Source organism: Larus michahellis, chromosome 1 (genome assembly GCF_964199755.1).
Source record: "Larus michahellis chromosome 1, bLarMic1.1, whole genome shotgun sequence".
Taxonomy (NCBI): Eukaryota; Metazoa; Chordata; class Aves; order Charadriiformes; family Laridae; genus Larus; species Larus michahellis.
In genome coordinates this window covers 106947153-107091331 of record NC_133896.1, presented here as the reverse complement: position 1 = coordinate 107091331, position 144179 = coordinate 106947153, and the positions used below count along the sequence as shown (strand labels likewise).

Here is a 144179-nt window from a genome sequence, read left to right as displayed (position 1 = left end):
TTCTTCCCCAGCATCTAAGTCAGCATTAATGTCACCCTTTTACCAAAGCGGAGAGCAGAGCCCCAGAGCTCAGGAGCTTTCTGGGGGATGTTGGTGTTGCAAACCCTGGCCCTTACTTTCCCCAAATGCAAAGCCTCGCTTGCTACTTTTGAAGATTCGCTTGCAAATACAGCACCTCTCTTAAGGAAAAGACAGTTAAAGATTTCAGAAATCAACACGAAATGCTCTGGCTGACATTCTCCTCTGAGGTACACACTGACCCTGGCTTCACCTTAAACAATATATACATTTCCATAAATTTTACTGTTCATCTCAGAGGTGCAGATTGCTGCTTAAAGAGCAGCTGGCTGGTATTGCTCCATTAGGGAGCTACACCAGCGTGGCTGACACAAGCCTAGGAGGTTGGATGGACATTTTTGGCTGGTGACAGCCCCTGCCCTCCCCCTTGAAGGTGCAGGTAGAGCTGGTGGGAGGCTCACCTCCACAGAAAGGGAGCTGGCTTGGGCATCCACTCCCATGGCTCACAGCCGGAGGGCAGTTTAGGACATGGACGTGCCCCGTCTCTGAGGCTGGAGGAGAGAAAGGCAAGGAGAAGCCTATCGTTATCAACCTACCTACTGGGTCTGCTGTCCCGGGACCTCGCTCCTGCACTCTCCCTTCAAGGGTTAGAAATCCAGCGGGGGGCAGAGCGTATGGGAGAATAACCACCATTCCCGCCCCTCCACCAGCAGCCTGCTCCACATACGTGCACGGGGAGCACCCACGTATGTTTGGGGTGTACGGAGTGACAGAGCACATATTCCCCCATCGCTTCAGGCGCAGGTAGGCCGGTGCCCAGGTGGGTCCTCTCACAGCCCGCACGGGTGGGACGTTGCGGCAGCCCCAGGCCGTGCAGCCGTCTCGGCCGTGAAGCGCTTGCTGAGCCCTTCACAAAAGCACCAACTCTTTCTCCGTGTCTACAGAGGAGAAATTACAGGCAAAACTATCGGCCTCGGAGCAGGCGGGAGCGCAGCGGCCAGCAGCCCGCCTGGCCGGGCCTGCCCGTGGAGCACCTCAGGCTCGTCCCCAGCCAGCCTCGCCTCTGACAGTGCCTCGACGCCCTCTCTTGGCAGCTGCATTTGCATTGCCGCCGCCGCAGCTGCTCTGCCCGTAGGAACCAGCGGCTCGTACTCTAGGAGATGGGCAGGGATGCTCGCCGGGACCGGCAGAGAAAGAAGCGTGTACGGAACCAGCCAGCCAGAGGGTGGGAAGATGCGGGGGCCTCCTCTGACAGCTGATGGCTAAGCGTTAGCGACAACGAGAAGAGGAGACGGACCTGCGTTTTTCCCCTGCTTTGCGCGCGGGACGGGACATTCACACCGTGAGGGGATGTTAGGCGCCCACCGGTACCAGGCCAAGCGGCTGTGTGGTCCGTGCTCCATAGCGAAGGATTAGACCCCTGCAGCTGGCTAGGGAGCCTCTGAGGGAAACGTCGAGAAAGGGGGAGAACTTTTGTTCATTCTGAACTCAGGGAAGGGTTTTACAAGTTGCTTCCTCTGTAAAACAAACAGAGCTAGAGGACCGTGGTACCAGCTGACACTTATCTTGCTGGAACGGCCTGCACGCTACAATTAGAATCCCAGGCTGTCCAGGCAAAGCCCTGCTACTCCTCAGGCTGGTACATGCTGGCCACCGGATAAAGAGCTGCAGGGCAGCTCGCTGATGGCTGGATTTCACCAGAGATTTCTCGCAGCCCGTTACCTGCCGGAGCTGCCCCAGGCTTGCAAGGGATACAAACAAGTTAAAGTAACTTGGGTCATCGGCTCCCTCCGTCTGCTGATGAGACAACCCCATAGTGCCAGCCAACCAGGTTAATCAAGCGATGCTTTAAGGGACCAAATAATTTGCACCAGTGTGATTTGTCTGACTGCATGGGATAGACATGCCATCAGCTGGTTTGCCCACGGAGGCAGAAAGGAGCCAGGCAGCGATGGCTGGAAAAGCCCAAGTGCTGAGTGAGGCCAAGGGAGAAAAAGAACAGAGAAAAGACTGCGCATTGACAGATGAGGATTTTTGCAGCAGGGAAAAGCAATCACTGTGTGTACTACATGTACCTCACGGCATTGTTGCAAAGCTTAATTAATTAATAAGGGCCCTGGGAAGTTCAGGCGCTACAGGAGAGGAAAGTGATGGCACCGATCCTGCGACCACCACCACCTGCAACGTGAGCTGCCCTTGGGGGACAGGGGGAGAAAAAGATCCATCTGGTTTAGATCAGAGCAATGCCAATGGGCTTGACTGACACGGGAAGAGGAATTGCACCTCTACTTCAGGAATCTTCTTTATCTGTCCGTTTCGGGTACAAATAAGAGGAGAGAGATCATTTTGACAGCAGCGATGAGATTGCTTAGAAAATGGAACCTGTGAAATTGATTTCTGAGCTCGCTGTTAGAGGTGGAAAAAAAAAGAATAATTTCAGGTTGTCCAGAAATGCAGATTTTCCAGTTTTCTTGCTGACATCTACCATGGAAAAAATAAACACTGTGGGTTGGCTAAATCCTTGCTTTTGACACTAAAAATTCAGTGCCATTTACTTCATTTTCAGGGCTTGTGTTTTGCTTTATACTTTTTTAAAAAAAATCATATTTCATAATGGAACATTATTTCAAAATGAAAAAGTGAAATGTTTTGTTTAGAAACTGTGGAAATAAAACATTTAGATTGAAAAAAAAGCCACCCTCCATTATTTAATCTCAAACTATTTGTCGAACTTGACATGCATTTGCAAATGGATTCAGTTGCCCTGAAAATTGAAGGTTTTATTGGTTTGGTTTCTTTTTTTCCTTGCAGATAGATGCTTCGGGGGGCGGAGAGAAAATAGCCTATTTCTGCCTTGGAGTTCATTTGTTCTTGAAGCTCTTTAGCTCAGCTGGAGTCAGAAACGTTCATATTTGCTGTGGGAATGACCAGGCTGCGAAATCAGCCTGGGGGCAAGGGATGACAAAGGTGCATCTCCCCGACGCGGCTCCTTGCCCTACACTCTGTCACCGGGAGAGCCGCAGCCCCTGCTTCTGCTCAGGTGCCCTGGCACCCCTTCCAGGATGCTACAAGATTTGGGATTGCGCACGGAAAGCTGTCGGGGAAAGCCCCTGGGAGCCAGAGCTCCCTGGAAATGCCGTTTTTGCCACCAGGGATGTAAAAGCATATTGTTTCCAAACAGAATGTCTCATCAGAGCTCCCCTCGGCACAGTCCCCCAGTACCGCGCCATTGCACGGGGCTGGGTGGCTTTCCTTAGCAGCGAGGCAGGAAACCCGGCTGCAGGATATGGCAATGCATCCTCCTGCCCCGATACCCTTTCCTACCGGGAGGGTGGCGGGGCAGCATCTCTCCTTATGGAAACGGTCTTTGCCACTTACCCAATATCACTGTTGTTTATCCCACTTTTGCACTTCTAATTAAGCTCCTTATTAAAGCAATTAATTCTCCAAACACAAAACTGCAGCGAGTGAAAATTATTACCAACCAAAGGCTGTTTGGTGGAGTGTGGTAAATGAGTCGCGGAGCACTGAAGCTTAATCTCGGTCCCCACGGATAAGGCTTGTTGCAAGAAAGCCTTCCCCCACTGCTGGAGGGTTTTTTGCTGGGGCTCAGCAGACGAGAAGGGCAAAGAGAAGCACAGACACGCTCCTCCCCTGGGAGCAGCGCTAAGGGAGCCTCCAAACCTCATCCCTGTCAACACAGCGTGGGCGTCCTCTTATTTTGTGAAGCACTGTGTACATTAGGGTTTAATAACAAATTTGGGGGTTGGGCCTCCAAGGCCTGAGGGCTGCCCTTCTACACTAGCATAAGAGCCATGTGAAAATAAGACAGGAGGCCACCCCTCCCTCCAGAAGCCCTCTCTTCCTCTCCACACCTTTTTCACCCCAGGCTGTCAGTTCTCCTAGACCTCACCCTGGTGATAGCTAGGAAGAACTAAAGCATCTTCTTTTGCTATTTAGATGTAATTACATTTTACAGCATAAGGAATCTTCTCCCTACAAATCTACCATTCCCAAAGGCAGGCTGTGATAAGCCCTACCCTTAATTATGGTCTCCTCAAAAAGAAAAGAGGTGGGGAAGAAACAGCAACACAAGAAGGATGAGCAGTAGCTGGGGCTGACAAGCAACCCGTCTAGCACAAGGAAGAAATTCCCATGTATGCTGACTGCCCTGCTTTGAGCATCCCATGATTTGCCTGAGCAGCAGGGCAGTGAGAAACATTTATAACATGGCGAGCGACAAATGTCAGAAAATTCATTCTCCCATCCTCACCCTGTTGATAACCATTGTGTGCTATTCAAAGGGTACCTGCTCTGTTGGGTTTTTTTTTTAGGGCAGACCCACTTGACCAGCCAAAGCTTTCTTTCTCTCTCCCTTGAGCATCTTCCTCTCCACGCCGGACCTGCTGGAGTGGGCAAGGCACCTTTCCAGGCAACCACAGCAGGCGTTTGGCAACCACAGTGCCTATCAACAAAGCAGAGAGAGGATAAGCCCCAGCACCAACGAGCTAAAAGCAGTGCCTGCAGCCCTGCTGTCCTTTAACTTCATTCATCCCTTCCGCTCTCCGGCTCTACCACAGTGTAACCTCCAGCTGGCTAAAATCCCTTTCCCACCGCGTGGCTCCATTTTCCAGGGGGACTTTCCCAGCTGGTAGACAAGGCTGTCCCTGAATTGGGGGCTGCTTGGGGTCAGGGTTGCCTAGTCCCGTCTCCAAGTCTCCTCCCCAGTTCTACTTTCTCCAGGATCCGGACACAAACAGTCTCCAAAGAGAGCACTACCTGTGCAGTTTACCTTGCCACAGTCGTCACAGTCCCACTTCTGCTCCAGCTCAGACATTGTCCCATGGAGAGGGGTAGTTGCCACATGAGATGGCCAGCAAGCAAGCCCTCACACCACGTTGGTGATGCTGCTATGATCATGATGGTGCTGCTATAGAACACGCAGGGAGACCTGCCAGGCTGTTGAGGGAGAGGTGTGCCTTCTGCTGCGAGGAGGGCTGAGCCACCCCTCTCTCTACATGAGCACATTAGCAGGCACATGTTTTGCCCCTAATCAAGCTACCAAATACCCTTTAGGTTGATGAGAGTCTGCTGGAGAGGTCAGGGTTTTTTAAAAGAGGGTCTGGGGTGCTGCCACAGCCAGCACCCGCAGGTGAGGCAAGTATTCATTTGCCTTACCTACCTAACCTGGAGCCATCAGTATTCCATAGGGGCTGGGCTTTTCCTCCTTCTCTCCTGCTTTTACCCCAGAGGCAAACACACCGCAGGGGTGTGCAGCACAGCCTGGCCTCGCTGTCACCATGCCACCAGAAGACAGCAAAAAGGGATGCCTTTCCAGGGATTAACAGGGTCCCCAGCCAGCCAGGAGCAGGTACAGCCCCTAAACCTTGCAAAAAAGGACCCTGCCAGCAGGGGAAATTCTCCTCTGGATTTCTGCTGTCTCAACACTGAGGGAAACTGGGCTGACACCCAGCTAGCACAGCATGGAGAGACAGCCATGTGCTCCCTGGAAATGGCCCTGCCTCTTGCCCCAAGCACAGAAACAACACATCTTTATCCATTTTTATGGCCCATTTCTGGGTACCAGCTGTGGAGTGGCTGGTGCAAGGGAAAGGCTGTGGAGGAGCTGGTTGCAGCAGGGCCACGCAGGTGTCCAGGCTCCAGCATCCCTCACCAGGTGCTGGGCTCAGGCATCAGCTGGAGGGTTGCGAGGGGGAGCTAAAGCACAGAGAAGCCACCTGCTACTAATAGTGCCGCTGCTTTTCATTTGCATTTGACAGCCAAAAAAAATGGTTTGCTGCTTCTTCTAGTCACATGCTTTGGGCTCCTCGGGCAAACACAAGATGGGCAAGTCTCCACGGATCCGTAGAAGGGAAGCCTGTCAGGCAGCTGTGACTAGAGCATGGTGAAGGGGAGGATTTGCGAGGCACTAAAAACGTGTGCTGAAACCTGTCCAATCTGTGGCCGTTTGGATCAGCTTGTCACACGCTGGTATCATCCTCCAGCCACTGCAAGAGAAAGCGGGAGGGAGGTGCCAAGCCCTGGAGCCCTGGCAGCCCCCCCTCTCCGCGCCGTGCTGTGATGCTGAGGGGACACAAGCCAGCTCACAGGCAGAGTCATTAGTTAAGTTTCCCACTGGTACCCCGTGCGGCAGTGGGGGGTTCCAGCCGAGACCCCTGCCGTGCACCAGCAATGGCTTGCAGATGCAGTCAGCTCTTGCTTGTCTTGCAGGGGCCCCTTTCTCCCTGGAGAGGAGGAGCACGGCCCCTGCCAGGGCTGTACGTGCAGGGAAAGGGCTTTGCTCTCCTTCCGTGCCTGCAGACACCACAGTCACTGAACTTTGGGACAGAATAGGACAAAACCCACCTAAAGTGCCCCCAAACCACACAGACATTCTCTCCTGTCTCTTGGGTTTAACCGTAGCTTCCACAGTACCAGCTTTCCTTACATGGCTCTAGCCAAAGCTCTTATGCATCCTCCAAACTTTTTCCTTGCATGCACCAAGCAGAGGAACTTCTCAGAAATGCCTTCCGAGTGTTTACTTCCCCCACTGTTGACTCCAGGGTGCTGTGGACCGCTTTTCTGGCCGAGGTTTGAGTGACCTCCCAGCAACTTGCTTTCCCACGCCAGGCAGAGCCAGAGCGTGGCACCAGGGACCTGCCTCTCATGGGTGCCTTGGGAGTTCTGGGTCCCACCTGCCCCTAGCTGCCAAGGGCTTTCTGCTGCCAGCAGGAGACCTCCTGTCCATCTGGAAGAGGCAGAGCACCAAGCCCTCTGCACCAACACCACAGGCCCTCAGCATGCATTGCCATTGCATGTGTCCTTGAGCAGAAAGGTGGTAGCTCCCAGCTTGATTTCAGTCCAGGGACCTCTCCAATTTTGGTGGAATTTGAGAAATTAATGCCAGCCGAGGGACTGCCCTGTTGGATATATCAGTGTGAGAAAAGGCGGTGCCTTTCTTTCACTGCCAAACGGATGACCCCCTTCTACAGCTGCCACCAAAGAGGCCAGTGCTGGGAAAAAATTCCTTCAGCCAAATAATCCCACTCATCTGCCAGTTGGGAGGGGAGGGAAACCAGCAAAACACTTTGGGATGTCAGCCAGGCGCTGTCGTACAGCAAACAGCTGTCTGGCTCTCTCCCAGTGACAAAAACGCAGGAGCCTCGGCACAGGGAGCAGGAGGATGCGGTATGAGCCGAGCACCGAGCATTGCTTGGTCCTTGGTGTTTGGGGGGAGGAGGACCATGCTCTTCCAGATGCTGCTGCACCCCGGAGTGGGAGGCAGATCAGAGCATTGCCCCGCTGTATACCCAAGAGTGGAGTCACATCAGCAGTGAGGCAACTCCGTCCCTCCCTCCTTCCTCCCCTGCCAGAGCACTGGGAAGCCTGGCAGAGAGGCAGCAGTCCTTGTGAGAAGAGCCAGGAGAGATGCAGGCAGCGCTCCCAGGGGTCAAGCCATTTAAAAAGAAAGTGAGCTGCTGAAATGATCCTCGGCATTAGCTCCAGTACAAAAAAAATCCCAGTGGAAATACTAGTGCAGTGCCAGCCCTTGCTGCAGCAATGTGTCCTGCAAGGCCATGGGCCTCCAGTTGCATCTGCAGATGCTAAGGAACGGGGAGGCAAGGGGCAAGCAAGCCCTGGCAACCGACAGGATCATGCCCTCAAGGACATGCTGCTGCGTAGGGAGTGGGGTGGAGGAAAGGTGGCTAGCCAAACCAGCTGCCATCCTTTTGCCTTCCTTCAGGAGGGAATCTAGCCAGCTGGTTGCCTTCTTGCCCTGGGGAAGAGGCAGAAGCAGACAAGAGCTCTTCATACGACTCCAAAGTGCTTTACTATAACCCAGAAATCAAAGAATCGCTGCTTCAGGAGGCAAGACAATAGCAAGGCACTTATTTTTCATCAGCCTCTGATCTCCCATAGCTCTAATTGACCTCAGCAGAAAACACAGATGTGCTGCACTTCTCAGAAAAAGAAAAAAATCATGCCTCAGTGTTATCTCAGATATTCCCAGGAGACGTAATAGCCAGAGAAATTTGGTTGTTTCTCATCTATCCACAGGAGGTCTGACATTTCTATTGGGTTTCTGGCTGATACCAACTGCATCATCTTTGATGTGGATTTTTGGGTCAACGCACACTAACGTCCTCCAGGTCCCCTTTTATCCTGCATGAGCCAGCAAACCATTTCTGATGGGAGAACTCATTTAAAAATGACTCCAGAAAGCTGATCTCTGTCTGTACTCTGTACCCCCCGGCAAAACGGGCCCCAGCAGACATCCCAGAAGGTTTGCTGCTGCCTCGCGAGCCTGGGGCTGTGGAGGGACAGGAGTGGTGCCGGTGAGCCCTGGAGAGCTTGGGGAGTGGGAGCACTTGGTGCCTCTTGCATGTAGGAGCTGTGATGGTTATTCATAGCATGTGTTGGGTTGGAAGGGACCTTTAAAGACCATTTAGTCCAACCCCCCTGCAGTAAGCAGGGACATCTTCAACTAGATCAGGTTGCTCAGAGCCTCATCAAGGCTGGCCTTGAATGTCTCCAGGGGTGGGGCCTCCACCACCTCTCTGGGCAACCTGTGCCAGTGTCTCACCACCCTCATTGTAAAGAACTTCTTCCTAATGTCTAATCTAAACCTGCCCTGCTCTAGTTTAAAACCATTGCCCCTTGTCCTATCGCTACATGCCCTTGCAAACAGCCCCTCCCCAGCTTTCTTATGGGCCCCCTTCAGGTACTGGAAGGCTGCCATAAGCTCTCCCCAGAGCCTTCTCTTCTCCAGGCTGAACAACCCCAGTATTCACAAGCTGCCGCTTGCACAGATGCTACAGCAGTACCTCCCGCTCGGTATTTCTTCCCATTGCCTAAGACTTTTCTTCCCTGTTGTAGAGGAGGTTTGCAAGCCTTTCAGCTTGGAGCAATACCAGCTGAATATTGAGGCTGATTGTCTTTATATAGATGCCGTTTTTTCCTCTCTCTTAGTGGTGTCTGGAAGCTCCCAGGCCAATTGTTTGAGAGCATATTTTGTAGCTGCATGTGACAATAAGGAGAGAGAATATGCCAATACGCTGCCAGCACGGGAAGAGAAACGCCAGGTCAGACTGCAGGAAAAGCACCAGCTTCCTGGAGGCAGCAGCCCCGCGAGCAGAAGCAGCTCTGCACAGGCAAGGAGAGCAGGTCACCAGCCCTGCCGGTGGCATGCCGGGCTAGGAAGGGGCTAGACTTGCCAAGATTTTCAAGAGAAGCGTGGCTTTCCCTCATGCAAAGAGTGGATTTACTGTGGAATGAGGCAGTGGGGAGAGACGGGGGAACCACAGACCCTCCTGGTGGGCTTGCTTGGTCTCCATCCCTTGGTCCCCCCGCTGTAGGCACCAGAGTGAGGCACAACCAGCAACAGGACAGTGTGAACACCTCGTGTTCACAGCTAGGGGTGGTACCTGACATCGTTGCAGACTCAAAGGAGAGCAATGCTCATTCCCTGCACCTCAGAAAGGCAGCACTAGGGTGGAGGTTAGCTGCTGGGGAAGGATGAAATCAGAGGCAACGGGTTTCTGGACAGTTTGGGGGTCAGATTACTGCTGGGAGAAGGAGGATCCTAGGCTGAACTTTCCCCACACCTATCGGTTGTACATAACTCAGGCAAGCCTGAATCTTTGTGCACTTCCCAAACAGATAACCCACGGGTTACATGCATGGAGGCACACCAGCTTGTCTCTGGTTTCAAAGAATTCAAAAGGTGAAATCAATTCTGCATGCATTAGAGAGCGGATGTCATATTTTCAATCACTGCTTACATCTTGTTTACTGTTCCAGCCCTGGGAAGCACACAGCCTCCTCATTGAAAAAGCTTTTCTTCCCTCACATCTTCATTCATTAAGCAAGCTGTCGACAGAAGCCTGTAAGCACAAAGCCCAACCACAGCAGTGGGCTTGGGAGACTGCTTTATTTTTAGCAAGAAAAACCCTCAAAACTACGATATTTCTCCGGAGAACTAACTCTAGAACCATTACTAGTAAAAGCTGCCTTGAAGTAAAACCGTTTTTAACAAGTGCATTTAGCAGCAGTTTCAAGAGCCCAGTGCTGTTGCAATTTTATCAGAGGAGGGGAATGCTTTTTGAGAAAGGCACCCAGGGCCAGTGAAGGACTGTGGGGTAGGCAACATAACTGGCCTTAGCTTGCCCATCACCTCTCGGAACAATCTGCGATGCCTTTGCTCACAGGACCCGACCTTTCCCCTCTGGCTTTGCGTAATGCACCAAGATCTCAGATTCCTAAGTGGTTTGCAGTGCACAGTCCTTTTTTTCTCAGTAACTCTCTCATTATAGGCCAATTTCAACTTATAAATTCATTTATAAGCCAGACCATTTGTGCAGACCGGCTTGCTGAAGGCAGACTTCTGCCTTTCTCCATCTCCCTCCCTCCCTCCCTCCTCTGCTGGAGCCCCTAATAAGGACAAGTGCATGTGAATCCGGGACGTCTCTTGCCTATTGCTTTGTGTGAGGCAGAAGCAGGGGCCGGCGCTGGGCACAGCTTCACCCAGGGCCTGTGGACAGAATCAGAAAGGGACAGTATAGCTGCAAGAGGGAGCCGCTCTTGCTGCCCACCTACCTCAGGGTAAAGGCAGTAGAGATGACGGTGGCTTCTGCAGACACAGCCATGCCCAGGCCCACACTGCCGGATCGTGCAGGCAGCAAGTGGTGGGCAGGAGGCTGCTCCCGCGAGCCACCCGGCAAGGGGACTCAAAGTGTGCCCGCCTTGCTGCTGCTGCTTCCCAGCATCCTTCTCCAAAGCAAAGGGGCTGCATGTGGCCAGGCTCCAACCCCTTGGCTAAACCAAGATAACCAGTGATGGGTCAACAGGTTGGCCTGAACTGGAAGCTGGCCCTGGGTCTGTAAAGGTGGGCCATCAGCCACCTTTTTCACCGTGCTACCAAAGACACATGGGCTGCAAAGCGGTGACCACGAGAAGAAGAGGGTGATCTCTGCCCCCCCGGCAGAGCCAGGCTGGAGACAAGCCCCCGGGAACCACTGCTGCCTCGCTGTCCCCAGCCTTCAGGCTGCTGTCCTGGGGCACAGCTGCCTCCCCAAAACCCGCTTTATTTCCCGGGAAACCCCAGCAGATGGTGCCAGACTGTCAGAAACCCTCCGGGAGCCCGGCCCCGGCCCCGGCCCCGGCTCCGGCTCCGCTGGGGTCCCCGGGAGCTGCTGCCTGCCTCCCCCCTCCTGGCTGGCAGCGGGGGGCAAGGGGGATACATAGAGGTGGGAGATTTTGGGATAAACCCCAGAGGCTGCGAGAAGGTCTGCATCCACCCCTTTTAATTCAGGCAACGCTCCTCGGCCAGCATCGCATTGTTTCCAGTATTTTATTTTCCAGTGCAATGTTTGCTTCTCTGAGCGACCAGAGCAGTGGAGTTCCCCCCATCCCCGCCTTCTCTTGGCTGCCATAGCTTTGGGCAATTTATCTTGATCCTCAGTGTAAAATTTTCCTTTGCACCATTTCATCCTATTATTCCAGAATAAATCAGGATCATTTCCATGTCGAATGCCAGCAGAGGAGCACCAGAGCAGGGCTGGGGGGAGTTTCACTGCCGACAGCAGTTCAGCTAGTTAAGAAACTTTCCCGTGTGCTGAAGGTATGGGGACGATGGGCCCTTCCTCCTGACCATTGGGCTCCCGGGCTCTCCACGGATGCCTGGGGCCCCCACAGCAGCAATCCTCTCCAGAGCAGGACTGTGCCAGAGGCTGGTGAAGATGCAGGAGGCTGTGCCACTTTAAGGACCAGCTGCCTGGGAAGCCAAGCGACATTGAGGTGTTTCATCGACAGCCCAAGGGGGTAACTCAATAGCCAGCACCACGGGGCTGGTCTGGAAGAACAGCATCGCAAGGTGTGGATGTAGGCAGGCAGGCAGAGGAGCAGGCAGCTCAACCATCCTCCTCCTCACAGGGCTTGTGGGGCTCAAAGGGCAGCGGTGCCCTGGTGGAAAGCAATGCACTGGGCAAAAGAGAATAGAGACTTATTGACCTGGGTGGGCCTTCTAAGTAAAAATACATTGATGCGTGACCCACGCTGACGTGGGGGTCCATCCTGCACTGTGGGTGGGTCCATGCCACACAGCAAGCCACTGAACCAAAGGTTTTCAACCACTTGTGGAGCCCAGAGTGCTTTCCAGTGGAGGACACACGCCCTTGTGTCAGCAGGACTGCCAGTAGACTCACATACCTTAGACCCCAAAGAGCAGGACAGGCATCCCCAGGGAGCCACACAGCAAGGACAGAAAACTGCTGACCTAGAAACAGCCACCAGTGCTTTGGTGCTCCCAGCTGGTGGTGATGCAGTCACAGCTAAACAAGAGTCAGCTTTAAAATTACAGAGCAGAGAGCCCACCCCTTTCTCGTCTACACCCAACAGCTGAGCTCACCCACATGTTATTTAAAACCATGACACCACAGTTCTAGGCAGGCCACTGCGACCAGGAGCCTGGGGAAGCTGAGCTAGCGGAGCCCCTCTGGAAAGCAGGGCTGGGACCAACAGCCCAGCATCACAGGAGGGGTCTTACTGCTTAAGCCTGAATGTGAGAGCTCAGCTTTGCTTTCCCCCAGCAAGTACCTTCTCCTTCCCTCCAGTCCAGGTGCTCAGACAGGGCATTGCATCACCAAACCCTGCTCTCTACTCTGAGGGCTTTTCCCAGGACTGTCAGGCAGACCAGGTGGCTTTGCACGCTGGAGACATTCCCCAGTCTGACCCCCAAGCTGCTGCTGCTGCCTGAATGGCCACAGCCCTGACCCTCTCATATGAGCCATGCCCCTCTCTCCTCCCTATACACGTTCCTGGAGCAGCACCATCCCAACCTCCTCCTCCAGCAGGCAGCCCACCTCTGTGTCCCCAGGGCCCTCAGCCATGTCCTCAGGATGCGGACACCTTACTTGTCCCCTGGCCCCGCCTTGCAACCTACAGACACGAGCACGCCTAACTCTTTCTTGCTTATTTGGGGACTGCAGGTGCTTCAGCCTTGCTTTACAAACATCTCTGTCTCTCTGCTCAGGTTGGGCTAGCAGTGCCTCTGGCTGCCGGGGTTCCCTGCCCCAGGGTGGGGGTTTCTCCTTCCCCTGCAGCACCTCCCAGATGACACATCTAATCAAGTGCTGGGCAGCTGAAGTATCTTCTCAGCTCCGCTCCTTGCAGCATGTGTGCGTGCTTGTGTGACTAGCCAGTTTGGCAGGCACCAAGTGCCACCCCAGCAGCGCTGCGAGGTGTTAGCAGCCACCCTGCAGCTGCCAGCCTCAAAAGCGCCCCTGGATGAAGCCTCGCTCCAGCTGAGGTTTTTTTCCAGGCTGGTTTCCACAGTAAAGAGGTCTGAGAGATCATTTTGGCCATCCCCATGGGTGTGTGCTCACTGCCCTCTCTTCAAGTTGCAGTGGAATTTGATTGAGAGGGTAGCAGTCTCAGCTATATTAACGTCTCCTTGACTTACATCCTATATTTCCACAAATGCAGGTGAGTGGATAGAGGATTGAGACCCCGTCAGCACACTGGCCTTTGCTTGGCTGCCACCAGCCTGTTATGACTCTCTGGGGCATGGTTATGCATGTCTTCCCCACGGGGGCATTTTTAATCAGAGGCTTCAGCTTGTTTGGTACTCACTGTGTCGCTGCCACCAGTGGGGCCCTCGGTCACAAACCACGACCTCTGTGTTACAGCAAGAAAAGATGAGACATCACCCAGCAGGACACGCTTGAGTTTGAACATTGCCACAGGGGAGAAATCAGGAGCAGAAAAATCGAGGACACCAGTGTGATTTCGCATACTTAACCTCCTGATAATTCCCTCTGTCAGTATTACCTGTCAGCTTCCAAATCCTCAGTTTTTCTCAGAGAGAGGAAGATTTCTCTCAAGGCTTAAATTCTTGGGATTAGACACCTAGGAAACGCCTGTGCGGCACACACCGATGGGCTGTCCAGCCCCAGTCTCCCACCGTGGCCATGGGAGAGAGCACACAGGGTCAACAACTCCTGGGGTCTGTCTTTACCATCCTCCCACATCGCCCATCATTGCAGAGCCAAGGGTGTGAGAGGGCATTTCCCACCCCTCCGAGTACCCCACTCCTGAGCCTGCTGTTCTTGAATGCCCCTCACCCTGCCTGAGAATACCAGTGCTGCCTGCCTCCCCAGGGGCAGCGACAGCCAGGCGCCCAGGACCTGCTGCATAAAGATGTGCTTCCTCTTGTAGCTTTTTCCAAAGCGGTGTAGGAGCTTCAGTGAGTGTCGCACGGTGGCTGTGCCGCAGGGCTGGGTGAACAACTCCCTGTTCACTGCCTCTGTGGTTGAGCAAACCTCGTTTGTATTCCCTACCAGCCTCCTCCTCTCCAAAAACTGAAGCCTTTTCACATCCCTCAGACATCAAAGGACACAGTTTGGGCTATGGCAGCCTAACTTGCATCCCTGAAAGAGACAATATAACCACATCTAATTCCATACCTGCCTCAGTATTCAGGTAATTGGCCCAGGCTGAAAGAAAGGACGTGTCCATTGGGACTGGTGAGACACATCCGGGGAGCTGTGGGAGGACTCAAGCTGAAGACCAGTGTATAAACTGGCGTAGATCTGGCATGCACCCCTCAGCTTTAACCAGGTGACAGCTATAGGTCTAGCCCGTGAGTCTTTGACTGTGTGAACATGGAAGGTTTTAAGAGAAATGAGAGAAAGCCATTCTGAGAACTGCTGCAGGACTGGAAGTGTCGCACGAACAGCCTCCGCTGGTGCGGTGTGGTTTCAGTTGCTCACAGTTTGTGTAGAGGTTTCATATCACACCACGGGACTGTCATCATGTGTAGCCTGACATTTCTGGAGCAGGCAAAGGCAGCAATGAACATCAGTGCATACATAACAAGCGCTGGAGATATTATCTGGATCTCCAGATGGGTTGCATGATGCAGTTACAAGACTCCAAGCTGGCTAGACTTCTACAACAATGACAAGCAAGAAAAAAAATTCAGTAGCTCATCGGCTTTTCCACATACCTAAGGCTTTTGAAGGGACAGAGGTCACTTCGCAATGATCCTTTCCTGGACGCTCTTCAAAAGTTTTTGTCCCTCCTTGATGAGTTCAGCCCTGCTGCAATGGTGCCCTTGATGAGGAGGCCAACTCCATCACCATCAAACCTCTCTTTCAAGGCTGATAGTTAAACAAAGGTCTTTCAAGAATATGCAGGGTGCCGAAGAGATGGGGAAAGGAGATGAATTTATGCAGGGCTGATATGAGAGCTTTACCCTGGCAGAGAAGATATGAGAGATTTACCCTGGCAGTGAAATTAAATGTGTGTGACACAGCTGAAGGCGAGCGTGTGTATTAATGGAAAAACACCCCCAGGAACACAAAATGAGATGAAAAGGGAGCTAAAGAAAGCAAACACCCAGGAATTCACACCACTCAAAGACACGGTGTGTATTGCAACCGCTCCACCAGCTGCACATCTGTGGTCCTGCCCCATGCTGCTGTGCACGGCCCTGCCTGGGACAAAGTTTACAGTGGGGGACAACATGCTGTGGGGTGTGGGTGGGACATGGACCAAGCAGTACAGCTGTGTTAACTTCTTTACGGGTAGCTGGGGTGAGACACGAACACACAGGATGGGTGACTGTGTCAGCCTCCCAGCCACACGTGACGAGGCCTCCCACCACCCACCCCCAACCACTGCATTGAGCCTTCAAGGCTAAAACATCACGTGTCCAGGGGTAGGTAACCTCAGTGAGAGCTACTGAGCTGCATGAGACATTGCTCGATAGGCCAGCCCAGAGGGGGAGAAACAAAATGCAGTGGCAGCTGCCAACCCCCATCCAAAGTATGGATGGGCCAGCAAGCTGTCCAGTGGAGGTCTGCCACAGGGCCTGTGATAAATCCAAGATTCCTGACTCGAATTTTTGCTGCCTCCCTTGCTTTGGTCCTGACCACCTCTTTCTTCACTCCCCAGCCTGAAACACAGAGAAGGTGTCAGTAGGTTGCAGATAGCACTACTGCATTGGTTTAGGCTCCATGTATGTTTGAGGTACGGGTAGAAATTTTCCCTGTGATGGGAAAGGCAAGCTGAGGGAGCATCAGACAAACAGCACAAATGCACTGTGGTGTATCTAGGTGCCCGTGCTGGATCTCCTTGCCCACAGCAGGGAAAGACCACCCAGCATTGCCACCTAACGTGAGATACCCTTGGAAAGGTCCCAAGCTCTAGAGCTGTGCCTCCTCCCCTTGTGCTGCCATTCCCAGGGTGGTGTCACACTTGGCCACCATGGCACCCTTGTTGGCTGCTCTCACGACAGTTTCCTCTGTTTCCTCATGTTCCCCTGTGACAGTAAAAAGACCAGATATGGACACAGGCTCTGCTGAGAACAGAACAGCTGCCCCAAGGTGGGGAGCAAGGCTGGGAACTGGGTTCCCACTTCCCTGGTCCCTGGCCATCTGTCGTGGTTTAGCCTCAGACAGCAAAAAAGAACCACGTGCTTCTCGCTCGGGCCTTCCCTATACGGGAAGAATCGGAAGAAAAAGGCAAGACTCTCGGGTTGAGACAAAGGCAGTTTAACAGAACAGCAAAGGGAACAAGCAAACAACAACAATAACACGGACAGAGGAATATACAAACACGATTACGGAACCACCCGCTCCCTGCAGCTCACCGACCTTCCCCTCCAAGCAGCTCAGGGTGGGCATGGCTCACATGGCATGGAATAGGTGTGTCCCTGCAGAGCCTGCGGAAAATTAACGCTATCCCCACCAGAACCAGGACACCATCCTGCCTGGAATTTCATGGCACTATTACCCCACAGGGCAGCACATCCCTTCCTCTTCCACCTGCCGTGACATGAAGCAACTCTGGTTACTCCTCTGGCCAGTTCTGCTCCCTAGCACACATCAACGAACCTTTCTGAAGGACAGGCAGCCCTCACAGCAGTAAACACCAGGGTAGAAGACAACAGAAAGATTATTCTTCACCTCCAGGAAAAGATGCCGTGGTGTCCCCACCACAGCGGGGAGCGCTCTCAGTCCCCTTGCTTGTTGCTGTGCTTTTATCTGCATGACATGAAGATGCTGCAGTAGCTGGGACTCAGCAGGAGGTCCCAGTTGTTGTGACCAGCAGGATCCCCCTACACCTGCTGGCACCAGCCTGGTGGATTCAGGCCTCCCTGGGAACTCATGAGGGCCTGGCCCTGAGGATCTCAACTGCTCCAACAGTGAAAGGTTTTAAAAACACTTGCAACCAGAACTGTGGCCAGGATGCTGCATTTGAGAAAGCTTAGGGAAAAAAACCATCCTAGAGTCATGTCAAAACTACATTAAAAAAAAAAAAAACCAAACCAAACTTCTGTAATGTATCACGCTCTAAATTAGCCATCTCTTAGGGCTCCAGCTCAAGTGTGTGAAATCTTCTCCCATCCTTGGAAGGGGAGCACCCCGAGGAGAAGGAGATCAAGAAATCCTTAGAAGCACTAAGGAAGCCTCAGCAGGCTGCCAGCAGGAGGGACCCAGCTTCAAGGGCACGAAACTTCACTGCCTGGGCTAAAACACTGGGTCTCAGCTTGGGGGCAGAGATCAAAACCAGCAATCTCCTCCAATGCCTAGCTGCTAGAGCTTTCATACACAACCTGTCAGCGTGCACTAGGCTTGCAATGACCAATAACCTGCCCAGGATGAGCCCAGGCTCCTCTAAGGTTTCGGACAAAGGGCACCATGGAGCTAATGAGCTGCTGAGCACCTCATCACGGTTGGTGGTAGTCTAGCTTACCAGCATCTTAAACAGAGGGAGATTTTCAGTGTAGATGCACAGCATTCCCAATTCATAACCATAAAGACATGTACTCCTTCCCTTCAAATAGGTTTGAGTCCTGAAGCCAAGGAGATCTGCAAAACAAAGCAACCTGGGCACTCCTATCTGCCTCCATGAACCACGCAGGTGATGGCCAGAAGTAGTACATCAGACTGTGAGAGAGAGGAAAGCTGCCATAACCTGGTGTTCAAACAGCTCACGATTTAGCCTGCTCGTGCTCATCAGAGTTTAGGTTGCCTCAAACCATAAGCCCACAACCTCAGCCAAAACTGAGGAACTTCAAGCAACTTGAGAAACTCAGGAGCAGCAGAAAACCCGGGGCCAGAGCAGAAACATTAAATACAGTTCACCTTGCCCATGTGCAGAATCAACCATAACCCAAGCATCCCTGCTGAAGCCCAGGTGTCCCGATGAGCACCTCGGGGGAGGGAGAACCACTCACTCACATGAAGACACAATGCCAGGAGAGACAACACCACCACAAAGGAGATGGCAGGAATCTGGTGGAAAAAACATTTTTCAGGGCCTTGACAGTGACCCAGTGCACTCCCGCTGCAAGAGGAATTTCTTTAAAAGGTACTCTCACTGGGGATTTATGGGCGAACATGACTGTATATTTTACAGTACATTCTTATGGCCTCATCGGTCAATAATCTGCATTTAACTCAGTCCCTTCAGAGCGTGATGGGCCATAACGCTTGCGAAGCAGCTGCTACATGCTGAAATAATAATCAAGGAAGCAGAGAGCAGAGCTGATAATTGACTCTGCTAATGTGCAAGTCGGGAGTTTGAGTTATTGATCAGATGTGCTTCAGTGGCTTAGCAAGAGCACAGTCCTCCATGCCTGGAGGTTATCGACTCAGATATTACCCCCCAAGAAGGGGGTCCTCTCTTCTCCCTACCTACTCCCTTTGCAGATAATCAACTGTTATGGATTTTTTTCAACATTTCCCCTAGGACTGGTCTAACATAAACCGCTGAAATGGCCCAGCAAAGCAGCTTTCTCCCTGCTGCCAGCCTGCTGGTGTCCTGTCTTTAGTATCAGGGACATAAACACGCAATGCTGAGGAGACAATGACTTTCACCCCTCAGTACCTCTTCCAGGCACCATCCTTGGCATAGGTACCCCTTCCCATCATCCTCTTTTCCTTCCACCCCACAAGTGAATTCATCGCTTCCCTCTTCAGGTCTTCCACCCACCTTTCCTCCTGCTTCTTGAATGACCTAAGCTTCAGCATGTTTCTCCCCAGAGGTTACCGTGCCATGGCTGATCAAGGCGCTGCACTGGCACCTCATCCCCCACACCACCACTGAGCACCCGCTCACCCACCTCCTAGCCGGTTTTGGAGCCATAGCAATAAGCCACTTCCTCCACTGTTAGCTGGATGTCTGCATCCACGTCTTGAATGTGCCTTTGCAAAGAGCCTCCTGCAAAAGCCAAATAAATTATGTCAGACAGTTCTTCTTTCTCAGCTAATTCACTGGTTTGTTCAAAGGCTTGCAAGAGTTCAGGAAATGTGGTTTCCTTTTGCAGAATCTCTGCAGGTTGCACCTCCGAGCAGTCTTACCCATGTAAGCTTCACGGCCAATTCTCCTAATTTGCTAGGTATTGCCTTCATTTGCATGCATGTCAAACAGGCCTATAATTCTCCAGGTCATCCCAAGAGCCGTTAAAAATGTGAGTACAACATTCTCCATCCTTATCAAACACTGCTTTTTCTTCTAGAATTTTTTCTGTGTGGGTTTTGGTTTTTTTTTTTCCTTCAATAAGAGAAGAAACATTTTGCTTTTCAAGAGAAGCCCTTTCAACCTCGTGTTCCCCAAGACCTCTTGGCTGTGTGCCATTGTGACCTGGCAGCTTATTGATACTCACACAGTCTGGTTATCCCAGCTCCTCCTCTTTCAGTCACTGATGCTATCCCACCTTGACCCAGAAAAGAGCAAGGTCTGAGTAAGCACCTCCAGAACCACCTTTGTAGTGGAAACTAATATGAAGGAATTATTCAGCCCTTCAAGAACATCTTTATTTTCTTTAATTGCTCTCTCTTGAGTACAAGTGACTCAATCCTCAAATATATAAGCAGACCTCCCAGTGTGGGTAACTTGAGAAATCAATGCTTTTATATCTCTAGGCTTCTGACCACTTAAACCCATTTCGATCTTCTAAGACTGGGGAAAATGCTGTCCAATGAAAGGCTTAGCCTGGGTTGTCCAAAACCACTTGTTAGTCGCTTTAAGCAAGTACCTGCACAGGAGTCTTTAATAATTCAATGGAGAAAGGTAAAAGAAAAGTCACTGTCTGTAAGTTAGGAGCCAGACAAACCCTGTCAGGAAAAAAAAGCCATGTGCTCTTGGCCAGGAAGATAATTATCCACTGTAGTCCACTCCAAGAGGAGGGCTGGAGTCTCTCCATCCTAACGTCTTCATCACTGCATCATTATTCAGACCTAACACAAGACATCTGGGTGAAAAATTGTGTCCCGACTGAGGCCAGCCAAAACACCCTGGCGGCCCTCCTGACTCCAAGTCCCACGCGAAGCCCCCCACCCCGCGATGCACATGGCCGCACTTGGCCCCCGCTCCCTCCAAGGCACCAGCCAGACCAGCCGCTGGGAGCAGCCCTGCAACGTGATTAATGGCCACACAGCACCTTACCAGGGCCTCATGCTCTCCTACACCACCCTGAAAGGAGCTGAAGGGGGCAGGCAAGGCATCCGCTGCCACCATCCCAGCGCAAGGGGTCCCTCACGGGTCCCCGTCATCAGGGGCCAGATGACATGCAGGCAGGGCTAATGGCAACCCACAAGCTGCTGGCCCTCTGTGAAAGCTTTTTAAGAGGTGACTAAGAAAGAGAAGCGTGACGTGTGGCCTCGTAACAGGGTGGGGAAAACAACCACAGTGCTGAGCCGTCTGTCGAGCGGCGGCTGCAAGTCACACCACAAGAGACCGAGCCGGTGGCTCCCTGTGGAAGTGGCTAGCTGTGCTTCGCCTGCCGGCACAACACAGCTACCAAGGTGGGAAGAGAGCCCGCGTCTCGCACCATGCCCCTCCTGATGAGTGTCACCCACACCCAGCTCAAAGCCAAGCAGACGCTCTCCCGGGCAGAGCCCCTCGCAAGGCCGGCAGAATGCTGCTCTCTCCAGCGATTGCTCATGAGGCTGGAGGGAACACTGACTTTCAGATACAAGCTCCTTCAACCCACAAAGATGTGGCAGGATCCTGCTGGTAATAATGTTGGTTTTGACCACCAAACAAGAAGCCCATGGTGATTTCTTACAGATTTGCCGTGGTTTGGTGATTCTCATCATGTTGAAGCAAGAAAATCATGGTTTTAATTTTGCTTTTTTATAGATCGCCCTGCAGACTTCTTGTCCATCTCTTAACTAGAAACACCACAAGGGCCCTTGCTTCCTCAGATTACTCCTTACTGCTCTGTAGGCCATGGTTCTGGGGCCAGCGTCACAGCTCTGCAAGCCACCCTTCTTCAGCTCCTTCTGAACATGATTCAAAAACAGAGACTTGTCTGAACCCAGAGTTGGATTTCAAAGGAAAAGACAGGATTCAACAGCCAATGGAGCTGATATCAGCTAGCATGCTTCAGGTGCAAGTCTGACTCTCTGCTGCCCACCATCATACCTCTTTGTGGGGAGGATGGGGCAGGTTGAACTCCCCAAAATCTAGCTGAAGGGTCCCTAGGTTGCTTCCGCCAGATGAGAGATGTCCGATGGGCTCTGCTCCCCCTCTGTCTGCAGGAAAGAAGGATAGCTTTCCATCCAACTCCAGCCTGCTGGATGCTATGGGATGCACCCATGTTTCCACAGCTCTCTACATCCCTTCTCATTTTCCAGGCTGCCTTTCTAACTGGATTCATCTACTGCCAGACGTTGCTCACCTTGCGGAGTCTGTAGCTCATGCAGCTGCTAGGTTTTCACAGAGGTTCAAAGTTTTTACTAAGAGTAGCAAAAGGTTGACGAGATGCTTGCAGTTTTGCTGTGGCTGGCAGAGTGCTGAGCTGCAGCAAGGGAAACAGGAAGGCTCTCGTTCAGCTCACTCCCATGATGCATGGAAAGCTAAGAAATATCCAGGCAGGCAGAGGAGCAATGGCTCTGTATGGAGACTCGAGATGCTGAGGGTCAACTCTGCAACTCAGAGATGTGGAAGATCGGGATTTTGAAAAGAAAAATGACATTTTACAGAAACAGACGTAAGCAGTTTCCAGACGAGCATCAGGAAAATACTTTCCAAGTGCCTGCGCCAGCTGGACAGAGCCTTGCCTGGAAGATGGGTACGAACAGAGCCATGGTTGCAGGCAGCAGATCTGCAAGGCAGGAGCCAACAACATGGGCGCTGGTGGCCTCCCCCAGGCCCAAGCCTCAGCAATTCCCCCGAGAAAGGAGAAGCTGCTGCTCTGCAGGGGTGGGGGGTGCCACATGTCTGGGCACCTTAGGGTTCCTGTTGCATCAAAGGCTTCCTGACTGATGTTGCAACTACTCTGTCCACCCTCAGCACGCAAACAAGCCCTCCTTCCTACGCCTGGTGGCTGGCTCCCCTTTCCCTGGGGGAAAGGCAAGGCACTGCAGTGTGGCAGACAGACAAGTTGAGCAGTATCCCTCGCAGAAACAGAAGTCCTGCAGACAAACCATCCACCCCCTAGGGCTCTCCTGACTTTTGTTGGATGGATGGACAGAAAGACCAGGGCGTCCTGGTGGACAACAAGCTGAATATGAGTCATCAGTGCACCGCTGGAGCAATGAGGGCGAATCAGATCCTGGGATGCATCCACAGGGACATCACCAGCAGAGAGAGAGATGTGATCATCCCACTCTACTCAGTGCTTGTCAGGCCACATCTAGCCTACTGTGTCCAGTTCTGGTGACCGCAATTCAAAAAAGACGGAGACAGACTGGAGAGGAACCAAAGGAAGGCCACAAAGATGATCAAAAGGCTGGAGAACCTGCCCTATGAGGAACAACTGAAGGAGTCAGGTCTCTTCTCCCTGGAGGAGAGAAGGCCCAGAGGTGACCTCACCACAGTTTTCCTGTACCTAAGGGTGGTACAAACTGGACAGAGGCTCTCTCTTCATGAGGAGTCACACGGAGAGGACAAGGGGCAACAGGTACAAGTTGCACCAGGAGAGATTTCATCTTGATGTAAGAAAGAAATTTTTCACAGTGAGAGCAATCAGTGACTGGAACACAACCTCACCAGGGACATGTTGGAGTCCCCATCACTGGAGGTTTTCAAGAAGCAACTGGACAGGGCGCCAGATAATCTCACCTAGGCTCCCTTTCCCACAAAAGGTTGAACCAGATAGTCTTTCAAAGTCACTTCCAGCCTGGGCTGTTCTACAAGACTGGTCCTGTCTCCACACCCCATCCTCCCTCCAAGTCTTTGCATCTCCTGGCCCCCGTGCAGCCTCCCCTCCCAGGCAGCTCCCCTGCTGCCCAGGGACACTGCTTCCAGCCATCCCTCACCTGCCTCTTACAAGGGGGAACCACGACTGCACTGTCCCCAGACATCATCTGCACTTGACAGGAGAAGCATTGCCTCTGCTTGCAGACCGCTCCCTGCTTCTTTTCTTCCACAGGAGGATTTGTTCTCTTGCTTGTCCCCTTCCAGACTCCTGAAAAAGTAGAGAACAAAAAGGGAGCCGAATCTGACACTTTATTGCTCCTAATCAGAAGGGTACAAGGAGTGTATTTAGGAACCTGAAGGATTTGGATATCCCACCCACATACCCATTCAGCCAGTGGATCCAGACACCTCTGTGTCGCGTGTCTTAATCCGTCCACTTGCGTTGCACAGCAATCGCCCTTCACCATGAGTTCACACAACTCCTACACCCACAAGAGCATATGAACCTCACCAGTCCCAAATAAATCACGGCTAATCTACCTGTTGTACAGGAACAGGAAAAAAATCACCCGCTGACCATACAGAGCCAGGGAAGTGCTTTAGAAGAAGCCCAACATGGAAACATAGACTCCGCTACAGGGCTCTCCAACGGAGCTGTTGGAAAGACATTGCTGGTAGGTACCCACAGGTTTCACTGTACGTGTGTGTGCACATCTCTATTGCCCATGCTGCCCTGCCTGAATTTGGAAATAGCTCCCCTTCAGCACAGCAAGGAACGTTTCTGCTCCAGAGTCCATCACATCAAAAAGGGCGAGATCTGGGGATGCTGTTTTGGATCCTTCATCCCACTCCACAGCATCTGCAAATGAGATGGAGGTGGAAACATCTGATCCAAGCCCAAACCAACTCCTTCAAAGGTTCAGGCCGAATTTTTGGTCCTAATCCTTTGCTAAATGCTGTGAAGTTCAGAGCGCCTTACAAGCCTGCTAATGAAGCAAGCGCAATAGGGAGAGAAATAAAACTCCCATTTCTGTGCCAAAAGTGAATCCAATTTTGTAGAGAAACTGCATAGTCAATACCAGGCGTCCTGTGATCGCTCGGTTCCAGTCTGCTCTTTTCCTTCCCTAACAGGATTTTCCCAGCACTACTTACCTCATCAGCCTTTCATTGCTGCTAAGCCAGGATTCCCAGACAATCTGTCCCACTGCCTCAAAACAACTTTCTGTCTATCACTAACAGGTCTGCAGCACCCATATGTCCTGCAGCCTCCATTGCTAACAACAGTCTTAATCTTCTTCTTTAACACCGGTTATCAAAGTAACACTCCGAGGCAGGAATAGATGCTAAACTTCGAATCATTAGCAGAAAACAGAACCAATTATGGGAAAAAAAAAAAAAAAAATACCCCAGAGTAAGAGATCTCACACTGGATTAAAAATAGGCTGTTTTTATTCATTCTCATGACTTCAGTTTGGCATGCAAACAGCAGGATTTGCAAGCTCAGAAGGGAAATGCGCCTGGCTGGGCGGCCAGCAGAGATGGGCCGCCTGGGGATGTACCCCCCCAGCACATGCCTGCAGGCTGGAGGACGCTGTGCCCAGCACCATGGCTTGTTTCACAGGGCTGGGATGCCTCCCAGGGGGCACCTGGGCAAGACGGGCTGGGGAGCGGGCAGGGTTAGCTTCTGCACTGGGTGGCCATCGCTGCTTCGGACCCGAGGCCCTGCTCAGACCTGAGGAGGCAGCAAAAGGGTGGCATAAGTCGCTCTTCCCGTGCAAATCCGTTCAACATTCTGTACACTGACATAGGTCACGGGACTCCTCAGGGATTTGAAAGCATCCGAGGAGAAAGGCTGTCCGTCAGGCCCCTGCAGCTCCCCTCATTAGTTTTGCTGGAGGGATGTAATTTCCTTTGACAGCATCCTTTCCTCACACCTTGAAAATCCTGGAGCTGAAAACCAGCACCAAAGGAGAGACATAACTGCTGCCATCGCTAGCGTGCGCTTTTGCTGGTAACAGCATGGCAGGCACTGACAAAACAAAAAAATCTGTCCCAAAGCGGGGAAGAGAGGAGGATACCTGCAAAGTGAGGGTGGCTTTCAGCAAGCACTAAGAAACAACTGCATCTCTGGGAGATGAAGCATGTCTTTCATCTCCCTGTCAGAGAGAGCGTTGAGAAAGAATAGTTTCCAGCTGTAAGGGAAAACCGAAGCCCAGCAGTGCCCAGGGGCAGATTCGGCTGCAGCTGCCCCTCTGCTCTGGCACCAGCTTCACCATCAGTGACCATCGCAACCCCCTGCACGGAACAGCCCAGTGCAGCGACAGCGCTGGTGGCCTGATGGGTGACAAGCCAGGGAGGTTGTTCATAGGCACTCAACAGCAAGTCAACAGTTTCCGTGTCGAACATAACATTAAGACGGATTGTTTAAATGCCTTGAGAGTTTGGTTTGGCTGGGACAGGCACAGGGGCTCAGGGGAGGGAACAAGAAAACTAGATACGATTTCCATGAGGATTATTTGTTCTTTGGCGTCTGAAAAGACCCCCAAAGCACTATCATCAGTAGGCTTAAATTTATGATGTGGGGCTCTATAGTGCTGCTGGGAAATGCTTGGGGGAGGGGGGGTGTCTACAAATAGACACCTCCCAAATAAAAAGTTGAAAGCCAATGTGAAATAAAGAGCGAATAAGAACATGGAAAGTTTGTGCGAAGACGAGTAGCCACATCCTGGCTACACAAAAGTTTCATCTATTCCAAGTATACCAAATGGGAATAAAACTCAGACAGACCTTGTTTGTCCTATTAATTTGTCTGGGCATAAAGTCATAACAGAGGGGGGAAAAAACTACCATAAAACAGCCTTAAATAGCTAAAACTAAACCAAATCATTTACTAGCACACAGTCACAATAAAAGCAATTAGCATGCAAGATATTAAGAACCTATCCCGTCTTTAAGATGTCTATGGGCCATAAATAGAGGTGCACAAAAGATAGATTAGGAACAAATCCCAACCTCTTATGCTATCAATTCTCAAGTTAATTATCTGATAATCACCATGGCGTTCATTTACAAAATAAATATCCCATGTAAATTTAAATCTGCATGTAAACAGAAAAAGAGTTAATTAACAAAACAATAAAGTACCCAGCAATGCAAACACTCTGCTAACTCCATTCCCCCATTAGTGGGAAGACTCTGCTGGAACTTTGTGCTGAACTGCCAGTCTGAAGCACTGGGGTCTACGCACTGGGGTCTGTACTTCTAGCAGCAAAGCAACACGTCCTGTCATAAAAGTCGCGGGTTTGTCAGCGGCGAGGAGGCACAAGAAAGCCCGGGTCCCAGTTCGACATAGCTTGTCCTTATTTCTACCTCCATCAAATAAAGCACATAAGCCTCCATGGAAATCACATGCTTGCATCCTGAGCTGAATAGGGATAAGCAAAGAACACGCTTAAATATTTTGCAGAATTAGATCCACAATCTTCATTTCATACTGCAGTAATTCGTTTTCAGAAAAATCTGTTTCTATGGAAACTTATTTTGGGTCCAGCAGAGCGATTTTTTTCCCCTTTGATTCTCACTTTTGGAATCAGTCTTTCCTCCTGTTTTCCTCTCTAGAGATGCTCTAAAAAAGCAGATTTCTGATTTCTTTGCCTGTTTCACAGCAAAGTACTGTGTCTAAGTTCCCTCATTTGCTAAGCAGAGAAAATTCTCAACTATGCTATTGTGAGGGTATGAAGCCCTTGAATGGAAGATGCTGTAGAAAAACAAAGGCTCATCTAAAAACTTCATCTTGCCTAGTGGCCTATAGCTTAATATGATTTACTCTACTTCTATTCTAAATCCTATTCTAAAGGATTCTAAAGCTTTTAGAAGCATCTTTAGAAAAAAAAAAAAAAAGCCCTGATAGGCAGTATAAAAAGAAGAGAAAGCGTGAGGGGGTATATATGCCTTTTTTGCATCGTATGCAGTTATACGTACAGCTACAAAGTAAACACAGAATAAGAACATAAAAAAAGTCTAGATGGTCAGACTATGTACCTCCTCATCTTGTCTGAGCAATGGCCAAAAGCACAGGCCTAAAGCAGAAGACGAAAGCAGAGCAGTCATATGTGATGCTTCCCCAAACCCCTACCGAACCACACTCAGGATTTACCAGGATGGCTACTTCATGGTTAGCAATGCTCAGTAGATTCCCTTCTTGACCGTTTTCTCCTGGAAAACACAAAATTATAGCGTGACATCCCATAACGAGGAGCTTTCCAACTTAATTTCACGTTGTGTGAAAACCCTGCTCCTTTTCATTCCTTCCGTTTGGAGGCTGCTGCTGGCTAGCTTCTTCAGTGCCCCACTGCCCCCGTGCAGGGAGAAAAGGAAAGCCCAACCACTCCCAATCCTTTCCTCGCCCTTTGAGACTTCTCACGCGGCCTGGGGTCATCTCCCCAAGACTGACAGGCCCAGGGTTGTTCAGCCATTCGCCACTTGGAAGCCATGCCATGGCTTTATCAGTCACTGCCAGCCCTCCCTGCGCCCTTGCCAGGTCTGCTGTCCTCTCTAGGGGTGGAGGAACGGTCCTGCACAGAAGGTGCGGGTGCACCACAGGCGTACACAGCGGCAAAACGACACTCCCTATTTGGGTCTGTATTCCTGACAACTCACAACTTCTTGTTTGCTGTCTTGGCTGCTCTGAATATCATGCGGATGTTATATACACCTGGCTATTCTCACATCAAGATCTTGCTTCTGAATGATGTCAGCTCAGAGCCCATCATTTTATATGCAAAGCTGAGACTGATTTTTTCGCCACTGTCTCTCACTTTACAGTCACCTACATAGAATGTCATCTGCTGTTTCATTGCCCAGTCACTTGCTCTCATAATGCCCCTGTGCATTTCATCAGAGCCAGCCCTTGTTCCTAATGCCTTGACTAACTTAATACTATCTTTCTTTGCTTAGTAGTCAACCTCTTTTCCAGACCATTTACACGTTCATTGAGCAGCACAGGTCTCATCGCTGGTGACCTTCCTTTTCTGCCAGAACTCTGTACTTTCTTTTCTGCCTTGTATTTTTAACAAATAATTTATCCATGCAAGGACCTGCCAGTCTTATCCCACCGTTACTTAGTTTCTGTAAGATCCTTTGATGATGGACATTGTGGAGGTTGTGGAGACTCTTTTGGCTCCTCACAGACTCCATCCATGAGATTTTTCTCATCCAGATGCTGACCGACTCCTTCAAAGAGCTTTATAGACTTGTGAGCCACACCTGTCCTTTTTCAATAGCCAGATGATTTCTTCCTTGCTTGGTGCAGAGTTCAAGCTTCTCAGCTGCCTTCAGCTCCCCCAGCCTTGCCATGTCTGGATGGTCTAGTGTAGCAGCTGCAGAGCCATCCAAGCCTCTGAGTACTCACACAAGATGATACACAAACTCTGCCCTGATCCTAGGGCCTAAGTGCCTCGTGTTAGTGAAGAGTGTAACAAATATCCCTTTAGACGCTCATTCTTCAAAACAGGTCAGATACTTGCCCATAACAGAGGCTCAAGAAGATGCAGTTGCCGAATGTGAGCTACCAGGCTCCCAGATCACTGCATCTGGCTTGATAACCCCATTCCCAAGAGCCTCTGGGTCTGCCCCAGAACAACCTCATCAGTCAAGTCACAACAAGTTTTTTCTTGCTCAGGTCCAAATGATAGCACGAAACGAGGTATTTGGTCTCCCATACCTTTGCCTCACTTGGGGAATGCACCGAATTGATGGTCACACTCTGAGACCAAAGAGCAGGATGACCTTGCATTGCCTGTACAGGATGCGTGCCTTAAAACATAGATGCTTAATAGCAGGACAGTATATTCATAGCTTTCCCTCTGGGCACAGAGGGGCTAGGGGCTTACCACAGGCACTGCTTCCCAAGGACAGAAGAAAGGGGACTTTGTGCCACACTGCTGGTGGCGAGAGTTACCCTGCAACATCCCCATCCTTCCTCCCTGTCTCTTTAGACCTTCAGTAATTCCTCTCTGAATAGCCTGCCTCTACTAACATTATCAGGCAGAAGCGTACGTCCCACTTCATTAAGCCTGTAAGCCACTGGCTGGATGATATCTGACTTGCATCCGCTTGCAATTTAAAACGGGCATTTGCCTCAGATCAAAGCTGCAGCAGGAACAGAAATTAGCATCTCATGGTCTCTCTCTCGCCGGTTTCATCGCCACAGTGTGTCTCCCTCATTACCAGGGAAATGAAACGTCTTTACAGTTCAGGCTGCCTCTGCCTTTTATCCCGCGGCCACCGCGTGAGGCATTACTGCCACATTTAGCAGCGATTGGTCATGGCCCTTCTCTTTCAAACGGGACAGTGGGCCTCTCCTCCCTATTAGCATCCCACAAGGGGGCTGCGAGGAATCACAGCCCCTCCTGGTTTGCCCTACTGCCCCCAGCATTCACCCATTCTTTCCCTTATGCTTAAAATAATGATAAAACCGGTGGTTTTACCCCTGACCGGTGAATTTTCACACTTAGTCAACAGTCCCAGAAAGGAACTCCCACCCCCATCCCTACAAGAAGCAGGTACAGAACAGCACGCACAAGGCCAGAGACAAGGTCACCCTCTGCTTCACAGCCACGCCCACCATGCTTTGCTTTCGTCATGGTCCCCAAGGAGGGGTCGGAGGATGGCACCCCTGGTGAGGGCACGCTCCGGGGATGCAGGAGGAGCAGCTCCCTAATGGAGGTGAGTGGTTTGCAATGGCTGTAGCGAGCTTGTGCCCACACGTCCCTAGAGACCTCACTGGCACTGGCTGTAGAGGAGAGCTCAGCTCCCTGCCAGCATCAACTTAAACATATAGCTCTCCTTAGAAATATACGGGGAAAAAATGTAATGAATGAATGAAAGCAAGAAAGCCCAGGTGAGCACACGCTCAAATTTGTCACCTGTGGTATTCTATTTCCTATCTGGGAATATCTTGCTCCTGCAGGAGCAAGTAGTGTCTGGACCTCACTCTCCAGTTTGCGTTCCTAAATAGGAGCTGCTCGGAAAACACACTTCTGTTGGTTTAAACTATGTCCATGAAAGTGTTTTTTTTTGTTGTTTTTTTTTTTTTTAATGCCCAGCAGGTAGGGGACCATTAATCCTGTCAGTCCCACACCACCACAACCAGCCCCTTTGCTGGCGAGTGCAGCTGGCTGAAAGGACGCTGAGCTGGGCCCTCCTGCCTGCTGCTGTAGCAAAGCGATCCAGATACCACACTACCTCTCGCACATCCTTCCCCCACCTCGAGCCCCACGGTTTGTACCGCTTCTGCTTTGGAAAGCATTGCTCTAGGGCAAGGGCTGCCTTTTCCCACCCTGTGCAACAGCACTGTAATCCCATATTATCTGCTGGAAGAAAAGAGGGAGGAGGAGGATTGGAGAAGAAGGACCAAAAACCCATCAGTAGGCAGATACGATGCAGCAGGAGTTAAGGAAGAATTACAGAGTCCTAGAAGTGGTTCTACTTTGTCTTAGATGCCAGAGACCAAGGCGGAAGGACAAAAAAAAACAAGCAGGGGCTGCAGGAAACAGCTGGAATGCAAAATGTCATCAAGTGAGGCCAAAGCACATGTCAAAACTGCATATTTTATTTCCAGTTTTTAAACATGTTATCACAGGAAGAAAAACGAATGTCAAATGTCAAAACCAACTCAGAGTTAATAGGAAGCAATGAAGAGATGCTGCTTGAGAGGGGACATGCCAGGAGAACTCCAAGTCATTTGTTTGGAAGCATTTCTTGAAAGTTTGGCAACCTTCCTCAAGAACCTTGCCCTGTCAGCACAGGACAGCACGCTGCTGCTGCGCCTTCTGCTCCCAGGGAGCAGGGCAGGCCAGGAAACCCTTGCCAGAGGATGCACAATATCTCCTGGCTTGCAGGTCAATTCCCACCGCTCCTGCACAGCAAACTAGCTCATCACCCACCTTCCCTCCTCATGGGATAGAGAAGCCTTGCAGTGAAAGGTCCTCCGTGCAAGGTGAGAGAGGCACAGTTGCCATCCTGTGTCCCACTGCACGTTGGGCAAGCTGTCCCAGCGGTCACTGAGCACTGGCCTTGCTCCTGCCCAAAGACAGGTGCCGTAAAAGTGTTCCAGGAAGGCAACGCAACACAGGGGTTCTGTTCCCACCCTTCCCACCCTCACATCATCCATCTTCTGAACAGTGAGGGTCTGCCCACAACACAGCTCTTGTGTTTCTATAGCCCCGCGCAAGCGCTTCCCAGTGGATTCATTCATCTTGGACCCAGCTCTGCATTGCCCTTTAGGCCCTTCAAGCCGCTTTGAAGCTTATGAGAGGACCTTGGACCTTCCCACCACACGCTGCCCTCACACAGGACATCTCCTGGGCAAGGGCACATCTGGGGGACAGGGTGCGACAGGGGCACTGCTATGCTTCAGGGTCTGCCTTGTTGCACTGTTTTCCCCCCATGGGGCTATAACAGCTAAATATATATTTTATCAGCTGTTCTAGTTTACATCAGAGGCTGGACTTGGAAAAAAGGTGGCGATGGGGGTGGGTAAAGGTGGCCAAGAGCCCCAGTGGTAAAATCAACACCATTCCCTGACCCACGACGCACACACGTCTGTCTCCCTCTCACACATTTACCTCAGCCGAGTGAAATGTTCTCTTTAAAAATAGGACTGTTTGGGAGCTTTTGCTGTGATAAGTTACAACTCTTTCTAAGTTCACTCATGGAAAAAAATACTTCTTAAAAAATATAGTCAAAAGGCTTGGTGGTGATCCAGCAAAGCCAGAAAAAAAATAAGGAGGAAAAATCCCCGCCACTGCAAAAACACACATTCTTCTTGCAGACCCTTTCATCAAGGCCCTAGGCATGCTTTACAAACTTAAATTAAAACCTCTAAATCTGTGTGAATAGAAAGCTGCTACTTACATAGGCCTCTGGTTAACTGAACGAAAACAGGACAGAAGAAAGTGCCCCGTTGATGCAGAAACCTGCCTCTCTCTGCCCCACCTTCTTCCTCCAGTCCACCAGACACAAAAATCTCATGTTGCATTAGAGTCTTGCAGCTTTTTACGTCAAGATCAGATGGCAGCAAAGATGCCTCTACAGACCTGCAATGGAGTGACGAGGTGGCCAAGCGAGGGGCCAGCATGGGCTTGGGGGATGCACCAAACCCAGCCAGGTCACTCATAGGGCTCACACGGCTTATGGAGACTGACCCATACTTAGCAGGGTAGAGGGTGTCCCACACCACCACCCCAGCACTCTGGTAACGAGTCGCAACCTAAATAGGTTAGATTTTTGAGCAGAAGGCTGGTCTTGACGGGGATCATCCTAAGACACATACAGAATGGGCTGTCAAGCCGTCTGTTAGTGGTTTTCTGCAGTAACACCCGAGGAGGTGTGAGACACCAAGTGACAAGAAAAGGGCAAAATTGCTTTTTAAAAAGAAGGGGAAACTAAACGTCCTGCACCTTCTTTACTGCAATCCTCAGGAAGATACAGGGACAAAGTATTTACAAGCACCTATAAGAATGCAAGAAAAAAATAAAATAAATCTTTTTTGGTTTGTTTTAAACCAGAACAGACCATGTCAGACCTATCTAATCTCCTTTGCAAGAACCTGCAAGCCTTGTGGGAAGGGGTAAGCAGAAGGCACCATATAGTCTTGACTTTACCAAGGCTTGTGAAGTATGCTCCCAAGGTACTCTTACGGGCAAGCTGAGGAAACAATCCAAATGAAGGCACAGTTTATCTGCCAATTTTGTGCTGTCCCTCTATGTGCACAGATTAATTGTTAATAGTTTATGGTCAAAAATGGTTCCTTCCTTCCTTTCCCACACCCTAACACACCTACATCTCCTTTCTGTATCCCCTAACTATGAGCTGGGTGCCAGGCAGCCGGCGTACAGCTGACTCGGGGCTGGCTGTCAGGCAACTCGGGCCACAGCCTTCCCTTAGCGGGACAACTCGCCTGCCTCCTCTCCTTCATCCAGCTACCACTTCTCATGAAACTCGTAGGAGTTTAATGTCCTGGGAGCATCTGCTTCTCTGTCAAAACAGACTGAAACTGGTCCATGAGTTAAAGCATTATCGAGACAGAATTAAGACAAACAGACAGCAGGATCTTTTACAAACTGGTGCAGAAAGCTGTTTAACATACCCATGCAAACGGTGCTTCAATTAGATAGGAAAAGTCAACAGCCTGAACACACAGTGGAGAAACAACTTGCTAGACAGCAAATCTGCAGGAGAGGAGCCTGTCGATCATGAGCCAAGCGCAAACAGTGCCGTGCTGTCACACGCACGCAGAACATCAAACATCCCACCGGGATGTGTAAACGGGACATAACCCGCAAGGCAGGGGGGAAACCTCTACAGAGAGCCCCACGCGCGGCTCCGAGCGCTCACGCTGCAGGAGAGACAGCTGGGGTCAGGGCAAAAGGAAAACGCTGCGCGAGGTCCAGGAAAACATAACCCGCAGGGAAAGGCTGAGCAAGCTGGAGCCAGCCAGTACAGACAGAGGTGGCTGAACAGGGAAACAAAAGCATCAGTCTTCAAACTCATACAAAAAGTGCTTTTTCAAGGAGAAAGGGATGGAAGCACCTTCCAGTTCCTTTGGATACAGGGCAGGCAGCTTTTCTAATTGTAAGGAAAGTGAAGACTTGAACAGATCATCTAGAGGGGTTGTAGTGTCTCCAACCCTCCCTTTGGTCAAAGGAAGCAGCTTCATAAACATCTGCCACGATCTCCGTACGGCTGCTTTTGTCTGAGGACAGTACTTTGAATGTTGCCCTGACGCCTGACCCTGTAACTCACTGGGACCACATCCCACTTTACACAATTAGAGGCTGAGGATCCCTTGACTTAATGGGGACTGGACTAAAATCTCATTTCCTCTAATGCATCAGCCAGACAGACTTCAGGTAGCAGAGCTCCTCAGCCTTGAAAAAGTGAGCCTGAGCAGGATCCCAGAGCATAGAGGAGCTGCCCTGCAAGGACACACGTGTTTTTTGGTTGTTTTTTTTTTTACATGATACAACTTGGAGGTGTCTTAATACCAGGTCCCAGCCATGCAGCTTCCTGACCCAGACAGCCCAGGCATGAGGGGCTGGATGCTGCCTTCAACTACAGCAGTCCCAGCAAAGGAAAGAGATGGAAAGTCTTTGTACACTCATCTCCAAGATGGCTTGGTGTCCACTTTTTCCTTCCAGGATCCAAGACTCCATGCAAGCCCCTCACTCGGTCAACAGGATTAGTTTTTTGTGGATGGTTGTGGTACCCCTGCTATGGGCTTTCTTCAGCTAGTCTTGCTCAGCCCTCGTGTTCCTGCGACAGGTTTTGTGATGAAGACCAATTTCCTTTCAGATCTTTGGGCACAGGCACTGTCAGAACAACGGGACAGCAGTGTCTGAGAACTTCCCCAGCAAAGGGTGGGCAAAGGCAAGTGCAATGGGACACCAATACTCCATTTCCAGTTCTGCCACTGGTTTTTAGCCTGCGCATCACATAGATTTTGTCAAGTCACCTAAAATGAGTAGCAATTTGATACTTTTGTGCCACAGTGCAAAGAATGGGTTTTCCTCCTATACCTGTAGGGAAGTAACACCACTTCCATCCACAGTGGGAGACACATACTGCAAGGACCTCAAATATACCACAACGAACGGAGTGTGAAATGGGTGGGTACCTAAGCTAGAGACAGGAACACCTGTTAAGAAAGCCCTATTTGCTTAGTAATTCAAAGCCGCTTCATTCCACTGAAAGTAAACACACAATTTCAAGGACTCATTGCAAAAGCTACTACAAAACAATAAAAAGCCCCTCTGCTGGTAGTCAGTCCTCTTCAGCTGTCCAGCTCTGCTCCTTCAATTTACACCTGCCATTATAGACCAGCTAAGTTTTCTTGACCCCTTCATCCCCTTGCAGTTCCATCAGTTGGTCTCCTGTGATGTTGCCCTTCTTGCTTTTTCTGAATTTGAAGTACCAGCAGAAGACAGCAAGGACCAGGAGAAGGATCAGCACCAGCGGTAAGTATAAGATGAAGTTCAGCAGTGGTGGGGATGAGCAGATCCTGGATGAAACAGTTGACTCTGGAGGAAGCAAGAAAGAAAAAAAAAGGCAAGTGAGGCCCCAAGTTAGTTTGAGTTTCTTTCTCCTACTGTTTCTATAGGTTATCTTCTTAACACTTTTCCCTCAATCTTCAAAAGCTACCAATTTTTAAGAATTTGTACAGGCTACCTGAGGAGAAGGGTGAGAGAAACCAGGTAATTTGCCTCAATTTCTTGTTTTGGGAGGTCAGGTAAGGCCCCGGCTCATTCAGCTAAAACATCGCAACAGAAACAGCACAGGTCTTCAGCTAACCCCTTCCAGACTGGGCTCAGTAAGGAAAAGACACATATCCTTCAGCCCCTGGGTCCCTGCCCAACACCAGTGACAGCTGAGTGAGGCAGATGTCTGTCAGAGGCTGCACCACTGAACAAGGAGGAACAAGAGAAAAAACAAAGGAAACCAGATCTAGGAGGTCCCTGTCTCGTCTCCCCCAGACACTTGCCCCTCCTTGCTTCTGCCACTCTGCTATCCTATTTCAGCCACGCTGAGCTGCAGGCAGCTCTCAACCCCATCCCAGGCAGCTCCTGCAGAACAGTTCCCCATTTGAGGTGGAGGCTGCCTGTACTGCTGGTGGACCCTCTGAGTACTTCAAAAAAACCATGTTTGATCAGTCCCATGCTAGCTGAAAAGCTCTCATTTGCAGCCTCTCCATTTTTGTCCTGATCTCCTTACAGCCACCCATTAATCCTTGCCATCAAAATCTCCTCACTTGACACATGGCTTCAACACCAGAGACTAACCTCACATGCACCTGGCCTACCATGAAGGGTCATGCCAACTCCTTTGGGTCTATTTTATCCATCTCAAAGTATTGTTCTTCAATTCTCCTCTTTACCCAAGAGCCACGTGCAGATGTTTTATGTTTGCTCTGCAGAACCATGCTGAGCACGTGGGTCTGCTGATTTGAAGCCGTTCATGGGGGACCCACACAGCCTGGTGGGCTAGGTGCGACCCTAGGGATGAACAACCTGGGGGCTACTCCTGGCTGTGAAACTGGCTTTTACCTCTCTACCTCAGAAGCTCTGCACCCAATTCATATAAATGGAAGCGGCATTTACTCTCCTATAGGAAAACAGGGAGAAGTCTCCACTACACGAATGTCTCTGTGTTATTAAGGAGGTACCCTAAAGGGCAGCATCAGGGATTAAAGCTGAAGTTGCACCATGACCCCTCGGAAAACTCCAAAACATTGAAATTTGTGAGCCAGAGGGGCATTTTAAGATACCTGCATCACTGCAGAAACACAAACACACAAAAAAAAAAAAAAAAAAAAGAAGAAAAACCACCTCAGATTTTGTGAAGAACCAAGAAAACCACTTGGCAAAAAACACTTCTACAAAAATTGGAGGAGAATTTTGCAGCAGTTACTGAGCAATTTTAGCAATGGTTACTCCGCCAGTAAGGGGTAACAAGACACAGAGGGAGCTGATGAAAGAGAAATCCAAGTATTAGAGGTAGCCATGATGGACAACAGCAGGAACAAAACAGCATGGGGAATGAAGTGCTGTCAGTTCCTCCCTGTGCAATTAAATCCAGATTAGTTTTGCTGTAAGTGCAGAGTCATGTGAGTAGGCTCTGTGCCTGATTGTGCCAGTAGCCGGCACAAGGGAGGGCTCTAAATAGTCCCCCCCAAGCTCCTCCACATCAGTCGACATTGACACTTGCTGCAGAAGCTACAACCATGTGTGGGCACCCAGGCTGGCTTCGGGCATGGCAACTCCAGGGCTGAAGGCACAAGAACTGCCAGATCGTCTCAGCTGGGTGCAACACAACTGATTTCACTATTCATATTTTTTCTTCAACATGGGTTGCCTGAGCCTCCTATTTCCCCAAAGAGGCAACAAGAGCATACTTTTTTCTCGTCTGTTACCTCCCTAAAAAAACACCCCTGTGTATGCCTGATTGAACCCTTTGCTTTTTTTTTTTTTTAAATTAAAATTCTGTATGCAGAATCCAGCTCTATTTTTGCACCTGGCACACACCCCAGCTGACCCCAAGAGGACAAAGGCTGGTTTTTAGAGACCTCACTGGAGATGGACTTGCCAGAAAAATCACAACAATATTTTTTTTTCCCAAAACAGTTAGCATTTTGGCCCCAATGGCACAACTGAGAGCAAGGGCTTGTACCCATGGTCCTGCAGAGACCCCACAAGCCAGCAAAGTGCTGCAGACACAAGCGCGCTCAACAGTACCCTTTGGACCATGGGGCCTTGCAGTCGGAGCTCTTGGAGTCTCATTTGACCGCCACCTCCAACCTTTACAATGCCAAGCACCTGGGTTTCAGCCCTGGCAGATCAACGGGACTGGGAATAGGACCTCATTGCCTCCCCCACCAGGCCCACAGCACGTGTCCCTCAAAGGGCTCTCCTGGCTCCCAACACAACTCTGATGATCACCCCAGCACCAACCTCCTCTGCAATCCCTTAGCAGGTCCTCCCTGCCACGCTGCATCCCTGCCATTGCGGCCAGCATTGCCAGCAAGGAGCTGCCATTATCCACCCACACACCCCCCCCCAGCATGGCTAAGGGGGAACCGGTGCGGGGCAAGCAGCCCCTCGCACCTAGCGGTATTACCTGGCGGGATGGTGGTGAGCTGGGTGTACCCAGAGCGTGCTGAGGCTTTCAGAACCCAGTCCTCCCCGTTGCTCTGCTGCTGCCACTCCTGCAGCTGGCAGTGATACACCCCGGCATCGCCCTCCTCCACGCTCTGCAGCGTCAGGCTGAAGTTGCCGGCGGTGGGGCGGCGGAGGTACAGCCTCCCTGCCAGGCTCTGCTGGGGGTACTCGATGGCACCATCACGGTGGAGGGTGAGCAGGGGCCTGATGCGGCCGCTCTCCTCCCCCCGAAACCACATGGCCGAGAGGTGGCTGGTGGGCTGGCGGGCACCCTGCAGCAGGCAATGCAGCGTCACCTCCTCGCCCTCTCTCGCCGAGATGCTGTGGTTGGTTTTCTCCAGCTGCAGTTGGCGCTCTGGGGTAGGATGCAAGCAGAAAGAGACATTGCGGTGTTGCACCACCATAGAAATACTCCTGGCTGCAGCCACAGGCTGATGGAAATCTTCTGCAGCAAAGCATGGGGGATCACGGGGATGGCCTCTAACAAGAGCCTCTGCAGGACACCCACAGAGCCCTTGCTCCTGTGATTCATTCTCCCTGGGGTGTTCCTCCCTTCCCCATCATCTCTGCCCCTCTTCACAGCTCTCTGCTGTAATATTTCTCCCCACCCCCTCTAAATAAGTGATAAGGCATCCTTTGGACCAAAAGCTATTTAGGAAGCTGGAATTTTCTGATCCACTTTACTTAGAGCTGCAACCCATAAGCCAAGTGAGGCTGAGAGAGGGAAGAACTAAGCCAGGGAAACCCACCGTGCACCCCAGTGGTGCAGTGCCCAAGCTGGGAGCAGCTCAGCCTTCAGCCTTGTTCTCAGCAGCAATGTGCTGCAGGGTAAGGAAAACAGAGCATCTTGCTTCAGGGTGTTCAGGAGTACCAGGAAAGGGCTTCTCCTCTAGTCACAGCACTGTACAACCAACCAAGCGCACCACGTGTTGGAGGGAAAAGAAAATGCCACGATTCACTTTGTTATGAAGCATTAGACATCACCTGCCAGTGGCAAAAATACCAGCTTGGTTGGTTTGGGAGGATGTGGCAAATCCTCCTAACTCCCTATTTCCCCTTAAGAGGCACTGACACCTCCTTCACCCCTAAGCCTCAGATCCAACTTAGGAGCCGCTGCTTCTCCTAAGCCCTGCCAGAGAGGTCCTAAATAGGTCCAACCTGTCCAGCAGCACCTATACAAGATATAACCACCTGCTTACCTGGGAGCTTGAACTCCAGCGTGGTCCTTCCCGATGCTCCCTCTCCGAGTTTGTACCAGCCGTCCACGAGCCAGAGCCACTCCTCTACCACACAGTAGTACCTGCCCTGGTCCCCAGTGTTCACAGAGAGTATCCGCAGCCAGAAAACGTTGCTGGACACTCTCTGGCTCAGGAACCGGGACTTCTGTGCAGGAGAGCTGAACTCAGCCCCATATTCCAGTATGCTGCTGTAGTCAGCCCTTACAATTTGCAGGGGGGTTGCATCTGTCGGAGAAGTAGGTAGGAGGTACCAGGTAATGGCGAACTGAGAATTATTCTGGGCAAAAACAATCCTGCACTCAATGGCTGTGTCAGCACCGCCGGCAACCTCCACAGAGCTCTCTTCCGTAGCTACCAGAAGCTTGCTTTCTAAAATGGAGAAATAAAATAATCACGCTGTTTGCAGCTGCCAGTACAGGGATGCTGGCAAGGAAAGGAATAAGGCTGTCCTGAGACCCGAAGAAAGAGGAGGAAGAGGGTGCTCAGAGGACAAAGACCCATTAGGGGATGCTGGAGCAGGGGGCTTGGGAAAGGAGGGAAAACGCAAATCCACACACCCTTATTTGAACTGTGGCAGGTGCTACTGTCTGGGTGCAGGGGAGTAGCCAAGGAGGTGCCTGGGGGACCACAGGGCAGGAACAGAGGGATGGAGACAGCTGCCGTGTTGGAGCTTTGGAGGCTGTGGCAGTGTGGGTCTCCCCTTTTCACCCTCTGTCTGAAGCAAACGTGTCCGTCTACGACTGCTTCTATCAGCAGGCTCACACGTAAGTGACAAAACCAGCCCACGGGAACAAGTGTCTTATCTCAGAGAGCCTGCGTGGGTTTCACTAACAGTCACCACCTCAGGTGTTTGCTGTGGTTATCAATCGGAAGCCACATAACACAGTTCTGAACATCCGCTGTGATTATACCCAGCAATTGTTCAATTTAGCGCCGAGCGGTTCAGGAGAGGAGAGCTGCGGTGCTGCTTGCAGCTCTGCCCCCCTGCCGGGTACACGGTTGCTCCCCATGAGCCTGTGCTGCTGCTCCTGCCTTGAGGGACGCCTTCCCATCGCACATCGCCCATTGCTGCTGCCTCTCCTTCTCCTCCAGTAGCAGAAAGGCTGCCAATGGGTCTTTTCAAAAGGCCTCCGACTGCCTGCATTTCCCCTTGGCCCTCCCTTCCACGCTGAGGCACCACCTCTGTCAGATGTGGCCATTGAAGGAGTACACACAGATATCTACCCGTGGTTAGACAGAAATTACTCAGCACAAGACACCATCAGGGTTTTAAGGGACCGTAGGCCAAGTTTCCATTCTTAGCATTTTCCTTGAATACAAGCTGAGCAGCAGGATGCCCTGTGCCACGGAGGCTGGGGGCCATCGAGATCCCTTAAGCTCAGCCCCCAGGTTCGGGGATGGGCTGCAGAGGACATGCTGAGATGCCCCCAGAGAATGTCTCAGGCCCCTGCCCTCGGCCACAGGCCCAGCAGGGCACTCTCCTCCACAGCACCTCCCCGAGGGATGCATCAGCAGCTGGTTATGGAAAGAGCCTGTGGGCCAGGAGAGAGCTGTGGCTTCTGCTGCAGAGGCCAATGGGGAAGAGGGACACCACAGGGGAGAGCCCACACATTTCTCCTTCCTTCAAGCGTTTCTTCTCAAACCTCAAGCAATCCACTTCAGAGGCCATCATTGCTCTTCCCTCCAAAACAGCCCATCTGATGGCCCTTGACACCCCTGCACATTGCCTCTGCCTCCCTCTCAAATTTGCCAGCAAAATCTCCCAGCTCACATCCACTTATGCTGCTTTTTTCACTTTGCACCCTATTGCACTTCTTCCCTCTTCTCTCCACGCTGTGGAGATACATTTTCACCAAGAGGCAGACAGTTTCCTCCACAGCAGGACTTGCACATCCATACGTCCCAATATCTGCTTACTGCCTCACCTCACCAGTGAGGATTTCAGGAGCGACCAAGCAGACTTGGGTGTGCTTAGGAACCAGACGCAAGTCGATGCCTTCCAACTCCAGTAGCTAAAAGCGCACCCAGCGCATAGCCAGACCTAAGGAAGCACAAATCGTCAGAGAGGGTCAGCCTCCCACCTTGAAGATATTCAAAAGCCCTCTGGACACGGTCCTGGGGAACTAGCTGGCCCTGCTTGAGCAGAGGGTTGGACCTGATGACCTCCAGAGGTCCCTGTCAACCTCATCCTTCCTGTGTTTCCGTGACAGGTGAACTGATCACACTGGAAAAAATAAGACACTTGGTTCCCTGCCCATGGCAGAGGGGTTGGAACTAGATGATCTTTAAGGCCCCTTCCAACCCAAACCATTCTATGATTCCTAACTTCAGCTGCTTAGTACAGAGGAATATCACTCAGCCAGCCTGCTGAAGTCCAGGAGCTTTATTCAAGGAGCCAAAAGTGAACTCTGCCAAAGGGAAAGAAAAAAACACTCGCAGGTATTTTAACTGGAAACTTTACTCCTGCTTCAAAGGCCACAGGAGAGGAGCAGGCAGGGCCAGGGGAGGTGGTGGACACTGGGGACAGCCTTCCCACGTCAGCCACAAGGATATGCCTTCCCCAGCTGCAGCCGCCAGGGAGAGTGTGCCGGCAGAGCAGCCCCACCACTCATCGCAAACAGTTTTTTTGCCTCTCCCAGCAAAAAGCAGCTCCAGAGAAGTCAGCTGTGGGGCCATGCTGGACCAAAACCTGCACCTCCCTCCAAGCGAGCTCCTCCTGGCAGCACTGCTGCAGTCAGAGTCAGCAGGTAAAACCCAGGACCTCTCCCCAGAGAGGCTGCCAGCACAGGAGACAGCAAACTGCCCGGGGTGGCCTCTCGCTTGAGTATGGCCCACCCTGACACCCACCGGGGCAGAAAATACTCCAGAGAAGCCAAAGCTACCAAAACTCAGAGAGAAGCTGTGGGAACCGCTGCTGTGAGCACTCGATTTTGATGAGAAAAATTGCCGTTATGCTCTCAGAGAGGATCACCTTGAGAGGAAGCAGAACACTTGCTGCAAAGCCCCTTTCTTTCAACTCCAAGTCTCCTCTCGCTCCTGCTAAAGATCAATTACCGAAAAGGGCAGAGCAGCCGCCTGCCTTTTCCTTTGCCACAGAAAGACGTGGTGCTGTTTTCCCTTTCAACTTAAATTTAATTAACCAAGCCGAGCCTCTCTCTGCCTGTCTCTCTGTGAACTCCGCCTGCTGACTCCACGCTTTCTGCCCAGCCCGGGAGCAGTGGAGCACACAGAAGGGCATGGCTGCTGCGGTGACCCATGTGGGGCCAGCCGGCTGGAGGGGCGGCTGGTGCAAAGCCCCCCTGCAGCTCATTACAGAGCCAGGGGAAGCCACCGTGGGTGGCTGCAGTGAGAGGCCGATGAGAGCATCCCCGCTAGGGTTGGGTAGTAAAGCGTGGTATGGCTGGATCTCCATCTGCCTGCCCAGGGCGCTAATTATGGGACTCCACCAAGAATCAGAAGCTGAACTACCTAAGTCAGAAATGGAAGAGACCTGTCCTCCTTCCCCTCCTGTTATGATCTTTCACACATGTCCCTCCCATTTGAAGCTACAGGCCAGATCCACAGCGGCATTTTAAATTCCTAAAGCACCGACCGTGGTGCTTTAGGTGCTTTGCGGTAAACAAAGTGCTGAAGCAAGTCAAGAACTCCAGTATCTCTGCAGGCGTGAAGAAAGAAGCTGGTGATTCTCACGATTTGCAGCTTCATTTTCTTCAGCTTCGCCTCATCCCATTGCTGCTAGAGCTGTCTTCCTTCCCAGGCTTACTTCTCTGCCTTCCCAAATATCTATTGCTGGCTCATGCTGTCTTCCTGAGAGACAGTACTAGAGCCAGCAGCCACCTCCCACTGCGCATCGCCCCCTCCCAGTTGCCACCATCTTTACAGCGTCGCAGTACCCAGTAACAGCTGCAATACGTTTGGAGCCAAACGTCGTAATATCTCGCTGCTCCGCTGCTACCATGTCCTTTGTGTAGACGCTCTACAATTACACCTGCTCATCTTAATGCCATTTACATTACTAATGTATGCGCACAGATGCTGTCTGCTGTCACCCCCCTAGCCTCGGTACCACCCCACAGACCCGCTGCCCCTGGCTGGCTGTAGCTCAGGTGTAACACGGAGCATCCCAGCACCCAGCTCCGCAGGGGCGAGGAAAGAGCAGCAATGGAGCAGGAGGGAGAGCACCATGGAAACGAGCCCGAACAGGGAAGGAAATTATCAGCGTGCGCTACGGCAAACCTTTCAGCTAAAAAACATGGAAAATGCATAATTTCAGTTCACCGGGTCGTGATCCCGAAAAGCCAAGAATTAGAAGAAGGAGCACTTAATGCACGAAAAAAATAGCAAGAACTCTTCTTTGCTGGCAGAACAAACATGGGGGGGGAGGGGTGTGGAACAACCGAACCCCGGTATTCTCATGCCTGCCTCCACGGGCTCAGAGGTTTTGGCTGGAACAACCCCTTCAATTCTTCCAGCCGCCCCAGCCAGGAGCAGGGCAAGCTGACCCCGTGCTGCTGCCAGGAGTGGTGGGGAGTGGGAGCACGGCAGGCTGGCTGGGGGGCCGCAGTGTATTTGCAACATCTCTCTCCCTTAAGAGGATGAGGCTGCCTGCGCGATGCCAGCAGGCACAGGGGCAGCGCAGACCCTGCCTGCAGAGGTGGCCATAAAAGGGAACCCTGGGCAGGGACCCCGTCTGCGCAGCCCAGCCGTGCCCGGGAGGAGATGCCTCCTCCCAGAGCCCCTGGCACCTTGCGGCTCTGCACTGGCTCCCAGCCTGTCAGAGAGCCCTGGTGCTTTCTCAGCACACCTCAAACACACACAATTCACCACACCAGGGTAAGCTCAGGGTCTTCACGAGTGTATAGACATATCCCAGCACCATCTTCAGGGGCCGGCCTGTCTCTACCATCCTTCAGCCCTGCAGAAACTCACACCATGAGAGGCACCTCACACCCCCAGCATTCAGCTGGGCTCCTTTGGGGGGTGGGAGGCAGCTACTTCTTCCCAGAAACAAGGCTTAAAATCCTACTGGCAAGGCTTGATCCTTATGTGTTTGTAATAATCTATGAACAAATAGACATTGACGCTCCCCAACACCAAATTTGCCTCCAAGGGTGTTGTCAGGAGCTGTGGGTGCTGAGGAAGAAACAGGACAGGCAGCACCATCTCCTGTGGCCCCACGAGGTGACCCCGCTGGGGACACCCCAGCCATCAGTGGTCCTGGTTGCCCCGGTCATGTTTGATGGATTTGAAGTTGCATAAGGAGAGACCTCTGCTGAAGAAGCACCTGTGACGCTGCTTACCTGGCAGCACCACCTTTATCCCCACAGGATTGGACCTGGTGGTGGCTGCTGGCTGCCCCAGCGGTGGGGTGTTCCTCCTCCAAACTTCCACCTCACACTGGTACGTCCCCTCATCGGCAGCTGCAGCATTGTGGATGCACAGCCTGAAGGAGGTGGCAGCCTTCGTCAGCTGGGCTTTCCCCTGGAAGTGTGGCTGTGCTGTCCCCCAGACCACAGTGCCGTTATGAAAGACCCAGACCAGCTTGTGGTAGTGGCCGGTGGGTGGGCTGGGCTGGAAGAGCCACCCCACGGACACCGGCACCTCCTCAAAGGTGTAGCTGGCGCTCACTTGGCAGACGAGTTCAAAGCTCTGGCCGTATCTGACGGTGGCAATTCGGCTTCTCAGCGTGGCGTGCAGACCGAGACCTGCTCGGGAGGAGAGACCCTTGATGCTGGGACAGAAATCCTGCCCTGTGCCACCTCACCATCACTCTTCCCACCCAGCACCATCCCCAGTGCTCCAGCCACCGCAGCCCCCTGGCAGCCAGCACTCCTGCTTCCCTGCCGCTCTTCCAGCCCCACGCAGTCCCAGGCCCTCTCTCCTACCTCGCCCCCCGCTCTCCCACACCCCAGCCCCCCAGGCAACCCTGAGTTTCCTCTCCTCCAGGCTCCCCAGGGATCCTCTGCTGATGGTGCTTCCCTGATTGTTGCTTCTTTCCACCCTCCACAAAAGCCTAAGAACTCCCGTGGCCCGACTGGTGCTCTCAGGCTCCCAGCCCAGCAATAAGAAAGGAAAACCACTCTAAATCACAGCCAAAAGCTGTCTCTCCCTAAAGGCAGCCATTCCAGCAATCAAAAGGAGAAAAGGCATGGGCATTGCACTGTGGGGAGGTTAGCAGCTCCGTGTTCAGACAGGAGGCCAGGAGAAGCAATCGGATGCCAGCACCAGAGGTGTATCTCTGACAAATGCCACCATACAACTCAGCAAGTGCCTTTGTTGAGCTTAATTACTGTAAGTGATTATGCTGCTAGAACAGATATTTTCTATTTCCAGGTAAGGAGACAGTCAGAAAGACCTGCTGAGCAAGCCATCGGCTTTCAGGTCTCCAGCTATTTTAGCTGTTGTGTCCCACTTGTCTCTTCCAAAACATGTCATGGAGGACTCAAGCACCCTGCTAGAAATGGGGAAATTGAAGCACTCCAGGGCCAAGCGATCAGCCCCAGCTCACCCTGCAGCAGCAGCAGAGCCAGGGCACGGCAGACCTCTGTCCTACCCACATGCATCCACCCACTTCTCCAGCCTTGCCTCCAGTGTGTCCAGCTTAAAAGCCCAGAAACAGGGGTGGCCCAACTCACCCATGGAGTTGACTGTCACTGCTGTCTCCCCCTCCTCTGTCCATCTCCGGCCTTGGGACCACTCCGTCACTTTGCACCCATACCGCCCGCCGTCGCCCTCGTCCAGCGTGTTGGGAATCACCAGAGTGAAGGCGCCGGAGCTCCCTTTCTCCAGCCGGAGGCTCCCCCGAATCCTGCCATCCTGGTAGGCGCTGCCCAGGCTCAGGGTGCCGTCCTGCTCCATGGTGGCCACCGGCACCCGGGGACCCGGGTGCTGCGGTGGCAGGTGCCACCACCGCACAGACACTGGGCTGGTTGCGCCTTGCACCTCGCAAAGGAGGATCAAGGCGTCTCCTGCCATCACCTGCGGCGTGCTGGTGGACACGGACAGGCGCATGCGTCTCTCTGCAAACAACAGTTACTGCATGGGAGAGGACATCGTTGTGCTCCTCAGAGAAAGCCAGAGATACTGTAGTATTAAATGAAGAGACTAGATAAATCTTGACATTGGAAAAGGAAAGGAATTGTCTGAAATTTTCCACCAGCCTTTTCTTATACTTTGGAGAGGGCTTTGTGTTGTTTTTTTGGTGGTTGTTTTGGTTTTTTTTTTCCTTCTTTAACATCTTTCCTGGAACATGGATACATAAATACTTAAAGAAGTACTTAAGAAACAGTCCCACAGGCAGCTCCCGCTACATCAGAACAGTCATCATCTAGCTATGACAAGGAAACCAAGCGTCTCCTACACATCTTTCTTAGAGTGGTTTCTCACAAGTTATCCCTCCAAAACAGGAAGAGCACCCTGATGGAAATAGCAGATTCCCCCCCCATCCAGAAGTACCTGTTCTGCTGGGTCATCCTGTGATCCTCAGGAGTAGCAATTTTCTGTACCAAAGACTCGGGAGGACCCAGCCTCCACAGAACCTTACTTATTTCCCCCAAAACTTACTGCAAAGAAACTGAGCTAAAGGTTTACACTTGTTGACAGCTGCTGCCTCTGTCATGCTACTGTTTGACAGAGCAAGTGCTTTTCCCATTATTATCTACCAAAATCTATGGCACATTTGTGCTCTTGTTACCAACAGCAGGTGTGTTGCCCCTGCCAAGATGAGGCCAGACTCGAAGTGTTGCCCAGTCAGGGATCACTGCAGGCTTTACCCAGAAGAGCAGCCATTAGGATTTACTAACCTATCGGTTTCACGTCGACTTGGATGCCTGACGACAGATTGGTTTGGATGCTGTGAAAGTCTCCAGGAGTCTTCACCTCCGAAACAGAGCAGTGGTATGTACCGTTGTCCTTCAGCCCCACCTCATACATGGTGAGGACATAAACTGTGTTGCTGTGCTTGAATGCTCGGAGCTGCCCCAGCTTGGCTCTCTCCCCATATTCATCCTCCCAAATCAATACCCCGTGGGGGTCAACCCTGGCCATTTCCACGCCGTTGAGTAGCCAAAGCACTTGGAAGTGCCTGCTGCTGCTCTTCTGGGCTCCCACCACGCAATTTAGCTGCAAGGTATCACCTTCAGAAAGGGAGCTTTCAGCAGCAGCAATGTCCACGGAGAGGTCTCTGCCTGTGGGCAATCAAAAGCAAAGAGGGTGCTGGGTGGCCCTGCCCACCCTTCCCTCCCACCGATTGCTGTGCAGAGGGAAACAGGACGGAATTCTCTATTGACACATTTTCTTTCATATTAGAAAAGTTATTACGATGGAAAATTTTGCCCATGGGGTGACCGTTGCCAGTCCAGGCCCTAACCTGAAGTTGTAGGTGGAAGAAGCACCAGAGCCCTGAGGAGCTGACCTTTGAAGCAGCTAACCACCCCAGAGCAGGGCACCCGCCAGGCTGGCCTCAGGCCACAGCCACCCCCTGCTTAACTCAGGCATCTGAACTGAGGGCAGCTCCTGGAGCTGTTCTGCTTCTCGTAACAAATATCCCTTAAACCAGAAAGGGGCTTTATCACTCAGTGGTGTTTTTAACTCTGTTGTCCATAGTGGGAGAAGGCGCATGGAGGGCTGGCATTCAAGTTGCTCATCTGAATCTGATGCTGCTGGTCCTGCACGCTGCAGCTCTCAATGGCTGCTGCAGGATGTGGGCAAGAGACCCTCTCCGAGTTGGGGAGGTTTTGGGTTAATTCCTACAGAAAGCAGAAATGCCAAGACTTGTCACAGCACAGGGAGGTTGGAAGGAAAGCAAGAGGAGGTGGAGGTCATCTCCTAGTCCCTGTCCTGCCCCCCATACTGGCTAGCAGGAGGTGCCAAGCAAAGAAGGTAGCGACAGAGGAAGCACAAAGTCATCTTCCCCTTGGCAGACCCTCTTGGGCAGTCAGCCGCACCTGAGGAAAGGACCCCGTCTCTGGATCCCATAATATGATTCACCTTGCTCGTGAGGCATTCAAAGCCTCTGCTGCTAATGCCTCCTGGTTCCTGGAATCAGCCTGGCTGGAGAGTGGCTGCAGGCAGAGACCCCCAGGATGGCCCGAAACCCTGCACAGTGACAGCAGTGGCACAGGCGAAAATTAGGAGGTAGGGCCGAGACCTGACTCCCTGGGCAAGCAGCCCGGCTCACACCACTCCATCCCCTTGGGTCACTGTGGTGACCCCCACGTCCAACAACAAGGGCAAGTTTGGAGGTAAAACAGAGCAGCTCCCAGACGGCCACTGCAAGGGCTCAAACAATTTATTGAAAGCAGAGCACCCTGTGAATTTAAACACGGTTCATAAACAGTTTGCGGACAGGAATCCCAGCCGCTGCAGATATGTTTGGCATTCCCAAATATTTGCTGGAGAGTTTATAGAAACTGATGGAGCAGATGGCCACCAGCTCCTGCTGTGATGGGGCGCTCAGCCCCACAGCACAGGCTCTCCCACTGGGTGCTGGAGGGAGACCTCGGCCCTGCAGACGTGATGGAGGGCTCATACACCCGCCACTGTTTCCCCCCCAGCAATACCAGCAGCTCTAATACAACCACCATATTGTCCCCTTATCACCATCGCCTCCCTTCTACCCCGATACCTTGCCCCCGCACCCCCCGAGCCGCATACAGGGTGCTTGGTCCTTACCCATCTGTTTCTTTGGTTTCCTGCTCTGACTCACCACCCTCTTGTGAGACACTGGTTCCCCTCATCCGCCCCAGCTCTGCAGCCTCCTCCATCCACCCTGAGGCAAGAAGACGGGGTACACCACCTCCCCAGGCAGGTTTTCAGGGAGAGATTTGCTCCCGTTTTACTACATACTATTGCATATGTTAAAGAGCATCAACTAGACACAGCCTTGTCTTGGCTGCTTTGAGGCAAAACTTACTGGTGGGAAAGAGAGATTTTCCCTTCCTCTGAGCACAGCTACCCACACACAGCTGGGGGAGGAGCAGGGCGAGGGACCACAGCCAGCAAAGGGCTTGTGGCAGGGGGGATGGCAGGCAGGGTGCTCAGAGGAGTGGCAGCAAACACACAGCGCTGCAACCATCCCAGGGCAGTGGGGAGAGTGGGTTTTTCCTCAGCAGCCCTGGGCGAGGCGATGCAGAGCTCGCAGATGCCAGAAGCCACGGGAAGCTGCTGGGCAGAGGGAACAGGAGATGCCTGGGAGAGACAGGGTGGAGTCAGGGAGGACGGGCAGCACTGGGAAGGGGCTGGTTTTCAAACTTTCCTATTTTAATCTCTTTCATATGAGCTAGCAGGTTTAAGTCTCCTCTTTCTAAATACCTAAAACTGTTTTCCTAGAGCATAAGGCCAGGAGCCAGCACCCACTTCAAAGCATAGTCTGGCCCACACTCCCGTTACTGCCATATATGACCTACTAGGAGGGGACATAGGGATTGTCTAATAAACAGGCTGCCCAGAGAGGTGGTGGAGTCTCCGTCTCTGGAGACATTCAAAACCCGCCTGGACGCATTCCTGTGCAACCTGCTCTAGGTGACCCTGCTCTGGCAGGGGGTTGGACTAGATGATCTCACAGAATCACAGAAACTTCAGAGTTGGAAAGGACCTCTAGAGATCATCTAGTCCAACTCTCATCTCCAGAGGTCCCTTCCAACCATTCTGTGATTCTGTGAACACCCGTTGCTCTGGAAGCCAGCAGACACTAGAGCCATGTAGCACACACAGCACATCCCCGGGTCCCTTGGTGCCCGTGGCCAAGGCACTGTGACAGGCAACTGACTGTTGTCTACTTTAGGTTTTGAGGCCACAAGACCCTTGACTGGAACTTAACACTGCCAATGAGCCAGGCTGCTGCAGGCACTTGCTGCTCTCTCTGCTAACACCTTGTGTGGGCCCATGAGGTTGCATGATCGCTCCCGGCATTGGAGATCCAGCTGCATGAACCTCCAAAGCGAGAAGCACCAAAATCTCCTGAACCAGGGGCTGCCATGGCCCCAAGACCAGCTTGCCCCCCTCAGTGCCCCATGGAGGCGGCCAAACCCACCGGTGGGTCCCTGGGCTGTGGTGGAAGCAAGTGAAGGCCACTGAAGGTCGCTGCTATAGAGCCTTGAATGTACAAAGGAGCTGAAGCCAATGTGTGAGTTTGCAAGGGGCTTACCCTGGCTCATAACTGCCAGTGACGTCCTCCCTGTTTGCTTGCGAGAGATGTCCTTCCATGTCTCATCAGGATCCTCAATCCACTCAGTCGCCTCGCAGTACAGTTGACCTCGGTCAGATGGCTCCACTCCCCCAATGGAGAGCTTGTACGTGGTGTTCCCAACCTTGTTCAGCCGTACATCCCCCACCAGAAACCTCTGCGCGTAAGAGGGCCCTGGCCTCAAGACAAAGTCCTTGGAGAGGGTCAGGACCTCCTCAACGTGGTGCTCTGCTGATCCCTGAAGACGGTACCAGCCAACAGAGAGATGCGTGTGCTGGATTGTGGACTTGGACACTTCGCAGGTGAGCTCCACTGCCTCCCCTTCAGCACGTGTGAGAACCTGAGGTGCCATGGAAGCTGAGAGGGTGTCTGCGATCACTGAGCACAGAAAAGAAACACAGAGAGCAGCGGGTCACAGGAAAAATCACGGGAAAAATGGGCAAATTGCTGGCCACTATGAAATCACAGCCAGGCCTTGAGGGATCTGACAGCATAGGAGAAGTATGTTTTGTAGCTGATTGACAAGGCTTCCACCAGCGTACACCAAGATGTGAAGCAGTTAAAACCTCATCAGGGAAGAAAGCACAGCAAATCTCTCTGCAATACTCTCTTCAGACAAACTATGGGCAGTATTAATTAGGCAGCCCCAAGGAGATTAATGAGCAGCCCCTCATGATCTCAAGTTCAGTCTGGCACACCGTCAGGACAAAGGTGGAAACAGCGGTGGATACCAGATGGAAGTAGCATACCACTGCGTACACTTGGTGGGGCTCACAGCAGTGCCTGTCCCTTTGCCTCTCCACCCCGTTGTGTTCCCTCTCCCAGTGCTCTGCAGGAGCTGCTCCCTCCCTTTTTCTGCGGGCATCTTGCTTGGGTCAAGTGCCATACCCTGATCTGAGAGGACACCAACAGCTAATGCACAGAGCATGAGAACTCCTGCCTTCCTAAGCATTTAGCTGTGAAATGCTGTGGCTGCATCAGGAACTGAAGTTAAAGTCGGGCCATAGGACAGCAGAGGCTTCCTCTCCCTTCCCTTGCCCTGGTTGGGAGGAAACAGCCAGAGCAACCTGCTGAGGGACCTCTGGGCATCCCACCCTTGGCCATCTGGGGGTAGGACAGGAAACCCACAGTGAGAAGAGAAGGACGACAATTTGTGCCCCCCCGTCCCATTAATCTCCCCTTTCCCCAGCTGCCCCTCTGTCGGAGACCAGGAGAGGAGCAGTTCCACCCAGCACAAACTGGGGGGCAGAGGAAGCCTGCCTGCACCCCTGCCCAGCAGGGAGCGGGGCTCTCCTTCAGGACCCACCTGAGAGGTTCGTCTTGGCGCTGTAACTCCCAAAGTACCTCTCATCAGTGTTGGGTGTGTGGCACTCATACACCCCAGCATCTTGCTCCTGCAGCTCGGTGATGTGCAGCAAGACGGCGTCCCCCTGCACCCGCTCCACGTAGATCCCCCGGCTGCGCACACGCTGGGTGTAGATGGCGTAGGGGAAGGAGTCATCGACGGTGCTGACGATCTGCACCTCCCGCTCGGGGGCCGAGGGACGGTAGATGGACCACTGGAAGTTCTGCTCCGCCGGGCCCTGGTAGCCGCTCACCTTGCACCACAGTGTGACATGGGAGCCCTCCGTGCGGTAGAGGGGTCCCTTCTGAACAGTCACCACTCGTTGGCCTGTGCTCAAACCTGCCGGCAAACAGTCGGCACATTGTTTGCAGGGGTATATGCTACCCGAGGGCTGCACACCCAAAACAGCAGTGGGTCTGCATGTGCACAGGACCGTAATGTAATACTGAAAAGAATTGCTGTGCAGTTTTGTTCTTTGAAGAACAAAGTCCAAATGACTTCACATCCCTCGCAATTGTAAGAACAAGTTCCTGTAACAACAGACCTCTGAACTTTCTTGTCCTCTAGCACACTGGGTCACACGACTGAGACCAGAACATCATGGCCAGAGGGCTGTGAAGCCTGTTCATGGCTGGAGAGCATCTCTCAGCCAGCTGTTCAGAGGGTGCAGCAATCAGGCTGAGATCACTGGAGGAAGCTTGTGGTGTGTTAGAATTCAGAGGACCAAGCCCTCAAGTCCTGCACAAGCTGGGAGGGAAAGGGAGCAGGTGCCAGAACTGACCACTGCCAGAGAAGGAGATGCAGCACAGAAGCCACGGGACACAGGACAGCACAGGGAACTGGAAGGCTGGGTGCTGCAGAAGTGCTCCATGGTCAGAAACTGGGGAGGGCATGGGAGAGAGGGCCAGCAAGAGCTCCTCCAAAGGCAAGGGGCACCAGGAAGCATCAAGGGGTCCCCCCATTTCTATCTGCAGAGGGCTTTGGGAGGTGATGGCCACCTGTGCACCCTCCCCTCCTGCAGAACTCCCAGTGGTGACACTCGCTGTACTCTGGTGCCCATCACGCACACCAAGTAAAACGCTCACAGGACATGGGCACTGAGTCAAAAACTGACCACGGAGACTGGGCCAGGGAAGAGAGCTGGTTGCGCCACAGCCTAAGAAACCCTCAGAAACACCCTCCTTAATGGAAGGGGCAGTGAGGTAACCCCCTCCACACCCCCAGCAGCCATGCAGCAGGAGCATGCACATCCCCTCACTGAAACCCTGCCAGGGTCTGTGGTATGGCTTTGGAGTGAAATCACAGTGCCAAAAGGAGAACATGCCACTGCACCTCTTCCCACGGCCACTGAGCCAGAGCAGCGGTGGCCACAGTGAGGCCGTCCTGGCCCCACAGCCCTGGTAAGGTGGCCCGCTGAGACGTCCACCCACAAAGGTCCCATCCACACCAAGAGGGTAATTTACTTTCCCCTCACCTGCCCCAGTGCAGGGCACTCACCCAAGAGGAGGAGGAAGGCAGCCACCAGGCACCGCATCAGCCCCATGGGAAAGAGCTCTGCTTGAATCTTCTCCCAGAGGGGTGGTGGAAGGCTCTCATGGGCAATGGCGACAGCCACCCTGCTATTTTGAAAGTGGTTGGGAGGAAGCTCTCTGGCGGCAGTGGTTTCCTCTGCTTAGAAACGGCACGGAGAGGTTGGGGAGTGGGGTGCAACAGCAAAGTAACACGCCTCTGGGAGGTGACAGCCAGCACCCCACCCCACCTGGGTGAGGGTGATGCCCAAGGCCCCTCTTGCCGCTGTGTGCGTGCCAGGTGCCCAGCGCTGCCGGCTGTGGCTTTGCTGTTCCACAGCAGCTAATGTTCTAGGCTAATGTTCTGCCTAGCAACTCCCGCTTTGCTGCACGGAGTAGCTTGCTCCCCGCTAACAGAGGGGGCAAGAGGCCAGACCTCTAGGGCTCAAGCTCCCCCCAGCTACTTATTTTCCATAGCTGCAGACAGCAGAATGATGCCTCAGGTAGAGGCTGGGTTGGCACAGTGCTCCCTGAGGATGGCTGACCAAGCTCTGCCTCGGGGTGCAGTGGGGCACCCCAAGTGGGGTGTCTCTCCCACAGCACCCCCACCAGCCCATTGGCTACACAGGCAGGAGACCCTCCATCGTAACAGCCAGCCCGGGCAGCTTATCGGCTCTTGAAAGATCACCACGCAGCCAGAAGTCTGCCAGGAATGCTCTCCTGTAAGCACATCCCATGGGCAGGTACCTGCATGTGGGGCACCCTGGACCAGCAGCACTCGCAGGGAGCCCCACTGGGAGGGCTGAGGCCAGGTGACTGCTGGCCACAGGCCCAGAGGCAAGCGCTGCAGTGGCATCATCTGCCGCATGGCATTGCGCCATCAGCACTGTGTGGCCTGGGGCATGCTGCTGCTTATGCCAGCAGGTGTCAGGGACTGGTGGGAGGCTGACAGGGGAACATCCCGGGCAGGGGGAATCCAGCCTCTTGGGCTTGCAGCCAAACACAAGTGAGGGGCTCAAACCAGAGACACTCTCTGAAAGGATTTGTTTGAGGTTTTGGGGCGGGGGGTTGTTTTGGTGCTTTGGGTTTTGTTTTGACCCCCGCCCCCGCAAGGACGGTGGCACAAAGCATTTACCCCTGAGCCGTGGTGCTCCCGCCATGCTGCCACAGTATTGACGGAATGGCTAAATTAGCTCAGGGATTCACAAGCAAAAACCAGCCATAAAACAAGTCCTTTTGCTTGATCCCACGGGACTCCTAGAGGGAACGAGATTCATGTAATGAACCAAAACAAACATGAGGTCCCTCCTTCCCCCGTTTAATAAACTGATTCATATGACAGCCTGCAGGGCCAGGAGATAGAGGCAGAGGCTCACGCCTCCATTAGCTGGTTCCTTGTCAGCCTGCGTGCGCAGCTCCCATAGCACCAGCAGCTCTCCAGAAAGCCAAAGGCAGGCTGGCCAGGGGGATGGGCTGTTGCAGCAGGCAGAGAGGTCCCTGCAGGATCTCACCTGTCCCCTGTCACCCACTACTGTTGCAATGAAACAGAGTAGAGGAGCACCACCTATTTTGGGGGAAGAGGCTGCAACGCAGGACTGAAACCCACATGCTGCCTCCACAGAGGAGGTGAGCAGATAGAGCAAAGGCTGGCAAGTGGTGGAGTGCCCCAGCACACCCTGTTGGTGAAGAGAGTGCACGTCCCATGGCAGTAGGACACCGCCATGCACACAGCCATAACTGCATGGTAGGCTTCCATTCCCTGCTCCAGGATGAAATCCTCCCATCTCAGAAGGAAAGGGATGAAGAGGTTTGCTTTCCAAGAGCAACCAGCTGCCTATAGTGCCCCAGGGATGATCCTGCTGACAGTACGCCAACCCACTTACCACTTTGGAGGAGGGAAAAGCATCTCTGCTACAGCGACAGAGTAAATGGAAAGGAAACTTGGAGTTCAACCTCAGTGAGCTTCCGACAGTCAGTGTGCAGATAACCACACACACGGGGACAGTTTAACTCCAAGCTTGCAACTCTAATGATGCATGAGTCGCTGTTTACATTTGCAATAGAGAAACCGGGGAGAATAGGATTGCCTGGCCCAGCCCTATCGCAGGCAATGCTGATGCTCTGTGGACAAAACCAACAGCTCCCTCTTCCTGGGACCGCACAGTCTAAGGCTTACTCTCCTCTTCCCCGGGAAATAAGTGCAACCAGACACATGGCAGGGCTATTAACCACACAAGGCAGGGTAAAGGAAGAGGATCAGAGAATCCTTTACAAAGACAGCATTGCCATTAGAAACCACATCAGGGAAGCCAAATCCATGGGGAGAAAGATCACCTTACCCTATTTTCCTGGGAATGACACCAGATGGGAAGTGAGGGGGAAATATGCTTCTCGGATAGCATGTCCATGACCATGATAGCACCACATCCATGACAGCACCAAGAAATATGCTTCTTGGTCCCTGCCTGTTCCTATGAGGAGCAGAGGACTTGCCTCCTCGGAGCCAGGCAGTGCATATGCCCACACAGCTCACCCTGGTGGGCCACAGGGATTAAATGCTACTGACCTCTAACCCTTGGCGCAGCCTGACTACTGCCAGCACCCAAGCAGCAGGGCCACCTCTCAGCACATCCAAGCAGCATACCACCATCTCCCACTCCAGATCACAAGGTTGGAGATCAGATTGCTTTGGCTTTCACACAGGTGATGACCATCTTTAATTGCATGCCTCCATACCCACTCTCCTTCCTCTTGCCCCCCTGGCTCCCTTTACAGGCACGCTTTTTGGGTGCTGCTCAGACACTTTGGGACAAAGCTTTCCAGAAAACACCACCAAAAAAGCAGCATGGGAAGTTTTACCAAGCCCAGTGCAGCCAGGGTGAAGTTAGACTCTACCTAGAAGACCACAGCAGCAATTGGCAATATCCATGGCGACTTGGAAATCTACCGGACAGACAAGTGCTGACTAGACTCTCGCCTTGCACACTGCAAGGAGACTGGGGAAGGATGGGGATAAGGTAGGCTCACTGCCACAGAAGGGAGGAAACTGTTGAGGATGAAGGAGGTGACCCCATGGTCAACGTTTGTTTTTAGGGGGAACAGACTGCTGAGACCCAAAAGCAATTAGGCACGCATAGGAGATAGGCTGCAATCCAGATCCCCTGTCTGGCTATATGGCCCCCCATGGTGGGGGGGGGGCCCTTGCACCATTTTGGTACCTGGGGTCAGGGCAGCTGTGGTTCCCTCTGCCCGCAGCTATCACATTCATTGCTGGCTTCCACCCATCGCAGCAGAGTGCACAGTCCACCCCACCTTCCAAAGGAAACCAGACCTCAAACCACGCCTTGGGCAAATCCAACTTTGTACACAGAGTTTCCAGACGCTACCAAGGTTGCTCTAGGAGAAAAAAAACCCTAACTCTTAAACAGGAGGGTTCCTCCATGAGATTTTGGCATTGCTTTGCAACACTCCAGGTGAAAGTAAACTGCTCTGGGAGGAGCGTGAGCTCTGGGGACTCTGCTCAGACCCATGGCTCCACCATCTCCTCACGCCCATCTGAACCAGCCGTCAGCAATGACCTGCCCTCCACGTCTCTGCTCGCACAGATGAGCACCCTGGGGCTCCCCAAGCACTGAAGCAAAGGAGCTCGACGCTAATTTGAGGCAGCAAGGTCCCAGCAGAGAGGCTGAAGGGGGCAAAGCCCTCTCCTCCCAGCCCCTCCTCGCCCTTCAGCTTGCGCAACCTGCCCTGGAGCGGCATGGATGGGAGCCCTGTTCCCCGAAGGCTTTTTGGAGGGGAAAGGCACACAGTGCCTGCTTGGCTGTAAACACCTCAGTGCTTTGCAAAGGGCAGCTGCAGAGAGCTACCTGCATTTCAAGTTGCTCTTGTGACCAAACGGGGAGGGGGAATGCAGCCCAGGGGTGCAAGTTCTCCAAAAATGCCTCCTCGGCCTTTCCTTCACATATCTCAGGAGACATATCCCCCGCCCAGAAATGCCATTGCCACATACTCACAGTAAACAGGGAGGGGCAGAAGGACAGGGAGGGATGGAGGTTGCAGCCTTGTAAGCGAGGGGCTGGAGCCAGGAGGGAGGGGAGGGGGGGGGGGGGGGGGGGGGGGGCGGGGCGGGATGCAGGGAAGAGCGCAGCATTAGCCGGGATAAGCTGGCAGTCTTGGGGGACGCACCAGAAGCCTACAGATAATCGGGGGAGCTGGCGCAACAGACTTTGAAGTCTGCTGTCAGGTTTTCTCAGCCCAGCTCAGACATCAAAGGCAGCTGGTTACTTCCCCCAATTACGGAGCAGGAGCCGGCCAGCTGCCTGGCTTCCCCAAGGCCAGCCCGGCTCAGCCACGATCCCCAGGGCACACTCTCATGTGCAGAAACCTCCTGACAGAGCACAAATGCCCAAATCCTCCAGCTGCTGCCGGAGCCAGGCTCGCTTTGCTTGGAGCTCGCCTTGCAGCTACATGGGCTTTCACCTTGGGCTGCTGGAGCAAAGAGAGATCTCAGTGGATAAGGATCTCCCCACTGACGTGCTGCAGAACCAAACCACCCAGGGAAACCAGGCAGCCACAAAAACAGGGGGAAGCCTTGCAAAAGTGAGGAAAGTAGCAACCTTTTCCCATAGCGGTGGGAAGGACTGCTTCTGTTACTCAAATCCTGTGTGTCCTGAGCCCTGGTGGGACGTGGCTGCAACGCACAGCAAGGACAAGGTCTTCATGAGCAAAACCCACAGCAGCACAGAAAGGCTGTTGTGATTGCTTTGCACCAAAAAACACAGTATCATTTGTACAGGAACTGAAACAAATCATTAAAATTAAAAAAAAAAAAAGGCAACTGAAATCTAAGAGCTGAACAGGCTGGGAAGCAGAGAAACACCTGTCCTGGGCAACTGCAGCTTTCTAGGACTCAGCTGCTCTCAGTAGTGAGCAGCCACGGCTGGCCTAGGAGGAGAACGCCCACAGCTCTTTTTTGGTGAGCTGGTGTTTGCTCGCATTTGCATCATCATTTCTACTGCAAAAAGTCAAACAAGAACAAAATTGGCCAGGGCACTGCAGAGATACCAAAATCCTTCAGGGAAGTGGGATGGGTTACTCCTGCTTCCCTGCGGCAGCAGCAGGCAAACACACTTGTTCTGAACCTGCTCTGCCAGCGGGACATAAGCAGAGCCTTAACCACATGACTTATATATCTTATCCTAATAAAAAGTGCTCTTTAGCCCACCTCCTTCCCTTATTATTTATTTATTTATTTTTAAATCTTCTACCCACACAAAAGGGCTGAAAAGCCTCACTCTTCTACACCAGTCTTAGTAGTTTGGGCCAACAGTGCATTTCTGATATAAACCCCCGGACATCTCGCCTTCACTGCAGGTGGCAGAAAGCTCAGGGAGGGGCACAATGTGCCATTGGGGACCAGGAGGGATGCTGCACCAAGGGAGCTAATTCATCTCCTCCCTGCCAGCTCCTCACAGCACCCCAGGAAGGAGCCAGCGCATGTGGCACCTCAGCAAAGAGGCATTGCTCAGCAGCTCCCCTTCCCTGTGCCACACCAGGCCATGCTCCTCTGGCTGCGGGGCTCATCTCGGAGGCAGCGCAGCCTGCCCTCTGTAAATCCTGGCGATCCCCTGCTGCAGCACATGCAGGGCCCCATCACGTCACTGAGCAATCGGCAACACAGCCCCCTGCCCGGCTCAGCTCCTGTCCCGCATGGCACCAGCAGCTGCTACGTACCGCCCTCGGAACTCTCCGCGCTGGGCATTCGAAGCAGCATCAGCATCTTTTAAGCAAGCAGCATCATGAAAGACTGAAGCAGAGCAGCAGAGGGTTGCGCCTGGTTGTTTCGGTTCCCGATGGACACAGCGAGGGCAGAGGCCAGGGAAGAGAAGAGAGAGGTTAAGCGAGGGAAAGAGGGAGAGCAATCACAGCGGACTGTTGTTCAGTAGGAACTTCTGTGGGGGAATATAGAACAGTATTATGTGTTGGGAGAGGAGCTAGGTTTTAATATTAAGCTGCTTATTTAGGTCTCTAAGTTATGGAGATGCTGCACTTCAAAACTAATTAGATTGACAGAGCTTGGATTCGATTACAGGATTTCCAGAAGCAAGAGGGTTTAAAAAAAATAAAATAACTGCCCTGGAAATGTTAGCAAGGGAATTAAATAGTCATTGCTGCAGCCAATTGTTAAATACATCTAAGCTGGGGAAAATGACAACTCCAGCTGCCAAAACCGACTGCACCGGTGGCTACAGTAGGGAGCTGCTCTCTAACAGGCCTGGAGTGGAAGCTGCACAAAATATGTGTTTACCAGTACTAAAGGTCAGTCGAGGGTCTCCCAAAGCCCTTTTCAGGAAGCACGTGCCTCCCTCTGATGGCAGCGCATGAATCTGAGAGCGCCCAGATTTTTCCCCACCATAGGCAGGCAGCTGCAGGGCTGGGGCTGAAGAGGGAGAGGCTGTAGGTCTCACAGAACAGCGCAAGGGTTACCTGGAGATAACCCACCATGTAAGTTGACATAAAGTCCCATCCTTACCAGTCAGGACACTAAGGCTCTGTCTGCACAGGCAGAGCATGACCACCCCACCACTAAGAACACGGGAGTGACGCACAGCTATGCTCCTGAAGTGATAAAGCAAGGTAGCAATGGCAGAACTACACTTACAGCTCACCTAGCATCAAAGCCTTTGCTCATCTACCTGAAACAATTCCCTCTTTCCCACTCCTCTGAGATCATGGGAAAAGCAGCAGTTTCACAAGGTCTGATAGCAGAGCCAGAGCGGCCCTTTTTAAAATCCCAGAACTGCCAACTTCAGTTGCTCTTGAAGTGCCTAAAGCATCCTTCACCTGTGAATATAAAGCTTCTATCCAAGTACACACATGCAGGTCTCCAAAGAAATTCAGCTTAGGGCCTGAGGGGGTTGTCAGAGTGTGACCTTGACTCAAAATGTAGCATTAACATGCTGTTTAGCGGTCTGGATGTATTTAGCTACCAGAGAGCTGTACCTGGCCATGCTGTAGATGTTCTTTTCCTATATGCCACCTTTTCACCCTCCTCGGCATCGGTTTGGGTAGAGCACTCTGGACACCACCACCCCACGCTGACCTTATTGACACACAAGCATCCCAAGAGCAGAAGACAGTGTAGGCAATACTGATGCTGTTGCTGCAGGTATCCTCCATTTGCACTAAAGGAGGATGCCTTCGCTATAGTCACAGAAGGGCTAAGTTATATTTACGCTAAGCCAAACAAATTTCCTTCAAACAAAAGGCAGGAGCTGCAGTGAACTCCAGGGAAAGCCTGCAGGCTGCACAGCTTTGATTAAACAGAGACGTCAGGAAGAGTTGCAAATGTACAAACTAGATCTTACTTTTTTGTGCTTGGATTGTCAGTCTCAGTGTGAAAGCAAGTCTTCCTTCAGTGTTGCTGCTGAAGGGCTTGATAAAGGATGCACCCAGTACTGCAACACAGCAGCCATTATCTTATTTTTGCCTGACACCTTCCACCTAAGAGAGCCTGTAGCACCTTCCCTGCTACTCCCAGAGACTTGGAGAAAAACCTCTCACCACTGAAACTCGGGTCTCACTCCAGTTGGGAAAAGGTGACACTCAGAGGACGTGCTGCTGCCACCACTGACACAAAGTAAGGGAGGGTTTAAACACAGCAATGCCATGCCCAAGGGTCCTGAGAGCCATCTTGTTAACACTGTATACAATCAGGTCAAGGAAGGGGAAGTTAATGAATAGCAACTTACAAAAGACCTTTCTGAATGAATGCGGGGGGCTGGGAGACAGAAAGGAAGACAGAAAGAAAAAGATAATGGCACCAGGTAAGGACACCTCACCATGCATCTGAAAGGCTGCAGAAAAAGCCATCAGCTTCAAAAGGACCTTAAGATCTTATTTCTAAAGAAAATGTATACTTCTGCCAGGCTAAGTCCTCAGAGCTCAGCTTCTGAAGGGGCTCTCCCTGAAACATCAGAGACTGACATTTCTGAGCTAGGGGAAGAAGCTATGCTTGTCAGCCCGCAGCGGCAGGGCGCTGGGGGAAGAGAACGGGCAGTGACAGAAAACAGCTGGTAAGGTTTGTCCCTGTGGAAGAAGGCCAAACACCCAATAAAGTTGGAAGACATATTACCCTTCCTCATTGCTGTAAGACTCACCTTATGACAATGATTTTGCTCTAAATAACTACTTCAGGAAGCCTGGTCACTCACTATTGGTACAGGTCCTAAAAGAGACAGCTTTAGAGGGACTGGACACTGGAAAACACACCAGGGGCCTCAGTACGAGACTTGGTTGACTCTAGTAGTCACACGGCAGAAAAGCCGCATGACTGAAAGCTAGGAGCCTGCGCAAGGATATAAACCACAATTAGAGTGGATTGGATCCACCCTGACAACTGTAATCCAAAGATTTATCTGCTGTGGCTTCCTCCCTCCTTCCCTAGCCCATCACTAGAGGGAGCAGCCATTAGCTCATTTCTCTCGGCCCCTACCTGCCTGGCCGATAGTTATATACACTTCTCTTGCCAAATTCTCATGTCTTAGGTGAGCTGAGCTTTCCTGTACAGCTAATGGTGAGAACCTTCAGATTCCCCTTATTCTAAAATGCATGTTTCAAGAAGGTCAGATAAAGTGCATTCTTTAGGTATCTGTTTCTCAAGTTCAGGATGGCTAGCCTGGGTTTTAAAGATGAATCCTATCATAGTTACCTTGAAAAGTGACTTTTGATCATACTAGGTACAATGTTCAGCACAGTGGTCACTTTTCTGGAACTCATAGACACTGAGCAGCATTTGTGTTATGACAGCAAGCAGCCGCTTGGGAGAAAGCAGGCCAAAACCATCTTATTTAGAAAGAAAATCTGTCCCTCCTGCTTTGGCAAAGGAAATCTGAATGTCTCTTTGGAGTCATTTCCTCATCAGAGATGCTCAGTTTCCTTGCATATTGTCTGGAGTCCTCATGGGGAAAGAGACTCCAAAACATTTGTGTGCATTTGTCTCTGGTGTCAGCCTTGCAGATGATCTGTAAGTGGGCACTGGGCTGGAGTTCTACAGCTTGAGCTCTCAGCAGATGATTCAAAGTTGCACCACAACAACATACCCCTGCTCTCCCTCAGAAGGATGAACACAAAAGAGCATGGTCCTTTAGAGATGCAGAGACAAACATCAGTCTAGATGGCAAAGGCAAGAAGGGACTCCTGAAAGAAAGAACAGGAAACGAAAGAGGGAACAAAACATGGAGAAAACAAGCAAACAAGATTGGGGACAGAAAAGAAGAGGATGTACCTGAAGACCAAAAGGGGAGGTTAGTACTACTGGACTTGCATTCAGAACCTGCATTTGGCTGTAGCCACATACAGCTTTCATACATCCAGGCAGATGCTAAGCAGCTTGGATATAGCCCCAACATCCCAGCCACTGCCCACCATGTCCAGGACCTTTGTAGAGCTGGTCAGCACAGGGGCAACAAGAGCCACAAAGGCAACACTGGTCCTGTCGTCTCAGATGCCCACTAACTGGTATGTTCTTATTGCTAGCTCTGCTGGAGGCGCTCTGGAAGCATCCTCCCTTCTCTCTAGCCCCACCCTTTACAAAACTTTCAGGAACATAGTATCTTTGAGACTCCTTGCCGTCTGCTGAATATGCCAAATCATTGGCAGGATCATACAAACAAGGAACAAGAGGGCATGACCTAGGTTAAGTTGCCAGCAAGAAACAGAACTTCATGTCCATCTATCTGGAGCTTCATTATTGACTTCTAAAGCCAGCAGAGGTGTACCCAGACTAAGTCTGTGGTGTAGTCTGAGGCCCAGTACATGCTGGCATTTATAAAATCCCACATGAACAAAGTATGACATGATATTAACTTGCTTTCACAAAGTCTGGTTTGGAAAGTCCTGACTTTCTACCCCCTTGGCAGCAGCAGCAGCAGACAAGCACTTACATTTCTGGTACTTTGTGGAATGCAACTCAACTGCCAGGGAGAGGAGAACAGCTTGTCTTTGTGGCAGCTCTTCTGAGGGACCTGGAAATCCACAGAACCTGGCTTCCTCAATAACCCAGGCATTCCCCTGGAGCTCTCAGTATCAATCATCTGCTGGCTCTGGCTTAATGCTGTTTTCCCAAGTAACGGAAGGAGATCCTTGGCAAAGGACTGTCCAATAAAAGGCTACATGCTGTATTTTAGGTGTATTTACCTCACACAAGAATGAGCTTTTCCTTCAGTTAGCATGTCCCACAGCTTGGATCAGTTGCTAAAGGCTCTTTCTTGAAACACAATCTCTCCTGATACCTGCTGTACAGACCTCAGCCCCCTGCAATCATAGAAATTATGTATAAAGTCCCACTGAAAAGGCAAAAGCCATACATTTCCTTCAGAGATTTGGATGACCAGTTTCACCTTCACATGACAAAGAGGAGGCAGGTCTTCTCATGCATCCTACTCTACACTCCAGTCAGATTCAGCCCAGTGGAGGTTTTAGGACTGGCCTGGATTCTGCCATGGAACAAGCACAGCCAAGCATGTTGTGAAAGTCCGGTGCTATAGAAGCAACTAAACACCCAGGCTCTGGCCCAAAAGTGCTTTTCTATGCTGTCTCTATGACACTAGGCAGCTAGGTAACTCTACATGGGTGTAGGTGAGTTGAACACATAGGCATATAGGCAGACTTGTGAACTACCATCATTTACTGCAACACTCAGGCAGTTACTTGTAAGTATCCCCCTTCATCTTCAGACTTTAAGTTTTGGCTTTATTTTATTTTAATTATAAAATCCTAGCACACTTTCAAGAACTGTATTAAGATACAGGTCATCCAAGGGGGTGGGGGAGGCAAGAGGATTTCATAAAGCTAATCCAAACTTAACCAGTAAGCTGTAACCTGCACAGCTAGAGGCCAACAGCTGCTGTCCCACAGCACGCCACTCATCACTCATGGGCGTGTATCTGTTAAACATCTGCAGCCGCCAAAGGTTCTGCTGAGGGATCAGAGACCATTTATGATATTTCTCTATCTCAGCTGATGGCCTCTGTCACCCCTTAGGAACTTACAGCTTGATGCTACCTCCCAGCTTCCTGTAAGCACACTCTACAGAGGCTACCTTTCCATACCACCAGCTGTAACACCACCATCTGGGAAGAAGCCAAAGGTACACACTTTGCCGACAACTGGCCTGCACTGCAGCCATTTCGGACAGAGCATGCACCAGTTTGAACACAAACCAACCTTGCCGAAGACTGTCGTGGCCTCCCAAAACCACTTTGGCCTCAAGCAGCTTCTTGTTGGAAAGCAAGTCACCTCCTTGCTGTACTACCATGGTGTTCTTACATAGTTGTTGAGAGGAAAAAAAAAAAAATCCTAAGTTCAGCCATTGGCAAGGTAAGCAGAAAGTTTACTTCCAACACTACTGATTTTCTTCCTGGTACCTTGGAAATTAGAAGCCTCAGGAAGGGTTCAAAGACTCAACATCTAATGCCCAGGTTTTATATCAGGTATTGAGCGCACTCCTAACTGTGACTCCTGGCCCTAGGTAATCAGAAGGAAAATCCCCCATCAAAAAGGTTGACTTACAGTGCGGTAGAAACAACCTAGAACCAGAAAACAATTATGTTCCCTAAGTCATCACACAAATGTAGGCAAATATTTAAAGCTTCCTGTAAAATAGGGCTCATGCTTATTTTACAGAGTAAGCAGTGCTGGAAACAGGACTGTAAGGTTTACGTTTGATACCCTTTTGCCTCAACAATAATATCTGCATAAATGCAACATACAAGGAAAGAACTGCCCATAGCTCAAACATCCAGACCCACAACACAGACATAATCAAAAAGGCTCGCTCTTTATTTTAAACATAAAAAGAAACATTTTACACAGCATTGTTAGAACTATTCAGTACCTGCATTCCAGAATTGTGCCAAACACTTTACTTTATAACTTTGAAATTAAAACAAAAGAAAGAAAATACCTTGTCCTTCTGCTATTTGATGTTCAAGCTTGTCCTGAATTGAAATTCCAAGCGCCTAGAGGAATTTGCCAGCTTAACCAGGAGATGTGGCAATGCAAACAGAGGAAGATCAACGTGAGCCCTTAGGATACTTTGACAATACCACGGGTTGCCGCAGGGAGGATATGGATGCTTGCACTGCATCTCAGGCAGCTAACTCTCCTGATACTCTGCAGGTTCAATACACAACCAGATGCACACACACCTCCACTCACACAAACCCCGGTCACACAGGAAATAATAATAATAAAAAACATGAAAAGTGACCTAGATATTTTCTTTTCATTAGCGATAAGATTCCCACTCTATTTTAAAAAAAGGGGATAATACAAAATTGGCACAAGTAGAAGGAAACCTGGGGGGATAAGTCTAGCCCCTCAGCTTCTAGCCTTCCAACTACAGCAAATACAGGGTGGAAGGGGATGCAGCATTGCCTTCCAAGGGTCTGGCAGCAGTATGAGCTAGCAGCAAACTTGCTTCACTTGGAACGACAAAGATGGTTTGTTATGGGCCACGAAGGAAGGTCAGCATTAGCTAAGGACATGGGGACCTTTCATCGGAGCAGGGAGCTCTGACCAGAATAACCCTGAGTTTTTTCCAGCAGGGAGAAAGTGTGCTATGTTGTGTGCTTGGGAAGAGCTGGCGGTTCCCTGCTTGTTCGTTCCCTAATTATTGCATTACAGTCATGATCCTCTTTCCCTAAAACTTAACCAAGAGCACAGAAACAAGGAGTCAGTCTACAAGGACAGAAAGTGACTGATGCTGTGCTTCAAACTTCACCACCACTACCACCCCTTCCAAGATGTCCCAATGCCATAGGCCTTCTATGAAGAAAGCAGATGTTAATGCAGGAAAGAAGCTGCTACATCAGTGTGGGACGGACAGCCAGCATCCCAAATATCAGAATGGTGTTATCATAACATCCAAGGAAAAAGCAAGATTTCACTACAGCAGAGAGGTAGGAGAGGAAGAAAAATTCTTGCTGCCAAGTAATATCTGAATGAATCCTTTCCTCAACTCCCTCCCTTTGGAAAGCATCACTACGGATTTCTGGGCATTCACAGCAGAACCTAGAGACCACTTCTGCCCTGTTCCCTCAGCATAGGCAGCTACGTCTGCCTGCAACATAGGCTTTTTCAGAGCTCTTCCAAAAAGGAAAACATCAGGCCAGAAAGAAAAGTTGCTATGAATGTTCAGGCCAGAGTCTTCCAGAGCTTTATAGGTTTTGTGTGTCCAAATTTTGGAACACTACATGAAATGTTTGAGAGAGTCAAATAACAACTTGCAAGCCCCAACTCTGCAAATCAAGTCCATTTTGAAGATGTCTCACATTCAGCTTACAAAAATCATTGGACGCCTCTATGTATACATACATACACACACACGTGACTGCATGCGTGTTCGCATGTGGGAAGCGGAACAGTCTTCTAGAAAAAACCCTCATGTCAGCCTCAGAACAAAAGTCACAATGCAAGACGGGGGGTGGGGTGGGGGGGTGCGAAGAGAACCCGCATAAAGAAAACTTAACTGCAGAAAAACCCTGATTTTGAAATAGCGACAGTATTGAGTGCAAGGTTCCACAAACACTAATGTAAAATGAAGCCTTCATAGCACAGATACTAGATCTGCAGCTCCCCTGGAATATGCAGCGGGATGAGCTATTCGTGAAGCAGACCAAATACGTAATGCATGTCTATAATGGCAACAGCACATCACATCACAGCCGCCGTCTTCCGTGGATGCTCTCCTTCAGCATCTTTCCTTTTATCTTAAAAAAAAGAAAAAAAAAATCTGGAAAGGATTGAGCCCTGGCCTCAAGTCTACATTTCTCACCCTTCTTGATGCAAGCTAAACCCTGGCTGTGACGTCAGGTTGCAGTACAGTCCTACTTCCTTGTTTGTTTATATGCAGTATCTTTATTCTGACTTTTATTGCTTAAAACACCAGCTGTGCTGGGAAGACAGAATTGCCTGGAAAAGGAGCTGCTCCCACTTGAGAACCAGCTCAGTGTATGTGGAAGACCAAAAGGAGGACTTCTATACTATAGCACCTAGGAATAGGTCTCAAACCCATGGGGAAAGCCCTGTACAGGCCCATGTACAAGACCAGGATCACTGGAACCAAAGGATTCTTCTTGCCCTCTTGGGCTTGCTCCTATTCCTACCCTGAACTGCACTTCAGCTACTGCAGATCTCAGACTCTGCTCACAGGTTCAAGGCTTACCACTGAGTGACTGGCAAAAGCAGCATCGGAGTCTGGTCTGTGCATTTGGCAATACATAGTTTACAAGTCTTCTCTAAACATGATCAGGTGTCCAACTGCAGACAGAGATCCATCTCATTTTTAATTTTTTTTCTGTAAGTCACACCATCACCAGTGGGGCAAGGTCTCCCACCTCTCTGCTGAGGCCAGCAGAAGGCCAGGCATTGTCCCTAGACACCACGTGCCCCCCTGCTACAAGCAGAACATGGTCTCAGGCACAACGTGAGCAGCTGTAGTGGGGGGAAAAAGAAGGCGGAAGGGTGGGGGAGAAGATGGCTATAAGCACACATCCAACAAATGCTTGTCTGAGGATTGACTCTTCAGGGTTGCCAAGTTAGCCCCTATTCTTCACAGCTAAGAGCTTTGAGAGCCGAAAACAAAATTAAAAAAAGTTTTTAAAAAGTGCCTCAAAGACCTCCAGGCAAGTTACATTTTGGAGTTAACTGCAAACCCTTTGGAAGCCAGGGAAGAGAAGGCATGCTGACAACCACAAACCAATTCTTTGCTGGAACAGTCTCATGAGGCACCAGCAGAGGAACCTTCTCCAGCCTTCAATCCAATAAAGAGAGGGCTGTGAGATATCAAGGTGGACAGAGAAAGGGAACAGGATGGTGTGATGGGGGTAGAAGGGAACAGTAGATTGGTTAACACACTGAAAGTCTAACACTTCTACCAGTCCCTTTCCCACCCATTGCCCTGCCCATTATACTTTCATACAGGGACATCTTTTAAAAACCAAGGTGTGGGGGAGAACAACCAAAACCACCGAACGAACAAAAAAAACCCAAACAACTTAGTGAATTTTGTCACAGGGCCCTGCTGAAAGAAGGCTCAACAGTTTGCACATTAGAAGGACATGATCCCTATGCAGAAAGTGCTGCTGGAAAAGGAGAACTCCGAGTCGCTAAATATGGCCTGAATGCTCTCAGGACATGACGTGTAACAAGGAGAAGCTTGAGGTCCAGGCTGAAATCAGAGAGGAAACGCACTGTCTTGTCTGGGCCTGTGAGCGAGTGTATCAGTACAGTCCAAGAGCCCTGTGAGTCTCTCACGAAATGCAAGTGTGTCTGGCTCCCACGCTCAGTCCATCTCCATCGACATTAGCCGGCGACGCTCTCGTCTTGTTTCCTGCACTTCCTTCTTGCAGCACCAACGGGAGCTGCAGTAGCCAATGAGGCAGGATAAGAGTCCAATGACAGTGGCCAGACCAATGCCAATCAACAGGGGATACTTGAAAGCATTCAGAACTGAAAGAGGAAGGCAAAGTCATTAGATATCACTGAAAAATTCAGAGATCCCCTTTATTTGTTCTTGCCTAAAAAAGGAAAAAATCCCACATTATTCAGTCATGGGCAGATTAATTATTTCAGAAAGAAATTACACTAATTTTCCTTTTTGATTTCTGTCTTTTGAGGTTTGAAAAATTAGTCTTTTACTGGACTCGCTTAACTCCCCTAATTCTTCCTCCACCATTTCAAAGCCTCAGGGAGGCTGGAAGCACCAGAAGGAACCTTGGAATGAGACAGCAAAGTAAAACTAGTTCCAAGAAGTATTCTATTACCTGTTGCTCCAAACAGAAGCCTTGCAAAATTTCCCCATCAGAGGCAAACTGTGGCTGCACTCTTTGTAATATGTTTCCAAATGGCAAGGAGTGGACTGCTTTACACTTTGCTTGATTAGAACTACTCTTACAGTATATTGTCTGTCTCTTGGCAACCCTGTCTAATCAACCTCCAAAGTCGATACCCAAACAAGAGATTTAATTTGTAGGCACCTACTGCTCAGTTAAAAAGCAGGGTCAAGGACTGTAAGGAGTTTGGAAAGTACAGTTGTACTAGTTATCTGCACAGTAGGGAGAGCAAAACCTGATTCAAGTTCATGGAACTTCTCAATATGACCTTTCCTGGAAATACTGAGAAGAAAGCAACTAGTTCAAAACCCCTCCTGCATTAGTTTTCCTCCTTAGCTACATGCTGAATGCAGCAACTAGCACACAGCTTGTTTCTCACGAAGTCCAGCAACGCTTGCAACTCAGGCTGGAAAGCAGACAAGGCATTAAGCGCAGGGAGCAGCACGTCTTGTGGTTAGGAGAGGGAGGAAGGAGTCAGAGCTCTGACTTTCTGTTCTTAAATTTGATATTAACCACAACATGACTCTACTTCAGCATGCCCCATCTGCAAACCGAGGCTTCCTCCTGCAGGCAGCAGCAAAGTTAACACTTGGAGAGAATACTATGCCTTCACTGAAAGATGCCCCAGCTGTGCAAAACATCATCAAGAGATGATCAGGAAAGAGAACACTCCACTCTCACGAGCGTGATCTGTTCAGGCCTACCTAGTCTACAGAATCTGGAATCAGAAGATGCAAACAATAGAAAAGGATAACAAAATCTAATCAGATTATCACAGGCACCTTTAAAAATAGCCATGGGGAAATATTTGTCACCAAAAGACATAACAAGGTGTTAAAAAGATAAATAAATTGCATAACACATGTTGCAATCTCTTACCATCCATTTTCACAGATAGAAAAATGGGTTTGGCTTTGATGTCAGGTTCCCGCTGCCATACGCCTGTGGCGGATCGCACCCATGGGGTCACTACGCAGTAGTGGTTCCCAAAGTCATGGTCCTCACAACCATGCACACGGAGCCGGAATTCCAGCGGGCTGATTCTCTCCAGGCTGAGATCACTGCTCCCATTTCTCCTGCTCTGTGTGACGATCCCTCTCCGGTCCAGCGAGGCCAGTAAGACAGGCTCTCTGTCCAACGCAAAGGAGCGCACAGCAAACCAGGAGACATCAAAGGACATATCATCTGCATTTGTGGATAAAGAAGAATTTGGACACATTGGTGAGCTCCGAGAAGTATTCATAGTGCCACTTCTCAGCAGAAAGGTTAATCTGCAAGCAGCATAGCCAACACTGGTCTGACAGTGGAAGAAAAAAAGAAAAGAAAGAAAAAAGAAAAGAGGGCCCTGAACATGTCCTTTTTAGGAGGATTCAAACAGTGAACTGTAATGAAATGCACTGGCATGAAGAACGTATCTGCACATAAAGGGTGACTTACTACAGGGACCACAAAGAGGTTTCTTGCTTTCCTGCCTGCCATTCTAAAATTTGTATTTCATCTCTGATATAAGTTTTCACCAAGCAGGCCTAGTGTCATAATAAGTTCTATAACTATGGTGAACCTACATTGAAAAGGGATTGGAAGAGCCAGGTATTTGCTAGCAGAGTAATTTGCAATGACTGTCTTCATGCAGGGCCTACACAACCACAAAGTCAGAAGTCTCTTTCCCGAAGACTGCTTCCTTACATTTTGTCTGCCTAAATGAATACAGAGGTTCTACACAGACCACAAAAAATTATCTACAAAAATACAAAGCATTCAGGAGCAAAGCCTGAGCTTTTATACATTTTTTTTCCAGAGCTGTGAGTTACTGTCACACATCATCAGGCATCACACCTTGTACTAGTTTTACCACCCAAAGAGTTATTCTATAAAATGCATTTGCAACACTTTTAACATTTAACATAGCTGACAGGTAGTCAGAGTTCATCAACACATCTAGCTCTTTCAATGTTCATGCAAGATCCTATTGATCCCATTAGCAGATCTCAGTCTTAACCCTACTAAGCTGATGTAGCTGAGAATCTACTTTAAACATCACTGCTATTCTTTGCTAACGTGAGCCCAGCAACACCTGTCAGAGTCTGAAACCTGGCATGACCTAGAGCATAGACAGGAAAGCCTGCTCACTTGTTTCATCAACAGGTCTTCCTTCCTGGCACGTGAGCAAGCTGACGGTCCCAAACTGGAAACAGAGCTTACTCTTTCTGTACTGAGTTTTGGGTACTGGTAGAATGTATGCATACCCAAGACAGTCCCAGTGATTTTGGTGATGTATCAAACCTCCATTTGCTAGTATAGAGATCTCTGAAAAATACAGTATTAGAAACCTGAAATTTAAAACTTATCTTTCAGCTAATTGAGTTTGCTCTTCTCAACTTCCATTAGCACAGAGATCAAATGTGGAAAAATTAAAGCCCTAAACCTGCTGCTGTACTCAAATTCTTTGCAGATATAAGCAAAGACAATTTTTAAGCCTCTATCAGGCAAGCTAATGCTTCAGGAAGGAAGGAAATCTTAAAATATTATTTTAAAGTAAAGTGAAGTAAGGGACATCCTCAGCTCTGCTACTTGAAGTATAGCATCAGCTGGCCAGGTGGAACGTTCCCCCTTACTGCAGACAAAAAGAACCCACTGTTTGGGGTATAATTAACTCCCCTCTAAGGTGCACTGGTTTTACACACATCTTCAAAAACTAAACAAAAAGATGAGAAAGCAGATGTTACTACTGGAAAAGCTGTCTGATCAAACTGTTTTGAGACACCAGCCAGTTTCCTGCCCTGGCCAGCTGCTCTGGGTGACAGCACAGAACATCAAGAGAGCACCCTGCCTGTTTTGCAGCCCCACAGCAGCAGTAGGTTTCCTAGTCCTACGTGGGGGTCAGCATAGGTCATTTGGAGCAGCAGCCCTCACAACAATCACTCTTGCCTATCACACTACAAGTACTACTATTAGTTACTTGGCATAGCTCTCGGACTGCTTCCCTTGAAAGCAAAGTTAATAAAAATTACCATAAACACATGTTCAGTTAACGGGACCAAACTTTGACCTCTGCTTTGTGTACTCATCCGTCTGTGGGAAATAGGGCTTCTACTGGAGAGAGCTCTGTTTCTATAAACTGCTCTTTGACTCTGCAGCCTGTTTATGCCAAATATGGTAACAGCACCGGTCCACAGGCAGTCACGTTGGGAACGATCAATTCCTTCCAAAGATCAGCAAGGCTGCCGTGAGCTCTTGTGTTTCCAGGTACCATAGGAGCACATGGACATCTTCCAGGCTAAATCCAACTACGCTGAATACACCATTGCACTTGCTAAAAGAGGTCTGAACAATAAATTTAGATATTAAGAACAATAATCTAGTTTTCAGATTCCCAGACAACTTGCTACCTTTGAAGAATTCCTTCTTTTCAGTCTCAGTTAATCTGAGGTTCCCTTCCCTCCACATACAAAGATGAGTGCAGGCACTTGCTGTCACTTTGAAATAGCTGAATCTATCTTCTGTGATTACAACATGGGACAACAATATTATGCCAACATATTTTATTAGTCAGTATACACAGTGTGCAATTAGTGACTCACTACAGACAGTCAGAGGGAGGATTTGGCTCTGTGTACTCTTTGTCACTATCCTCCTTGAAATAGCTTAATACAGCAAAGTCATCCAATTCATTTCTATATATGTCTGGTTCTCATGCAATAAAAACGAAAGAAAATTTAGCAAAACCAGGACATAATCAAGTGCTCTCTAAAAAATTTAGCAAAACCAGGACATAATCAAGTGCTCTCTAAAGATCCACGATGAACATGCCTAGCAGCTCCCAAGTGCTAATAAATATGTAGTTTTAGTGACATAAAACAGATAACACACAGATCTTCCCAAAAGCATCTGTACCATTCCACACATGCCTTGCATCAGTGTTGACAAGTCACCCGCCCAATATTTGTCCCCAGTCTACAAAAAAAAAAAAAAAACAAAACAAAACAAAACAAAAAACCCCACAAACCCAACCACAAGAACCACACTCACACTTAACACTACAAAGGTTTCTTTCACCGGTTCCTTCCATGCTCCATAATGTTGTAATGTGGAAGGCCATCAAGGACCTCAGTGCTTCCAGGCCATTCAACTCAGCTGCTTTTATAAAGGAATACAAAGCATTGGGAGCAGGATGCTACAGAGCTCTAGGAGCAGAGTAATAGTGGTGCTATGCTTCCTCCCCTCCTCAGTAAGTAAGGATCATCAACATGTAAAGCACATCTTTATGCACTTCTCAATTTGACACACAGGACTAAGCCGTCTGGGTCTTAGCTGCTTCCCTGGCCAATTGCTCCTCAAAACAGGGAATCCTATTTCTAGACCAGCTCTTAGGAACCATACACTTCCACTGCTTAGAATGGAGCTCTCTCAACATCTTGTTACAGTGCTGAATCACAATTTTGAGACCCTTTTTGTTTACTACATTTAAAGGAAGTTGAATAGGGCTTCCTAGAGAGCTGAGCAAACCACTTCAAGCCATACAAGAGGTAAACAAGCTGGTTTTGTTAAATTCTCCAGAGTGCCCACTGGGTCTGTCTGGAGCAGATAAAAAACATCTCCTTTCAGGCACAGTAAGTAATACTTTTAAATCCCTAAGCACATAGCCCAAGAAGGGGTGATCTGGGAAATCTAGAGAGATCGTTTGTGAAAATGTGTATTCAACAGAAATATCAGAAGTAGCTTTTATATCTTCAGGGCACAGAAGAACTACTATTCCCCCCTGACACACGTATACTCCCCTCATATCAATTCAAACGCTAACCACAGCTGCTAAGCTAAAGGAACACTTCTTTAGATGGAGCAGCTGCTGCCATGTGCTGAGCTTAGTAATACACACTCCATTTCAGCAGGGTCTCAAAGAAGCTGAGGAAATTAAAACACACAGCAGTCACGCCAAAACCTTTTCCACCCTTTTGAAAGTTTCCCACAGACTGGGTACACACAAACATACAGAGTACTGCGAACTGCTTCTACCAGACAAGGCTCCAACCCATAAGTAACACTTCTAGAAACACATAGACAGATCTAACTGTAACAAAGAAGGGCACTGACAAAGATCATTTAACTTTTCCTCGGCTCCTTGGAAGTACTTTATTTTTCTGATTGTGCATACAAAACGGGAGAAGAAGTGGGACCTGACACCTCAACTTACTACAGGAAGCATTCATACTAATCCACATTCACGCTCGCAAAGTTGAGTGCCTGTGTGTACAAGAGCAGAGCTGGCTGGCATACCAAGTGTGTTCAAAGCGTTTTGGACACGCATTTAACAAGACCTCCTATGCAATTCCCTGATATTTCTTTGCTCACAAGAGGGCCAAAACCACAGCTCTGTAGCAGGTCTCACATCAGAAAAGCAGATGGCTTTGAAAGCCATCAGGCCCCTAAGAAGACAGTCAAATGCAATTGCTTTGCTCTCCTTTCTCATCACATTCCCAAACGGAAAGACCACGTCTGTACTGCTGTCATCTGTTTTCCTCTAGGAGATGCTGGCAGCTCTTGCTCTGTTTATTTGATTACCTGGTGTAGGCTTTCCCTAACAACATGCCTCATTTTCCCACTGGGATGAGACAGCCCTGTTACTTTCACAGTCTGTCTAATGTTTGGCACTCTTTTTAAAAGCAAGTTCTTCATTCCAGCTGTGAATTAAATTGTGATACTGACTCAGCATACAGACAGATCACAGACAGGATACAGGGAAATAAGGTTACTACTGAGGAACTACATCTTTTTGTTATCATATGAGCCCTCAAGGCCCTTCTTCACCTAACCTGCTCCGTTATTCCACTGCTCTAGTTCCCTCCATCTCTTAAGGCCAAGACAACAGACTGACAAGGGAAGTCTGCACACCCTACAGCTTGCATAGATTCCAGCTGTTCCCTCCAGCTCTTCTGCCAGTCTCATCCAGAGGACCAGCAAGGACTGGAGAAGGGCCAGTCTCAGGTCCATATGAAAGGCCCAGATGGGGTTTCTCCATACAACATGGCTGGTTACGCCCCAAATCCTGCTCATTCAGCAACTGAAGGCTCAGAGCATGGCCTTTGAGGCCTCAGAGTGTGGCCTCAAAACCTGCCACAATGCCACACTTTACTCCATTCTAGGTGTATCTGTTGCATGTGCCGCATCTGCCCCATTACAGACTCAAAAAAAACCAACACAAAACCAACCCAAAAAAAACCCCAAACAAACACAACCCACAGAGGCAGAGATCTGCCATGTTCAAGATGACATTACCCAGCTATGGAACAGATTACAGTGCTGACGTTAAAACTGCACTGGCTGCTCATGACTGCTGGAAACAGCGTAATTTCCAACTCCAGGCATCATCTATCAATTCAACAGACATGCATGAACCCTTAGGACATTGCCCAGTTAAAACTTAATTGTGCTGATAAGCAGCCCCTCGAAAAGGACACCTTTTTACTTCAATCCCTTTGGTAATCCTTATCTTCTCAGCGCTCCTCCCAGTCTCAAGCTACTAAACGCAGAAAAAAACATCAAGAAACCAAGTGCAGCGGAGTATCACTCTCTGACAGGAGAGCCCCATTGTTACTAAGTGGCCTCTTTTCAAGTTTTAAGTGAGCCAGGGGTGCTGAGACCTCTTTCACAAGGCAACCCCAACCTTATTTTAGCTGTCGAACACCAGCAGAAGTAGCAGCTGCTCCCTGCCAGCAATTACTGCTTTGCAAAGAAACCAGCTGCTTTGGGTACTGCCTCGCAACAATGCCTGTAAGAGCTTGGGCACACCTCAACTTAGAGAGGTTTCCTGCTGAGCAGAAACTGCAGGACAGACTGCGGTACACGTACAGGCATATGTCACCGTTTACTGTGTCCAGTATCCCTGGCTATGAATCTTTTGACAGCAATAAAGTTTACTCAGCTTTTCCTCCCTACCAAGCATTTCAATAATACAATCTACAGACTTCTATCATTTTTTCACAGGCAGCACACAACCGTAATCTAACAAATTGCTTCCCCATTATACTCAGATTTAATGTAGAACAGACATCTTTGAATTTCAAAGTGATGGGCCTTTACTAAGCTTGGTACTTCATCACATCAGCTACTACATTTTAAGTAATATTTTCTGCACAGCACCTCTTTTGTAGTGGCTTACATGCAGATTTCTAAATTTCACATGAATCATGACATCTTTATATTTAGGTATATGCATACATACATATTTATAGATTTATTTTAGATACATTTTTATATCCAGAGAGAGAGAGAGAATGACTTGTTTAAAAAATGTAAACTCACTCCAAACCCAAATTCTGGGTATAATAACCAGAGTTACTCTCACAGCATTTTGAAGAAAAGTAGCTCAGGCAATGCTTGGCAAGCAGGTAGGGTTTAAACAATTCTCTGAACTTTTCAGCTCTTCATAAAAATTTGCCCTTAAAGTGTCCACTATCCTTTTCACAGCAATTAGGTACCATGTTTGTTTCTTCTTCCACACAAAAAAGGAGGCTCACCTCTGAAGGCATCAGCAATAGACATTCAATTTTAGTATTTAGGCTGCAGTAGTCAGTTATTGTGATGTTTAAATTTACATTAAGCCTTAAATTCACTCTGAAATGTCAAGTGACTTTAAGATTTGTTTACAGATGACCATTTTCTCGTAACAGGTTTTGCCAATGGACCTCCTTTCCAATTAAAGGAAATGGAAGTAGTTTTCGTGGCCCATCTAGTGACTGTAGACTGAGATTACCATCTGTGGGGTCAGTTGGTACAGACAGCACAGGAGGGTTTAGCAGTAAGAACTCAGAATGAGAAACAAAAAATCTTGTTTGAAATTGGGTCGTGTAAACCAAAGATGCTCTTGTATTTAACTATTTCTATAGGATTTTCCATGCTGCTTCTCAATTCTCCAGCCTCACTTAAAGGACATAGGGTTGTAACTGATGGTATTATTCTGCCTGGTGAAGGCAAATGAGTTACAAGTAAAATAATTTTGCCAAAATACCTGGCTCAAGTGCCATTCCTTCCGTTGTGACGATACACAGCAAATCTGCCAGTTCACCCTGGTAAATCGTTGGGTTGTCAGAATGCACAGAGACATTAAACACAGGACCTAGAAAAAAGTAACCACAATTATTAATGACAGGCTTTTCTTCAGTGTCCAAAACCTTTTTTGCGTGTTTTTGAAGTATTCTTTGCTAGTTTGTGGAGACAGAGCTCTGAAGTAGCAAATAAACAACCGTGTAAGTTTTTGCAAAAGAGTTATCAATTTTTAGCCATTAATTTCTGCACTAAGACCAAGTACCCAAACTGCCAGACCTGTCACCCAACCTGGAGGCTGCTCTGCCCAAGTCTGCCTTCTACTATCCTGCACAAAAGCAGACTGTCTTCCACTGGTGACTCCTCTAAGAGAATGAGGGTTCAGGTCTTCAGGTTAATCCAGCACTGATCTTTTTGGCTGAGGCTGTCAATACGAAGTCAAGTTAGAGCAAACCAGTATTTTAACAATACATATGGTTCTGCTACAGAACTGAAACACAGACAATACAAGAAGTGCATCTGATAACACTTTGCTGTGGGTTTTCCTTCAGGCTCTGCCACAGATAGCTTCTTCTGTAGAATGTGTCTCAAAGCCCAAGAGTACAGTAAACTCCTTCAGTTGCAAAGTGGTGATGATACTGATGAAAACCACTACACTGTTATGAAATGCTCAGACACCATGACAACATGTGGTGTTTGACTTCTGAGGTACATAACTTAAAAAACAAAACTTCCCCAAATTTTGACAACAACTACATCTCTGGTGCAAAATTAACAAAACCACAACTCCTCAGATATGCCAACATTGCTAGTACTCTCTTTCACATGGCGGAAACTGAAGAATGTGTCAAAACACCCTTAGTGATTTCTCTACTAAACGAGGCAAAGGACATGAGCAGAAGAAGATCTGATGCTAGCGGTGGCCTCTGGGATGGCTCTGTGGGAAGGGGCCAGGGGACCCAAGAAGGAACCTGGGACTCAGATTAAGAAGTAACCCTGGACTCCATTAGCTGCTATCATTATTTGGCTCGGCTACCTCTGGTACAGCAGCAGCAAGCAGCATAGAAAGGTGGTTTGGGAGGAAAGAAAAGCTGTTGGAAGATTTGCCTTCCTTCACTCTTACATGCTACAGTTAGTACGGGACTGTAAATTTCAAATCCACTGAAGATCAGTGGCAAACAATGCTTTTGAAAGAAAACATTTAAGGCAATCATCCAAGACAACCCATTTGTTCCTTGCTCTCCCAACAGGTTTCTGTGGAAAGCTATGCCGATAACTCACCACACTGCACACACTTATCACATCACTTCCAGACTGAGGTTCTGGAAAGAAACTTGGATGTGCTGTGAAGCTAGAGCTATCATTTTTTGGTGAAACTATTCTAGACTACAAGGGCCTGACTTGTTTTGGTCAGCAGAGATTATACAGCATACAAAGAAATGAATTACAATGCAATAATTAGTTCTGTGGCCTCCAAAATTCCCCCCACAATGTCCATTGGGCACAATGTGCTGCTCTTTGTTATACCATAAATTTCTTACAGCCCTCTTCTCTGCCCCAGAAGCAGTGGTACTTTGTACACAAGGGCAGTATGTAGACATATAATCCCAGAGGTTTGTACCCATTTTGACACTAGAAGTCCTCTCTATTTAAAATTAAGATTGCAAGTTACCCCACCAAGCAAGGATAAAACGGTGGTAGAGATGCAATAGAGGTTACATATGGACTACCAGCCAAGACTCCTACATGCTTATGCTGGAACATATTTAAAGAAATAAGAGACTCGGAACACTTTGAAGTTCAGCTGTTCAGGTAAGTGACTTCACAAGCAGGCTGCAGCCCTAACTGAAGTTCAGCACGATGGGATCCTTGTCTGGGCAAAGGGAGAGAGATTAATGCAATTGCTTCCTCAGCCTCTATCCAAACTGTTTCTATGTGAATTCAATTTGTTTCCTGACATTCACATCCCTCCCCCCACCAATCATATTCCCCTTGCAGCCTATTTTATTATTCAACTTGAGATAAAACAAGACATTTTCCCTCATTTTCTTTGCAGCTGTGCAGACAGAAGTTCAAGGTCCTAGGGGACTAAAGGCAGCATGGACCAGGGCACTCCAGCCAACTGTAACCAGAAAAGTCTCAAGCTGTGTGTGAACTGTCACAGCAACAGAAACAAAGACTGTCAAAATCTGCCAGGAACATCCCTCCCTGCATTCCCAGCACACATCCTCTGCCGCACTGGCAAAACAGCACCATCATGATCCCTGTACTTTCTGTAGTTCAGGGTCTATCCCAAGTTCCAGCTGGAAGTGAGGTGACATCATGCCAGGAATATGGGGCATGCTCTGCTCCAGCTCTGTCCTGGCTAGATGCTGGCAAGGGAGATGAACTGCACTATCCCAACTTTGTCAGGCTAAGGATGGGCTGCCTTGCCCCTGCCCTGGCAGGGTAAATAAGCAAAGACAGAGGGTACATATAGACAGGACTTTTCAGGCCTTATTCGTTAAGTTGAAAGTCCCGGCATTCAACAGACACTGGCTTCAAACCCTGGCATGGCAACAAACCACTAATGCAGTGTGGAGTATGAGCACTCCTGGCCATGGAATGTCATGAGGGTAAAAGCTAAGCTTGTTTGGTCACTCAGCCAGGAAAGTCTATGTATCATGGTAACGCAGCACTCCCTACACACTCTTCAGTTCTGGGTCACTAAGTGCATCTCTACCCTGCCTCCCACATAAAGAGTCAAAGCTTCCTGGGCAGTAAGAAGGCTGCTAGGCAGCATCTGCTCTGTCATTTCACGATTGTACTTCCCCTTGGTAAGCCACAAACAGTTATTTCCCTTTGGTTATTTCCCTGCTAGGGTACATCTCCTGCAAATTACCATCTGTACCTCCAGGGAGAAATCACTGTCCTGTGTTAGAAGAACTGGATTTCAACAGAGAACGGAGAGATGTGTCAGGGATTGTGCTCTTCCCCCTGCAGCTGAAGAGGGAGGGAAAACAATTATTTTTTTATCTTTTTAAACCTAAGCAAGCTTCTTTACAGTGAAAGCTTCTTAGTTCAGTCTTGAAAACTGTGTGGTTGCAACCTCCTAGAATGAGCATCTTTCTTCTTTGGAAGTATCTCAGGCCTTCTGCTTATATGCCCCGGGCCTCAGGCTGTCCTCAGGCATGAAAGGGCAGAAATAAAGCATCTTCACAGATTATGTTTTTCCCCCACTACAAAACCTGAAAAGGCAGGAGGCTGTTTTCAACAGAGACCTGTTAGCCCTGAGCTGGACCACAAAGACCATTTAATCCCCTACCCTCCACCATAAGGTACATCTGACTCAATTGAGTCAGAATTGAGTACACTTGAGTCATCACTACACAGACTGAGAAAGATTCACAGAAGCTGACAACATGGCTCTAATCCCTTATTAAAAGACATCTGCATGCCACCCTTCTCTAAAGAAGGATTCTGGTCTTGTTTTTGTTCTGTTTTATTCTAAAAAACCCAACTGACCAGTGCCTTTAACCTGATTATAACTTGCCTGGTTTATGTTTCCAGCTTAAACAATTTACTCTAGCTTCAGCTGAACCTGTCTGGCAACAGAATGAGAGAAGCAGGAATGAGCTGCATGCCAATCTCAAAACAAAAGCAGTAGCAAACCAATGTTTGTTAGTGGGTTACAAATGCAAAACCATCGCCTTATCTAACTGGACATCTGCTTCACTGCAGGTTCAAGAAAAGCACCTGGGCAAAAAACAGCACCAGAACAAACATACAATGCTTCCAGACACATTTTGAAGGCTCCTGAGGACATCCCAAGAGGTCACAGATGTGCCACAAATATCTTCTGCAAGGTGTGGATCCTGTTGGTGTCTTTTTCCCCCATTACCATCACACCGCAGCATTCAAGGAGCCCTGCATCTAGACTCCACCGAGCAGTGCTTGGCACATAAAACCGAAGCGCTTTTCTTAAGCTTTTACCCTCCAAAACAAAGAAACAAACAGGAAAAAAAAACCCTCAACCCCAAGCTTACAGATGCAGGCATGTGCTAACAGGCAACTCCCAGTCGACACTGATGACGCCAACTATCAGGGTCTCTGCACTGCCACTTTCAAGCACTTGCAGTGTCACAGGAAGGGTTCTGGGAGGTGACATAAACTATCCCTTCGATGATATCTGAGTTCATGCTACATTAACACTACAAAAAATAGAACTCTACAGATAACAGATGATGTGACTTTGCTCACCTTGCCGCCTGTGTTTAACAGTTTGAAATACTGTTATTGGCACCTACTGGTCACTTGGGAGAATAAACAAACCAGAATTTAGTTTCAATTGCAGAGTTGACAGATCAAGCATGACCTGTAAAGCTCATCAAGAACAAAGCAAACTTAAGTGTAGGAAAGCTGCTCAGGAGTTTGAAAGCTGAGAAATAATTGGATTTTAATAACTTCAGGTTTGAAGATGTGTCATTCCCTCAGCTAATTTGGAAACTAAAGAGCACAGATTTACAAAACAAACCATTCCCAATTCTAAGACCTAAGCATCAACCCTCCCCTAAATCGACATCTTCTGCTGAGACCTTTGAACTAAGCCAAAACCTCTGTTCCTCACTGTAGTAAGGCCACATGTAAGCTTAGACACAACCCCAAAAGAAGTTTTCTTCTTTAATCAAGTAATAATAATTCTATATTGAAAAGCATCTGCAGTCAAGATAGGAATAAAAAGTTTCCAAAGCATTTCTTGACTTCTGAATGCTTGAAAAACACTATATAATTTTAAACAAAAAGTGAAGAAACTGAGGTTAGAAGTTTACTAGTACAAACCTTTCATGGCAGATCTCATTGCTCAAAGCATTGATTTCATGCAGCCCATGAAGGAAACTCCAGGATCCAAATCCTATAGTGATACAGTTTTCAGCTAAAAAGTGTATTGCAAATTCTTCCACATATGGAAGTGAAAGGAAAAAGCTGCACCAAATTTGATTTACTACTTTGTGCTCAATCACATTCACATTGAACAGGCTGCAGGGTGGAAAGGAGAAGTTTAATTTTATTGAGTTAATTTACTTAGCTCAAGGATTTACATATTGGAGAAAAATAAAAAATTCTGAGCCCTATTTACCTGATGTCACCCTATTCTCCCTGCTTTCCTCTCTGCTCAGTAATCCAAACACCTTAAATCTGCAAGAAAAAGAAGGGGGAAAGGAAGGACGATAATAAAAAACCAGTTAACATCAAGATTTACAACAGACGAGATCCTAATTACCTAGGTGACATTTTGGCCTTTTCTATATCATTGTAGCCAGTACTTCTCTGCAAAAATAAGGTATAGTCTCCCCACGGTCACCAGTTACCTTTATTTTCCAGGCAAGTGAAGCAGAGCAGAGAAAGGTCAAGTAACCTAACTGACAATAGAGATCCAGAGCAGGCCATTCCACCCAAGCAGCCTGCGCCCAGTTCATTACCCAGCAGGGAGGCCACAACCACTGCATGCAGCAACCCTACTTGCAATCACAGACCACAATGGGGAAAAAAAACTGATGCAATCCACAAGGTCTCTGTCTTCCAAGATATTACTCATATCTGCCCTGGCACCAAATCATTCATTCTTGAACTAAGAATCCCATGACCTGCTTTTCTCCAGATAATGAGCTTCTTCACCCACACTATTCTAGCCCGCTGCCTTCTCCCTGCTTCTTCATGGAGCTGTTCCCTAAGTTTTACCCCAAGCCTCATAATAGCTGTTACTGGAAGAAGCCCCTAGTAGTTTAGCCTGTGGTTTCTACTTCCAGCTACAAATTAATGCACACAGGCACAAAGGCACACAATGACAAAGCATGTTCCTGCCCATTAACAGTGGCTGGAAAATACCAGCCTTTCTTGCCAAAGAGTTTCTGCTGTATTGCTCTCATTCACTTCCATGATTAAGGTTTCTTTCCTTTAAGAATCTTTCTAGTCTCCTTTTTGAAACCGAGCATCTCTTGGGGTCATTGCAGGGCACCATTTAATTTTAATTGCAAGTTCAACATCAATACTCAGATCATATTTCAGCAGCTCTTGGTTTATCTCAGCTTCTTCCAAAGCGAATGATAATACATTGCTGTGCAATGAGCTCACATGCAGATATAATCCAGAGTTGAAGATTTCATTGAGACCCTTAAAGTTCTCTTTTATTTTTGCCTTTCCAGAGCTTTCTGCCTTCTGCTGAATGGCACGGGGGAAGTCAGCTCAGAGCACAGGCAAGCCCCAAATGATTCTCTCTCATAACATACTTCTCAATACGAGATTAAAAGCTTCCTTTTCCCTGCTTCCCTCAAGGGAAAAGAAAATAAGTCACTTCTGTGGAAATCCCTGTGAGTGTACAGCAGCCAAAGACACTCTAAACATTAACTTGGGTTGCCGGATTGAGGTAAAAGAGGTAGAAAATTAAAGGATGAAAGCCAAAGAAGAATTTACGATGCCAGGATAAACCAGGTGGATTTCACAGAGACCAGGTGCCTCAGCATTTTTAAAAAAAAAAAAAAAGACACAAAACAAAACAAATGAACAACAACAAAAAACCACCACACAAACAAACAGCTGCAGGCCAGCTAGAGCCATTTGAACCAGATACCAGTACACAGACCTGTATCAGGTAAGCATTCTGATCTCCATCAAGTTCCCACCTATTTGACTCACACCTTTGCTGGCCAGCTTGGCTAAGGCTGCAGGCAAAGGGGAGCATGAAAAAAAGACACCTCTCTCATCTGCTGCCCAGCCCTTGCAGTGCAAAGGCATTGCCACTGGAGCAACACCTCCAGGGTACCAAAAGACAAGTGAGAGATTTCAGGTTGGGCAGGTAGGATCACAAGTCTTACAGTCTTGATACACTGGCTTCAGAAGAGCAAGGAACAGAAGACAGGTGTGTTCCAGGCTGAAAGGCTATATACACATACATCATCCAATAGCTCAGGAGGAAAGAGGATGCATCTGAGTTTCATCAGAAATGATGCAATGAAACGAAGAGAAAATTTCATGACAGGCACTGGCAGCTGCTCTCGTCCCTTGCCTCAGTGGGCAACCTTTGAAAAAGATGGCAGAACTTCTGTTCTAGTCCGGGAAAACCAAAAAGCAGCACTGAAAAATATTAAGTCTTCATATGTGACAGCTTCCCCCCCCCCCCCCCAAATAAGTTTAGTTTGCTTACAGCTACTGGACATACAGCAGGCATTCATTTTATGACATTAGTCTAGTGATCCATGTTATTCATAAGGCCAGACCAGAGGATTCATAAGATCCTCCCTGGTCTTAAAATACATCCAGCAGAGAACAATCTGCAATTGACTGAATATTTGAGAACTAGTGACCTACACTAGGCTTCTCGCCATCATCCCTACCCCCAACTTCCAGTTTATATAATTCAGTGGACAAAATCCACATTACATTTTTTAGTTCAGGAAGTTTCAAACAAATGCCTTTACATTAACATTTCAGATTGTTAACCAAATGGAATAAATACGTCCCTCTGCAACAGCAAATGGAGAAAGAAGAGAGGAGGTCTCTGCTTTCAGCCAGGAAGTTCTGCCTTGAATGGAAAGAATCTGAGCAAGACATTTTCCACAGATGTTCATGGAAAAACATTTCAGAGCACTGCCACATTTCAAGCCTATTGTGGCAGGAAACACTGAAGTTTCATGTGCTCAGTCCCCAGCTCATACATAAAAAGCTTACAGGCCTCCTGCCGTTCAGACAGATCACATTGCACAATGTGTATGCACACTGAAAACCCCTCCTTGAAACACCACTCAACACAGATCTGGGAGGGAGACAAACTGGAGGAAAGGATTTCCAATCTTAGCAAGTCTCCCCACCTCCTATCAAAGGGGAATCAATAAAAACAACTGAGAAAGAAATTCTTCCTACCAGTAAAAGCTTCATGTAAAATCCTTTAAGGGTTTCCTTCTGCTGAAAATGCTGCCTCCATATTGATCGTCTCCCCACTTCATCCCTCAAGGTGCAAGCTGAAAAATGCTGTCAAAGTCCAAGCCTTCAAAGTAGGGAGGAGACCAGAATACTTTCTATTTTTCAAAATTATACTGCCTTACCATAACCCCTCCAGCAGTCACAGTTGAAATGTCTGTCTATTACACTTTGAGAGCCTCATAAGGCAGTGCAATTCATCCATTAACAGTTTTTCTATCGGGGACAAACACGCTCATAAGCTACTCATCACACCCCACCCTCCCTTTAACTCAGGATTTAGCAGAGTGGTGCTCCCCAGCTTTTACGGTTGCCTGGAAAGCTGCATGTCCCGGCTTTTCCTGACCCTTTACTGTTAGTATCATCCCTCCAATTTTGAGGAGCCTCCCATTCTCCCTAGAAACCACTAGCTACCTCAGCAGTTCTGCCTTTCACCATTCCCATTAGAGGAAAATCTGGCACAAACTTCTTTTCCTGAAGAACAAGTTTGACAGCTGCCTGTACCACAGGATGCAAGACAAGGGCATGATATCTGAGCTGTGCTTTTATAGCTGCTCCACAACTTTGCCATTACCTCTGTCTCCCTGACTCAGTCACAGTTTGCATCAAAGACAGTACACCTCAGCAGCAAACAAAACCAAAGTAACACACACACAAAACATCTTCTGTCTTCCTAATAATAATTCCACAGTTAGTACATTCTAACTATGCTCATCACATGTCCTCATCATGCCCAGAGATTAATGTCCGGATAGCATATCCAAGGAACGACTGAAGGACACAAAGTTCATCCATCAATCGGAGAAAGGAAGGCATTTCAAGCCAGATTTTACTACGTGCCAAGATTATTTTGGGAAATAGCTCTCCCGTAAATTGTGCCTGGGATCTCATTTCTCTCTTCATTCTTTTGTAAAGAATGAAAGGCTGACAGGGCTTCAAGACCATCCCTCCCCCTGCTCCAGCCCTGCTACTGGAATTCACACATTCCCAGGGCAGTGCTACAGGCTGCCTCCCTTTCTTCGCTCCATGCACCAGAAATCCTATCTGGGTGCAGAGGCTGGGAGTAGAGAGTGACAGCAAAAACAAGTCAAGACTGCAACATTCACACTTCCCTCCCTTGGACAGCTTACAGGTTCCCCTCTGAACCACGGATATGAATAGCATCCCGCCAAACTTTTTGGACAGGAGTTCAAAACGACGTAACGCAAGCAATGTTGGGAGAGTCACCAACCACTACAGCTGTGCAGGAGAGCCTCCACATAAGAGTTTGGATGGGAGGGGCTTGGAATAGATTTCATTCTTGCTGATTTCTCGCATCACCCCTTTGCAAATGCTGCTCTCCCACTGTGTCTGATACAGATATCAAGAGTAATAAGGCTAAAACTATAGCCCATAAAACCATTTTGAGAAGACAAATCTACAGCAATATTCAGCTGTGACAGTGCTGCTCTAAGAGCCATTTGGAATACAGGCAACTAACAGATTGTTTTCAGAACAGTGACTTACCATAAAACTAAACAAAAAGCCAATCAGAAGTTACCTAGAACTGAAAGAAGCATTCAGCTGAGTCAATGTCCCCTCTCTGGACAGCTTAGGTCAGGTTGCATCTTCATTAAACTTTGTATCAGGATGCTGCATTACAAAGCTTCTTAAGAAGTGATGTCCTTATTGCAAGACTGTTCCCCTACACTCAGCCTTTGTCCTTTTCCCAGTGGGCCTTGTATAAGGAAGTTTAGTTTTTAGAAGTCACCTTGCAGAGAATGATTACCTTAGTTATGTATGCACCCTGAAGAACTAGAGAGCTCCAACACAGGATGCACCTTCGGGCTACACCGAGAGCTCTTCAAAACTGCACAAGAATTCACCAGCTTGGTTTACCAAATAATGACTTGAGCCTCTCAGTTCATAGGTGAACCACCATTATAAAAACAACTCCATGGCACTTTCCACTCACACAGCATTATAGGAAGTCAGGGTTAACATGCATCTCCGATGATCCAAACCAACACTGTCCCCCTCCCCCTCCCCGGAACAATATACCATGACAGGCACACTTCTCCAGAAAAACCTCAAGAGGCAGGCTATGTTACAGCTGAAGTTAAGGGTTTCAGCAAGGATGTGGGGAAGAGGATGCACTTTGGGTACTGAAATTCATCCCAATTTGTGGAGCTTTTTAGTCCAGCCATAAGGGGCCTCTAAGGTCTTCAGTGGCATGATACGCTTGCCAAGACTGCTGAAATGTTACCATTGCCTTGACCTGACCATTTTCTGCAATCACATCAACAGGAAGGTGTGCTCACACAATTTAATGCTATGCTAATCGAGTCTAGTTTGGAACAGAAATCCGGTTTATATTAACGTTTTTCCAGAGTACTTGCTACCTAACAGCAATCTAGTGATAAAGCTGGCAAATGCGGCAGCAGTTACTCCGTATTGAGAACCAGTTCTGAGCCTGCAGGACCATAAAAGCTGCATTAGTAAAGAAAAACCCAGAGGCTATGATCACAGCCAATTCATTAAACATCTTTCTGTAAACAATCAATAGCACAAAGGACATAAGTAGCACCAAAGGAGACAAGCAAAGCTCTCAGCCATCATACCATTTGGAGACCCTTTCCATGTTCCAAAGAGTAGGTATTTCCCAGAGGCAGGCAAACCACCAGGACAGGATCAAAGAGCTCTCTCCCTTTCTGGCTTAGACACACAGATGCTAGATTCTATACCAACCTGACGTCTGGAAGTCTATCTGGATAGGGTTGGATAAGCCATTCACTGCTTCACGCCACATGCCACCACCACCTGGAGACCAGGCAGTCACCACACAGCGATACAGCCCAGCATCAGAAATCTGGGTCTGATACATCCTGTAGCGGAACTCATTCTCCTGGACCTTCTCCAGAACCACACCATCCACACGAGTCTGGTCTGTCCAGTCTTCCAGCCGCACTACTGAATCCTGGTTCAAGGAGATTATGCGAGTGGTTCCATTGGGATTCGACTGATCTGTTAGTGGCTTCTCAGCTGTAATGAGGACAGAATAGCGTGGCGTCTTGATGTTTTTCGAAGACACTTTGCATGTCATCTCAAAGGTGTGGCCTGCTACAAAGAATGGCTTCAATTTCACTGCCTCCACTGTAAGCGTGTAATCTGAAGAGGGAAGGAAATAAGTAGCAAGAAAGGAGTTAATAAATAGGTGCAGATATTTCTGCAGCACCTTTCAATCTAGAAGATTACAAATAACAAAGTACTTTTTTTGGAGAGACAAATTCCAGCACATTTATCTAAACACACATGGACATCCCAGAATGCCACTCAACAGCGCACACATACCAGTACACAACAGTTTAGGTCAAGATGCAAGAATTCAAATGAACACCAAATACTGAACAGATAATGCAATACACAGGCCATGGCATGACAGGACCTCCAGGACTTTTTTTTGATTCAAGAGTAAAGCTATTAGACAAAACTCAGAGCCCCAGTTTCACATTGGATCTGGAAGAGCACCATCAGAGACAGGGTATGAGGACACTGCTGAAGTACTCACTACTAGTGACAAAAGCTGCCACTAACTAAATCAGCAGCACATAGTATAACTTCTTTTATTTCCCTTGAAAATCCACTCTAACAGCAATCCAGACACATTCAGCTGAACTCCCAAGACCAGTTGAAACTGCATGACCAAAAAATTGGTGGTAACAGAAGAAGTCTACATCCCCAGCACCCCTATACACACACCTCTGTGTTGAAAGAGTTTGGTATACCTCTGTCTCCACATGTGTTCTTTTCCCTTGCTTCTCATGCATTCACCTGACTACAAGCCTACCAGAAGCCTTGACATTTCCCAACAACCCATTTGGCATCAAGAATGCCAGCAACACTTACTGCTCAGCTTCCTTTTCTATCTTCAGCATTCTCCAAGTCTGCCAGCTCCTCAAACCCAAGAATCCCTTAATTACAGGGTTTGGGAAAATTATATTTCTAGGAGCACAGCCCCAAGACACAAAAAAAATACAAGCTCACAATAAGAAATTGAGAAAATGAGGAATGACTGAAATCAGAACCAGATAAAAGGAAAGGGAGTTGCTGGTTTCCTGGCACTGCAATGAAGAGACATCCCACACACTCAGGTTCTTCCTAAGGAAGGGGTACTGGGGCAGAACACACAGCTTACAGCTACTTCCCAAAGTAGCAGTATTGCGAGAATTCAGCCAGTCCAACTTGCTGGACTTAGTTTGCTGCTGCATGTTCTCTCTTCTCTCCCTTATAAAAAATGGGCATAGACACATTAAAAAAAACAAAAAACAAAACCAAACCTACACAGATCACCTTTACGCAAGGTGAAACTTTTCAGGAAAAGGGAAATAAGCAATGGTAAGATTGCTACACATTCCCCAAAACTGAACTAAATGCAGTATTATTTATGCCCTTCCCACAAGAGCAACAAGATACTTGTCAAGATTACATTTTGCAGTGTTTTGCCTTCGAGCAGCAGTTTTCACAATGAGTAAACACAGCCCACAAGATGAGAAACCCGGTATGACAACTTTAAATCAGTACTGTGTAAAGCAGGATCACAGCACAAAGCTATATAAAGAAACAGCAGGAGCGGGGAAGACTGAGCTGCTTCTAGTGGTCTAGCTGAGCACAGAATTACTTGATACTCCACACCAACCCCCCCAACACTTCCATCTGCTAAGCAAGTGGGAATACAAGTGGCACGTTTGTGGCACATTTAGGCATTCAGGGTACAATCACAATTGAAGGCGCACACACAGAGTCATTCTCTGCTCCCTTGTGTGAGAACTCATCATGCATCTGATTCTAGACTTCAACTCCATTTTTTCCTCATTCTGTGTCCGTAAGATTCTGGTATACACCCTCTTCATAAGGCTGCAGCATTTAGGAGCCCAGCACAGCCCAGTTTGCCACATATTTTAGGAATCTAGTAGACAATCATATTTTTGCCCCAAAGGCAGAAGCACAAACAGCTAGCTGTACTTCTCTGCCATATTTTGCTGCTTTCTAGGCCTTGTGAAGAAGCTCTGGGCAAAAATCCCTCCTCATGCAAACATTCTTTGTGCTGTTGATCTTCGAGTCAGAGCACTGGGTCCTAGACACTGAAAAAGAAATCTTGCATTTGGTCTCTCATACACATACCTAAGACAAATACCTTCACATGATCAGAGCAGCTACAGATGTAGAGAGACAACTCTCCCTACTATGTGGGCTCCAAACACTTTACTTCAACTATTCCCTGAGCCACAGGTCAGGCAGCAGTACACCGGGGAGCATCTTGTCCCCAGTAAGGACAGAGCAAACTTTGTTCCTAGACATCCTTTCTTGACTTTCCATTTGAGGGCAACAGAAAGTGCTGCTTTTACCAATTATTTTTGCTAAAGAAAAGGAGAAAGGAGTGGTGGTAGCATGGGACAGCAGCAGAAATGCCATCTGTAGAGTCTGTAGAAGACAACACCTGAGGCCCAGAGATGCAGCTGGAGAACAGTGGTAGAATTCAAAAGGGTTAGAAATTAGGATGCTGAATAGAGAACAGGGAGACATATTCTTATTAAAGTCTTTTCAACGTATTTTTCTATCTTTTAAAAACCTACAGTTCCTTAGGTTGGATGAATACAAAAGGCAGAGGCACCTCCTTTTAGGTGGGGCTATAAGAAACGCAGACCAGTATAGAGAAAGAGACACAAAAAACAGCACATACAGGTGCTGGCTGTTTCTTGATGCAAGAAAGTCAAAAATTATCAAAGGAACATATCTGAATCTACAATAATATTAGAGACCTGTGTATGTAGTAAAGTAAAACAAAGAAGGAAAAAAAGACCCATATCCTATCAACTAGAAATGCCTGGATCGCCATTCTTAACAGTACAGTTCTGTGCCAAAATTGTTCTCCTTCAGTAGCAGCAGACGAAATGTAAGTAGCACTCCATCACCCCTACTTGGAAAAGCATGTAGTTGTTTCTGCGTGTAATGGTGCACATTATGGGAAAGAGAAGAAACCAAAGATTTGGCACTTAGGTTAGAAATAACAGTAATCTGCAAGAAAAGTTAAGTGGGAAAGGAAAGTTTCTTCACGGTTCCTATGTTAACAGAAACTACTCATCAGATCTTATAGCATAAGATGGGCCATAGAGGTCAAAGAAAATTTTCTTCCAAGAACTACATCCTAAAATCTAATCTCTAATCTTCAAAAAATTGCCAAGGAGGCAATATCTGTCTTGACCACTACCCTGCACGCGTGCCCCTCCACACACACATACACACCTGCAATCCCATGCAGAGTCTCACCTCCTTCTTGTAAAGCTCCATGAATGAAAAGCATGATAAAAGACACCCTTGGTCAGTCATATACAGCAGGCTGCACTCAGCAGAGTTTATGCTGGAAAACAGCAGGGGCAAGAGATCCTAACTAAACCATACCCAAAGCTTATAACCAGCTTGGGCACTACTCCAAAACAAAGGGCTAGCAGCAGAAGAAATCCTAGCCAAACAATTCAGATAAAATTTGAGTTATAAACCATACTTTGGAGCCTGGCAGTGCATGCCTCTGCCTTCTATCACTGGCCACTCCAAGTGGTTAAGTCACACTATAATTTTCTTGCTCTCTACCACAATGTGCGTGCTCAGATTCAAGAGCATATCCTGGGTAGTGACCAAAACCAGTTTTCACCTAATCTAAGCTAGTCAAATTGCTAGAGAAGCCTAACAGCTACAAGGGCAAGAAGATTTCAGGAAATAACAGACACCTTCCCTGCACTCCACTGACTCAGGTTGGAAAAGCAGCACAATGGCCACAGCTAACAGTAACTTCAGAGCGTAACATCAGCAGCCTCAAGTAACACTATCTCAATGTTCATAAAGGCTTCTTCATCTCCCAGTGCACTAGCTAGATTGCAAGTACAGGGAATGCAACAGATATTAAGGTAATGACAGCTTTGCCTTCGTAAGAGAAGGAGGCTACACAACACCCTGAGGTACGATTGTAGCCTCAGCTGCTCCAATACCAAAAGCTCTGAAAATACAGCAGGCACACAAAGACCCACACCACAGCCTGATATGTGTCTATACAACGCAGTGGCTCTCCCCACTGCTGCACACACACAACGAGACCTCCCTCAACTGGCCTGCTCCCCTGCCAAGCAAAGAGCGCAAACACTTCACCCTCATGCAGCGACAGGCATGAGGAGCCCAGCCACCAGTAACTGGGGCTTGCACACTTAACGCACTTTCTTGTTCCTACACCCAAACTGGCACGCGCCCCTGGCAGCTTGGTGCCGTGGGTATGGGAATTTCTTTGCTCAGGAGGAACTGCATGTCTCTACTATGCAATATCTATTGTACACCAGTAAAGACAAGTGGGCGGCAGAAATATCACCTCTTCTCTATTTGCAGGACTTTCTGAAAGATTAAGATGCCCTTGCTCCCAATTAAACGTGATGGGAGGGCCTGGATAAGCATTTAGGACAAGTTACATTAAATATAATTATTTTGTAAATTAAAGACAGAAGTATTAACAAAATGCCAAATAATAGTACCTTTGGGATTTGGAATTTCAATTAAAAGAGAACATTCTCTTTTGCAAAGAATTACATGCAGATCCAAAGTTGACAACACCGGTTTAAGAAACAAGCACCAATTCTGCATTCCACTGCAAACAGCAACTGTGTTTTAAATATAGGCAGTACTAACACTCAAATTAATAAATAAAATTATCTTTTAAACTATCAAACTTTTTTCTGGGTTGAAAATCATACTGAGCCAGACAAGAAAAGATTTCCTCCCTTCCTTTACCCCTTTTTACTGATTGGAATTTGTACCCTAAATAAGCAAAAAATAACAATATAATTGATGCTTTTCGTTTTTGAGGTGAGATAAAGATGTTTTCTTTGTCACCCTGGCAAAGGAGAGGGTAGAAGAAGGAGGGGAAGAAATAAATCAGGCAGACCACGTCAAAAATAACAGTGATCTATGATAGCGATTGGCTGCATTTGCAAAGCTGAGTAAGCAGAAAGATGTGAGCATTATTGGTCCCAACAGAACAAAATAGAAAAAGAAGATAAGAAGCCTTAAGTTAAAATGGGGAAACATACAAGTTATTATGCAACACACATAAAAAGGACTTTGACATCTTCATATGATGTTTACATTTCAAGCAAAGGCTTCCTTATCCTGGACACCACACTGTGCCAACTGACTCAGACACAACATAAAACCATTTCTCCTTTCTCAAAAACTCAGAACAACCTTTTCCAAAGTGGAATTTCTCTGAAGTCCTCCCCCCAAGCACTGCTCTAAAGTTAACACCGACAATGCAAGTAATGAAATAGTTGGAAGAAAAGCCTCTGTGTAGGCACAGGCTATCCCAAGGAAGAGGCAAATTTCTGTTCTCTCCTTAGGCAAACACGTGGGAGCCTGGCTGCTTGCTTTTATAAGCACTGGGAGCAGTTAGGGACTCAAATCACCAGAGATACTTGTCAAAACAACAGTCAGAGAGCAGAGGCAGCAGCAGATTAACTCCTTCATAGTTGCTGGCTACAGCACTGGGCTCCCAGCTGAGTCTGGAGCTCACATGAATAGGATATGTCAGGGGACAGGGCATGCAGAGAAAAGCAGCTGAGGATAAACTGATTAAAGAGTGGGGCACATGAGGGATGGAAGTGAAGAAGGGGAAATCAAACCTATATATTGCCCCCGCCCCCCCCCCCCCCCCCGCCATGCTTTTTCAGGAGGAGAAGGTGTTTGTAGGAGAGCTCACTTACACATCATAAATCCTCCAACTCCAAGTTTTGCCAATAAAATGTACTCTTCAGCATAGGGACTATAACATTTACATTTGTGTTGCAAAATTAGCAGAGTTTTTGGAATCAAACCAGAAACAAGGGAATGTTCACACCTGTCACGGTTTGTTTTCCCTCAGAAATGTCAACACAGGCTGAGACTTTTCAACTCCAGCTGGTCTCTCTAGCGATGATGCATTAACGCATGCATGCACATACACACACACTCGTGTTGTGGCATAACAGCTGAACTAATTGTGACCAGCATTCAGCATTAATGAGAGATCTCATTCCTACTGGAGAAGCCAGCTTCGGTGAAAAAAAAAAAAAAAAAAATGACCTTCTCACGGACCATGCTTAGTCTGGGGATGAAGGGAGTACTGAGCAAGCAGCCCACCGTTTCTCTCTCCGCTGAAGCGGAATCACAGCAGAAGCTCCCCAATTCACTGTTTAGGGGTTATCCCTAAACAACTTCGAGCTGATTTCAAAATACTTGTTTCTGAAATATAGTTCTCCGCCTATAACTGCCTGAGCTAGACTGTTAAATAAATCCATCAGGATAAATGCCACTTAGCTAAGCACAGATTTTTACCAAAGACATTACATGCTAAGTTATCATATTCCTTTTGTTCCTACCCCACAGACCCTCTTGCATGACCTAACATCTGAGCCAAAATGGTATCACTCTACAGGACATCCAGGATACATACATTCATTTTAAACCAGCATTAAGTGATTCAGGTAACTCTATGTAGCTTCTAAGAAATGCTCCCAGAGTCAGTTTAAATACTGTCCAAAGCTAGTTCACTTCTGCCTATAAAAGGCCCAGATCCAAGCAAAGCACCGAACGACTTTGCTCCGACATCCACTTATTTTTGATACTCTGGTACTACTATGCCCACAAACTTCCTCAGAAGTGCCTTCTAAACATGGTCTTGTAGAACAGAGAAAAACAACTCTCAAACTGGCTGACAGAGAAGACTTAGAGTGACGTTCCTTGTTTCACCTCAAGACAACCCTGTTGCTAGCAGCGAGATGCATCCTAGAGAGACCGAAATACTCAAGAGTCATGAAAGTGGGCAATGACCGCAGCATCACTGCTGGATGGTACCCCTGACACAATGACAGCTCAGACCATGGAAGTCTCAGCACAGTTTGATTGACATCGCTCTACTTTGCACTTCCACTCCAAACTGTTGCATAAAATTAGTGAGTGCTGTTAAGTAGTTACTTCCCTCCACAAATAAGAGGTCTTTACACAAGGTAATAGTATTTTTTCATAACACAGAACCCATTTCCAAAGCTTATTAGCAGGCCTTCTGGCTGACGGTCCTACTCAAGAGAAAACTATCTCAGCTATCCAGGTCTTTCCATGAATAAGTGCAAGGTTCCTACCTTGTGTAGCCCAGAAAATGCTGACAGATGCAGAAGTCACATCTTTGCTCTTTACCCAGCTGTTGTTGCGGTGCCTGCTCCATGCAGAGATAACACAGAAATAATCCCCTCTATCACTTTCTGAAGTCCACTGGATTCGTAAACTGAAGGTGTCAACAGCCTTTTTAGAGAAGATTATTTCCCCGTTCTGAGTCCTCTCTCTGCTCCTATCCCCAAGCAGCAGAGTCCAGTCTGCATCCATTGTGGCCAGGAGTTCCTCTGTCACCACATCGTCGCTGCGCAGGCGCTTCCTATAGTACCAGGAAACTGTGAAGCGGATGTTTGCTTCAGTGTCCTGTGCATTTGTGATCATGCAGTTGAGCTCTGTGGGGTCATCTGAAAACTTGGGTGTTTTAGAGGCATTCAGAAACACCTCATAGTCTGGCTCTGCAGGAGAGGAAACCCAGAAGAAAGAGGTTAGCAGCTACAAGCAGAAGGGAGAAAGTGCCAGATCTTATTCAGAGATACCGCTCACTTCTAACATCCAGTTTGTGAAAGCACCTGAACTAGAAGCCAAGTGCCAGAATATGCATTTTTCTTACAAGACCTGGGGACCAGGAACTGGGACTCTAGCTCTCAGACTGGCACCAGTCTGACACAAGTACCCCTAGGCCTGCATTTCCAAACAAGACCTTTCATTTCATATGTCTAGTCAGACCTTTTCAGAAAAATCAGGACTAAGAGAACTTGGTTGAGCAAAATCACCTTTTTTAAGGCTTGGCCCCAAGAACCCCTCATGTAGGTTCAGTTTCAGCCCAGCCAGTCACCTTTTGCACTTGTTCAAACACCTGTGGCATCCTGCAACAACAGGAGACTGAGTATTCTCTAGCTTTGCACGGACCACAGATACCTCATTTCCTTAATGTCTCCCGAGGGTAAGAGGCTATTTCCCATCCTGAAATGCCTTCTTTTCCATACTTAACCATCCCATCACGTCTCTACAGTACAGTTTAAGAATGTTAAAAAGCAGCCCAAAACCCAAACACCTTACCCACCCACACACCAAAACCAGAGGCATGGGTACCAGCCACAGGCAGTACCAACAGCAGTGCACAGTAAGTTTCAGTGGCCAGCATAATAAATACTAAGTAGATTAAGAGTCGAAGATGCATAGATCAGAAGAGCTTCACAGTCTGAATAGAGAAGTACATGCTGTATAGCTATGAGGCTAGAATATCTCAAGCTTGAAGAGGAGTGCCTGAAATTCATGGGTTAAAAATGGGGCTGTTGTATTTAAATCTGAAATAGCTGGCTGTCCAAAGCCTAAAAGTGATAAGGCAGCCGCATGACTATTTTCTCTCAGACTACAGAGATAGTAAAGGAAAATGATTACAGCAAGAACCTCACACCACAGAGGAAATACATATTTATTTACTAGTGTTAGAATATTTTTCTGTCTTGCTGTCTACTATAATTCAGAAAAAAGACTAGCTTTCCAACTGTTCGGCCAATACTCATCACATGGCTTTTACATCCTAAGTGTATTCAGCGCTCTATATTTATTTCTTGCTTTGTGTTTTATTTGGCATTTTGCCCTCCTAGAAACAATTAACCAAAGCTATAATTGGGACAGAGAAGGCAATCCAAGGCTAAAACTTAGGCTTAGCTCACCAATGAGCCAAGATAATAAAGCATCTTAATAGAACTGCTGCGCAAACTGTGTGCACATGCACTTTTGGACTTCAGATGCAAAGGATAAAAACAATTGTATTAAGCAAGCTGGCTGCTGCTATGTCAGCTTGCAGAAAAGATCTCACATCATTAAATGTTATGCATGCAGTGTCCTTGCATCTAGCAAGGACAAGGGCGTTAATACAGACCAGACATTAGAGCATCTAGTGATACTGATGGTGAGTTTCTGCAGTGTTAGGTAACACACAGGCATAAAAGTACTGTTTACGTAAGTCTGTAGTACCTACTACCAGTGAACATAAGTGCAGATTTCTGCGCACTTTCAGTGTAAGGCAAAATAAAAAGAAAATGCACAGAACTCCTCTACTGCAACCAAGGCATAGATTGTAATGGTTGCAAAACCCACTTTTGGTGTAAGTCCCCATAGATCCTACAGTTACACTACTCACTATCCTCCTGTCTCATTCACAGAAGACTAGTCTTCTCCAGGGCCTCATGATACATTCCTCATGCTCTGCGGTTTTCTTATCGTTCCCCTCACCTCCTTTTCCCCCTCCAAAAAAGAAAGCATTCAAGACCAATTAATATTTTCACAGCAACAAAGACTATGAAAGCAGAAACTCTTCTCTAGACAGGAATACAAGAAGGAAAAAGCTGCAAGAAACTCGAGTTCTTAGATAATCACTTCAGGTTTGTTTTATTTGCGGGCAGGGAAAGGACCACTAAGAAGAGTTCTGGCTTTGACAGCACCACTCCAGATAGGCGCTTCACCCTGACAGACACTTAAACAGAGGATTTAGAAAGAATAAAAGGCTGGCTGGATAAAGCTCATTCCTCCACTCTGTCAGCTGTCAAAGAACAGCCTCACTGACAGTTCAATGACTTAATACTCCAGCAGCTCTTAACTTCCATTAAAGAGGAGGAGTTGGTGAATTCTGGATGCAGCTGAAAACCTCAAATGCTGAAAATTTATTCTACTTTCCCGTGCCTTAGCAACCAAGCATCTGCTAAAGAGCATATTTTATTCTCTCCTGTTCCCAAATAACACCAAATCAGAATGGAAAGAATAAGGAATAGTCCTACAGGTATAGGCACTATGAGAGAGTACATGAGCATGCAGTGCACCTGCGCACGCATGAATATGTGTGGGGGAAGAAGAGAACACTCACAAATTGAATGTGCAACTTGAATGTCTGAATGAGGACAGGAAATTAAGACATTCATCACTTGCACACTTCTAGCACACGTTACAAATATACTTGGAAACAGCCACAGCTCAACTGCTCTGTACAATGCTAAAATGCAAAATTTAAAGTCATTGTCACTAGGATTTAACCTTGTGACACAGCTATTTATTTCTGAAAACCTGGCTTCAAAAGCAGGCTCTCTATATGCTGGCTTCATTCAGTACCTTTACATTGGAGGAGCTCTGCCCTTGTAACTGGACAGTACCACCAATTTCTGATGACAAGAGGCTCTGAACGGGTACATTAAGAGAGTTTAGGCCTGGATACTTGCATTCAGTCAAAGCTGGGAACAAACACCAAATATTACAGCTCAACTAGTTCTCCCCCAGCCTCACATTTAGGTTCACGCACGCTTCCAACACAAACAATACTTTGTGAATTTTAGCAGGTGCCCATACTTACCTACAGCATCCTGCAACACCATCCTGAGTTTCATTGCTTCTAAACTGAAGCTATTCTCTCCAAGATTAAACTAGGGGACAGGATGGGTAGGCTGACATATCTAGACCTACTCCTAAACCGCAGGCTTTGCAGAAGTTTTGCTGGAGTTTCATTTTCAGTATTTCTCCCAAGTAACTTTACTTCTAAGGATGTTTGCATAAAGAGAGATCTCCAAAGCTTAAGAGTTCAGCTGGGATAATGCACAGCAAAAGCTTTACCATCTGCAGCATACATGAGACACTGGATGTCCAAAACAGATTTACCTTGGGAAAGGGGGGTAGGGAAATACACTGTCAGCCTGCTTTTGTAGGCCAGGTAGATCAGGTAAGCCTGTTGAAGCTCTTACCTACAGCTTCTGTTCCTCATTCAGTCAACAAGTCTTAAATGAACAGCTGTTAAACACAGCTGCCTCCAACCAGCCCCTTGCAAAATAATGCAAACATTTGATGGTATTAGAGCTGTAAGAAGGGAAAACCACCGAGAAAAACTGAGGGATAAAGGAAGGAGAGAATAAAGAGATCATCAACTTTCTGTTTAAGTAGATTTTTTTCTCCTAATGGTGAATTAAAAGAACTCACTGCAGAAATGCTGCAGTAACGTATGGAAGCCATAACTTCAAGTGCACAAATAATCCTTTGCTTGTCCAAAAGGCGAAAAATCCACTCATCTCTAAGACTGAATGATTAAAACTGCACCACGCTGAGTGGGATGTTAAATACTGCAGGAAAATCTGCTTTAGTAGCCACTATGCTAATCAACACTGCTAGCATTGTTAGCCACAAGCTAGGTCTCTCTCACTCAGTCACACTACTCAATAGCTATGTGACATGGTCTTGTAAAATGGACTTGTGTGTTGAGGGAGGAGAATAAAGCAGTATAAAGTCATGTTTCATTCTAAATCCATCAGTAGGATATGGTGTCCCTAGTGATTAAAAAAAACAAAACAAAAAGCCAACAGCTCTGAAAGCTATTAGAGTTCATTATGAAGTTTCCATTATAAATAATTTTTTATGGTATATGACTCATAAAAATCAGGGGAAGCATCTGATATCACTGTGTTCAGAGCCTGTTGCTGGATCAGAGCCTTGCTAATAGTACAAGGGAGGTGACAGGGGAAAACATGACAACAGGGGCAGCTTCAGCCCCTGGAAAATAAGGCAGGTTTTTAAGTTCTATTTCCCAGTTGCAGACTGTTCAGTAATACCAGAAAGCAGAGCACACAGGTGGGACATGCAGTAAGAGATCCTAAAACCCTACAATGTCCAAACCCAAAACCCCACAGGACAGATCAGTATTTTTATATGTGAGAGAGAGATGCCCTATCATCTATATCTATGATAGATGCAAACGAGAGAGAAACTTGCCCAGAAGAGATTCTGCAAGGTCCTCTCCCTTTTCTGATGGGACCAAGGCAAATGACCCATGAAGTCTGAAAGTAGAATCACTCACCTAATGCTGTCACCACTACACTGACCGGTGCAGATGTCCTCTCCACCACCTTATGCCAGCTCCCGTTGTGCAGTGGTACCCAGACAGCTGCTTGGCAGAAGTAGTAGCCAGAGTCTTCCACATCCACATCACGCACCAATAGGCGGTAGGAGTTCCTATCTACGTGGCTCAGGCTGATGAGAGTTGAATCACTGACAACAGAATCACGGTCCATACTCAGCAGAACCTGAGCATCTGACAAGGTATCATCAGGTGACGCAGAAAAGTACCACATCACCTCTGCTTGGAAAATACCACTCCTGTCTGTTGTGATGTTGCATGTAAGATCCAGGGAGTCTCTTTCAGTCACAGACACATTGCTTGTTGAGATGATCACATCTAGAGCTTAGAAATAAAGAGACAAAAATTCAAACAAAAAATAAAGCTTTTTTTTTTTTTTTTTTTTTTTTAAAAAGTCCCCTGTAAGTTATCCATGTCTTCACGTTATCCTACAGAAGCTTCTGAAGTAGCTCAGTAGCCCTACCTTCAAATGCCTGCTGGCTATTGAGCTGCATGATCTATTACAAAAGAAGTATATATTATCAGTCAAGCACGGAATGCATGATGAGGAGGAAGAAAGGGAGTGGGAACAGGGTTTTTGTAACTCAACAGCAACTGGTCCATGAAGACTTTTTCCCAATCACAGACCGCATGTCACCTTCGCACAGCAGGAAAATGCGTACAGGATTTTCCATTCTCACAGGAGGGTCAAAGTGTTTTGGAACTATCTCTCAGAAGAGAAAGTGTCCACTGAAATCACTACGAACTACATTAAAACTCAACTTGGTTTCTGCTGAAACAGCTTTGAGCTCCTCTAACAGAACCAATTTAGATAAGAAGCAGACACAGCCACATGTTGGAGTCCCGACTGACCTCAAGTGTCCTGCAAAAACATGAAATGAAAGCAAACAGAAAGCAGCAATAACTCCTTATACTGATGACTCCTCTACTTACTCCTCTGACCAACACACACTAGGGACTTTAAAGCAATGCCAATTGCCACTTAAAACACATCTAACAGACTCCTCCCCTGGCCAGTGAATAATTTTAATATACATAGCGCATACAGTTATAGCCAGCATCCAAACGGGACCTTCTGCATTCTGTAAGTTACCAGGCTGGCCACAGCTTTGTTAAAAGAAAGCCATGGGATGAAAGTGTCAAGACTGGGAGTAGAAAAGCTGGCCCTAGTTACTGATGAGAGGTGAACGAAGGGTGCTGCATGTGTTCTTTGCAAATCTCAGTGCAAATCATTCACCAAGTTACCTGGCCACCACACGTCTTCACTTGCTCATTCCCTCCTCCTACGTTGCCTGAAGATTAGATTTGGATCTCAGTGCAGCACCATTCCCACAGTGGGTGATGCAGCTTCTCTTAAAGTCTCAACTGAGGACAGTAGGCAGGGCTGCTACAGAACTGGCTCTTCTCAGCAGATCTATGACCAAGACCACAAGCGAGAATACAGGCTCCCACCTTAAACAGGCAGCTACGTCTCTGGTGCAGATTAGTGACTTGTGTGTAAAACCATGTTCTACTCCATGTACCCATCTGTAAAAGCTTTCTAGGATTATCATCAGGAATGAGAGACAACATATAAAGGCCAGAGCCAAACTGAGCAGCCACAACTATTGCCAATAAAACCAAGCAATACTCATCTCACCACTCACCTCCTGATAGCACAGAGCAGTCAAACTGAACAGAGGGTAGCAAGGCACACCGAAGTGGTAAAGCAAAGTCCACTGTCTGATGAGTATCTCATTGAGATTTCCCTCACTGTCTTATCATGGGATTGGGATCAGTAGAAAAGCCTAGTTAATTTAACAGACTAATACTAGAATACAAAATAAGACTCATCTGCAAGGTTAAGAGCAACATTTCTCCAAGGAGCACTTCTGTCTTCATGAAATGGTGATCGGCATTCAGAATCTGGCATTATATGCATACAGAGGGACTCTAAGAGAGTTTACCCATATGTATATACTCAATGCTCCTTTTTTGGTTACAGACATGTCTGAAGGCCTCCCTTAGACTTATATATCTGTTGTGCAAGGCACTATTAAAAAAAACCCAAACATGCGAGAACAAAGTCGGGCCCAAAGATGTCATGCTTTTAGGAGATGAAAATGATTGGCAAGTAGATAGAAGACCAACAACAGGAAAAAAAAAATCCCACAGTTACACAAGTAACCTATGAGTGACTTTTTTCATTAGATATGTTAATCCAAATTTTGGTTGGTTTGGGTTTTTTTTGTTTGGTTGGTTTTTTGGGAGGTTTTTTGGGTTTTGTTTTGTTTTTTGTTTGTTTTTTTAATCTTACAAATTCAATCCCACAGTTTACAGCAGGTGAGAATGAGGGAAGTGCAGCAACCGGGCATACCATTTACAACTCAAGTTCATTTTAGAATTCAAGTGCAGAGGTTTTGGATGTCAGCACAAGATGCTCTTCAAGTCCTGCTACAAGATGTGTGGGTAAAAATTTCTGCAACATTTTGCTGGAGAATAGCCTATCCCATTTAGCATAAATTTTAAAAAAAGCCTTCATGCCCCTGACAAAGTGCCAGTGCTGCCAATGACCGAGCTAAAACTGAAGGCAAAAAAACCTCTGAATGAAAATCAAACAAAAACCCCACAAACAAACAAAACCGCACACCCAAACTACATTTAAAAATTGCACTACTACTGGTCCTGTTTTCAGTCACTGATTAAACCCCACCTACTTAAACCAATCTCTCCAAAGTGCAACAAAATAGAGAATTACAGCTCTTAATTGAGCAAACCCTGCCTCAGCAGAGAGCACCTCCAAACTTTACTGTGCAACAGACACCCTGAAAAAGGGGGGGGCAGATAGATCCTGTCAAATTTCACAGGCTAAGTACCACCAGGATACTAAAACTACATCTAAATGAGCCAGCCAAAAAAAAACAGTAGTTCTGGGTTCTCCCTATAGTGATTAAAGAATTACAAAAACAAAAAGATACCCTTACTGTCTGAACACTTCTAAAATATCGTCATATTTTCACATTTCTGAGGGACCATCATTGCCTGTTTTCCCACCTACTGAGTGACAAGATGCATCCCCCCCTGCTTTCCCTCCACCAACTAGCAATGGTAATGCTAATGCAGTTAAGTGCTTAGTGCATCTACTCCTGAAATCTATACGGGCAGGGATATCTGGATATCCTCAGCACAGCACTGTATGTATTTTTGTCTCCTTAGTCAAGCATGCAATGATGCGTTTAACAGAACCATTACTGTCCTAGACCTCTGTCAACACAATGGAGCAATCAGACCAGTGATCCAGTGTCAGTGATAAAAATCACTGGATAGTTTGTCCTGTTAAAATAATTATTGCCTGCCTCCTTTCTCTTGATCTGTCTATGCTATTTTAATAAACAATGTACAGAAAAGCTTCACATCTGTCACTGAATCACAAGCCACTTTTACAGGGAAAGTGCAGCTGTTTAGTGCTATGGGACAACCCTATGTTAATGGGAGAGTAGAGGGAAGGTTTGGGGTGCTTAAGGGTTAAATACAATGTTTATTTAAGAAATATAAAAAACAGAAGCAATCTGAAGTGAACTAAGGATGCGATAAAACCTAGGTCTAAGCATCTAAGAGGTTTCAGTCAATCCTTCCATACCATCATCCCCATTCTCCCCAAAATAAGAGCTGGAAAAATTATGCTAAGCGTTTTCTATTGACTTTGATGTAAACAGGCCAGCTATCCAAACAGCACTCTAGGTTCTTCTGCAATGTATCCTCATTTAGTTTGGCTTACTCAATTTCTGCTCTCAGAGTATCACACTCTGGACGCAGCACTGCTGTAGCTACAAGCTGTGACCCCAGCCATCAGTAACACTCACCAGTCCGTTGGATTGCCACACTTGCTATCTCCACGCTCTTCTCCTGAATCTTCTGCCATGAGCTATCCGCCCCTCTCACCCACTCGCTCACAAGACACCTGTAGGCACCCCCATCCACTGACGAGGCCTGGGATACAGATAACCGATACGTGTCATTAGCTCCTGTGTCCAAGCGGATATCTCCATTACGGTAGCGCTCTTCATAGCCAGGACCTGGCTGGAATTTGCCTTCATGAGTCAAGGATAGGATGTCCCGCCAAGTCGATCCACTTTTGATCTGCCAAGTCACATGCAGGTGAGTGTGCTCCGGTGAGGTGGTAATTGCTGAGCAACGCAACTTGATGGAGTCACCCTCGGATAGCTTGAGAGACATTGAGGAACGTGCTTTTGAACTGCTCACCGATAAGCCATCGGAAATCACTATTAAAAAGAAAAAAAGACCAAAAGACACAAGCATCATAAAACAGAAGCGAGAACACCCACACTGACCTGTTCAGATATGAGACAGTAAAACTACCACAGAGCAACACCTGGATAATAATTCCTTTTTCCACACATAAATATATTCCAGGAACAAGGAAATTCAGCTGAAAATCCATTAAAGGATGTGCTCCACTTTAAACAAGCCAAGACAAGCATTCAAATTCATTTATCTTTCCCCTCGCTTTAGTTTCTCATCCAAACGTCATCATTCTGCCTATTCCCATCCAGAATCATCTTGATTTTCATGGGAGTAAAAGATAAGACACTTGAAAAAAACATAGTCTCCCAAGGTACTACTGAAGAACCCTAGATGCGAGAGCAAAGCTAGGGTATGACTGCAGTATCAACATGCTGACAGGGAAAAGGAATATTACCTCCTTCATATAGAAAGATCCCTAAATGACACTACCAGAAAGAGAGAGAAGACAGGTCTTCTGTGTCTTTTACCTGAAGTTAGCCTCTCTACCCAGAGGCTTAGGGACATTAAATATTCGCAGATATCTTCAGTAAACCCACAGCTTAGTTTTCACATTTTTATTTACATATTTACTAGACAGAAAAAAAGGAAAGTGGTGTTTATAGTAAACCGCCACTCTTCCCTTCTTCACTTCACTTGCCTTTGCTATCATACTTCCCAATTTTCGATTTTGGCTTTACAAGAATTGAACAGTAACAGGGAGAAGAAAAAAAAAAAAAAGAAACCAGAAATCACAATGCTCATAAACAACAGAAATTCAACATTCTTAAGGGTACATCTATAATCAATATCAAAAACAAATTTAGAGCACACCTCACTCTTCAGAAATACCTTTCACTTGGACCTCTGCATCATAATTTCCCTGAACGGTGGCATCAGTGCTGGGCGTGGAACATTTGTATCTCCCTTGGTCAGTTGGCTGGATGTTTCTAATCACAAGTTCCACAGCATCGTTGCTGCTCCGTCTCAGTTTGATATCCCCGTGGCCCACACGTTTTTGGTACTCCTCAGAGGTGAATGTAGAATCCCAGGTACTCACTATCCGCACAAAGTCAGTCTCCCGGGAGAATTCCCAGTCAAAGTTCTGTTCACTGGGTCCATCATAGTCACTAACGCTGCAAGGGATCACCACCTCTGTGCCCACGACTCGAATAAGCGGACCTTTGGGCACCCTCACAACACGCGCTCTGCAGAAAGCTAGGCAGGAGAACAGAGAGAGAACACAGAGTTAACAAAGGAATTAAGAGAATAGACTTCGACCAAAAAAACCCACCATGAAATAGAATAAGGTTGGGCACTCCACTCTGCAGAAAGCTAGAACAAGTAAGAGCAGTATTTCCCATTAACATTTAATCTCACTAGAGCAGGAGCCCCTAAACACACCATTTTTAGCGTGGGCAATCTTTGTTTCATTGCTTATTCAGTAACACATTAAGTAACGACATACTGAAGGAGAGAAAACTGTAAGGATGAAAAAAAAAATTTAAAAAAGAAAAGAACTAGACAGAGATCCAATAGGTAGCAGTTTCTCTACTACAAGCCAAGTGCTATGTAAGACACTTAAATAACATTAATAAGTAGTTTTCATTACTACAGTGAGGGGATAATCTGATCAGGCATTTTAAGTCTTTTGCTGACATCAGTAGAGGATTCGAAGTAAGAAACTAACTCCCCCCTAGCTTGAGGGCCATAAGAGTGGTATGTTGACATTCTCCAAAAAATGAGCATAGTCTCTTCGCCCTGAAGGGTCATGGCTTCTCTAGCACATGTGAGCTTCCTTGCCTTCCTAATTGATTTAAAAGGAAGAACTGATTTCAACAGACAGTTTGCTTGAAAGGATTTCTGCAACCACACCTGTTTCTAGCATGCATTTCCTCTTTGGTGGAAATCCCAGAACACGGGAGCATGAGCAGAGCAGGTTCCCTCCAGAGCAGAGGAACAAGCAGTGTTCAGTGTGTTTTCTGGGACTGTTCGACTAGAAGCACAGAACAACAACAGCAGTTCTCTGCAGAAGGCTGGCAAAGCAGTATGTTATGCTCCAGGCAAAAGTGTGAACCACGTAAACTAGCCAGAAAACCTGGCAAAGACGCAGCAGGAGACTTTTCTGGTTGATTTGGCTCTGTAGGCCAAAGAATAACCCCAGCAGCTGCACATGGATTTTGGCAGGTTCTTACTTCCCAAAAGAGCAAGCTGCTTTGATTCATAGTTCCAACCAGAGAAATCTTTTCAGAAAGAGAGGGATACTACCTAAACTTGGCCTCCAAACATGAAAAGCCTACTGCATCCCACCAGCTCGATATCCATAGCAAGATATTTTAGCAGCCAGGTAGAATAGGAGAAGCCAGAACAGAAGGACAGATCTTGCTAAAATCAACTAGATGGCCATAACAACATCTAAAGCAGCTGGACCAAAAAGTTGATCTGAGATACCACAGGGGCAAAGCCAAATTTAAACAAACAACCCCCCAACACACAAAGTCCAGCAACCCACAATTGCTCTAATTCACCACCTACATTGAGAAAGCCACCAGCTAGTGACATGAGCACCAATACACTTGCTGAGCCTTCCCCTCCTCTCACTCTTGCTGTAGATTAAGACACCACTTGCTGGCTCAGAGCCATCACACCAATAGGTATCCAGGTGTGGGCAAAGAAGTTAGTCTCATGAAGAGAAACCACCCACTGGGGAACCTGTTATAAAGTGCAGCTAGTCCGCTCCAGAGTGGCATGAAGAAGGAGATTGTCCTGATTTCAGCTGGGAAAGAGTTAATTTTCTTTCTAGTGATTGCTGTGAAAGGAACGTCAATAATACTGATTATTTTAGTTCTTGCTAGGTGATGTTTATACTTTTCAATATACTTTTCAGCTTCCCATAGAAGCTGAGAAAGAGCATAGACAGAACAATGGAATGGACAATGGAATACTCTGTACCATAAACGTCATGCTTTGTATATAAATGGGCGGTGGAGTGGGGAAATCAGCAATCACTGCTCAGGAAGGTACAAGTTCACATAGTAGTGAGAGTGACTTGTGTCATTGCTATTACTGTTATTTTGCTTTTCTATTACTGTTCTATTAAACTGTCTTTATCTCAACCCATGTTTTTCCCCTTTCCTTTCCCCTCCTTTTCTCCCTCTTCTCCCTGCCCCTCTTGGGGGAAAGGGGAGAACTGCGCAAGCAGCTGCGTGGTCCTAGCTGCTGGCTGGGTTTAAACCACAACAGATGCGTTAAAGAATCAAGATTTCTCTGGGCATTTAAAAACTAGAGAAGCAGTTATACACACTGAGCATAACTACAAGAGAAAAGCATATTTTTATCCCCAGTTACAGTTCAGCAAACAGTTGAACCAAGTGACAGTGCCTTTCCCTCCTTAGTTCATAACTCACAGCATTCTCTTTGCTTTGCAGACTGTTCACACGTACAGGCTCAGTCATAATTGTCCTATTTCCTCATTACCATGACCTTCTATATTCAACAGTGGTACTTCATTAAACTTATTTGTAATGCAGACTGGGGTTAATCTCTTACCCCTTCTATCCCTCCCAGAAGACAGTTATTACATACCCAGTCAAGTAACTGAGGAGTCCTAATAAGGAAGCTGGACTTCTCTGCACTATTCACATGGGAATCGGAGAGGAAAATCTCCGCTGCCAATGTATTGTTCCCCAACCAGATGTCTTTAAGGACATCTCTCCAAACACAAGCACCATATAGTGAAATCATTGATACAGAAAAATAACCAACAGCAAGCAAAGAAAGCTGCAGGGCTCCAATATATTTCCTCACTAGGTCTTAAGTTGCATCCCCATTCAATCCTTCAACTTATCCACTTACAGAAAGCAGTAACAGCAGCAGGTAAGCTTTAAAGCACTGCCTGACAACCAAACCAGCTTCCAGCAGGCCACTGTGAGAAGTCAGCTCAGGATCCTGACCAAGGGCACTCTTCAAACGCTGAGTCTCTAGAAAATACTCCCCTGTGACACTAAAACAAGAAGACAACACTGTTCTGTATGCATCTTCAGCTGTAGACCCACATACCATGCGCTGCACTAATCCAGTCTAGAGGTGACAAAGGCATGACTAATGTGGCAAGGGCTGCACATTTGTGTTTGAGATTAGCACTGACAGCTCAGTTTCTCTTCTTCCAAGGTCACTAAAGACCCTTTGACACTAAATGAAGGTAGGGGGTGATTAGCACCTTCATAAGAGAAGGCAGGCCAAAGGGAAAGATAGGGGCACAGGGACTTCTCAACAGATCTGTTCAGAGGCCGTTACCCTATTGCTGTAAAGCAATGACTCTCCCCCTTATCACTGCACATTCCCACAAGCAATTCCAGTTTAATGCAGAGCTGGAAGGAGGGCAGTGAAACGGGCTGTAGGAGAGAAGAGGGACGGCCTGTAACAGTTATAATTTTACACTTTACAACCAATAGGATTCTTGTAAGGCAGGAGCACATAGAGAGGGGCATCACAAGACAATGAGAACTTACTGCAGAGCATCTGCGGTGCCCTGCCCACAGGTAAGGAGGAACATGCACAGGGCAGAAACTCTGAGGGTGAGCTACATTTCTAGGTGACCCAGGAGGCTCAGTATCTAGCAAGCTGTGAATTCAGGGTTCTGCCTTTTGTCCTGCAGCAGTCAACAGCAAGAGTATCCCTACCTTCTAAACAAGGTGCTATGTTCTTTGCTGTGCATTAGGGATTAACATTTAGTGTAGCTGTAGCGGAAGCCACAGAGCTACAGACACTGATCTTGGCAAGGGGTGAGCTCTATTTTACTCTGGCAGATAAATGAGGCACTTTTACAAATATTTTACTCTTGCAGTGCCCCGTGTTAGTCACATACACCCCCTGCACCTTCCCAGAGCAATCAAAGTTCAGCTGTCATTACGTGAGAGCTTCAAACTCTGTAAATTTGCTGGAAACATTTATTTTTCATGACACCTAATATATTTCACTGTTAATATAAGGTGACATGTTCTTAATGAATTCACTTGAATCCCATTTAACTGTAGAAACAGATGGAACAGGACAGAACAGTGTATACACTAGTGACAGAAAACAACAGAACTCTGACAATTCAGTATTTTCAGTATCCCTGAGACCACCAAAGATGTGTATTTAGTAGGAACTCAATAACTGGCTCTGTATCATAAACTGTAATGCTGGACATCAAATCTGCCTGAGTACAAGATTAATTGCCTAAATACAAAATTTTATTTTTTCAGAGTTACCAGACCACCAGATGAAATTGCAAGGAACTATTTTCCAACCCAAAATGTAAAGGAGCCCCTGTAAGGAGGCCAGCACACAAACACAAGGGATGGGACTTGTTGCTTGGGCTCACTAGAAGGTGACAGGACTACCAAGGCAACACTGGTGCTTTTGCAGGGCTGGGCCAGAAACACTCAAAAAGTAGGGCAACCACAGAGCCTTCATGGCTGTTTGTCAAGCACCTGATTAGAGGATTCTCCCAAGGGAACGAATGAAATATTCCACCAGGAACACTGGCAAAGCGTGGCTCACGGTAGAGTAATAAACTGGGGCCTGCCATATTAATAATCCAAAGGCAAGATAGCCCAGACATAGCCTAGGCAGTTTTGAGCTAGTATTTGTTCCCTAGCAATGGCCCATGAAGTACTTAAATTAATTTGTCCCATCACCTAGATGCACCATCTCATTGCTGTCATTAAACAAAATCCTTTCAGAGGTGAACAAGGAAAGCAGATGACTGAATAAACAGGCTGTGAAGTCAATCCGAGTACATAAATAGCAACCTGTCATTTTTAGGATAACCAAGAAAACAAGACAGCAAAATTGTGCAGGATCTACAGAACAGGGTGTCTGTTTAAACTCTCAACAAGCTACGCAACTCAAGGAAAGGGCTAGAGAGGATTTCCTCTTGCATTAGGCACGTTACTATAGATGATAAGGAAAGTCTTCCAGGAGCTTCATTTTCACACAGGTTTTGCATCTATGTATCATTTATGAAAGAACAAGATGATAAGTAATCTGTGGAGTCACCCACATGGCTGAGATACCATTGCAAAGAACCCACTTCTGCTTTAGCACTCTCTCACACAAGGTGCTTCCTCCAGCCTGCGCTAGACAGCTCTATCTAATAAGAAAACATGTTCTCTTAGCAGCCCAGAGAAGGAGGTTGATTCTCTACGTCTGCCAGGCAAAGGAAAATGCAATGTGACATGCAGTAGGAAGCCAATTAAAGCCAAAAAAGTAAGAGCTGAAGAATAAGTAAATTGGCTCAGACTAAGCACTCGAGCCTCTGCATCAGAAAGACTTAGAACACACAGTCCAGCTCCTCAACCAAGGCAGTCACGGGAGACACAGCGACAACTTTGCTGATGCCTTTCATCTCAAAAGAGCTTTCCGAACAAAAGGTTGTTTCATTTGCCAACTAAACATTACCATGTCTGGGAAGGAAATACAGCAGCCCTTTCAAATTCACAACAGTTTATGACAGGAAAAAAATACTGCAGCCAACTTTGCAAATGGTGGTAAAGATTTTCCTTCCCTGAACTCCTCCATTTGTTTTCAATCTAGGCACCACTTTGCTGCAGCACTGTGTAAATGAGGGGGTTGAGCAGGGACAACCCTTCTTGTGCCACTCTGGAGAATAAGCAATGGATTCCCCACCATTAAAGCTGTGCACTCTGCCTCCTATTTCTAGCAAAATCCAAAATCTCCCACTTCTGTACTGCACTGCTTAACCACAGTGTGATGCATGAAGCCATTTTACAAGATGGAAAGGAAAAAAAAATTATTTTATGTTTGCATCTTTTTTTGTTCCAAAGAGACGCATCCACACAAATACACTTCCTCCGTTTTGAAAGAGAACTGATCAGGCTCCCTCTGGGAGGAATTCCGCAACTTTCCCTAGGGAGCAGGCAGGTGAAGGGACAGACAGCATGCCACACGTTCACAGGCTCTTCTCCGGGGAAGGAGAACCAAAGCATATCAGCATGGGAGATTATAATCCTTATCTCCAATCTTCCCCTGTTCCCTTTGCCTCTCCTCCCAGCTCCAATTATCATCAGGCAACTACACATCAAGAATGTCATCTGTGACTATCTGGGGAAGAAAGAACAAGTTATAACAAACATGCCTGCAATGTTTAAAAACCTTTCAATGCTGTTAATGCAATTTTTATTTTTTTAATATATAATATGATTTTCCTAGAGGTGGTACATTTACACAAACAGCATGTTGCTTTGGGATTTTCTCCCCCTTTTTAAATGCAATCAATTAAATTTTCTATCCTACACTGTGTACGTATGAGGAAAAAAGTCAGAGAGATTAAGCAGAAGAAAAGGAATTTCTTTAAGTACCAGAAATGCAGCTAACTACTGAAATTCCTTTACTGGTCTCAAAAAGAAAAAAAAAAATCTGGACAAGTGAGATCTCTTACCATTCTCGCTTAACACATGACAACATCATACTCTTCTTTCTAGTGCAGACAAACAGACAGTAGGGGTTGGGATCTATGCTAAATGAAGTGGTAGGCTCTAGCTACTCTTTCCAAATTACAAAGTTTATATTGCCCTCAGCCGCAGCAGCGACCTCCACCTTACAACCACACAGCCTGCACAGGGAGGGAACAAGAGGCTCCTTTAAAAGAGACCAAATTTGATTCCTTATGTCAAAGCTGTAATCACCACAGTAGCCCAGAATCATCTAAAGCACACAGGGCTCCCTCCATACCTTGCAAGCCAACAGCACTGTTACACCTCCCTAACTGCAATACTCCCTACCTAAAAAAAGACTGATAGATTTTTATGGGTTGAAAAATCTGCAGTATATCATCTGAAGATATCAGAGAAGAGAGACTGAAAAAGTCCGTGAGAGAGACATTTACATTGTTCCTTCCCAGGCGGCTAGGATTCTTTTTTTAGATAATGTAGAGCTCTTATCAAAAGGAATTAGCCTGGGTGTAATTGCTTAAAACCCATTATCTCGATCAGGATGAAGAAACGCATACTGCATCTTAAGTGAAGCCTCAGAAATGCTATCAAGCTGCAAGGCTGCTGGATTGCTCTAATCTCCATGCCATCTGAGATATCTCAGAAAAGCTACATCTCCAGCACCGGGTAAAAAAGCAAGTACCTTCCCAGTTGGACTCAATCTATATCATGTGGATTAAGATTCACGTGAAAGGATTAAAGCAACATATTTTGCAGCACAGTGATGACCTGCTGTCTTCCCCATTTACCCCCCTCATGCACCACCCCCAAAAAAAACAATTTCAAATGCACCTAAGCAAACCACAGGACTTTCTCTAGGACACAGTTCTTCATTATCACAGAACCACAGAATGGTTTGGGCTGGAAGCAACCTTTAAAGATCATCTAGTTCCACCCCGCTGCCATGGTGCAGGGACACCTCCCACTAGATCAGATTGCTCAAAGCTCCAGCCAGTCTGACCTTGAACACTTCCAATGATGGGGCACCCACAACTTCCTTGGGCACCCTGTTCCAGTGTTTAACCACCCTCTTGTAAAAGAGTTTCTTCCTTATGTCCAATCTAAACCTATCCTCTTTCAGTTTAAAACTGTTGCCCCTTGCCTTGGTAAAAAGTCTTTCTCCATCTTTCTTACAAGCCCCATTTAAGTATTGAAAGGCCACAATATGGTCTCCTTGGAGCTTCCTCTTCTCCAGGCTGAACAACCCAAACCCTCTCAGCCTTTCTCCATAGGAGAGGTGTTCCAGCCCTCCTCTGGACCTGCTCTAAGAGGTCCATGTCTTTCTTGTGCTGGGGACTCCAGAGCTGGATGCAGTACTCCAGGGTGGGGTCTCACCAGAGCAGAGTAGAGGGGTAGAATCACCTCCCTCAACCTGCTGGCCACACTGCTTTTGATACGAGCCCAGGATACAGTTGGATTTCTGGGCTGCAAGCGCACATTGCCGGCCCATGTCCATTTTTTCATCCACCAGTATGCCCCTTCAGGGCTCCTCTGAATCCATCCCCCAGCCTGTACTGATACTGGGGATTGCCCTGACCCCGGCATAGGAACTTGCACTTGGCCTTGTTGAACCTCATGAGGTTCACATGGGCCCACTCCTCAAGCTTGTGAGGGTCCCTCTGGATGGCACCCCTTCCCTCTAGCAAATCAACTGCACCACTCAGCTTGGTGTTGCCCACAAAATTGCTGAGGGTCCACTCAGTCCCACTGTCTATGTCACTAATGAAGATACTGAACAGTCCCAGTCTTAATGCAGACCCTTGAGGGACATCACTTTCACTCATCTCCATTTGGACACCAAGCCATTGACTCCAACTCCTTAGATGCAGCCATCCAACCAATTCCTTATCCATCGAATAGTCCATCCACCAAACCCACCTCTCTCCAATTTATTGACAAAGATGTTGTCTGGGACTTTATTAAAGGCCTTTGAGAAGTCAAGACAGATGACATCAGTTGCTCTTTCTTTATCCACCAATGCAGTCACTCCATCACAGAAGGCCATCAGATTAGTCAAGTGGTTAAGTTATGCTGTGGTGCAACTTTCCACTTCCAGGAGTCCTTCTGCATAGCTGTTAGATGTATGCTGCTTAATATGGTCAGTTACTTAAGTTCTGTCTGTCATCAATGGAGAGAAGTTCTCTGAAAAACTTCTCTCCCACTGCTGTTCATAGTTAGAGCCTAAGGAGACAACCACATGAGCTCAGCAGGATAACAAAATAGATTTGCCATGCCTCTCCCCCACCTTTTAAAAAAGAATTAAAAAAAATCCAAACCAAACCATGCCAAAAAAACCACACCAACAAAAAAAACCCACCACTCTTACTCTAAATACACAAAACACACCAGCACAATGGGCCAGATGAACATCCAGTGAGTCAGACTTGACCTGTTATGCCCAACACAAGTTTCTGGATGATGTTACTTTAGATAAATACACAGTAATTGTCAAGTTCAGATCCGGAAACACAGTCAGAAAGCCTTGTTATCTAAAAAGACAAGGACACTAAGAGAACAATACTTCACCATATATAATACACTATATTACTGCAGATAGTCAGTAGATCATCTGATCACTGCCCCAAAAGATCTGTTTTGCAAAAACTTCACTGAACTGCCTCACAAGAAGGAAAGCCTCCTTCCTCTGCTGTGTCCTTCTGCTAACGCAACACAACGGGCAGAACTGCCTCTTTTGCTATCTCTTGGGCTATCAGGAATAAAAGCACTGTTCACCTGTTCGGCTCCACCCTTTTGAAGATCAGCTGACTGGAATCTCTTTCACCCAAGCACACAACCCATTTCAATTCTCTGCCGAAAATGAGCCACACAAATTTGCTGTAAGTGCTTCTGTGGATTATTCCTGCTACAATACAAGAAGAGACCAGTAAAACCACAGTGGAAGCTTGTAAGGCAGAAAGCAGGTTGCATATGCAGTACTAATTAGAGTTTAAAACACTATCGCCGGCTGCTGACAGCATAGATCGCACTGTGCACCACTGCTTCCCAGTCATGGGGAGAGGTATGCTACTGTAAGGTAGAGCAGGCATACAGCAGGTAGACAGGAAAGGAGAAGGCATATAAACTTTTGCCAGCTGTGCGAAGCAGAAGGCTATCTTGGCCTTGGCAGGCCTTGAGTAGCCCTTGGCAGGCAGAGGACTGTGGCACCACTGGTCCAAAGAGAACAAGCGTCTAACAAGCAGAGATAATACTAAAGACTGTGTTTTAGATTCCTCTGGATGTCAAACAGCTCCATCACATGTGATCTCTTTTTCCTCTCCCTACCACTGACTGACAGTTGAAGATAAAAGGCTGTATCTAAAGAACTACTTTTGATAAGTCTCCCAAATGCAGTTGGGAGCAAAAGGGGAAGGAGAGAAAAAAGACAACAATGAAATGCAAGAGTCAACATGGTGCTTCCCCTGCTGATGACCTTCATTTACTTTCCTCCAAATAGTCTCGCAGAACTCCATTTTTATCCTAGTCTGCCCAAGCAGCCTGTTTAGGTTACCTGGTGACATCTGACCCAAAAAGTCCAGGGACTCTGGAAGTGGTATTTAGACTGCCACACAAGACAGGTGATTTGCTGTTGTTCTGCCCCAGAAGCAGTTTGTGTTGCCAGAGGAGAGGTTCAATATATTACATTCTAAGGAAAACAGTTGACAAAGCAGTAAAACCCACAACTCAAAGCTGAAGAGCTAGCACAGTTGGAAGCAGAGCTACAAAATATTTGCAGAAATGCTGTATCCAAAGTATCTTCACATTTTCTTTAGTGGAGAGGAATGACGCAGGTTAAAAACTGTAATACTAATTCCAATTCAAGAGGAGTGCATACATTTACCAATATTTTTTAAAAGTCCTCAAACTGGAATATACAGAATTAAAATCAGTGCTGTTCTGCAACATCACTAACTTGCATTTATCTGTTATCTTAAATCTTTCCCAATGCAGTTAGAACTGAGCAGAGCAGTCCAAATCCATTCAGCCTATTCTGCAATTTCCTCTGGGCAGAGACCAACCATTTTCTTTGCTCTATGTGGAATGCAACACACCACTAGGATTAAATGAACTTTCTTTGGATTTAACTGGAGAAAACTATCAGACTAGTATAGATCATTTCTAAATCTGCATCCACATTAACTAAAATCATACACTGAGTGTGAAAATCCAAGACAGGACAAAAACTCCAAATCTCAGACAAGATCATGTCAAACTATAAAAGCTAATACATTTTTTAACCAGCATGGTTTTAAACGGGACATAGCATAGCACGTAGCAGAGATGAGAAAGCTGGAAAGCTACAAAAAAAAATATTTTTGTCAAAAGACTTTTTAAAAGATGCATATATAGCAATATCCATGTGTTTCACAAATCTGTAATTTCACAAATTATACATTTTAAAAAGGAAATCCTGGAATGCTCGCTCCTCCCCTCTCCCAAAAATAATTTCCATTATTATTATCCTCTTCCTCCCAGAGCAGAAGGTATTGATTTTTATTGGTGTGCAGTAATCATTTGTTTCCAAGTTATCTGTAATGCTAGGTAACATCCAAAAAGACACTCAAAATGCTTTCAAGTAGAAGTAGTGCTGAACCCAATATCAAGTCTTTTACTTTTATTGACAATTACACTAAAAACAAAAAGCAAAACACAAAAGCACCAACAGCTGTTTGGTTGGTTTTAGTTGGTGTTTGCTTTTTAGGTGGTTGTTTTGCTTTGTTTTTTTCTGGGTGTTTTTTTTTTTTTTTTGGTTGGGGTTTTCTTTTTTGGTGTTTGGGTTTGCAGGGGGTTTTGGGGGGAGGTTGGGTTGTCATTTTGGGGGGTTTTTTGACTTGCTTAAATTTGGTGGCACTCATCCACCACAATTTAACCTAGCACCCCATCCATACCACACAAAGTCCTGTCTAAAGCCAAGTTAAATCTAAAGGGGATTAGAAAATGAGATTAAAAAAGCCACATACTTTCATAATCCAGATGTTATTAATTTTAACCTCCACTTCCTCCAAAATTGTTTTGGGGGATCATTTCAAATCTCAGTACACAGAGACTAGTTTCCCAGCAAGCATTCCACTGGATAAGCAAAGGTAACACATCGGCTTTAGCAAAAACAGCAATAGAGCAAAGACGAATTACAGAAGTCAGCAACCACAATGCCAAACAACCCAACACACACATTAGTCTCTCAGACTCTCTGGTTGGAATCCTGAAGGGCAGCTTCACTCTGCAACTGCTGTTGTGAGAGATTATGGAAGGAGGTGGCTGGGCAGCAAGCCTGCTGGAACTGCTGAACAGGGCAGCACGTGGCACTGGCCCACCTTGGCTCCATGGTTGACAATTGATTTGCAGGCATAGGAGCCAGCAGAGGGATGGATCTCAATGTTTATAGAGCCATCCTTTTCATCTAATCTCCAAGCAAGTGGCCACATTAAAAATGCCAACAACAGATACGCACAGAACGGGTGTTACAGCATGGGAATGAGTGCCTGTGCCTCATCAGCACATGCAGGTAAGTGCAGTAGCACAGCTATTGCCACCTCTTTTGCTGCAGGTGATGTACTTGGACAGATTAACCAACTAGACCAAACTTATGCAGTAGAACAGGAGCAGTTAGGAATAGATCACAGGCATTCCCGGTTTCAGGCTTAGTGCTCATTTCACCGTATCACACTGTTTCTTTAAATAAAGATTAAAACAGAAAGATACGTATAGCTAGGCAAAGACATAAGCAAATGCAAAGCAGACAGTTAGCTTGTGCTCTATCAACTGGTGCCCCCATGGCTCAGGGACCCCCCTGAGGACTTCATTTGGGCACCTACACCACCACCAATCCATACTGCTATCTGCAACCCGGAAAACCAGAAACCATTGTTTTCCAACGCCTTCGCTCAAAGCCCATAGATCCAATTAGCACTCAGAAGCCAATTTCAGGTCATGCAGAGCAATACTGTTTAGTATGCTAATCTCTATGGAGCCTGCATGTTAGGAGCACAGATATTTTTCTCCTGGACAAGAAGGAATTGTACGCATGCGTACACACACAGAGTATGATTTAAGAGACATAAGGGCTCTTCCTCCTTTAATACAAGATTTACATAACTAATTCTGTAATTGAGAACAGGACTGCAAGGTATTTACAGTACTTGTTGCTGCTGAGCTTTTATTATTTGCTATGGCACTGAAAGTGAGAAACTCTCTTGCCCCAGAAAAAGCAGCTAGTCTGGTCTATGGCATGAAAAAAAGTGGACACATGAAATTATCCCCGTTTCAGGAAGACACATTTTTCATTACAGTATTGTTTCCCTCTTGCAAAGGAGAAGGTTGTCAGTTCGGAGGGGGCAAGAGGAGGAAAGAAGCCCAGATAAGAAAAAGATGAGAGGTAAGGGACATAAAACAACATCTAGAAGGCACACAGGAATTCCAGCCAAGGTCTTTAAAAGGGTCTGTGTAACCCCCACACAGACCATTAAATAAAATTGCCCCCAGATGGGTCTGCAAAACAGCTGGCTTTAAAAACAAGCATGCCACACCACTCTTCATTATTTGAAAGAGGCAAATACCAATACAGACAGTTCTAGAAACACAGGAAAAAGCTTCACAATCAACATTCACATCAATCTGGATGGTTGCATTAAGACTCCTGAAAATTGAGAATAAGGTATTAGATCAGTAGATGGAACTCAAGATAGCCTGCTTATTTATTTCACTAATATTTAAAAAGCAAAAAAGCTTATCTCCCAATCATACAGAAATTTAAGACTAGCACAACTGTCTACTTTAGCACCTGGCACAGTCCAAAAGATAAGGCTGTAGAGGGCAGTTGGTGCTGAGGCCCCAAGAATCACACTATGCACGTTTGGGGGTTTGCATTGGACCAGGTTCAGTGCCATAGGCCAAAGACCCAAGGGTACCTGAAGCACAGCACATAACGCTCCTGAAGTGACACTTCTGGTTCAGTTACATACAAAGGAATCCTAATTGCACACTCAGATTGCTTTCCAGTAAAAAGCAGTGTGCAGAAAGTGGGACAATGAGGAGATTCACCTCAGAAATTCAATCTTCACCCCAACTAAAATGGTAATGACGATGCAGCCTGCATGCTCCTAAAGGATACTTAAAGGGCTGTTCACATTTAACTTGAACTTCAATGTGGAAATGGGAACTCTTACCTAAATCACAAATGTGAGCTGAGCTATGAACAAATGTATGGCTAGGATATGAAATCCACCCACACTTCACAGTGTTGCTTATCCCTGTTCAACAAATTTAACAGCCAAAATTTTCAAAAAAGCATGCAAGAGTCAAAAATTTGTTGGCATTCACTGCCTCTGGGAGCTTGAAGGCAAATTAGCTGTGTAATTAGCTGTCTGTGCCCCTGAATTCTACCTCTAGAAAGCTGTTCTCACATGTGAAAGGAAATGGTACTGCATGCGGCTGCTGTTTCATTTACTAGAAGATTAATTTTACTAAACAAAAAGAAGAGACTTTCTGGAATGGGTGGGCAGGTATGTGCATGTGGGCAACAAGCAAAAGATTCAGAAACCAGCAGAGACCTGAACTACCTCATGCAAGACACGTGCCAGGTACAGCTCCACTCCCAATTACCCCAGTGCTGGAGTGAAACAAACTCTTTTGTACTTGTGCTTTCTACAGCAAGCAGAAAAAAAAAACCACTCCACTCTTGTGACCAAAGTTAGCTCGTTGAAGAAATGAAGGAGGTTCAGTTTTCAAAAAAACCCTGAGTATTAACCTTCTGGGGAACCAAGTCTCTTGATAAAGTTTCAGGCTCACAGCCTCAAGCCTTCCATCACCTCTGAAAACCTTGCCCTGTATTCAATGCAGGTATTTTGTTATCTCCAGTAGTGGAACAGCAAGGTTCATCAATTCAGTACCTGGCTGTAGAAGTCTAACAGTCTTCTCATGTTCCCCATCACAAATTGAAAGCCTTTTCTCCCTTTAGATTACATGCCAGCAAGTTTTCACTGTTTTGATTAACTTGCAGCATTTGCAGTAGTAGCTACCCTCACCTCTACAACTAATACCGAATAGCCTCCCTGGTATACACAGTAACACATGGCACTACAGCATGTCACCCACATTTAAGCTTTTAGGAAGAATTTTATGCCATTAGACATTTGAGAAGACACACATGCAGCCACGTAATAAAAGACTGCATCACAACATATTACTGCTTGGAGTCTTAGTAAAGTTTGGCATTCAGCCATTAGCTACTAATTTTCAGATAAGTGTGCCTAAATACACATCTTAAAATGCTTCCTGTTATTCCCACTTTTAAGAAATGTATCTCAGAAGTATTTACTTTCCTGCTGTCATTGGCATGCTGTGTATAGGAAGGTCAGCACCACAAGTGATAAAAGAGAAAGGGAAAGTTAACACACCATCAGAGATCAGCTAATATGCACCATCACCCAGAACATTTCAGAAAATGAAACTTCATAGGTAGCCAAATGCAACAGCCATGAGCCAGCAAACTCTTGGAGGAAATATGGAGGAATAATGGTTTTAAACTAAGAGGGTAGATTTAGACTAGATAAAAGAAAGAAATTTTTTACAAAGAGGGTGGTGAAACACTGGCACAGGTTGCCCACAGAGGTGGTAGATGCCCCATCCCTGGAAACATTCAAGGTCAGGCTGGATGGGGCTCTGCGCAACCTGATCTAGTTGAAGATGTCCCCGCTCATTGCAGGGGGTTGGACTAGATGACCTTTAAAGGTCCCTTCCAACCCAACTATTCTATGATATCCAAGGTTAAACATGAAGATACCACCTCTAACTTAGGAAGTCTCCAAGGTACAGACGATCATGAGATGATACACTAGGACAGTGACAGGGTGTGCTCACTCTTCCCTAAGTATCTGCTCTTGGCCACTGTCAGGGGCAAGACACAAGCCTGAATGGACCTTTGGTGTCAGCCCTCCCTCTCTTTCTACAGCTTTAGGAAGCAAGAGCTGGAGGAAGAACTTTTTTATTACTGCTGCTCCTCAGTGGCACCCAGGCTAGTGACTAGGCTGTGCCCCAAGGTGAGAAGAGAGGCAAAAAAAAAAGAATGAAAGAACACAGAATTTTCAAGTAACTCTTAAAAATCAGAAGAGAGGGAATCCTTTTGAGCATGAAACAAGAGAAAGGCAGGTAGAGAACCAACATGACATTAAAATAGCAGGAGGAGGAGAATACAGTTTTTGAAAGACACCCAGAGGGGAAATGCTTAATGGTTTCTTTTCTGCCCCAGTCTCCTTGCAGAGCTGTTCTAGGTTACACTATTTAATATGACAACCTACGTGCAAAATAAGTAGCTGTTAATATTTGGGTGAAACTTGGATATCCTGAAATTATTCAGTAACTAACACTTATAATCAGCTTACATTGAAACAGACAGCAGATTGCATTCACCCTAGGCATCTCACATTTGCTACATTGGGAAGAACAGTTATGTCCCATAGCGCATTGTTCAACAGAACAAAAGACTCTACAGCCAAACTTGATCCCAACAGAGAGCATGTCAGCCATTTTCTGAACTTGTACATGAACATAGCATAAGAACAATATAAAGACAACGCTGCAAGTTCCAAATACTCATTGCAAAAGCAATAGTGCACTGCAGACTAAGTCTCAGAAGTCTCTGTCGGCCACTGTATCAACGCAAAGAAACAATTTTAACATGAACTGAAAAGAAATTATGTCTGGTGCAAACACAGGAGCTGTCTAACACCATGCAATACAGAGCAGCATAAGAACAGAAGTGCAAAGTACACCACCAATTTAGAAAGTGAAGGGTGTTAAAATTCACCTGGAAAGCTGTAGATGGACTTGGCCACAGACAGTAGAATTATCAGCCCACACTTTTAAACTGTGAGAGAAGATTCTTAGTAGTACCTTTTAAGCACCTCTGAGATTTCTAGCTAACAGGTGTCTCCCTGAACTGCGCCCTTCACTTGAGGGCAAACAGCCCTCAGGTAACCAAGGAGATGTACTCAATGTAGAGGGAGAGCTCATATTCCCCAGAGGTACTTCTGATTAGGCACAGAAAGCCATAGCATGAAACATTGCTGTCGAATGTGCACAGCAAGCCCCGATCCCTTTATCGGAACATATCCTGGAAGTCACATCAAGCGAAGGAGACCTGTTCACCCAGCCTTAGCACCAGAGACAATATGAACAGACATATCTTCAGAATGCAAACACAAAACACAGACCCATGCGTAAGAAAACAGAAATGTGAAATACATTTGTACCACACCAACCTATACAAAAGGTGTTCATTTGGCACTTAGGCCTTGAACTCAATCTGCAAAAAACTGAACTGAAAGCCTGATCTCACAAACATTACCAAAAAAAGGATAAGCAAGAAAGGGACTGAATGCTGTGCAATAGCAGGAAATTCCCCTTACTCGCATGCTTCATGATAACATCTGAAAAGATAGCATTGCTTGAAAAAGTCAGTGTTATGTCTTAAGCCCCAGTGGGCAATAGAAAGGGAGTTATGCCTTCATTAGTACTCAGAGAGAGGCCGTACACATGTAAGTCAGGCTTCTCAATAGATGGTTTAAAAATAAAAGATCCTCCTCCCAGCTCTGCATCTATCCCTGTCGAATGTCAGCAATACATAACAATTTAAGAACCGTAACAAAGAGGCTGACAAGCCCTTCACACATAAATACAACAAAACTGTTTATTTCTCTCTTAATTTCTTCATTGTTTGTAAATTCATACTTTAAAGCTTCAAAGTACTATTCATACTCGCTGTTCACTTTTTATTTTACTGCATCACAAAATCAGCTGGGTTTAGCTCTCTTGTTGGTATGGCAGTCATAAATCATGTTAACAGCACTACCTTGTAACAAAGTTTGTTTATTATTAGAGAGCGATTGGTATTATTACTGTTATAAGAAAGTAATAAAGTACCTAGAAGGCACTCCTGCTGCTAGTGAAGGCCTAAACAGAAGAGGGTACATACAGCATTTACAGAGCTCTAGTTAACTATACAACTTCCCTCTCACCTTACCCCCTGCCTCCCTACTTAATTTTGCAGAATGGACTGAAGAGCATTTGCCCAGGAGCTTAAACCAGTTAAAATCCACAACATCAAATAAGACATTTCCAAGAATTCAAGCGGAAGAGCACCTGCCGTAATGCAATGCAAGAGCAGCCTACAAATGCCTCTACTGTTTGTAGTTTTATACCTAAGCCTACCAAGACTCAAAATGCAGGGTACAGAGCACACAACTAGATCAGATTTTGCCTTTCTCCAGACAAAACAGAGATTGTTTCGTGATCTTTGTCCCTTTCACAAGGAATAAATAACCCTTGAACAAGGGACTGCTAGGAGGTCTTAAAGTACAGAAGTCCAGTCTGTCCCTAGGCTGAAAAGAAGCACTCTTTGCCTTTATCATAAAAGGACATCCTCTGCCAAAGAGCAGTGGTGTTTAAATAAAAAAAAATAAAAAAAAAATTAAGTTTAACACTTGAGTAATTATGTTGCTTGGGCAGTTGCATTCAAGGTATTTGTATTTTTACCTGCCCCATTCACACTACTGTACTTTCATGTATTAGCAGTTCAATGCAAGAAATTCACTACCTGTCCGTCACCTACAGTTGCTCAGTACAATCAGTGAGATCTCCCAGAATTCTCTGAGATCCTATTGAAAAAAATCTCTCTACTGATGAAAAGAACCGTCTTCATTAATCCAACTTGGCAGATGTGGATCATTATGGGAGTTCACAATTCTAATAAAATTATACTCACATCACGTTACCCAGATTACAAAATCTCTGGAATAAGAAAGCTCTCAGGCATGGTGCTGTAAATAATCAAAAACACTTCTTATTCATAGAAGACAAGTGCTTTAATAAAGGTTATGTACATAGTTGACTACAGGGAAGAGTCACATGCTTGGTCAGTCAACTGGTTATCACTGAAACTATCATCTGTTAAGCAGCAGAACTCAACTGAGATTATAATCAGAACTCTATTTTCTACAGGAAGGATACATATTTATACACTGTTTAGCCCAAACTTTGAGTGAAACCTACCCAAACAGATGTATTGTAAACGAAGGCTATAAATTATCTGCAGAGAGCCTGAAACAATAGCAGAGGTAAAAGCTGTGTCCTTGAATGTCAACACTGGAAGCTAATAACCAATTTAGCATCACTATTGTGGACTGTTTCAGCATTTATATATTTTTCTGGAAATGCACAACAGTTGAATGTTGAATTGCAGACATCAAAGCCAGACTAAGAGCATGAGACAGTACTGGAGTTACGAGAAGCATCCTGCAGGAAAAGTTTAAAATGAGGCTCCTTAACTTCTGTCTGTAAAAGGGAAGAAAAAAGGACAGACTTCCTCACCTAACCTCACAAGCTCCTGATAAGCCTGGATGTCACTCATTTAAATGTTTGTCCCTATTTCCTCCTTAAATGCCAAAAATATCAAAGGACAGGGAAAGAAAACACTAACTCTTTCCAATTAGTTTCCATCTCAACATAAAAAAAAAAAAAACCTTGTACAACACTCTGTTAGTTTGATGATACTAAGTGGGGAGGGGGCTGCAATCCAGAAATGGACAGTGGAATTTCTATGTGACTATCACCATAAATTCAAATAATGTTCTGCCAACTATTCATTTTTAGAGCTTACTTGGTTTTAAACTCTGTTTTTATTATTACTTGTGACTTGTGACAGGAGCCTCCATGCAATGCATAATTCAGCATGCATGTGGCAGAAATCATCATCAGAATTATAACTTCAAGTCACAGAATAGCTGTTTAATCTAGTAGCAGAAATACTACAGTGGTATAAAGCAATGTTCTTTAGAGATCTTTCATTAGACCAGCTGATACAGTCAGAAGAGATGGCATACATGTTCTTCCTCCTTCTGAGAGAGATGCAGCGAGGAACCTCTGTAAAGTTTCACATGCACAGTTATACCTTTACTATCATCCTGCATCAACACTCAGCTCAGCTTAAGTCCCACGGCCTCTCATGGTTCTGCCCTATCATAAGTATATACTCCAGTGCTTCCACCCATAGTGAATTTCCACAGAACAAAACACCCAAGATGACCTGACAAAATCCTTGCTGGCATTCAAACGTCTGATGCTGCAGAGAAGACTGTTTAGGTAGAAGTGGACTCAAATGGAGGGAAAAAAGGCAGGCAAAAGATGACTTAATGCACAGAAACAGATGTTCTGAAAGAAGACAAGAGAGAGATTCCACTCTCCTAAAAATGCCAACAATATATACCACCAGATAAGCAGAATTCCGTCTAAATGAGTGCTATTCAAGTTTCTCAGCAGGTATTCACTGCCCTTTATCTATTTTGATACAAAGCATGCATGCCATCTTCTTCAAGAAAAAAAGAGAACCACCTTAGTACAGGCAGGCTAGCTAGGAGACAGTCTCAGGCTCCTGACGCAGAGGCTACTGAAGCAGAGCCACAGATCCCTGCAACCTCCCACCAACTGTCTAAGCTACTACACTCAGTGTATCAACCTGCCATCTCCAAAGAATGCCACAGCAGAACAAAAACACAGGGAGCCATACCTGCTCCATTTTGCACGTCTTTAGAGAGTAAGTGTCAAAATACTGCCTCTGAGGAAGTACTAGAAATTTGTTTTAAACTCAGGAGCAAATGTTATATCAAATTACAAGACAGTGGGTACAGACAGGAACAGTGATCAGCGTATTTCCTGTCATAATCCAGTGGCATACACCCAGGACTATACAGAGGTCTTAAAGGTAGGGCATTAATTACCACAAGCTAAAAATCTCCTTGGCTGTACGTATTGAAAGCAATCGTCGATTCATGAGCCTTTCAAAGGTATAATGGGTATAAAAACAACAGTTAATGGGGAGGTGCAGAGCAAAGTGGAGATGTTAAATAGTAGTGAAAAGCATTCAAGTAACTTCGAAGGCCAAAGTTCTTTGCTCACCCACACAAACAAAACAGTCAAAATACGGCAAACAGGGCTGTCCTGTCAACAACCTCCCTGTGCATGTGTCAGCCACAGCCAACACGCGCCTGGCTGTTTTGTATCAGAAACTGAGTACTGAGCTCACTCAGCCTTGTTCAGGGAGCGACCTTGTTGACTAAAACACCACCCAGTACCTGCTGCTATTTTGCTCAGGCCAGCAGGCATATGTTCACTCAACTGAAGCAAAACCAGTAATTCATTTTACACAGGCCCAGCAAAAAGTAGACACAAGGCTGCATTCATACCCGCACACTCAGAAGCGGAAAGCTCTAGCTTCACATTACCAAACTCCCTCAGACTAGCAGTCCTCTACCACCAATTCACAACATGGGCCCTTATATCAGGTATCTTTGTCCTCCAATAATCAGCTCAAGGCTTCAAGCCCAAAGCTTTCATCACATTAACCCTTTCAACATGAGAGTTTGACATCTAAGGAAGGAGGTAGGGGGAAAGGATACCTAACCTACAATCAGTCTTCTCAACAGGCCTTCAATATGTTTAATGCATGCAGGTCCCAAGGAAAGGGTCCTAAGCAGGTCCCGCATGTGTCATTGCTAGATGAAAAAATCATCATCATGAAGTAAGTGCTCTTCACCACTATACCATTTGCAGAATCTGCAGCTTTGGGTCCTAGCCTCCTCCCAGCCAAAAACCTCATACTTTGGACTGCAAGCAAGATCCTACAGCAACAAGGCAACCCTGACACCGGAGGATTACTGCTGACCCCAGACTGTCACTCATGTGAGAACAGTATTTATGCTGGGCTTTGGCCAAACCCACATATGCAATGCAAGTTCTCACCCCAATGCACCAAAAACAGAAGTGCAACAAAAGAAGAAAATACAGAAGAAAGCGAAGCCAGCAAGTTACTTTGATGGCATATGCACATTCCATGACAGCACTGTAAGGGGACTAGTTTCTTACTCTGAGTAGGAATTGTTAAAGCAAGGAAAGGACCCATCTTACAAGTCTGGGTACAGAAGCGGCTGGATGCACGAACAGGTAAGCGTCTCTCCACAGCTTTAGACAGGGACAAAAATCTCTATATATACATACAAACATAAAGCTGACTGGTCACACCAACAGGAAGGTCAGTGAGAAATACTTTAAATCACCTTTAACAGCTCCTTTCCAAGTAGCTTTGGCCTATCTCTGTTGATCCTTATAGGTTTGAGGCAAAGTCTGGAACAGGCAGACTCCCTGGTTATGAGCAGGAACAAGGGTACCATCTGAAGTCTCATTTGTTCTTTGGCTGTTTTGGAAGGACATTCCCACCCAGTAACTCTATTCAAAGTACTGCAGCCTCCCCCTCACCCCTCCCTTTCAGACTCAAAAGGCAGACACCAGCATCAATTCAGATGCCACAGCATACCCTGCAGCCACATGCATCACACTTCAGTCCTTGTTTTAAACTCCGCAGGAGTCTACAATTAGGTATTCCCATTTACCTGCCAGTGGTGAGCAGAAAACTTTGCTGAGAAAACTACGGTACTTCAAGATTTGCTTGCAGAGCTTTGAGAAACTTGTGTTTTTTACCAAGGCTGTTTTTTGGTGATAACGGCCCCAACACCACTGTCTTGTGCAGACACACCTTTAACCCAATTTAAACAAGCTATTCCCCCACTTCCCTTTCTCTCTGGGAAGTGCATCCTGCTCCAGTACTCTCTCCTAACCTTCCTTCCCCCACCTCTAATTTCTAGCAACAGCCACACTTCTGTGGCCACTGAATCCTGGCTATATATGCTATTTTCTCAACTTTTTTTTTTTTTAAATAAATAAACAAACCCACAAACCTAGGGATGTCAGCAGCTTTGCAACTATTGACAGGTGCCTATCAATACAGCTGCCAGCAACCAGGGCTTCGTCAATAGCATTAGTGTCCATTCAACCCCGCTTTGTGATACACATGAAAGACCCATGCTTACCTTGCTACCTCCTACTTCCAGACAATCAGAGTGATTTTGCCTCCAATAAGCTGTCATGCTCTTTATTTTCTCACTGATGAAGCCTGCTCCAAGCACTTAAGCTCTCTAAACCAAGAGGTACAGCATGCCCTGTCTAGAACCAAACCCTGAGATCAAAGGCAAACCAGGTTGATGCAGTAGACTTATTACTCCGCATTAATTTAAATCGCCATATGAACTGAATATGAACAAGCACACTCTACATACAACATAAAGGCTCTTTATATAGACATAAATTCCATCCACTGACACCATCTCCCAATACACAGTAGGTCACTGGGCTTCTAAAGAACATAACGCTTCTTTTGGGAGATGGTGGAGGCTGCAACATCTGGGTAAATATTACGGATGGTGCTCTGAAAGCACAAAATAGTTTATGGCAAAAGACAAGGGAAGATGCATCACCTCTCCCACCCTCTAGCACTCGGAAGAGGATTAGAGCACAGACTGAAAGACTAACACCTCACTGCTTATTCTAACAGTTTCTATTAACAAATAATTGCCTATTTTCACCTCAGTATTACTTGCTGTATTCAAGCACAAATTAATATATGTATGATTAGACATATGTTTCTGAAAAAAGGGTATTGAAACTTAAATGATTATTCACAAATTATGTGAATTCTGGATTTCTCTCAAAATTATTATGTTGGGTACCCTGAAAATTTAGGAAGTATCCTCTATTAGTTCAGCATCTGTTTCATATTTAGAAGCTATTCTTTGCAAACGCAGGGGTCACACTGCTTTTAAAACAGCTCCTGCCAATTCTCTTTTGCAGGGCAGATTTAATAGCAAATTTCACTGCCACAGGATTCACTGTGTAATAATGAAGGGTAGTGTGTCAATAGATGAAACTGAACACATCAATAAGAAGCTGGCAGAGGTCCCCGTGGATGCCTCTCTTGCAACAATCATTTTAATGCAAGTAGGAGAACAATGCTGTTACAGCCTGCTCAAAGATTCCCCACAGCCACATTGCCTCAAAGACCGACTGAAACACGATGCTAAATCTCTGCAGTTGGAGCTAGCAGTGTAACTCGCACGGAAACAAAGTCCCTTACATTGGCAATTATTCTTTTTAAGACTGGCAAACCTAAGCATAGCTAGCTTTTGTCATAACTGGACTCTCGCTAAACAACATAACCCGAAGTAATGGTTCCACCAAACTCTTTTTAACAGCTACTGATACGGCAAGAAAAGACTGACTCAAAAAGCATGAAAGCATGCAAATTGCAGTCATGAAGCAAACACTAAGGAGCATAGCTAAACCACACCTTTAAGAAAGTCAGCAGAAAGGCAAGTCCAGACTAATCAAGCCTGTTAAACAAAGAGTGGCATAAGTTCTTACCTTTTTTTTTTTTTCCCTTTTTTTTTTTTTTTTTGAGAGAGAACAGCTACAGCAGCAGGAGCTGTTTTACAGCCAGCATGAAGTAAAGGACAATGGGGGACACCTGGGAAAAAGCCTGAGAGAAGAGCTGAAGCCAGAGAACAAAAGTTAAAAACCAGACATAAAGTTTACATTGATTTTTTTTTTTTAAAGCCACATATAAGAAAGATGATATATATACTTTGTGTGCTACAAGCAGCAGACTCTCACAGCAGATATGATCAGTGATCGACACAGACCAGCACATTGCTCCAGCATTGGCCAATTTTGCAGAAGGGGGGGGGGGGGGGGGGAGAAAAAAAAACCCCAACTTCACAACACACTTACAGAAGTCTGAAACTGGAATAAAAACCCTTCCACTTCTCCACCCCCAATTCTAGCTGTAATTCTTTGACACCTTAAAAGCAATGACAGAATGCTTTCTCTAGGGACCTGAGACTAATTCCGTATTGAGCTATTGCAAACTGATGCCTTTCCAAGTGTTATAATGTGGCCAAATTTGGACATTTTTCATAAGAATAGCAAAAGCCACATTCTTGATGCAAAGTTAACTCTCCAGCAACTCTCCGTTGCTCTAAAGCATGGAGGTGCTAGAACTAAGCAGAGATTATTATTTATGCAAGAGTAAGGAGGGAGAATTGGCCAGAACATGTGAGAATTCAAAAAGAAAAAAAAAAAAAGCTAGAAGCTTCTTCTCCCTTCTCCCTCCCCAAGTGTACAGCTGGAAATACTGGAGCTTTTTTTTTTTTTTTTTTTTTTTGCGAGAGTATGGGACACAGCACAGATTTTCCTAGAAGAAAATATCAACCTATGGTAGACACCAGCCAAGAAAATTTCAGCATGAATGCCTAAAGTCTTGCAGAATAAGAAACAATTTAAGACATGGCCCTCATAACAAAAAGTATCAATCAGACACTACAGGCACTGCTGGCAGCCCTGCCTATCAGCAGCTGTAACAGCTTGCCTGGGAGCTCCAATCTTTAATTAGTTCTCATTCCTAAAGTTCACAAGTCAATTAATTCCAAAAACCATCCTCAGATCCTTTTTTAAAGGAAACCCTGTTGAGGACTCGGTGTCTTATTTACCTATTCTTCCCACAGTTCAGCTAACAGTTCAGATCCTTTAGAGCATCCATGCAAATTCCATCTGGCTGTAGAGATTATCACCAGTCAAATACTTCAGCTTGCTTCAGCAATTCTTCATATTTCTGCAGCAGTATTTTGCCATTGCTGCATACAAGAGATATTGTTCTCCAGGCTGCTTCTTCAGACACTGTCACGTAAGACTTTCCCTGCAACTTGCCTCACCTAGTGTAATGAAAAGGAGCACTGACTACAACACCCTACCACAAGTTTCAAGCAGTCCCCACGGCAATTACATCAACTCAAATCTACCAGCATCACCACACTGCTTTATAACTTTGCAAGACTCAAAAAAGGCATTTAGCAACACTGGTTCTACCTTCTATCTAGCTCACTTTAAACTTAGTCAGAGTGCCATAGTTAAAGTTGATAACGGTTCCCATTGGAAGCCCAGCTTTGAAACCTCCTCCAACTTTCTCCAGAGAAAAAAAAAAACATCCTTTTTTCTGTCTCAGACTTCACTTAGAAGAAAACAGTTATGTTTTATAATTATGAAAGTTCATGTGTAAATGAATTAGCCAGTTTCTGATATGAAACTCAAAAAACTAAGAAACTTTTTAAAACTTCCATAACTTCTGTCTTGCTTCTTATCTTATTTTAGATACGCTGGTGACCTGTAAAGACAATATTCAAGGCTTCTGGCATCTGAGCAGCTATTTTTCAGATCATCCTATCCCAAAAGCAGTGTGATCTAAAACTGATTTTATATCTTTGCCCCTTGCAAAACCTAATGCATCAGGTGTATTAAAAGCTTATCTTATTATTTTTAAAGCCCTTCTCAGCAGGTATTCAAGAATACTTGGAAGAAAGCTACAATTGGAGGTTTTCTAAAGAATAAACTGACAAAAAAATGGGCAATTGGAGAACTTAGTATCTCATTGGTACAAGCTCATTCCTTCCTTAGGGCCGGAGATACTAACAATCCAGACAAAAACCACTTCTGTTACAGTCTCTCCCTGTCTTGTTCAATCCAGTTTTGGGGTACCTTGTTCAGGTTAGGAACCAGGGTCATGCAGGAAACTGCTCGTTATTCTTGGACAGAAATGGAAACATTAGTATCCCTAGACAATTCTGCCTTACAGGTGTCTAGAAAACAGATTTTATCACTTACTACTGCAGACCTTCTAAGAAAGCAGTACTAGAGACCTTGATAGACACTGACATAATCCCTACTTCGATGCAGCTCATGGTAGTAATGTTTTCCTCAAGTTCTTTCCAACTTAACTTTTAAGTGATTGATTTCTATACATAATCAGAAAGAAATCACATTTTCTGATAATGTGTCCATTTCCCTTCCTTCTAAAGCACAGAACTACACACACACAAAAAAAATAAAAATCAATAAAAGTCATCTAAAAACAGAGAATCGAAATGGTCACTTTCTGAAAGTATCTTATTGAGATATGTAACCATTTCCCTACTAAAAAAATATACAGGTCTGTTTTGCAGATAGAGTGTTTGACAATGATTACAGAGACTGGAAAAAAAAAAAACACAACAATGCAACAACAAAAAACAACCACACAAAACCAAATCAACCTATAAATTTATTAGATGTGAAAGCTGAAATCTCAGATGTCCCTGAATGTTTGTTTATATAGCTAGACGGATGGATATGTATTATTTCTTAAGTACACTCCCCTCTAATCAAGCATGTGGCTGCATTTTTAAATGACCCCTACTGCTTACTTCAAATCTTGTTCAGGCAGGTTTATACCTCAGTTCAGGGATTAGAGCCAAATACAACAGAGACTACCTAAAGAGAGCAAGCTGTTGCTACGTTGAAATGTAGCAATCGAGACACCTGGAGAACAAGGTCGAAGAATTTCAGAAAAAGCACCCGGACTCCCTAAAAAGGAGCCCTGGGCAGGAACCTACAGAGACGCAAGAGAGCCAGAAAAGGTGACTAAGCTATCATTTGCCAACCCAAAAGAACACAAGATGTAAAGGAAAAAACACTCGCTACACCACTCGCCCTTTGATTCCCACATCTTCCCACAGCCTACACACTAAGAAAATACATCAGCATGGCAAAACCACACAGAAAGCGCTTCCTCCTCAGCAACACCACCTGCCCTTCAGTGCCTCACCAACCCAGTTCCAACCCTCACTACATGCTTCTACTGCCTTAGCAGTCTGCAGCGGCTAAGACCAGGGCTGGCTTGTCGGTATTTCCCCGTTGGGAACCTTTTTAACCACCTCTAAAGCTACAACAGAGATAGGCAGGCCTAGCTGTCAGCTCCTCCTGCGAGTACCAGTGAGGATCTGCTCCTGCCTTCCTCCAACAGCAGGCAGGCAAAGGCTACCAGCCGGTAAGCAGGCACCAGCCAGGGAACAGGAAACAGTTTCCACTCTAACACACCTTGAACGCTCCTTGGGCAGTCATCCTTACATCATCTCCCTGCCCGAAACCTTGAGGCTCTCCCATTTTCTAATGCTTTCACTTTAGCTGCAAACACAGGAAAGATTAAAGCACACTTTTCCTTGAAGTTCATGATCACAATAACTTATACTAATTACCAAAAGCTTTCTATTGCAGTGCTTGAATTAAACATTGATTCAAATGACTAATTGTTGCAGCTTCTGACGAAAAGAAAAAAAAAAACAACAAAGAATTTCAGACACGAGTTGCAGAAACAACTCTATTCATGTATACACAAAGCTCCTGGGGATCTGGCATGCTGGAACTGACTTTCATCATAGTGGACAGAGTGTGTCACGCAGGTCTAAATGGTAGTAAGAAAAAGGCCATCTCTGGAACACCCATCATCAATGGTTTTTTCCCCTAGGATTTACTGAGTGCCTTCTCTCCTCAAGCCCCTTAGTACTTAAACAAAAACCAGCTTTTTTCAGATAGACTGAAATTCTTACATTGGATCTCAAACAAGACCTAGGGAAAAAAAACTCCAGGAGCTGCAAGCTTGCTGTTTACTCTACAGTCTGAGCCCTGGTAATCACCAGATACCTGTTTTGGTTTTTGGATGCCTTGTCCCAGCAGGGATGTTTTGGTTTCCAGAGCATTTCACAGGTTGATTGGGCAGATTGACTTCAGAATGAAATCACACATAAGAGAGGCAATGGCAGTGCAAAACGCCCTCTCTTCTCAGGCTCTAACCATACCAGAGGAGGGAAGAAAAGAGAGAGACTAGATCAAGCCTTAATCTCAGGATCCACAATCTCCTTACCAAACAGATTATAAACTGTACTGGATCCAGAAGAAAGGATGAGAAAATATTCTTATTTGTCACAAGCAAATACTTCAGCCATTTGCAGATCTGTTCAGATCTGAACAAAACAATCAAGTCTAAGTACACACAAGGAATGAACTCCTCTATGCTTCAACTCCTTCCCTCCGTCTCTCTTGTACAAGAATTCCTCAACACTTGCAGGACATTAGTTAACAAAAAGCCCCAACCTGTCGCTCTATTAAAGAGCTGCTAGAAAACACATGTTCACAGAAGTATACTTTTCCCATCCAGAGTGAGAGGAACACCACCTTCCCAACTTCTTAACATCTGGAATATCTCATAGAAGCTACCAAGCAATGGTATCAGAAGACAACCATACCGCAACACACACCACAAGTAAGACTGAAAAACTGAGGGTTTTTTTTCCCCTGCACACAAAAGCACTTTCAATTTTAACAGCACCATTCCAATTAAAAAAAAAAAAAAAAAAAAAAATCACTAAAAGGCAACTCACAACATCCAGAAAAACCTTATCATGGACAGTGGCCAGATATCTGTGCATACACATTTTAAGTTCATCTGGAATTAAGAAGGAAACAACTTTCCTGTTGCACATCATCCTTAATAGTTTTTACTTTTTGCTGCATGACCTTGAGTATCTGAGAGTCCTGATTTTCCTGTCCCGTCCTGTCCTACTAAGCCATTCTCTTGAAAAATTTTATTCCCTTTCTGTTTCTAAACAAAAACACTAAAAGTGTTCTCTCTAGTTCATCACTGTTTCCCCGGATGGCAGAATGCCTATACTGTAAAGATAAACAACATGACTAACCCCAGCTACAAGTAAGAGAAAGCACAGTGGACACCTTTGTGTAGTAGGATCTTGACTTGTAGATAGACATCCCTCTGCCCCGATTGCCTCACTGCCTGCAAGCAGCTTCAGGAAAGAGGCTGGGATGAGCCCAGGTTTAGAGCTGAATTTTCAGCTATAACTATCTGCTCTGCAGACCTGGCTATGAAAGATTCAACAGCCAAACCATGAGAAAAGTGCTCTGGCAGACTTTTAAAAAAGAATTAGTCATAGCAATGTCAAAAGTATAAGCACAAACTAAGTCAGCAAATAGAGTTTTGTTTAAAGAGCGTTGAAGCATGGGGCTAGGGCACTGTTTAGTTACTCACTCCTTCCACCCCAAATCTGGAAAAGGCTCTTACTTACTACCTGCCATTAGTCAAGCATTCTGAATCAATAACTGCATGTAGTAATTTGTGGGGCATTCTTGCCCACCAGCACCTAAAGCACTCCTGACTGCACAGAGCTGATACAGAACTGCTTAAATACTACACATAACTATCTTACCTGAACAATCTTCTTGTTCTCTAGTTAAACTCTCTGCTACTTCAGTAACACTGTTAGCAACAATGCTACAAGTTCGATGTTAAAGAAAAAAAGAAGGAAAAAAAAAAAAAGGCAAAAAAACCAAAACCCACCACCCACCCTTTTGTGTAGTTCTCGCTACAGTCTTCATTTCTGCACGCTGCCTGCCTGGCATTGACAGCGGTAAGGAACAACGACACACGTTAAGCTCACGACAGCTACACAATTACACGAACACGGCATCAAACATCACCTCGACAATTATTCCTCATTTCTTAGCAGGAGAACTTCACGGCAGAGGCAGCAAACCCCGAGAGCCAGGAGGGGAGGGCGCAGAAGTACCGCTCCCCCCCCCCACCCCTTCCCAAAACGACACCTGTGTGCCCGGAGAGCCCGGCTTTCTGCTGCCGGCACGCAGGGCTGTGGGGGGCCCCTCCTGCAGCCTCCCCCCACCATGGAACAGGCCGGAGAAGGAACCCCCCACTCCCCCCGGCCCCGAAACGAGCGACTTCACGCTCTGCGAGGTGACATGTCGCTGCCCTCACCTCAAGAGCGGCCACAGCCCAAGGCACCGGGTCCGGGGGAGCGGCTACCGCTGCGCCCTCACGTTAACCCCGGGCCGCCCGTGGAAGCCCCTCTCCCCCGGGGACCACGCCACGCTGCACCACCACCACCACCACCACCCCCCAACGCCCCATCGCTACTCTGAGGGGGGACCCTTAAAGTTTCGGGGAGGTACCCGCCAGCAACCCGCGCCCCGGGGCGGGGGGGGGGGAGATGGGGTGGGGTGGGGGGCATGGGGGTGCTGCGGAGCCGTTAGGGCTGCGCCGGCCGTTAACGGCCGCGGGCGGGCCGGGAGAGGGAGAAGGCGGCGACGGCCCGGACAGCCTGGGGGCGGCAGAGCCCGGCGGGCAGGCGGCGCTACCCAGCCCCCCCCTCGGAGGGCAGCGCCCCGGCTGGGCTCCGCCGCGCCTCAGGCGGGCACGGCACGGCGGGCGCTCCCTCCCCGCCGAGGCGCCCGCGCTCACCGGCCCAGCCCTCCCTCGCTACCTGCGGGCGAGGTGGCCGAAGCCCAGCCCGGCCCAGCACCCCCGTCCGCCCTCCCCGCCGCACACCCCCCGGGCTCACCGAGCAGCAGGAGAAAGAGGAGAGCCAGGCAGGACGCCCTCTCCCCGCGGTGCCCCATGCTGGCAGGGCTGCGAGGGGGGTCGCCGGCGCGCAGACACGCTCGCCTCGCCCGAGGACCGGCGGCAGGGCGCTCCCTCGGCCGGCCGCTCGCCTTCCCGCTGCCCTGCGAGCACACGGAGCCGCCCGCCCGCCCCGACCGGCCGCGCCGCGCGGCGCAGCCAACCACAGAGACAAACTTTCCCCAGCGCCCGCCCCCGCGCGCTCCCGCCCGCAGGTAGCGGGGGCGGCGCGGGGGTCCGGCCCGGCCCGGCCCACACCCCCTGGAAGGGGAGGGGAGGAGAGGGGTCGCCGCCGGCCCGGCCGCCGCCAGCCGCCGAGGGGGGATTGCGCCCGCCGAACCCGCTCTGCCGGGGCCGCCCCGCACGCGTGGCGCGGGAGAGCCCCGGTGCCCGGGCCGGGGAGCGGCCGTTGGGCCCTGCGGGTGCGCGGGGCCGCCATGGCGCCGCTCCTGCTCCGTCCTGCCCCGGCTGTGGGTTCTCCCCCACCCCGGCCCCGCCGCTGTGGGGTGAGGTCTGCCAGGGTCCGCTGTGCTTGCACCCCCCAGCCTGGGGGTCGGATGGTCCCCCCTTGCCTCACAAACACAGCCCCAGTGCAGGGTCCCCCCACATAGAACCACCCCACAGGCCAGGGCGGAGGGGGTGTCACTGGAGTCCCTGTCCGCACACACAAACCTCAGCTGGAGGCTGCCTGCTGGTCCACGAACACCCCACCGCGCACGGAGGCTCCCTCACACTTGGTCATGCATCCCTGAGTGCAGGGGCCACTCACGTCCCCATCCGTGCACGCCACGTCTCAAAAACCACTGCCGGGTGGGCCCCACTCATGTCCCCTGCCCATCCATGGGCACACATGACAGCTGGGGGCCTGCCTGTGCTCCTGCCCGCTCCCTGGAGCCACCCCCTTGGCCTCAGGGTGTGGGTGCGGAGAAGGAGAGCAGGGACAGTGCCCGGCCAGGGCAGCGGGCCACTCTACCCCACTGACCCCAGGCAGCTGCCCACAAGCAACACTGCCCTGTTTGGGGACTGGGTTTCTTTTTCCCTGCCTGTGTCTCCCGCTTAACTCAATGTGGGGATGATGCCGCACAACACTCATGCCACCACTCCGCCGGCTTTCTTCCCGGCCTGCTCACGGAGATTTTTGTTTGCTCGGGGATTTAATTTCCTGTTTGGTGGTAAAAACAAAGAACTGAGGCACTGGCTTTCTCTCTAGTAACTCAGACAGTTATCTGCTGTTTCAGTCCCCTTGCCACAGTAACTGTAAAATCAGTGCTCTCCTTGTGTCCCTTTTGCTGTTTGCTGTCCAGGCTCCCTTCAGGCTCCCTGATTTTCTGTTGTTTGGTAGAGACGGATCTGTGTTACGCATTTCTCTGTGTGGGGAATCTCCGGAGCCTATGCATGGTTTTGGGCTGCTGCTCCCGCACAAAATGGCTGGTTTAGGCTTTATTCTGGTGTCTTCAGTGCACCTTGGTCTTGAGCATGACTTGGCTTGGGTGAGGTTGTTTGCTCCCACTAGCAGGAAGTGTGCGCTGTGTTCGTAGCTGAGCGTGATTATCAGACTGTATTTTAGGTTGGACTTTGTTAGTCACTCTGCAATGCTTTACAGTAGAGAGGGTGTTGCCTGATAGGAATGAAACAAGACCCTCCTAAAACTGATGAGGAGAACTTTCACCCTCCAACCACAATTACCTGAGCTCCTGCACACAGTAGATCTCTTTGCAGAGCTGCAGTCGCGAGGCGCCTGGGGGACGCTTAGTCCCATCCACACTGAAGTTCTCCGAGCTCCCAAACTGCAAATGAGGCTGAATCCACAAGCGTGACTGAGAAAGGGCTGCCCAAACTAAACAAAACTATCTTCATCCATGTTTCATATGCCTGTTTGTTCTTGCTGCCTGTTTCCAATCATTCTGCTCTACCTTCTCCTTTGGCCAGCATTCAAACACATTTTTTCTTCACTGGAAAACATCACTTCTGTAAACCGAGACATGTCCCTCACATCAAATTCAGAAAACAGGTTGGATCTCTCATTCTTACTGGTCAGCTTCTGTCATGCTGGTTAAACTGCTGATCCTTCGTTGAACTCTAGTCCTGAAAATACATCACCTTGTGCCTCTTAAGCCTTGCAGCAGCAATCCTGATACACACACATGGATGTAGTCATGGATGTAAAGTTCACTGTGTGCACAAGGCCGCTGATTTTGCGGGAGACCCAGTCCAAGTTTTCTCTGTGCTTCCTATTTCCTGTGCTCTGTTGCTAGTTGAGGATCACCGATCCAGGAGCTGCTCAAAAGTTATAGCAGTGACTTGATGATTTTCCTCATGTCCTCGGAAAGATTTTCCTCATGACTGCCCAATTTGGAACTCCCTATTACCCTTACTGTAACTGTCAGATACCGGCATCTACTTCACCACTGCTACGCGCTGTTAGTCACACTGGTGAAAAGAATAGGTAAACCCCTGCTGTCCTGAGCTGTGGTGTGTGGTATTCTCAATAAGTGTCATCTCACTGTTTTACTTCATGCTCAGTAAGAACCACTTTCCTTTCCATATAGTCAGACTTCCAGACAGAAGAGGCCACTGTAACTCATCAATCTGACCCGTATACACAAGCTTTAGATTTTTTTCCCAGCAGCTGGATCAAAGTGAGTTTGAAAGACAACACATCTTGTCTTAAAGACTCCAAGTAATGGCAAGTACCTTCCTCCAACTACTAATTTATTCCGATGTTTAATTATCCTTGCTGCTAGGAAATTGCTTCTTTCAAGGTTGAATTTGTCTAACTTCAACTTTGAGACATCAGAACTTGTTATGCCTTTGTCTACGAAATTGCACACCCATCCCATTTTCATGGATAAGTAATTCTACATGGTGCTCCTATCATCTCTGCTTACTAAACTGAATACATTGTTTTCTTTGAAGCCTCACATTGTAAGATTCAGTTTCGGTCACTGCATCATTTTTTGGACTCTGTAATGTTTCTAAGGCAGGCACCCACCCTGGCTATGTTGTCATTGTGGTCTACGCACACATGCTGTGCACGGAGCAAAAATCATTTCTCAGTCATTTGGTTTTCCCCCTCTCGCATATCAAATAATGGAATTAGACCATTAACTGCCTACACCGCACAAAAAGCTTGTGGAGTCCATTACCCATGTTGAATCCTCAAGTCTCTTTCTGTGTCTGTGTTTTCTGAGAGAGCATCTTTACCCTGCCATTCATCACCAATCTTCTTCCTTCCTCACTATGTGGCCTTGCAGCAGGGTGTGTTAAAATACATCTTGTAATGTTGTGACAATTTAAGCAGGTGTTTGAGATCCCACATTCAATTTGAGAACCGTTTCTCTGAGGCTGATAAATCGCCAGCATAGATGACAGAAAGAGCGGGCCTGAAGCTGGCCGCTGTGTCAGTCTACCTTCTCCTTCAAAGCCTGTTTTCTTCTCTTTTTTGTGTGTCCTACTTTCAATGGATTGTTACATGTATGTGATTATGTCATTTTTCCCCTTGCCAATTCCATTTTGTGTAGTTCAGCTATGAGAGCCAGACTGAGGCAAAAGCTTTCTCCAAGTATGAAGTCGAGACAAATATCTTCCTCTGTTTTTGTGCTTTCTCCATGTTTATTTATGAGATGCAGAGTAAATATGTGGTCAGTTGTTTGTGGCTCAGGAAGGCATCCCATTTGACTTTCTGTGTTTAGCATGTTGTTGTTTTGAGTAGATACCACATATAATTCATTTATTGATGATGCTGCAGAAATGTTTGCCTACCTTTCTTCATACCTAGATTTCTGCATAATGCAAAGGCTGAAGGCATCTCTCATTTGGGTGTAACGAGATTAGCCAACAGAATCTCAGGGAAGAATCGAGACTGAAGCGTTATATTAAACACATTATTATGCATGCACACATGTGCATGAACTGATCCTAAAGCACACTGATCCTAAAAGAAACCCACATGCAACCACTCCCTACTTGCGCCACTCCTCCGGCATACACTTGCTAGCTTTTGCAAAGTGTCTCTCTTGACAAACAGGGATACGACCCTTGTTCTCCCCACCTTGTTGCCTGAGCAGCAAAGGACAAAGGCGAGACAAGCGCATATACAATGCAGAGCGCGAGGGTAAAGAGCAGTCCCATACATCTCTGACCAGCAGCAGAGGGACCCACCCTGACAAGGACCCAGCATCCTGTTTAGGGGCAGAGGCTGCAAAAGCGCTGCTGACGTGCGATGCACATTGCTGGCTGCAAACCTTAAGCAGAGGAGAAATCTTTTGGTCCCATTGCCTTGGCTATGTGAGGCCCCTTGCTGCTGGTGTGCGGTAGCCATAGGCTCTCCACAACAAAAGAGAGGGATAGGCAGACAGGCAGATAAAGCCATGCTCAACTGCTCCGTCAGCAATACGACAGCCACTAAGGGCAGGAAGGGGACTGTCAGCGGCTTCCAAACTGCTTGCATGAGAACCCCGGGGAAAGGGAACCACAGCGTGAACGTTGTCCTGGAGACATCTACATGGGGATGTGCCGTCTCGTGTCTTGGCTACTCATTAAAGACCCTTTTCTCAAGAGCTAGGGACGTTATCCCCAGCGCACTGGCTGAATTCCACATTGCTTGATTTCATTCTGCCTCTAGGTTCTTTTTGTGTTTCGGAGCAGGCACAATACTCGTCTTCATTTCCTCCCTCGACTCTTGTTAAATTTTGCCTTGCTCTATTAAACAACTTACATGTTCCAGCCAAGGGGCCGCCCCATCATGGTTGTGGCTGACGTGAGCCCTACACCCTCGAAGCTGTCCGGTCGGTTTTGTGAAATGCTTCCGAGCATACCTGCATGGAAAATATATGCCCCCCTGTCATTCCTCTCTCAGTAGTTCAACAGAAATATGGGCAATAGCAGAGAGCTCACAAAGAACTGTGAAAAACTCAGCTTACCCATTATGTATTATGCATTAAAACCTGTCTCCATTGAACTGTCCAAGATAAAGTCCTACTGGCATTTGATCAAAAGAGTAGGAAATTACCTTGATTTGTCCTGGCTAGAGCTGGCTGCCTCATGTAAAAAGTATTTGTGAATAAATTATTTGCAGATTGATGGGGAAAAAGTGAGTAATTTATTTGATGAATATTGTTCAGCTGGCTATTGAGCTAACTAAATCATGAGGAAAAAATATTGGTGAATGATTTATTTGAAAATCCAGTTGAAATTTGACAGGAGAAAATGGTCAAACAAACTATTTGCCACTATTATTCAAATGCCGGTAGACCTGGATAGTGTTCATGCACTAGTAAAGCGCACCCTGATGCTTCAAGCCATGGCCCTCAGAAAGGTGAAATATGAATTCAAATCTTCAAATCTACGCTCAAATTCTCCTTAAAAGAGATTCTCCTCAACCACAGTCCAAAAGATACCTAGTAATGAGCACAGAACAGATTCTACATTTGCAGTTATTTATTCTTACTTATTATGAAGAGACTCTGGAAACTATCTCGCCTGATACGATAGCAATGAAAACTGAGTACCTTTTACTCCTCTGCTGCCTCCCTTCACTGGATCTCTAAGCACTTTACAAATTTCAATGGGTTTAATGTTACAGCTGTTTTGTGAGGCAGGAAGGGATAATGAAACCCAGGAAAGGTAGGAAGCGCACGCCGTGTGCTACAGGTTTCTTTACATCATAAACTCTCAGACTTCGTGAGCGTTTTTAGACTAGAGTCCTTTCAATAGAGCACATCATTTAAAGACTGACTACATTTTTCAAATCTGGCTGCCCGAAGTTTGGTTCCTAACTACTATAGCACTCATAAACAGCTGCTTTATATTACATGCTGAGCTCTTGTTGAATTTGACGGAATTTTTGAGCACTAAACACATGAGGAGAAAGCCCCACATATCGTGATACTTTCGTGCATACATATAGATTTAGCAGCATAGCTCTAGGTGCCTTGCCTGTTTGATGGTCTACAGATTAGAGCCATAATAACTAGGAAACAGGCAGGCTGCAGAAACCTGTCCGTGGCTGTGGGTTGCACATCCATGTCACTGAGCAAACCACACGCAAAAAAGTTATCCAACCTGTTAGGCCATAAATGAGACGTTCTCCTACTTCACGCCTCTCTTTTGCACTTCCAGCAGCAGGGCTGCAGTCCCTCCTTTGCTTTTTGGTTGAAATTGGGAATGTTTTCTATGCAGTATGAGGGGCTGTCCTTCAAAGCACTAGATAGGTATTAAAGATTTGGCGTTAGATGTTATGGCGGCTCCCACTATGGCATGAGCAGCAAGGAGGAAATCAATCCCCTATTCAAACGATTGGACATTTTCTTGTCAACTTCAGTGCAACAGGATTTGATGTCTAGTAGCAAACTGAGCATCAGCAACCAAAGAATTAGTGAACAGAACGTACATGCTGAGGCAGTAAATGCCAAAATTATCCCCCAAGAACTTGCTGTCCGAACTCCTACAGAAGTGAATAATTAAAGAACCAATCTAAAAGATACATATTTTTATGAAAGGAAGACTGGATGTAAAATTAAAGATCTGCTGTCAGCTTAAACACAAATAAACTATAAAACCAGAAATAAATATTTGTACAATTGCTGTTGATCATTAGCAGCAGTTTAAAATCCAGATTTACTCGGCATGATTTTTGTTCTCTTTCCCACTGGCATGTCTCCTCTCTTGAACTGGGAAAAAATCAAAAGGAGTCAATTTTGCTTTCGGTTTTCTCTCTTTCTGCGTTGTGACTGCAAAAATCATAGGGGAGGATATTGCTCTGTTTTAAAGGAACAGTTTTCATTAGAAAGAGAGAAGGAAAACAATAGAAACATTTCTGTTGGCATTTGTTTGTTTTTATATGGATTCTCCTAGGCAAAACTGAAGTCACGAGGGAAGCAAGAGTCTCTGCTTGTAACGCGAGCAGGTACAATTCTCGCCCGGCTCCGAGTTCACTCTCTTGATACAGTCCAGTTACACTCCATTTTGGGAGCTTGCTTCTTTTCACTAAGGTCAATTTGAGCTTAGCTCTTCTTTGTGTTTTTTACCTGTGGGACTCCTATCTTCCCACATCAGAAACAAGGCTCAAATCCTTTTCTGACCTTGATTGCAATGAGTAGGACATCCATGCGATGCGGATAAAGCAGATTAAATCAGAAGCAGTAACACTGCGTTTCTCTGGCAGGTCCCTCACATATTGTTACCTTCTACTACGCAAGGTACGTAACCCAACCTTGACTTCAGGCTATTCTGAGACACGGAAATTACAGAAACAAGAAGCCAGGAGGTCTCTGCCTATGCAAGGCTGAAATGCTACACATAAAACACACTGAGCTGTCACCTATTATCCTGAGTTGATTTAAAATAATCTATAATCCAGGGATGAGAAGGGAGCACCATAGGATGTGGCAAATCCTTCTCATACAGCAAGACAGTGTTGTCACTATACTGAACCATGAAAGAAGAAACACGCTGTTTCTTCAAGAGAGGACTTCTAATTTCTTGAACACTGCGGCTAAAAGAATCTTTTTGAGTGCATTTACATTAACAGGAATTAATTAAGAGATTAGGCTGGGGCTGGTGATCATGACCCCGTCTGACAATCTGGGCACACTCTTTATTAACGAGAGCCTAGAAACAGGAGAGAGGCATGATATAAGCTAGTGCAGTCACGGCGTCCCAAGGTGCAGAGACCTCAGTCCAAAGGACGATCCAGAAGTCAGTCTTCTGGGGGTCTTCCCTGCCCTTGATGGGACTAGAGGAAATGATATGAAGAGAGCTTTATGTTCTCACATAAAAATCAGGGAAAGTCAGTGAAGATTCCATGTGCACTTTTCAGGTTCATTTCTAACTTGCAGTGCCAAGCAAAGAGATCAGAGGTGCAAAATACATGCAAAATAAAACCAACATAAAAGTTCAATAACAACTGGCAAACTGAAACCTCTGCTTTTAACAGAGTTCCAGAAAAAAACTCCGAGAGCTTCATGCACAAATAATAAAGGAGAGCAAAGCAACCTGTGTACTTATTTTATTTCCAGTCCTTTTGGCATGCTAATAGTCCAGCATCTCCTGCCTATTGCA

At 47.1% G+C, this 144179-nt stretch overlaps 2 protein-coding genes across 2 annotated transcripts; both read right to left on the bottom strand.

The window, feature by feature from the left end:
* Window positions 1-32853: 32853 nt before the first annotated feature.
* CD101 (CD101 molecule) lies at window positions 32854-53299 on the bottom strand. Its single transcript, XM_074572847.1, has 9 exons — window positions 53152-53299; window positions 51616-51993; window positions 50271-50687; window positions 46927-47310; window positions 45760-46143; window positions 44425-44829; window positions 39086-39493; window positions 37846-38241; window positions 32854-35252 (listed from the first exon to the last, which is right to left on the bottom strand). Exons 1-9 carry the CDS (start codon window positions 53195-53197, stop codon window positions 35056-35058), a joined length of 3015 nt encoding a protein of 1004 aa, XP_074428948.1. The 5' UTR covers window positions 53198-53299; the 3' UTR covers window positions 32854-35055.
* Window positions 53300-64982: 11683 nt separating this feature from the next.
* Window positions 64983-136303, bottom strand: PTGFRN (prostaglandin F2 receptor inhibitor). Its single transcript, XM_074598421.1, has 9 exons — window positions 136060-136303; window positions 105243-105608; window positions 103952-104371; window positions 100050-100433; window positions 95242-95667; window positions 87779-88198; window positions 77064-77171; window positions 69938-70243; window positions 64983-68675 (listed from the first exon to the last, which is right to left on the bottom strand). The coding sequence occupies exons 1-9, from the start codon at window positions 136115-136117 to the stop codon at window positions 68509-68511; spliced, it is 2655 nt and encodes an 884-aa protein (XP_074454522.1). The 5' UTR covers window positions 136118-136303; the 3' UTR covers window positions 64983-68508.
* Between the last annotated feature and the right edge of the window lie 7876 nt (window positions 136304-144179).

Excerpts from the sequence above, each read along its gene's own strand:
- CD101 (XM_074572847.1), bottom strand. The coding sequence starts at position 53,197 with ATGGGGCTGATGCGGTGCCTGGTGGCTGCCTTCCTCCTCCTCTTGG. Across the intron at positions 51,994-53,151 it reads TGCCTTCCTCCTCCTCTTGG|GTTTGAGCACAGGCCAACGA; the intron begins GTGAGTGCCCTG and ends GTTTGCCGGCAG. Across the intron at positions 39,494-44,424 it reads GATAAAGGTGGTGCTGCCAG|AAAGCAAGCTTCTGGTAGCT; the intron begins GTAAGCAGCGTC and ends TCTCCATTTTAG.
- PTGFRN (XM_074598421.1), bottom strand. The coding sequence starts at position 136,117 with ATGGGGCACCGCGGGGAGAGGGCGTCCTGCCTGGCTCTCCTCTTTCTC. Across the intron at positions 105,609-136,059 it reads CCTCTTTCTCCTGCTGCTCG|CTTTCTGCAGAGCGCGTGTT; the intron begins GTGAGCCCGGGG and ends TCTCCTGCCTAG. Across the intron at positions 104,372-105,242 it reads TGCAGAGGTCCAAGTGAAAG|TGATTTCCGATGGCTTATCG; the intron begins GTATTTCTGAAG and ends TCTTTTTAATAG.